The sequence below is a fragment of the Nicotiana sylvestris genome, chromosome 12 (assembly GCF_000393655.2).
Source record: "Nicotiana sylvestris chromosome 12, ASM39365v2, whole genome shotgun sequence".
NCBI classification, from domain to species: Eukaryota; Viridiplantae; Streptophyta; class Magnoliopsida; order Solanales; family Solanaceae; genus Nicotiana; species Nicotiana sylvestris.
Genome location: NC_091068.1, coordinates 87874720 through 88018898, shown reverse-complemented (window position 1 = coordinate 88018898; position 144179 = coordinate 87874720). Strand labels below are relative to the sequence as shown.

The window sequence follows — 144179 nt, the reverse complement described above, 5'->3', positions numbered from 1 at the left end:
CATCACTGCTGAGATAAAAGTAGTACGGGTCATGTCTTCACAAACCCGGCATCTCCTGACAATAGCATGAGCAATGGCTCTAATCCTGTCTTTTGTTTGCTTCTTTTCTATGAGCAAGCGTCTTATCTGATCGCTGCACGTCTTTAAAGCTCGGGAGTCTTGCAAGTGCTGGTCTTGCAGCTGTTGCACTTCTGCCTCCATTTGGGCTAACAAGTTGTAACAATGTCCGCTTTCAGTTTCGAAGTCTCTAGCCTGCCTAACCGCTCTACCTTCAAGGGCAACTACTTTTCTCTTTAAATTGGCAACAATTTTCTCATTGTCCCTTTTCAACTAATTCAAGTATTGGCGACGCTCTTCGGTTCTTGTCGCCCACTGTGCTTTAAGTTCTGCCATGACATTTTCAGCTTTTCCTAGCTCATCCCGCCATTCTCTGACTTCGCTTTCCAATCTTTTTACCAATTGTTCATCGGATCGGCTCCTCGGTTGCTTATCGATGGTTATCTTCAACTGTCGGACTTGGGCCTTAAGAGCGTCATTTTCTCTGGCTAGTCTATTCTTTTCACCTTGATCCTCGGCAACCTGTACACTGTTCTCGAATTTCAGACTCTCGACTTGTTGCTTTAATTTACCAATCTCAACTCGATAGCTTTCTTCCTTTGCTAACCAATCCCACTGCTCTTGGGACGACTTGGCGAAATCTTCGAGATGAGGTCTTTTAGCCGGTCTCCCATATGCCACGTCACCTCTGAACCATTCGTGATACCCTGGAGCAATTTCCCCTCTGACCCTATCGGACACACAAGTGTTTGCCATCAGATATTGACACTCACTCCAAATTTGACGAACCTCTTCCTCGGGGAATCGACCGTCAGGACTAATTTCGACCACTTGGGTACTCAAATCTTCATCTCTTGGTATTACTTGATATCTACCGAGTTGCCTCAGAACCCGATACGGTGCATAAGGTTGTATGCTTTTGAGTCCCATTAACAAAAAATGCGGTCGGGCTGCTGGCATATATATGACTTCCTCGACAGACAACCATCCAAGCACCCACTGTATCTGGCTAGCCTCGAGGTTCCGAAATAATAATGCCCAAGCTGTGACTCCTTCAGGTAGACCAACCCCTTTGATTCTCGTACAAAATTCCCCTATACAAGTTTTCTCAGCCGAGCCATAACTCAATAACTGAGAGCGCGGGCACAAATGCTCAATCATCCACATTTGTAACAATAAGTTACATCCCTCAAAAAATTTGCCCCCAGCTTTGCACGCAGTGAGAGCTCTGAAGATATCAGCCACAATCATAGGTGCTAAAGTGCTTTTCCCCATGGTTTGCAAAGTACTGACGACGCCTGCTACTTTCAAATCAATATTACCATCTTTCCTTGGGAATATTACGAGACCCAAAAAAGCTACCATAAATGCCACTCGCCTGTGTTCCTCCCATTTTTGTCGGCTATTTCTGCTGCAAAGCTTAAAGTCTGGATTATTGAACCCGCCCACATGGCCATATCTATCATACACGAAGCGGAAACTGCAGAAACCCTTTGCAAAATCTGAGTGATGAACTGTCCGGGGTACTTTCAAGGAATCCAGGAATCGATGTATGGTAATGGCTCTAGGAGCAATCAAGTATTTGAATCTCAATGGAGCTTGGTCACTTCCAATGTACCCCGCTATTTCTTCTATTGTTGGGGTGAGTTCAAAGTCTGAAAAATGAAACACATTATGTGCCGAATCCCAATGGGCGACCAATGCCCTGATGATATCCCCCCGAGGCTGAATGTCTAATAAATCCGGAAGGTCTTTCAAATATTTTCTCACTTCGTCTTGCCCTTCTTTGCCCAAATCATTCCACCACAATTGCAGCTCAAAAGGGATTTTGGTCATTATTGAAAAAGGCTCATTTATTGTCGTGCTCATCCTGCACATTTATTAAAGCGTTTAAGCAAAAGAAAACTTTTATTTAACTCCAAAAACTACTATCTATATTATCGACTCAAAATTAACCCTATATTTCAAATGAAGAACTCAATTCTTAATTCTAATATTTTTAGATAAAAGACCCGATATTGCGACACGGCCTTCCTGCGCCTCAGGGGCGAAAATTTTAAGGCTGTGATGGTCAAAAATCAAAATACGACCAAAGGTGGCTGTTTATGCAAAGTCAGCCCTCCGGTGCCCCGTTTGGGAATATTTGGCTATTTATGACATAACAACATCACCTGACTTATTTATGACTCTTTTTTTATTGTTTTTCAAATTAGGAAATTCAATATTGCAAACACGGCCTTTCAACGTCTCGGGGACTAAGATTTTTAAGGCTGTGTGGGTCAACTGGACCAAATCTTAAATATGACCCAAAAGTGGCTGTTTATGCAAAGTCAGCCTTCCGGCGTCCCCTTCGGGAACATTCGGCTATGTCTTCATAAAACAGTGTCACCCGACTTCTTAGAAATTTGACATATATATTTTTTGCTATTTTTTTTTTGTAAAAGGGAAGTTGGACATCACCCGACTTATTTATGACAAAATTAAAAATCTTGACATGTTTTTTTTTGTTTTTATTTGTTTTTGGCTTTTTTTAGCAAAAGGGGGTTGGACCCGATGAGGGTTGCCTACGTATCTCACATCCGGTGAGAATCAAACCCGCGTAGTTTGGGCAAATTAACCGAACTATTTTAAAACATGACTCTTTTCCATTTTTATTTTTTCCTGGCAAGACAATCTATTTTCCTTTTCTATTTTTGAAAAAGACAAAATAACGATTTTTTTTCCATTTTCAACAAACAATAAAACAATCTATTTTTCCAAAAAAAAATAAAAGACTCTTTATATTTTTTAGTAAAACAAAATAAAATATTTTCCTCTTTTTTTTTCAAAATTTCGGCAGAGTTTCGCCAGTAATTGGTCATTGATTTTTTTTCTAAAATAATCAATTAACTCCCTAACTGATATATTCTTTTTCCCCCTTTTTTTTCTTCAATTTTCCAACATTCCCGAGATTCAGAAACCGGTCAACATGCAAGTTCGAAACAAATATATGTACAGAGCAAGTAGGATGCATCAGAATGGTCTTTTCATTTCAGGTTGCTAGTCCTAGACGGACCCAACCCCTGTGTTGAGTCCCCTAAGTCAAATGCAACGTGATGCAAATAAGCGTTCCTACTAGGGATCCGGCATGAAGTCACGTTATTCTATATTCAAAACCTGGGTCAGTGTACTAGACTGTGTACCCGAGCGGACAACTCGAGTCGAGGAGGGGGCAACTTACCGGGAACCAAAAGGCCATCCGGCTTCGTAACTTGTCCGACCTCTTTCTTATTTCAGGGTATAACACTAACAGAATAGGGAGTCTCAACCAGTAAGCACATCCCCGGAGGTGAAGAGAGAAGGGTTCGGCACAGTTTATATATACAGTCAAATAATATCAAAGCGGTAAAAGCAGCATTTAGCACATTAGGCTCAAACATGTAAAAATCAGATAAAGCCAAATATAACAATTTATCTAAGCTCGAATCTCTAACCCCAAACCAGTGATTCTGGGTTACCACTTTTGTCCCCAGCAGAGTCGCCAGAGCTGTCACACCTCCTTTTTCCGCCCCGCGAGGGTACAAGGAGTTTTTTCCAATTAAAGGACAGTCGAAACGGGATTTGTTTATTTATTTCAGAGTCGCCACTTGGGAGATTTAGGGTGTCCCAAGTCACCAGTTTAATCCCGAATCGAGGAAAAGAATGACTCTGTATTACAGTCCGCGAACCAGAAATCCGGATAAGGAATTCTGTTAACCCGGGAGAAGGTGTTAGGCATTCCCGAGTTCCGTGGTTCTAGCACGGTCGCTCAACTGTTATATTTGGCTTGACTATCTGATATAATACGTATTATAAACTTATGTGCAAATTTAACTTTTAAAAACCGCCGCTTTTATCATTATTTATTTTATACAAAATTGCAACGTCGTGAAAACGCATCTCGAGCCACGCCACAACCAGTGCACGCGTGATTTGTTGACGCATTTTGACTTCGTCAAGATCGTGATTTGGGTTACATAAATGTACACCCGTATTCAAGAAAATAAGAAGAAAGTCAGCCACGCAGTAATAACAATACAGCACAGCAACAAAAGTCCAATAGCAGTAACAACCCAGGAACAGAGTTTGCAAACCGGTGGAGTATTAATCTCAAAACAAAAGCTTCAAGCTTTGATGAAAAACAATTAATTCTGATTTCAAACAATGAAAGAAAGCAAAAGATTTTTTTTTTTAGTTTTTTTTTTTGAAAGTTTAAATATTTTTCGGAATTTTCTTTCTCTTAAATGTTCACCCGTTTTTTTCTCTCTCTTATTTTCTTTCTGTTCAGATTCGTTCTTTCTCTTCTGTATTCTCTCGTATCTCCTCTGTGTCTTGTGTTCAAGACTCCCTATATATAATCCCAACCCTTTAATCAATTAAAATCAATCCATTTTCTCTACCAAACCCATTATCTTCCCACTTATCCCCATTACATTAAATAAATATATCACACCACCCCATTATTTTTTGTCCCCCATGCCTAACATAAATAAATACAAGATTCCTCCCCACTAAATTTTGTCTTGTCCCCCCTTTATATTAAACAACTATATCACAACCCACCCCATTACATTTTGTCCCCCATGCTTCATATAAACAAATACAAAATGTACAATTCCTAAACTACCCCTCCGACCTTATTACAAATTACTATTTTACCCCCGAACGTACTACAAATTACCAAACTACCCCATCAGCTATAACAATCAATTAATCAAACTTAACCAAAATATAGACAATATGATCAATTTCTAACAATGTTTAAACAACAAATCACATGAACATGATTTCTTCAATATTTCAACAACAAATCACATGAACACAAATTGAACAACAAAGAACAACTAAAATTTGATTGAACAATATTTTTTAGCAACAAACAATCCTATTTTCAGATTCAACAACAACAATCAAACAAGTATATTTAGATTTCCAAATTCAATAATATTGAACTTAAAATCAACTCTAACAACATCACAACAAACAATTCCTATATTAAACTTAAACAAGATTATGAGACAAATTCAAGAAATAATCATAAGTGATAAACAAGAAATCAAACTATACAAATTTCGGATTCAAGATCAACCAAACAAAGTATGAACATGAATGAAAATATTTTAAACAACAAACATGATGGATTCAAACGATTAAATCAATATATTTCCCTTAACACAACTAAATTCTTTTAGACAAATAACAAGATCGACGAAGAAACAATTATGAACTTAAGCTTGAACTTAACAATATTAACAATTTCTAAAAATACATAAACACATGAAACAAATTGAAGAAATAGTCAATTAAATTTCAATTTGAATCTAACAAACATTAAACTAACAAATATTCACTTAAACAATAATACAAACATGAAATAAACATGAAAAATAACTAATTAACTTCCATTTGAAATCTGAAAATTAATTCAACAAAAATACATGAACATGAACAAAACCAAAAATCAAATATCTAACCATAGACATGAACAAAACAAACATTTGCCGATTTTAGATTCGAAAATATCAAAACAAAATACGGACAAAATAAAACTCAAAAATTACTAACCGGAGATGAAAAACGACGAATTCGATTGTATGGACTGTTTCGACAAACCTCGAATGGGAATAAATCTATCCGGACTCAACAACGAACTCAACGACGAACTCACCTTCCTTGTAAACTTGACGAACTCAAAACTACGCTCGACGACCTCGACTAAAACTCGACCAAACGAAATGGTTGAATCTTGTTTTGGGACTGAAGGCGACGAGAAGAAGATGAAGAAGGCGTTGGACGTAGCAACTGCTACAGTGACGACGGAGCAGTGACAGCAGCCATGGCGGACTGCTTGTCGTCGTTCATGGTGAAGCAGCTCGAGCTTGAAGCGGTAGGGGAGATCGATGTACAGTAGCAGTCGACGCAGCAGCGCGAGCAGTCGACGCAGCAGCGTGGAGAAGATGGCGACGGGGTTGTGACTGAGTTTGGGCGCCATGGACGTGAAGCAAACGACGAAGAGCTGGATCTTGGAAGGAAACAAAAGCAGCGCGACAAAGCCGACGGGGAGGTCGCCGGACAGCTGCTCGTCATTGAGGCGATTCCATGGTAGCCATGTCCATGCCGAAGCTGGAGCAACGACATCCGTTCGGAGCAGCCATGGCTGCTCGTCGTAGCTGGACGCGGGCAGCAGGAAGGTAGTCGACGCAGAGGTCGTTCACGATGCAATTCGGAGAAAATGAAGCGTTTGGATGGCGAAGCTAAGGGCAGCCATGGATGAGCCTGAAGTTTTGAAGGTTTGGAGAAGAAGCCATGGGAGGTGTTCTTGAGTTTTTGGGAAGAAGAAACCAAAGGGTGTGGGGGGCGGACCATTTTTTAGGTTTTTTAGGGTTATTTATTTCTTTTTTTTTTCTTTTTTGTGTTTTGAATGAAGAGTGGTGTTGGGTTAATGGGTTATGGGGCGGACCGGGTCGACCCGGTCTGAAGTGGACTGGGTCATGGGGAAGATTGGGCAATTATTTGGGCCTGAGGTTGAAATTTGAAGAAGTGGCCCAATCCGATTTATCTTTGTATTTTTATTATCTTTTCTTCTTTTATTTTTCTAAAACTAAATTATAAAAGTACTTAAATTATTATTAAGAACTAAATTAAGTTATAAAAGCGCAAATTAACTCCCAATAACAATTAACGCACAATTAAGTAATAATTAAGCATAAAATTGTTCATTTGGACATTAAATGCTAAAAATGCAAAAGATGCCTATTTTTTGTAATTTTAATTTTTGTAAAACTAATTTAATTACTAACAATTGTAGAATTAAATCCTACATGCAAAATGCGACATATTTTTATATTTTTTATTAATTTAACAAATAAGCAAACACAGACAAATACAAATAATTATCCAAAAATATCACAAAAATACTCAAAATTGCACACCATGGAAAATCATTTTATTTTGCATTTTTTGGGAGTATTTCTCATATAGGGCAAAAATCACGTGCTTACACCTAGATTTTTCAAAAATTGGGGGTTTGGACCTCGCTTTGAGGTCCGATTTCAAAACAAGTTATATATTGGAGTTTGTGGGGGAATGGGTAATCGGGTTTTGGTTTGAACTTCTGGTTTTGACCATGTGGGCCCGGGGGCGATTTTTGATTTTTTGGGTAAAACTTTGGAAAATTCATTTTCATGCATTCAAATTGATTCTCTTAGCATTTATTGACGTAATTAAGTAACTTGTGACTAGATACGAGCGAATTGGTGGTGGAATCAAGTGGTAAAGCTATAGTTGAATCGTGAATTGTGTTCGTGACATCGAGGTAAGTGTTTGGTCTAACCTTAACTTGATGGATTAAGAGTTGTGTCTTATTTGCTACATGTTAATTGTGGCGTACGACGTATACACATGGTGAAGAGTATCTATACGTTGGTGTCAAGCATGCCCGTAAGTCTTGTATTATAATTTTTATGATTCCGTTGTGATTTATTGCCCTTCATATGTTATTATCACCATTGTTCCCTTGCCGGGATGTTTGTTTGATATTAATGATCCCTTATCGGGATGTTTGTTTTGATAGTATTGTTCCCTTGCCGGGATGTTGTTGAATATCATTGTTCCCTTGCCGGGAATTTGTTATATTACTCTTGTTCCCTTGTCGGGATTCCTTGTGATTATTGTTGGCTTGTAAATGGGAGCGGGTGGTATGCCTACCACAAGATATAATGAAATGGGAGCGGGTGGTACGCCGACCACAAGATATAATGAAATGGGAGCGGGTGGTACGCCGACCACAAGATAAATGAAATGGGAGCGGGTGGTACGCCTACCACAAGATAAATGAAATGGGAGCGGGTGTCACGCTTGCCTCGAGATAAATGAAATGGGAGTGGGTGGCACGCCTACCACGAGTTACAGAAAATGGGATCGGGTTGCATGCCTGCAACAAGATGTGAAATGAAAGTGAAATCTGCCTTTATTTTCTTTATTCTTGTTAGTGGTTGGATTTTGATTCCTTTATAGTTCTCTTGATATTCTATTTTACCTGTTTTCCCCGAAGCATGTTTCCCTTTCCCATCTTTATTTGTTTATTCTGCTTTACTTTCCGCTGTATATTATATAACTACACAGGTTTATTTGGTAGTCTGGTCCTAGCTTCGTCACTACTTCGCCGAGGTTAGGCTAGACACTTACAGCACATGGGGTCGGTTGTGCTGATACTACACTCTGCACTATGTGCAGATCCCGGAGCAACTTTTGGACCATATTGTGGAGGCTACCTTCAACCCACGCGGAGATCCAAGGTAGACCTGCAGGCATCCACAGGCCCTGGTGTCTCCTCTATTCCTATTTCCTGTTTCATTTTCGTTTTATTCAGAAATAGTGTATTGTCATTTTCTTCAGACTTTGTATGTAGTATTCTCTTAGACAGTCTGTGACACTGTGACACCATGTTTTGGGTGGTTAAGGATTAAGTAATTGTAATAGATGCATTTTTCATAAATCTTATTGTTGTCTTCCGCTTAAATTTGAATTTTCGTTGTTACCACGTTATCATCTTATATTTGTTAAAAAGAAATAATTGGTTAATGAAATAATTAGATTAAAGGTTTGGCTTGCCTAGCTCACATTAGTAGGCGCCATCACGTCTCCCGTGGGTTGGAAATCCGGGTCGTGACAGGGCTCGTGGCCCAAAAAGACATTCAATCATCCCTATGTGATACATGTTGCATCTTCGAGGGTAGAAAGGTCATTTGGCGGACAGATATTTTGGAAAGAAGGGTGAAAAATAAAACAAATAGGGTCCAGTTATATTTTTCTTTCACAACTTTTTCAAGAAAAGCCCAAAAAAATACAAAAAATGAAAAATGCAAAAAGATTTTATACTTTCCCATCATTTTCCAAAAAAAAAAGGAAAAAAAAATCCAAAGAGATTTTACATTTTTCATCATATTTTCAAAAAGACAAAAACATATACTCCCTCCGTTTCAATTTATGTGAACCCATTTGACTGGGCACGGAGTTTAAGAAAAGAGAGAAGACTTTTGAACGTGTGGTGTAAAATGAGGCACATATATTTTATGTGGCTATAGATAATTGTATAAAGGTAAATTGTTTCCAAATAAGGAAAGGAGTCATTCTTTTTGGCGCAGACCAAAAAGGAAATAGGTTCACATAAATTGAAAAGGAGGGAGTAGTTTTTTTCAAATCAGATGCATTTTTTTTTTTAAATTTTACCCTATATCTAATCTTTCCAAACTACGCATACCTGATTCTTGTCTCTCGGGACGGGATACGTAGGCAACTCACATAGGGTCCGATCTTCCTAGTGAGTCTTAGGTTCTTGGCTTTGCGAGGTCTTAGCTAAATTTTGCATGCCTAGCCACTTTTGGCCATATCGGCCTTGTTGCAAAATAGGGCTATTTTGCGAAGTAGTTGTTGAACCGTGTCTGGAGAGTAGAATCCACAATTAGCTGTCTCCTCTTTGTTTAAGGTCCATTCCTGTTGAATTTGCATGCTTAACCATTTTTGGCCACATAGACCATTTCTGAGAAATGGGGTCATTTTTGCAAAGTAACTTTATAGGTTATAATTCCTTGATGTTTAGGGCCATGTAGACCTTTCTAAGGTGTTTCCTTATTGAGTTTTGCACTTTCAGTCATTTTGGCTACGCAAGCCTTTTTTGCAAAAACAACATTATTTGTGACTTGCATGTGTACAATAGGATGTGTTGTGGCCTCACATAGTGTCTTGAGTCATTTAATCTATTTGGTCTTATTTTTCTCATTCATGTATGGATCAATATACTGGTGCTCGAGCATGTCAAATACCTCAGGACTACTGCATTAAGGAGCTGCTTATAGATACTTTTATGTTTTGAGTCTGTCGTTCATGTTGTCTTTTACTTTCTAGTCTTGTACAGTAATATTGAGCTTTTTGTTATATTACTTCCCATTTTGTATTTGAAAAAAAATTATAAATGAAAAATCCAAAAGATTTTTGTTTCTTAGTTTATTTTGTCCATTACGTTTCCAGAACTATGCTTGATCTGATTCATGAGGGACATGATACATATGCAACTTACATAGGGTTTGATCGAATCATTATTAAAAAAAGCAAAAAAAAAAAAAGAAGAAGAAAAAAAAAAGAAAGGTTATGGGATGTGAGAAATGAGAGTAAAGAAAAGAGTGTTTATCAGAAAGAAGAAAGAGGAAGAAAAATGAGCAAGCCCAGAAGTGCTAGAAAAGAAAGAAAAGAGAAAATTTAAATGAACAAAATTGGGATGATGCCAAATGACCTCGTGACCCTCGAAGCTATTCTAGAACCGTTAATTGTTACTACGGGCATTTCACGCAATGTGATACTTCTATCTGATAAATGCCCTAACGCTAACATGTTGGCTTTGTTTTGCTCCTTTTTGTTACTTTCATTGTGATCATAACAGAGGGTGGTTAGTTTGTGGTACTTTGGAAATTCATCCATACAGCATAAGGTCAAAGAGCAAGGTAGCCATGGCTAACAAAGACTTGGACACGGGAGTTGTTGACCATTCGAGTGAGATTATGGAGTTGGAATCTGAATTGAAAGAGGAAGTCCAAAGCCTGAAACGACAAATGTATGAAATGTGTCAAGCATGGGCCAATGGTCAAGGACCACCCCTTTCTTATGTTTTCCCAGAGTTTACACCTATCTCGACTACTACCACTTCAGTTTCACTGTCTGATCAATTCTATCCATTTAGGTTCAGTCTTTATCCCAATTGTACAACTATAGCTGGAACTTCTATTGCGCACTCCCAAAATGTGCCATTGACAACCTATCAGACAACCACTACAGTTATGCCTTTCTTCACCATCCCACAGCCGACGGTGGTGCGGAGGAAAACTCATGAGTCACGATTTACTACCCTGCAAGAAAAATACCACTCTCCTGAGTACCACTCTTACCTATTTGATCTTCCTGCAAAGATTGAGAAGCCTGATCGACAGATAGCATCAGAAGAAATAATCCAAAGACTGAAAAGCTTAGAACAACAGTTGAAAAATATACAAGGGCTGGCAGGTTAGAAGAGTATTGCCTTCAAGGATCTATGTATGTTCCCCGATGTTCGTTTGTCACTAAAGATTCCCAAATTTGAAAAGTATGATGGACATGGAGACCCCATAGCCCACCTGAAAAGTTATTGCAATCAACTAAGAGGTGCTGGAGGAAATGAAGAATTACTGATGGTTTATTTTGGGGAAAGCCTTACGGGTGTAGCCTCCGAATGGTTTATGGGTCAAGACACATCTTGCTGGTATATCTGGGATGACATGGCCCATGACTTTGTCAAATAGTTCCAATATAACATTGACATCGCCCCGAACCATAATTCCCTTTCAAATCTGAAGAAGAAACCTACTGAAAGTTTAAGGGAATATGCCATTAAATGGACAGAACAAACTGCTAGAGTTAAGCCACCAATGGATGACCACGAGCTAATCACTGTCTTCCTTCAGGCTCAAGAGCTCAATTACTTTCAAAACATGATGTCTGCAGTTGGCAAATCATTCTCGGAAGTAGTCAAAATGGGAGAAATGGTAGAAAATGGCCTTAAGACAGGAAAAATTATAAGTCAAGCAGCTCTCGAAGCTGCAGCTCAGGCTGTCCAAATTGAATCTAGTAACTTTAGTGGCACGAATGAGAAGGTTAAAGAAACCATGATGACATCAGGGTCGAGAAGAGGTCCTAGAAGAACATCTCGAAGGCATGACCAGTCTCGTTTATTTTTTGACGATTCCCCTGAGAACCTACAATGCTCTGTTGCTTCACCCCAGTATGTTGTCCAGCTACCAAGACACCCCAGAAGGCGAGCGCCATCATTGCAAAATCTCCACCAGCCTCCACAAAATTTACAGGTGCCCCATAACCCACATCCAAGCCAGGGGAATAGAGGTAAACAAAGGTTGAAGGTTAATTTTACACCGATAGGAGAGTCCTATGGAAGTTTTTTTGAGAAATTAAAGCATTATGACCTGATTGCACCTATTCCTCTGAATTATGTGGACCCGCGTGCAAGAAGCTTTGACCCTTCTAAAAGGTGTGAATACCATTCCAATGCCTAGAGGCACAATGTCGAAAGTTGTCAGGATTTGAAAAGGGAGATATAAAGAATGATTCAAGAAAGGATAATTGTAGTCCAAGATAGAGACACCCAGAATATCGCGCAGAATCCTTTACCTACACATGATGATGCACACTTTGTGGGAAAGATGCGTGGTGACAGGGAATATGAGAATCCTCTGGGTAACTTGCTAACTGAAGTTAATGATATTGAAATTAGTGAAGGTCCCGATAATTTTGATGTACAACCCAGTGACTAAGATATCGAGCTTGGTAATTGGAAAGACGCTCCTTTCTTGGCTAACCAGGGAGGAGTTTTGGTGGTTTATTTTGTTGTCATTTCTGTTGTCCTGGTTATTTTGGGGTTGTAATCCGGACATTGTCTTGTGGCTCAAACCTTTCTTCTTTTTATTTTGTTTAGTTCGTTTAGTTGTAGTAACTCGCCTGGCGTTATCTAGGATTGTTCTAGGGGTGTAACCCATGTCTATTTTGCTTGTTTTATTTAAACCCTTTTCACCATCTGTCTAATGCAATCTCTTATTTTCTGTTAGTTCTAGTCAGTTTTTGTTCCGGTCACTTTTCCTTTTACAGTTCTTTTCATGCTGACTCTACTGACATGACATGCGCGCATAATTCTCAGCCTGGTCTTGAAAGTTAGTCTAATCATGAAGCAATGACACGGTTTTGAATATAATAAAAAGAGGTATTTGAGTAAACAAGTAAAGATTCACTCATCCTGAGATAGCCTGAAGCTTGAATTGAGTGAAACTGAGACAGTTAGTTTGGAAAATCAAGAGGTTAATAAGAGCATACAACAAGGAAATGTCTCTCGAACAGTTTGAGGTAGATCAGTCAGAGTTGAAATACATTTTTCCACATCAAGGTATGGTTGAGTCAAGTCTGCTTCGAACTGGCAATGGTCATTCATTGGGACAAAGGTATTGCTCATTGGCACTTTTTGTTTGTGTTGATGCCATCAATAGATGCTATGTTTGGTTTCTTTGTTTATCTTCAATTACATGTTTGTACTTGGCATTTTTAAAGTTTGGAATGACGAAGGCATTTTATTCTGCTACCTAAACACTTTTATCTTTTGCTACCTCTTTTGAGCCTTATTTTGTTTTATTTCATACCCCTCTTTTGGAATCAGAAGTAGAGTTGGAAACTGGAAAAGAAAAAAGAAAATAGAAAAGGAAGAAAAAGAAAAAAAAGAGAAAAAAGGAGAAAAGAAAAAGAAAAAAAGAAAAAAAGAAAAAGGAAGAAAAAAAGGAAAAGGAAAAGAAAAACAACAAAATAATCCAACTTTGTGTTTGAACTACGTTCGACCTAATTCTTGTCACCACAAGATACGTAGGCAGCCTGACAGTTCGGTCACACCAAATAAAATATTTCGTAATTCCCGAAGTTAAGAGTGGGGCAGATTTTCTTAGAAATCCCATCAAAGCAATAATCCAAAAATAAATCCCCAAACTCCAAGAAACTAGGGCTGAAGTTTTAATTTTGATAAAAGGCCTCATTTCAAAAGTTATAATTTTGAACCCTTTCATCTTAAATTATTTTGAGCCTTCATGCCACCCTTTCTTTCCAACCCTATCCAAGCCTACATTACGGTCCAAAGAAAGACCTTCCGACCAATTTTTGAGGATGTCAAATCAAGTGTGTGGTGAAAGTATGATCTTCTTGCATCATGGTAATACTTTGTTCTCAGCACAAAGAGAGAAAATGATAAAATGAGAGAGTCTTATCGGTGAAAACCCTCATGGACACCATAAGGCGACAGTGAGTTGAGAAAAGAGCAAAATGAGAGAGGCTTGATGGTGAAAACCCTTCAAGACACTACAAGTCGACTGAGGATTGTGGATCAGATGGGACAATTGAAGTGCTGAAGCCCAGTTTCACAGCGAAGAGGTACAACAAGAGTTGAATAGTAGACTTGCTTGAGAGATTAGACCACTTAATCCAAAGGTGAATGTCATGGTCATTGAAGTTGGTATCCACATCTGTATCATCTTTTTTCCTTGTCCCTTATTTTGTTCCTCTTGTTTTGTTTGAGTCCCTTCTTGAGTCTGTTTGGTCAGAACACGTGAGAAATGACTTCAAAATTTACTACTAACTTTCCAATTGCACAAACGAATTTGGCTAGCACATCAAAGTGGCATAAGTCAGGGAAAAGTGGTATGCGCATTGAGTTGGTAACAATCAATATGCTTTGGGATTCATATGAAATGCAAGGGTTCGGTAAATGTCAATTCATGAGCAAAATGTAACAGATAGAGGATATTGGGATCAAATGGAGCAGAGGTGTTTTCTGTGATAAGGGTTGAAAGAAAATGGGTAGTCGGTAACAGGCGAAGTCTTCCAAGTTAAAATCAAAGTTATCTTGGCAAGTGCAGAAGCAGACGCCTTCAAGGTCGAGGAAACAAAATAACCACCACATTTAAACTCACAAGTTTTCTTTTTTTGAAACAGGAACAAAACAGAGCAAGCAAGTTGGTTCAAAAACAAAAAAAGAAGAAGAAGAAGAGAAGAGCTGACAAAGGGAAGTTTCTCAAATTTTTGCCTTTATCTGTCTTGCTAGTGTGCATAAATGTTGCCATTGCTCTTCACATTTTTCTTCCTAGGATAAAAAGACCTAGTCTGATTGATTTTCCTCCCAATCAAATCTTAGTCTGATGAATTTTCTCCCAAGATAGAAAACCTCGTCTGATGAATTTCCTCCTAGGATAAAAGTCCTAGTCTGATGGATTTTCCTCCCAATCAAATCTTAGTCTGATGAATTTTTCTCCTAAGATAGAAAACATAGTCCGATAAATTTTCTCCTAGGATCAAAATCTTAGTCTGATGAATCTTTCTCCTAAGATAAGAGATCTGGTCTGACGAATTTTCTCATAGGATCAAAATCTTAGTCCGATGAATCTTTCCCCTAACATAAAAGCCCTAGCCTGATGAATTTTCTCCTAGGATAAACGTCTTAGTCTGATGAATCTTTTTTCTAAGATAAGAAGTCTTAGTCTGATAAATATTTCTCCTAAGATAAGAAACCTAGTCTGATGAATTTCCCCTAGGATCAAAATCTTAGTCTGATGAATCTTTCTCCTAAGATATAAAAAAAGGGACCTAGTCGGATGAATCTTTCTCCTAGGATCGAAATCTTAGTCTGATGAATTTTTCTCCTAAGATAAGAAACCTAGTCTGATGAATTTTCTCCTAGGATCAAATCTTAGTCTGATGAATTTTTTTCCTAAGATAAAAAGACCTAGTCTAATAAATTTTCTCCTAGGATCAAAATCTTAGTCTGATGATTCTTTCTTCTAAGATGGAAGACCTACTCTGATGAACTTTCTCCTATGATCAAAATGTTAGTCTGATAAATTTTTCTCCTAAGATAGAAGACCTAGTCTGATGAATTTTCTCCTAGGATAGATTTTTAATTTTCTTAAAGTTATTAATCTTTAGCTTTTTTTTGAAATCAGGGGTCCCTCCTGGAGAATATGGTCAGTTTTTACTTTAGTCAAGTTTAGTTTATAGTTTTCGGCAAGCTCAATCTTAAATCTAGGAGGCGCACTTCCTAGTTTGGGTCGTTCAGATTCTACTCTTAGCAGATGCACTTGCTAGTCAAATATTCTTGGTTTGATTCACAAGAGACGCACATCTCAGTCAAGTCTTTAGTTTTACTCTCATCATTGCACCAATAGCATATGCAATTTAAAGTTTTGCTACCAACTCACAAATCTTCCTAGTGCAAACTGGGGCAGAAAATTTTATTTGTTTTGTTGTTTTGATTGCAAGCACCCACTTGGAGAATGAGGGAATTCGTTTCGGAATTATTTTATGTTTTAGCAATCAGGCGCCCACCTGGAGAACAAGGGAGTACAGTTCATGTTTTGGCAATCAGGCGCCCACCTGGAGAACAAGGGAATACAATTCGAGTTTTGGCAATCAGGCGCCCACCTGGAGAACAAGGGAATACAGTTCAAGTTTTGGCAATCAGGCGCCCACCTGGAAAACAAGGGAATACAGTTCATGTTTTAGCAATCAGGCGCCCACCTTGAGAATAAGAGAAGTCATTTCAGAATCCAATTCAAGTTAGAAGTAGCAGAAGCTCGCGGCAAAAATACGAGTCAACAGTCTGAGATGATCAACAGAAGTAATCTCAATCCAGAATAAAAAAGAAAAAAAAGAAAAAGAAAAGGGAAGTGAATCCAAAATGCAGAAGTTGAGAAAAGAGGTGGATTGCTCAAGACATGACTAAAGTCACCAGCATGGTGTGTCCGGTTTTGATTCGAAAAGCTGAAGAAGAATGAACTAGCACCTGCAACTAGCAAACGTCAAGGTTCAAAGCTAAAGTCTGCATGAAGAACCATTCAGGACTCAAGATCAAGCTTCAGAAGACTTATAGATAGGAATCTTGTAACTCATAGTTGACATGCTTAGTTAGTCTTTTTCTTTTGTTTTGATTTTGATGTAATAATAGGACCGTGGACCGGAACCTCGACAAAATGAGACCTCGATCGGCTCTCTACCTCAGTATACTCCATCACCTCATTCACTTCTGAACTACACGTGACCTGATTCCTTTATTGCCAAGGATATGTAGGCAGCTCAAATATCAGGGCTCGGTCACATTCTCTTCCTTTCTCTTAGTTTTCGGTCTCTCTAACTAAGAGTCGGGTCAAAAAACCTGTCTTGTCGTTCTTTGTCTGAAAACACTTCGTATTTTCAGTCAAAGAGAGGCAGCTGTAGACATGTAATTTTTGATCCTCCCCAAGATTTTACACATTTTAGCATTTAAATATTTAGTTTAGGTCTAATAATACTATTTTCACTTTTTTTTAAGAAAAAAAAATCTTTATTTATTTATCTTAAAAAATAAAAACCACAAAAATATTTTCCTTGATTTTATCTATTTGGTCGTTTGCCTAGCATTTTGTGTGTATTGCTTTTCATAAAAATTAAAAATACTTAAAATAGTCTTTGACGTTTGGTATTTCAAAAGATAAGAACAAAATGTCAACCAAAAAAAAGCAATGACTTTGTTCATCTCTTTTTAGTTTAGTGTAAGCTTTTAAACATTTAGACTTCTTTTTTTAAAAAAATAAAAAATAAACTATTATGTTTTCTTTTTAAGGTTTTCTCTTAATAGGCATTTTGCTAGTCATTTTGTTTGTCTTTAAATAAAACAATAGAACAAGAGAAGTTTTAATTTTATTTCTTTAAATCAATGGAATTTTGCCAACTCACTCCAAATGGGTGAGAATTAGTAACACACTCCTTTTGCTTATTTTAGTTCTTTTTGCCTTTTCACTTTATGAATTCCCTTACGTTTTTGGACTCTCATGATAACTAATTCTCTCACCTGCACATGGTTCTTAGCACTACACAACACATACATATACATAGATAATACTCAGTTTCCTTTCCCACTTACTGAAACTTTCTACTCATTGCCAACAAATTCACAATTCTCACAGGACCACACATGGTTCTTTGATAAATTAACTTTCTGTCCAAGAAAAATATGGTTCCTTCACCCCAATCCTCCTCACGTGACTTCACACAAAAGCACACACCTACACATATATAATTCACGGACTGGCACAAATACAAAGAGGGGATTGAAACACAAAAATAAAATGGAGAGGGTCAAAGACAGAGAGCAGCAACAGTGAGAGAAGGAGAGAGAGGAATTTTAGTCCAAAGATCGAGCGAGCAGAGATAAAAAAAAATAACAGGGGAATTGGACAAAACAAAGAACAAAGGGGAACGACAAAAATAGGGAGGAGATTAGAAAACCATTGAAACCTTCACCTTCTTCCTCAATTCAATCACTTAATTCATCCATGGATCTTACTGTTAAGAAGTTTATTTTTCCGCCATAGCAGATCTATCTACACCACCAGTAGACTACCGGCTCTTAGCCTTCACTATCGTGAAATCCCAGTTGCAATCTCGGTAAAACCCAGACACCAACAGTTTATTTTCCAACTCTCATCATTATCGAGTTTCGAGTTTTCCGGCGAGGTATGTAAACAAAAGGAATTCGTGTCAGTGAGGTTTCCGGTTCGAGGACCGTCCGGCATCTGTAATTCAGGTTCCAATCGTTTGAGGTCTATTTCTCTCTTATTTTGCTGATTTGCTTAATATCGTGCTTTCCTTTGTTTCGCTAATTGTTGCTTCTCTGTCTTGTTGATCGTTTGAGTTGTTGTTCTATTGTTCTGTTTGGAGTGTCTCAGTAATACTTGCTTACTCTGTTTCGTTCTATTGATCATCATTTTTGGTGTGGTTTTGTTTAATCTGTTCGGGTGGATTTTGATGCATAAAAGGAGTTTCTGATTCTTTGTTTTGTTGTTTCAGTTAGAGATAAAATGTTTAAGTCCTCCTAGTTACTACTCTAACAATAATACTATGATTAAATTAACATAATTAAGTAGATTGGATGGAATTTTGATTGTTTCAGTTGTGGGGATTAGATTTTAAAATAAGGAGGAAATTGGGGTTAAATAATTTTATTGCTCTTTTATTCTTACTCTCATGAATTTGATCGATAGTAGCATGCTTAGGCCGTTAACACCTGGGTAGGCAAACTTTAGGATTTTTATTAGTTTGAGGTGAGAGGTCGTTCCTTTAGTTAAATTCATCCGGAGAATGTCCCGAAGGATTTGTATATATTTTATTCTGGGGAATACGCCGTAGTATTCTGTAATTGGAGGCTAAGAGTAGAAGTTGTAGTGTTTTATTCTTATTTTATTTTTCTTTATTAGGAGGGGACGACCTCGAGCCTCTTATGTGTTAATTTTCCCATTTCTGTGTTTATTACCTCAATTCGAACATTTTAAAAGTCAACTTGATCATGTACGCAACCGTACTAGTTACGGGACTCGGGGAATGTCTAACACCTTCTCCCTGAAGCAAATGAACCCCCTTACCAGAATCTCTGGTGCAAACTTAGTTTTGGAGTCTCAAGTGTTTTGAAAGGGAAAAAATTATTTTTAGAAAACAGTGACCTGACACACCGAGATCAAATGTCAGGTGGCGACTCTGAGTTAATCCTTTTGAACACAAATTCTTTGTCACTTTCAAAAATTGAAAACCCTTTGAACTTTACAAATTCCTTTTATTATTTTAAGAGGGGTTACTGAAGGTTGAAAAAAAAGGGTGTGACAGACCCCCCTTCTCCATTAGTTCAAATTCCTTTAGTTTTTCCTCCTCCTTCAAGTCATTTCATCCATGACACTTCTCCTCAACACTCACTTACACCACTATCTACACCCACATCTCACACCAATCCTAGTTGTCTTCCTACACACCTTAATTCACCCGTTGTTTCACCTGCTCCTCCACCTGCTTCCCTTAATTCCCCTACTCCTTCTCCTGTTTCTTCCTCTCCATCTATTCCCCTCAGGAGATCAAACATAATATAGGCACCCTGCCTTGTTATCTTAAGGACTATGTTTGCAATAACATCTATTTCACTGATCTTACCACTTCCTTTTTTTTCTACTCCTTGTTCACCACCTCCATTCTCTTTTTCTGCCCTCGCCACCTCTAATCAACATCTTAGTCATTCTCTCTCTACCATTTCAGAACCAACCACTTACAATCAGGCCCATTCCAATCCAGGTTGGGTCCAAGCAATGGATTCTAAACTTCAAGCTTTGGAAGAGAATCACACATAGGATGTGGTTCTCTTACCTTCTGGCAAGAAAGCTCTTCCTTGTAAATGAGTCTACAAGTTCAAGCACCATGCTAATGGCACTATTGAAAGGCTAAAGGCCATGTTAGTTATCAGGGGTGATGTGCAGAGAGAAGGCAATGACTACACAAAAACCTTCTCTCCAGTTGTCAAAATGACTACTATCAGGTGTTTATTTTCTATTGCAGTCAAGAAAGGGTGGCCCATTTCTCAATTTGATGTAAGTAATGCCTTTTTACATGGGGAGTTACAGGAAGAGGTTTACATGAAATTTCCTGCTGGGTTGTCTTCCCAGGCCTAACTATGTTTGTCGACTTAAAAGGTCTCTTTATGGCTTGAAGCAAGCTTCAAGACAATGGTATGCAAGACTTGTTGGAGCCCTCGGTTTTAAAGGATTCTCTTCATCCCTAAACGATTACTCCCTATTCTTTAAACACACAGGGGATCTCATTTCCATTCTTACTGTATATGTAGATGATATACTAATTACAGGCAATAATTTTAATGAATTATCAGATCTTAAAGTATTTCTACATTCTGAGTTTAAAATGAAGGACCTTGGGCCTCTTCACTACTTCTTAGGCATGGAGATTTTGAGGGAGCATGATGGAATTATTATAACTCAAAGGAAATTTACCACTTACTTGCTTGCTGAATTTGATTGCTTCTCTCTCCCACTGGTTTCTTCTCCACTTGATCTATCTTCCAAGTTGATTGCCAATTCTGGAGCTCTTTTATCTAATGCTTCCCTCTATCGTCATCTTGTTGGCAAGCTCAATTATTTGACTCACAAGTGGCCTGATCTTTCATTTGCCATTTTGACTCTCAGGAAATATATGCAACACCCTTGCATTGGGCATTTCACAGCAGCTTATGCGTCCTTCGTTATTTTCGCTCTAATCCAAGCCAAGGTTTGTTCCTTAATGCTCGACCCTCTTTTGATTTATTGGCTTTTTGTGATGTTGATTGGGCTTCTTACCGTGATAGTCGTCGCTCAGTCAGTGAGTTTTTCATCAGTTTGGGTGGTTCACCGGTGTCTTGGAAATCTAAGAAGCAAGCTTCTATGTCTCTATCTTCCGTTGAAGCAGAGTATCGTTCAATGCGTCGCCTAGTGGCTGAGCTTACTTGGTTAACTCGTCTTCTCACAGATCTATCTGCTCCTCATCCGATTCCAGTTCTAATTTTCTCTAACAGCCAAACGGCCATACATATTGCCCGGAATCCCGTCTTTCATGAGAGAACCAAACACGTTGAACTCGATTGCCATTTTGTAAGGCAACAGTTCCTTTCCGGCCTCATCTCCCTCTCCTTTATACCCTCAAAACATCAACTTGCTGATTTATTCACCAAACCCTTGTCAGGGCCTTCTCACAGATCGATCCTTGGCAAGTTGGGGGTATCTTTCTATCCCCTCCAATTTGAGGGGGGATGTTGGAATACATCGATCTCACTCTTTGATTTCTCAGAAAGATCTGATTTCTCAGCAAGAAATTCATACAGAAGAAGAGAAGAAAAGAATCGATGAAGAAGAAGAAGGAAAGAAAGGACCAACAGTTTTGGACAAAACAATTTCGGATAAAACAAAGCTAAGTCCATTCTCTGCTAAGCCATGTGACAAGCCACGTGGCATCATCTCAGCCAACAAATCAAATGATGAAGTTTTTAATCTGGATCGTCCACTTCTCACATGCACACAAAGGGCTCACATGCTAAAGGAATATTAAATAGTTACATTGTTAAAATTATCTAGTAAAAATAGGACAAGTGTACATAATTCATAGGGTAGTTTTATTTTCAGATTCTTTTCTAGGTAGCTAATATCTGTATAAATACATAGTCCTCTTGTACAGTGATTTTCATTCAGAAATACACAGAAATTTTCACAATCATCTTTCTCAATTTTCTACACCTAAAGAGGAGTTTATTAAATTGGTATTTAATGAGAACGTTTTACATGTAACTCTGGGTTTAGATTAACCAAACTTAAAAGAACATTTTTATTTTTATCTTTTATATTTAACTATGCAATACTTCAAGGTCACTGATCCAATTTTTAACTAAAAAGTTCTCCGTTATTGGAACACAAGATTTCAGATTAAGTAGAAAGATATCCTAATCATTCCGTCTTCGATAATTAGAATACTTTGTTTCTTATTGTCTTCTTGTATGTATGAGTTAGAACTTAGAGATGCTTGAATAGAAATAAAGATATGCTATTCCACTACATTGTTTGGGACTACTTTGGGTGATAGGATTTCTTTATTCCTATCTATCTTCTTGTTATCGATTGGTTGAAAAGGCAATAAGACTCGCACAAAATGGTGATTGGTGGAGTTGTTTGACAAAAAGTTTTAAACCCTTTTAGTTAAATTAATTTAATAAATAGACAAGGGGCGAATCCAAGTTAAAAATAATAAATTTCAGATCCTAAATTAAAACTTGGATGATATGAGACCGTGCTCAAGTTAACAATGCCGAGTTAATACTCAATGACTATTAATAAATATGAGAATAAAAACATGCAATAAATGTGATAAATGACATTAAATGTAATAAGAAGGAATTTGTCACCCAAATGTTAGATGAGATAGATGATTCCTTCCTCTGACTACAACGTGTGACAACAAACAATGGAAGTAAACTACGTGTTCTTGGATCTTGCGAACTATAGAGGAATGTTATATAATGGAATCAAACAAAAGAGACAAAACCAACTCTTTGTATATTCTTGATAGTTAACTCTTTATAGGATGATCTTTCATAAAAGTTCTGAATCCCCTTTTGTTTCTCCTCTCTTCCTATTTATAAGGAATATCCCTAGAAAACTCTAAAAAATACAATATGGGGGAATATTCAATAAAATATTCCTATTCATAATCCTAGGAATATTCTAACAGTTGCAGCCGTTTGCTCTCTACTCGACCTCGGCACTGGTCTCTCCCTTTGAGCGACTCCTCGCTACTGGACCATGCTTGATTTCGACTAATCCGAGATGTAAATTATCCCAATTGGTTAGCCAACATAGTAGTTGTTCGTAAAAAGAATAATAAATTTGAAATGTGTGTACATTATAAAGATATGAATAAGGCATGCCCTCAAGACTCTTTTCAGTTGCCGAACATTTATCAAATGATTGATGCTACGACCGGGAATGAGTTAATGAGCTTTCTTGATGCGTATTCCGAGTATAATAAAATTAAGATGCACCCAGAGGATCAAGAAAAAACTTCTTTCATCATAAATTTTGGCACTTATTACTATAATGTGATACATTTCGGGCTTAAGAATGCCAGAGCCACTTATCAAAAGCTCGTTAATAAAATGTTTGACTAGCAAATTGGTAAAACTATGGAAGTTTATGTTGATGATATGCTGGTTAAGTCTCTTAATGTAGGATATCATTTGGCTCATCTACAAGAGACATTTGATATTCTAAAGAAACACAACAAGAAGCTCAATCCAGAAAAATATGCTTTTGGAGTTGGTTATGGAAAGTTTCTTGGCTTCTTGGTTTCACAACGAGGAATTGAAGTGATTTCCAACAAGATTAAGGTCATAGAAGATATCCCTGATCAATTGACAAGTGCAAAAAGAAGTTAAGAAGTTGACTGCTTGGTTGGCAGCACTTAGTAGATTCATTTTGAGGTCTTCGGAGAAGTGTCATCATTTCTTCTCACTCTTGGCACTTCTCCGAAGACCGCAATATGAATCTACTAAGTGCTGCCAACTGACCAGTCAACCTCTGAACTTTCTTTATATTTGTAACTTGATCAGGGATATCTTCTATGGCCTTAATCTTATCGGTATTCACTTCAATAACTTGTTGTGAAACCAAGAAGCCAATAAACTTCTCGAAACCAACTCCAAAAGTTCTGGATTGAACTTCATGTTGTATTTCCTTAGAATATCAAATGTCTCTTATAGATGATCCAAATGATCTCCTGCATTAAGAGATTTAACCAGCATATCATTAATATAACCTTCCAATGTTATACCAATTTATTGTTTAACATTTTTCGTAGACTCCGAAATACCAGCAAGCATTGAAAAACCTAAAAAGTACATGTCTAGCCCTCCGATGTTGTCAAAACCGAAGGAAAGTGAGCAATTGTTAATTTATTTAGCAGTTTTAGAGGTTTTAGTGAGTACAGTTTTGATCCAAGAGGAGGAAGGTACACAATTTCTTATTTATTATATTAGCAAAGTTTTATCGGGAGCGGAGACACGTTATCCACACTTCGAAAAGTTGTCCCTAGCTCTCATAGTTGCCTCTCTAAATCTTAGGCATTATTTTCAATATTATCTCGTAGTTTTGTCATGAATTTTCCCTTGAGGAGCATCCTTCATAAGATGGAATTATCGGATCGATTAGCTAAATGCGCAATCCAAGTTAGTGAATTCGATATTGAATATAAACTCAGGACTACAATCAAGTCAAAAGTTTTGGCCGACTTTGTGGCTGATTTTAGTTTCGATATGATTCCTTTAGCTTCTCAGGAAGCAACTTTAATATCCAAAACTATTTTCAATGTTTGGACTTTGTTTACGGATGGGACCTCTAATGTAAAAGGTTTCGCTCTCAGGATTGTGTTAATCACTCTTTCGGAAGAAACCCTAAGGCAAACCATTAACTATTACTTTGACTAACAATGAAGTCGAGTAAGAGGATTTGGTTGTAGGACTTGAATTAGCTCGGGAGCTAGGCTCCGATGTGATTGAAGAACAACACAATAGGGATCCAATAATTACTAAAGAAAATCAAGAAACGTGCGGAAGCTAAAAGAAAATAAAAAAACAAAAAAGACTGAAATTAAAGATAGATTGAATTCAAGAAAGAGTTTCTTGAATTCAAGAAGTATATTCATGTAGTTGAATCCTAACAACAACAATTATCTAAAGAAGAACTAATCGCCTTTGGTAGAGAATTAAAAACAAGATGTAGATTGTGAAACCCGACCCTTAGAATAACAAAAATAATAATAAGCATAAACTTATCACATTTTTTGAATATCTAGAAGTGATATAAGATTTTGAAAAAAGTTTAATCTTACCACCTTAAATTGAGTATTGAAGATTGAAGAATAAATTCAAGAGTAGCCACACACAAGGGTGCAAGAAAAATCTCACAATTTTTACTGATAATAATCTATCATAATCTAAATCTAAAAACAAAAAATACACTCCTTTATATAGAAAGGGGTTCACGGAATTCTACCTAAAAAACAAGAAAATAAAGTCCTAAACTACTTTGGACAATAAGTCCAACTACCTTAGGAAAAGAAAAAATACTAGGAAACAAAAACCAAGTCATTCTTGGAAAGTAGTTCTAATAATCTTAGGAAAAGGAAAACATAAGCTTAACTACGTAGTAAAAAAAATAAATATAGTCCCAAAATATATGAAAATAAGTCAAAACCAATGCAGGATAGGATCTTGAAAGTCCCAACCGATCTTGGAAATCTTGAAAGAAATTTGCAAGCAACTTCAAACCAACTTGCACTCAACTTCTAGCAGCTTATTGTACCCTTCTTGGACATCAAGTACGTTCTTTTTATATTATAAAAATGTGACTTTGTGTAGGACTTCATGGACTGCAAGTTTAAACATATTTAGGTGCCAAATTGGTTCAACAGTGGACTGATTAGGACCTTCTTCAAAGGATGTCTCTTGGGATCCAATACTCCTCTTCTTGGACATAAATTTGGTCCATAAAACAATTGTAACACCTAGCTAATTCACATCCTTTATCCTTGATTTCTTCCTCCCAATTAATAACTTTTTTATTTGCACTTGAAGTCTAATGACCTTATTTTGTAACTCTTTAGCTTGGCATCTTGTTAAAGGCCCTCTTTGAGATTCCAAAGCTTCATCCTTGTTCTTGAATAGATTTGAGCTTCGTGGGATGCTATCACTTTCACCCCAAAGAGGAGCACATGTAACAGTACTTGAATAAGGTACAGGTTCTACTTTCCCGATTCACGGAGTGGTCGATTATTCATATCCAAAGGGAAGAGAACATGGAAACATATGCATTGGCCAATCTAGGATCGTTCACAAAAATGAAGGGACCCAATTCTAGTGTATTTGTTCAAATTTTGCATTCGGTCCTGAATGTAGATGGGTATTGCAAAGTCAACTCGACACACTTAATTTGGGATTGGAGAAATGAGTTTATAGAGTATTTAAGGCATGAAAAATTTCCTGAAGATCCTAAAGATTCCCGGTCACTACAAACTAAAGCTACTCATTATTGCCTTGTTGACGGTCAAGTGTACTGAAGGTTGTTTTAAGGACCATTAGCTCGGAGTTTAGGGACATCAAAGGCTGATTATGTGATGAGAGAAGTTAACGAATGTGTCTGCAAAAATCATTCCATTGCAGACTCGTTGGTTCTCAAATTGATAAGGGTTGGCTACTATTTGCCTCGAATGAAACAAGACGCGAAGATAATTGTAATAAAATGTGATAAGTGTCAGTGTCATGCACAGTTGGTGCATCAACAGGCGGAGCTTTTGTATTCGATGGTGTTACGGTAGCTGTTCATGAAATGAAGAATAGACATAGTTAGTCCCTTACCTCAAGGGCCCGGCCAGGTGATTTTTTTTAGTTTTAACTGATTATTTCACTAAATGGGTTGAAGGTGGTGCTTACAAAATGATTGGACAGCGAGAAGGGATTGATTTCATATGGAATCATATCATCTGTCGGTTTGGATTACCGAAAGAGATTGCTTGTGACAATGCGCCATAATTTATAGGTTCCAAGGTCACAAAGTTTTGGAGGGATTGAAGATCAAAAGGATTAAGTATTCTCCATATCAGCTAAGTGCCAACGTATAATCAAAGTCAACCAACAAATTTGTAATTCAAATCCTCAAAAAGAAATTAAAGGATGTGAAAGGTAATTGACCAGAAGAGCTACCGGGAGTATTATGGGCATATCGAACAATGGTGAAGTCAAGAAGGATAAATTCTATTTTCACATGTGTATGGTGCGAAAGCTTTGATCCCGGTGGATATCGGGGAGCCGACCATAAGTTATTCCTGGGAAAACTATGAGGCAAATAATGAAGCAATACAAATTAAGCTGAATTTGCTTGAAGAACATCAAAATCCAACATATATGAGAATGGTGGCACAAAAGCAAATGATGAAAAGATATTACAACCGCAGAGTAAATATTTGATATTTCAAAGTCGGAGATTAAGTTTTTAAGAAAGTAACTCAAAATACTCTAGAGGTAACAAGAGCAGCTTCATGATCCCTCTTCCGGTTAAGGAGGTCTTGCAATTGTTGCTGGGCTTCTGCTGGGTCATGAGAAACCTCAACAATAGGGCAAACGGAAGACCCCTTCGGAAGGCATATGTATTACGAAATGGGAGTCAGTAAATTAGTTCTAAATCATGCTGAAGATTTTAGGGAAAAGAGAAATTTTACTTACCATGATTTTGGATTTTTAATTAAATCTGGGGGCAATTTCTTTCCACCTACGGGAATCCGATGTGAAACCATTCTAAAACTTTCAGTACTCATTGAGCCAGGTTCTTAACCGATGGTGGTTCCCAACGGGTAACTGAAATAAGGAAAATAAAGTTAGCAAATAAGAATTCTCTTTAACACAATAAGAAAAGATATTTGAAAACTTGTGAGTAAAGTTCCAAGATTTAGGGATGGAAGGAGTTGTTGGCAGAAGGATGTCCCTGGTAGCAATGACAATGAACCATTCCATCCAACTAAGGTCATTATCGTCATCAACGCTGGTAATGATGGTATGGTGGCTGTGTTTGCTGAGTTTGATCACGCCTCCACGAAATATCTTTAGGGAGTAGAGGTTGATCAACTGGGAAAGTGTGAGGGTTTCTCCGACCTGGGAGCACAGTGTCCAAAGGTAAGCCACCGTACGCCATATTGATGGGCTTATTTGAGCCAAGAAAATTTGGTAGCGATGGCAAAATTCTAAAATAATGGAGTCAAGTTCTTGACCCAATTTTAGGGTAAAAGAGTATGTATAAATATACATGAACCCTAGTTTTCTAAATGTGATCCTTACCACTTTATTGGAGACAAATATTTCGATGTTATTCTAGTTGCAATCTTCCTTTACAATAGAAATGCTAATTGGACGAATAAAAGAATAGTATCTGCAGACTGACCAGTTTCTGTCATTCTTGGGGTTGATAGTTTCTTTATGTACTTGAAAATCCAACTCAGAGTGAAGTTGGAAAGATATGACTGTGTTGACGGTAGGTGGTTCGGCTTCAGCATCAACTTTCTTAGTTTTGTTAGAAGAGCCACCACCAATGAGAAAGATATAGTTTTTGAGGATAGAGGTAGTAGAAGACATGGTGATAAGAAATCCGAATAAGAAAATTTTACTAAGAAAGAGGGATTATTGCAGTTGGGTTCTTAGGAAATTCGAAGAAGAGGAGTTTGTAAAAGTGAAAGGTAAAAATAATGCGTGGTGGAGAAGTTTATAGGAGGCAAAATTCATGGTCATGATTACCTTGAAAATTGGAGAAAATATTTACCAAATCATGGGATAAGACGTGTTTATCTCATTAAATGCAAGGAGATGTGCGTGCTTTCATGTGTTAGAAACTGTTTAGGAACTTCTTCGCTAAGAAAAGAGATCTTATCTACATTCCGGTAATACACAGTTTTATCATCGGAAAGTAGGGAGACTATCAGTATGGGGTAAAATTGGTAAATGACAGGTGAATGCTTGACGAGTTGACACGTGAAAGCAAAGACAAGTAAGGCATAAGTCAACAAATAGTTGGCACCAGTTACAAGCATGTAGCTATTGCTGGGTAAGTTCTGAGGATAGTAAAACCGAGGACAAAGATTTGAATGGAGTATATCGGTTGAAAATACGACATTCAAGAGCATACGTTGCAAAAAATATTTTCTATTAATACCCATCCGTTATTCAACCATCAAGATGGGTTTATTCGTATAAAAGAAGGGCTTAATTTATTGATCTTGTTTCCCTGAATTTAGGTATAAATAGGAGGATTCATATTCATTGTAGGACAGAAAAATATTTTGTGCACAAAAAGCTAAATCTGCTATTAATATTTTTTTCTACTTTCTCTCTTTTTGTTCTTCATATTACCACAGGATAAGCTAAATCATAGTCAGACTTGTACTTTCTTCAAATTTATTTAATTTTTTTATCTTTGCTCTTAGCTATTTTATATTCATGGATCAAAATAATGCACGTGTTTATAAATCACTTTACAAATTTAACTGTACCGTTTTATGGGTAAACAATACATACTATCTCAACCTTTAGAATGTTTATTCAATGTTTGTTCCTTTTAGCTTCCAACAATTACTACATATTCATGTATGTCAACATTTTCTCTTTATTTCTTTAACTTTATAAAGGTGACAAGAAAATCAATTAAGTAATTCATGGTTTAATTCAATACGAATAATTAATAATAGTAGATAAATGAATTAAATATTAAATAAACGATAAAATCAATCGTAGTATTATGAACAAGCCTGATCTTAGATTGAACTGGGACCTCGTCCTCGATTGGACCCTCGGTTCGGGTCCAGTAGTGAATGAATAACAGAACAAGTTAGCAAATTTCTGAACACTAGCTAGAAGGTAAAAATAAATTTTTGTTGCCTTGAATTGCATGTTACAATGTGTCAGAAGAAAAGAAAAGCCTCCCCTTTATATGGTAGGAGAGTTTCAACCTTAGTAGAAGTCTTAAAAGGTAAGAATCTTCTTTTTCTAGTAATTATTGATCCACAATCTACATTGAGTGAGATTTGCACTATGATATCAGTTTGAGAGTGAGTATCACGGCCCTGTATCCTTCATAAACAATTGTTCATCATGTTTTCTGAGGTTTATAACTTACATTTGGCCGGGGGCGTATTGTTTTACCACATCCAATGACGGATACATCGTTCACTCTTCCTAGGTCTCTATACAAAGGGTCGCTGACCTCGATTACAATTTTGCAGATCCGTGCTCTCACTCCGTTTTCTCATAGGGGAATCGGGCTAGACATGGCCCCCGATTTTACCCGTATACAAATAGTCCCTTCGTTTTCCTGAGAGTAGGTTTACCGAAATGACAGGAAGCGATAAATGGACACTACTTCCTTCCTTCATACATTACAATCAAAATGACGGGTCAACGTAACGTCCCATGAGTCGCGTCATTCTAACTTCGGACACGTGTCAGTCGCTGGTTGACTATCCTCGAATATGAAACGTCATGCATTGATTGTTCTTCCTTATAAAACCTTTGACCCTTTTTCCTTTCTTCTACTTTTCGATTCTGAAACTTACCCTCGAATTATCTACTTGCATTTAATTCCTTCAAATCTTCATACATTCTCCTTGGATCTTCAGCCCAAACCTTCATACTTTCATCCCATCTTCAAATCTTCAGATTTTGTCTTCAAACCTTCGTATCTTTTCATCAGACCTTCATATTTTTTCCTCAAACCTTCGTATTTCCCAGATCCCAATGGATAAAACTTCCAAATCTGTGCATCGGCAAACTGCTCCTTCATCTTCCAACCCGGCCACAGACGTCAGGATGGTAATCCCCGAGGTGGCTTAGGAGCCCCCTTGAAGAGCTTTGTACCCGAGGGTTGCTCTATCGAGAACGATTTTCACGTCGAGAAGGCTTCTAGTCAGCAGGACCGAGGCGAAGCAGCATGGAGGTACATATGCTCCATTAATAAGGAAACACTACCCACAATCTGGGTGGACTATAACTGGAAGGGCAAGGAGGTGGTCGTCCCCGAGCCCAACGATGGAATTACTACTCACATGGAGGGGTACTTAAGTATTTACACTTACCTCTTCACGCTCGCCCATGTGGACCCCATAGTCCTCGACTTCTGTAAAAGGTACGAGGTCTTCCTTGGGCAGATTCACCCATCCTTTTGGAGGATCGTAATCCTTCTCCGACACTTTATGAACAACTCCGAAGCTCCTTGGTTCACCCCCAACCATCTTCTTTATCTATACAGTCCCTAAATCTTTTGAGGGGGGTTGATTAAGCTCGTTCGCTGAGAAACCAAAGCTCCGTTCTCGAGCATCGACGAGGACCGAGATCGAGGCTAGCATGAGAGGTTCATTCGGGTGAAAACCGAAGACCACATCCCCTACGAATTTATACCGTTCTCAGAGAAGTGGAATGCCTCCTATAAGTCTTTTAATTATCGAGCATTTGGCATTTCCTTTTATTCCTTTTCTATTTTCCGGTATTTGTGTAGCGATTGCCCAAGTTCCTGATGTAGTCCCTCACTTCAAGGAGTGGATTGAGGGGATATGCAAATAGATGCCATACTCAGAGCGCGCATGGCGCAAGCTCTCAAAGGGAAAGTGGGAGGCTCGTTCCCATGGTGAGCCTCCTCCCGAATGATTACCTTCATACTCTTGGCTTACAGATCACTAAGTCTTCTTCCTTCTTACAGGTTTGCCCAAAACTACCGAACTCAGGCTGTTGGATGAGGACGAGGGTCCGTCCTCACTTGCCAAACCCTCCTCTTTGGAACATCTCGGGGTTGCCGCAAAGGAGGAGAAATATAAGTAGAAAAGGAAGTCCCCAGGCTCCCCGAATGCTGAGGCAAAGAAGAAGAAGGTAACCATCCGGGTCTGGAAAATCAAAAAGAGCACCAAGTCCAAGGTACCGAACTCTGATTCCCTCTACTGGCTCAGGGATTATCCCGAGGACGACAACCTTGAGTTTATTGCTCATGGGTCGACCCTTAATGAGGGGGAGTAGGCGGCAATCGGGAAAGATGACCATGAGTTCGATACTCCTCTAGCTCGAGAATTAGAGGGAGAGACGGAGGCTGCGACCTCTCGGGAAGCCGCTCCTATCCCGAAGGAGGTAACTGGTGTCATTGACATCATTGAGAAACCATTCTATACCGAGTCTATGCTCGAAGAGGCTCAAGCGGGTAAGGAGAAATCAAACGAGACAGAGCCAGGTCCATGTGCCCTCAACACGTTCTTCGACATCATGGACATGGCCGAGTTGAGGACGTTTCCGGGCTTGGTCACCTGGTGGTGCCAAAGAAGATGTTCCATTAGAGGCGGGGCGAGCTGAGCTCGAGCCCAAAACTATTGAAGTAGTTCCCTGCGCCGAGTATCGACCCCGGCCATAAGAGAATAGTCATTCTTACTATCCCAATGGAACCCCCAGCCTTGTCTACTCCGGTGTGCGTAGCCAGCTACCTTTGTTGTCTGGTGACCGATGAGGACCAGATAAATATGATCGATGTAGGCACATCGAGCCTCTTTAACGAGGTGCAACAAGTACTGAACCAGGTAAGGCGTCTACCATTCGTACCCCTTTAGGAATCTTGCTTAGTTTTAGACATGTTCTAATGACTTTATATTTTTTAGGCTTCAGTACTTTATCATTAAAGCTTCACTTCGGTCCCTCATGGAGATCAACCAGCTCAAGTTCGAGCTCAAAGAGCAAATCCAGTGAAGGATATGTATATGGCTCTTATTGAACAACAAGATGAAGCCCTCAAGGACCTCCCAATTCTCTGAGCCGAACTGGAAAAAGGCCCAGAAGGAGGCCTCGACCTTGAAGTGGGAGCACGCCAACCTGGTCGAGAAGGTAAGATCTTTGAGGATAAGAATGAGAAACTACTCGTGGTGACTAACAACTCAACTTCGCAGGTCCAAGAGAAGATAAACCTGATCGACCAGCTTCGGGATGAGATGGATGAGGTTAAGGCCACGACCAAGGCGTGAAATGGGCAGGATGGACCTATTGGCTTTGGAAAATGAGGCTGCAAAAGCAGAGCTGGCATCGGCCAAGGACCAAATCTAGGTGGCAAGGGATAAGGCTGACAAGTGGTCTCGACTAAATGATGAACTCCGGGCACAGTTGAACTCGGCCGTCACTAAACGTGATGCCTTCGACCAAGAATATGCGATGCTAAGGTAAAAATTAGAGGAAACTTCTGTTGATTCCTCTAACATCGAGGAAATGCAGGCCCAGTATAAGGCTAATGTGGAGATAGATGAGGCCCGCCTAAAGATGAAGACCAAGTACGTAAAGAGGCTATCTTTAAGAAAGATCCTCGGGGAGATCCATGCCCTAGGTATTGACCTATCAGCCAAGATCGAGAAGCCAAGAAACTTGAGGCCGAGGCAAAGGAACATTACAAGCCTGAGGGTCCCGAAGGTTTCAAGGGTTCTGAGGGTTCCGATGATTCTGGTGACGAGTCGAGCCCCGGTGACGACCAAGCGTAAATGCCTTAGTTCTTTTTTAGTTTTTTCCTTGTATATTTTTCTTTTTTGTTTATTTTAAGGCCTCTTTATGGTGCCTTTGTAAATAATTTTTTTGAATATATAAAATTTTCCCCTTTCGGAAATACCGTGTCTTTACTTTTCAGCATCTATTTGCAATTTCTATTTGTGTACTATTTTTAATGCCTTAGCATAAGATTAAATGTAGTCTAGAGCATCCGTTTTTCGGAGGCATAAATAGGGCCCAATTTCAATGGCAACTCTGTATTACTTGTGGCTTCGCGTCTTCGATAAAACCGATTTCCTTTAAGATGCTTAAGTGTCTTAGAAGATGTTTTTGTTGAGGTTAAACTTTTAATATGTTTCCATTTTTGTAAGGGTCTTACTTTCTGAGCACGGACTTCGAATTTCTCCAAGCCATTTTTAGGGTGGTCGTAGCCTTTTGTATTTAGGCAGTACCTAATAGGCTTGGTGCCTCCGGGATTCGGTAGCTCGAGTCGTCCGAATTTTTATCGGTAGACAATCCCCGAGTAGGGGTAGCTCGTGGGCTTTATGATCCAGGATCAGAGAAGTGAATTGTCCAGTAATAAATATAAGGGAAGCAAAGATTTCTTTTATTATTTAATATGTAAGTTACATGGAAGCGGGCATAAGCCTTGTGCCGTGGCTAGAGTGGACTATATGGGCACGGTTTGTATGACCGTTTGACCCTTACAATGAATCCTAACCATCAAGCCTTATTTTTGGCACAAAAACTTTTCTTTTCCTTTGCTAAAGATCTTGATCTACGGGTAACGACCCTCAATAGTCAAGGCCGAACTTGTGAGGGCTCGAATAGTGTTGACTTGGTGCAAACGATCAGTAATTTCGGTTCAAAGCCGGTCTTCAAAACTAAGGTAACACATTTTACTATTGCCTCGTTAAAAACCTTGCCGTAAAATCCGCTTCGGGACAAAATCGATTCAAGGAAAAAAGAATGCAATACGTGCTTTCAGACTTAATAGCCACATAAGCCCCTAGCTTAGTACCTGCATGCGCTAGTCCATAATGTAACAAAATTAAAAGGAATTAAGTTTGTAGCTTAGCAGTAGTATCGCTTTAAGTGTGCCACGTTCCAATCGTTTGTAGTTGAACGACATTTCCTGCTTTGAGTTTGTATGAGCCTTTGCCGGTTATTTCGACAACTAGATATGGTCCTTCCTAATTCGGGCCCAGTTTCCCTTCGTTTGGGTTCCTAGTGTGTAGTGTTACCTTTCTCAATACCAAGTCCCCGACTTGAAAGTATCAGAGGTTGGATCTTCGGTTGTAGTACCTTCTAGTTGTTACTTCTGGGCGGCTTCTCGGCTTTCGTCCAACAATTCCATGCTCGTGGTCATGGCCTCTCCATTTGACTCTTTGGTAGCATACTGGAACCTGAGGCTCAGTTCCCCTACCTCGACTGGTATTAAGGCTTCCGCTCCATAGACCAGAGAAAATGGGGTCGTCCCGGTACTTGACTTCGAAGTTGTACGGTATGCCCATAGGACTTCGGGCAAGAGTTCCTTCTACTTTCCTTTAGAACCGGTTAACCTCTTTTTTAGGTTTTGGAGTATAGTGTTGTTTGTCGATTCTACTTGCCCGTTTCCACTATGGTGGTAAGGCGTTGATAATATCTTCTTTATCTTGTGGTCTTCGAAAATCTTACTTACCTTTCTGCCGACGAATTATTTTTTGTTATCGCAAATGATCTCAGCTATTATATCCAATCAACATATTATGTTATCCCAGACGAAGTCATTGACTTCTTTCTCTCAGACCTTCTCGAACGCCTAAGCCTCGACCCATTTGGAAAAATAATCGGTCATGAATAGTATGAATTGAACCTTACCGGGTGCCCATAGCAGGAGATCGATGATGTCCATTCCCCACTTCATAAACTGCAATGGCAACAGGAGTGAGTAGAGCACCTCTCCCAGTTGATGAATCATCAGGGCATGTCTTTGGCACTCATCGCATTTTCACACGAAGTCTTTCGCGTCCTTCTCCATCTCGTTCCAATAGTAACCGACTCTGATTAGCTTCCAAACCAAAGATTTTGCCACTGGATGGTTTCTGCAAGTGCCTTCGTGAAATTCTCTCATGGCATACTCGATCTTTCCCGGCCCAAAAAACATGGCCAGTGGGCTGAAGAAGGATCTCCTGAATGATGCCCCTTCGACTAGGAAAAATCTAGCAACCTTGGTGTGCAGGGCTCTCAATTCTTTGGGATCCGAAGGCAATTTTCCCTGCCTTCAGGTAGTCTACGTATTAGTTTCTCCAATACCAAGTCAATCTTATAGAGTTTACTTCAGCGTGACCTTCATCTACCACCGAGTTCATCAGTTGTACTACTGCCCCCAATCTGAATTCACCGGAGTCAACAACCGACCCCAAGTTGGCCAGTGCATCGGCCTCGCTGTTTTGATCTCGGGGTATGTATTACAAAGTCCATTCCATGAATTGGTGCAGGGTCACCTGCAATTTATCCAAGTACCTTCATATTCGTTCTTCTTTTACTTCGAACGTTCTGTTTACTTGTTTTACCATGAGGAAGGAGTCGCATTTGGCTTCGATTATTTTGGCCCCAAGGCTCTTAGCCAGTTCTAGAACTGCAATCATGGCCTCATACTCGGCTTTATTGTTAGTCAATTTTGCAGTCCTAATAGACTGCCTAATTATATTTATCATAGGTGGTTTTAACACGATATTAAGCCCAGAACCTTTCGCGTTGGAGGCACCATTCGTGAATAAGGTCCAGATTCCCGTAATCTACAAAAATTTGAGGCTAGCGTAATGTCGGCCACAAAATCTACAAAAATTTGAGATTTTATGGAAGTTCGGGGTAGGTACTCGATGTCGTACCTGCTAATCTCTACGGACCATTTGGCTAAAAGGCCCGAGAGCTCGGGCTTATGCATGATATTCCTCAGCGGGTAAGAGGCTATGACACATATAGGGTGGCATTAAAAGTACATCTTTAGCTTCCTGGAAGCGCTTAGCAAAGCGAGTGCTAACTTTTCCAGGTGAGGATACCTCGATTCGGCACGTCTAGAACTCTACTAACATAGTAAATAGGGAATTACGTACCTTCTTCCTCCCGGACTAAGACACCACTTACCGTCACGTTGGAAACTGCCAAGTAGTGGTACAGTTGTTCGTCTGCCTTTAGAGTGTGCAGCAGAGGGGAGCTCGACATGCATCATTTGAGTTCTTCCAAAGCTTGTTGGCATTCCGGAGTCCAGGAAAAATTATTCTTCTTCTTCAATAGTGAGAAGAATGGATGGCTCTTGTCTGAGGACCTCGAGATGAACCGGCCCAATGCGGCTATATGCCTGGTCAGTCTTTGAATTTCCTTGACATTGTCCACTACGGTGATTTCCTCTATGGCCTTTATTTTGTCGGGATTGATCTCTATCCCCCTAATTGGATACCATGAACCAGAGGAATTTACCTACACCGACCCCAAATGCGAACTTCTCTGAGTTTAGCTTCATGTTGTATTTCCTTAGTATGTCGAAGGTTTCCTTCAAATGTTTCAAATGGTCCCCTGCTCGTAAGGACTTGACCCACATATCATCAATATAAACCTCCACTAATTTTCCTATTTGCTCTTCGAACATCCGGTTTACTAGGCATTGGTAAGTTGCACCGACATTCTTGAATCCAAACGAAATTATGTTATAGCAGTAGGTGCCAAATTTGTTATGAAAGAAGTCTTTTCTTGATTGCCCAGGTCCATCCAAATTTGGTTGTAACTGGAGTAGGCATCAAAAAACTGAGTATCTCGTGCCCGGCTGTCGCGTCGATCATTCGATCGCTTGTTAGGAAAAGGGAAAGAATCCATAGGGTACGCTTTGTTTAGTTCTTTATAATCCACATACATCCTTAATTTATTTTCTTTTTTAGGTACTACCATTACGTTAGCTAGCCAATCTGGGTATTTAACTTCCCGGATGGATCCTATTTTTAGAAGTTTGGATATCTCATCCTTGATGAATGTGTGTTTGATCTCAGATTGTGGTCTCTTTTTCTGCTTAACCGGATGGAACTTCATGTCCAAACTTAGCTTGTGAGTGGTTACCTCCGGGGGGATCCCTATCCTGTCAAGATGGGACAAAGAAAAATAATCATTGTTAGCTTTATGAAAAATAATAAGTTGTTTCCTAAGCTCGGGGGTTAACCCTGTGCCCAAGTATACCTTTCGATACGACAAATGCTCGATTCATATGAATTGTTCCAATTATTCAACCACTGATTTGGTGGTGTCAGTGTCATCAGGAGCTATGAATGATCTCGGGGCGCCATAATCGTCCTCCTCTTCTGCTCCTCGTTCTTCCTGCTTCTCCGGTTCGCCCGAGGCCAGTATTAGTGATTGCTATTAAATCTCTTCCTTTTTGGTTGGTTTTGTGTTCTTTGATGTCGAAACCGCAGGTACCTGAATTACCACGTTGACGACAAACATCTCCTTTGCGGCCGGATGTTCTCCATAGACCGTTTTGACTCCTGCCCCCGGTGTGGGAAATTTCAACGCCTGGTGCAAGGTCGAGGATACCACCCTCATGTTGTGGACCAATGGGCTTCCAAATAGAGCTTTGTACCTCATGTCCCCCTCGATCACGTAGAACTTCATTTCTTGGATTGTCCCAGTAGTGTTTACTGGCAGGGTTATCTCTCCTTTCGTGGTCTCACATGCCATGTTAAATCCGTTCAATATCTGGATTGCCAGTACGATTTGGTCTTGTAACCCCAATTGCTCTACGACCCTTGATCTGATGATGTTGATAGAGGTACCTGGATCAATCAACACACGTTTAACTCGAAATTTATTGATAAGTACGGATATTACAAGTGCAACATTGTGAGGTTGTACGATGCCCTCGGTATCTTCATCGCTGAACAAAATGGCTCCCTCTGGAATATAATCCCGGTGCGTTTTCCCTTGTGATAGATACTTTAGTACGTTTCATCATTGGCCCCTAGGGAACAACGACCCCTCCAATGATCATGTTGATCACGTGCTGAGGCTCCTCTTGTTCAACCTGTTTGTTGGCATCCCTGTTCCTGAAGTGGTTTTAGGCTCGCTCACTCAGGAATTCTCGGAGGTGCCCATTGTTGAATAACCAAGCAACTTCTTCTCTCAACTATCGGCAATAATCGGTCATGTGACCATGAGAGTCATGATACTTACCCATCAAATTAGGATCTCTCTGGGCAGGGTCGAACTACAATGGTCGGGGCCACTTGGTCTCTTTGATACGCACTATAGTTGACACGATGTTGGCAACGTCCAAATTGAAGTTGTACTCCGATAATCTCGGTGCTTCCCTACTCTCGAGCGGTCTGTCGAACCCATTTTTTCTTATTATACCTCGGCTAATGGGCCCTCAATCACTTTTTTTCTTTCTCCTTATAGGGGCAACACTCGGATCCACTTCCATTTCAATCCGCGCTGTATGGTTGATACCGATCTCGGGCTGATCAATGTCTCTCTTAGATCTATTGTTGGCCCTGATGGGGGTAAACAATTCCAAGAGGGTCTCTGAGTTGGTCGTCCTCGACCCTAATCTTCGACTGGTACCTTTTGTGGACGTCGACCCAGGTTACTACCGGGTACTCCACCAAATTTTCTTTTAACTGTTGAGAGGCCAAGGAACTTCTAGGCTTGAGCCCCTGAGTGACTGCCTGAATGTCCTAATCACTTGCATTTTGTGGTAGGTCCATCTGTTCCATATGGAATCTTTCTGCGAACTCCCTAAGCATCTCGTTATCTCTTTGTTTGACCTTGAAGAGATCTAACTTTATGCCTTGATGGCTCCGGCATGGGCCTTTACGAAAGCATCTACAAGCATAACAAACGAGTCAATGGAATTTAGGGGCAAGTTGTGATTCCATATCATTGCTCCCTTGGACATGGTCTCCCCAAACTTCTTTAGTAACACCAACTCGATCTTATCGTCTTCCAAATCGTTTCCCTTGATTGCGTACGTATAGGAGGTCACATGCTCATTTGGATTTGTGGTCCCATTATATTTGGGGATGTCAAGCATATGAAACCTCTTTGGGATCGGCTTTGGTGCCGCACTCGGAGGAAAAGGCATCTAGATAAATTTCTTGGAATCCGGCCCCTTCAATATCGGGGGTGCTCTCGAGATCTGATCAACCTTGGAATTGTATGTTTCCACCTTCTTGTCATTATCCTCAGTCTTTTTCTCACCTGACCCCACCCATTTCGCTAATGCTTTGAGCATTTTCATTACCTCAGGACTTACCCCGGGCTTGGCTTCACCCGGTCTCTCGGTAATTTGTTCGTCTCTTCGGGTGCTTTCTCGGGATCGTTCAGGCTCGACCATGTTGGGGGCGTGGCTTTAATTCTGCAGTTGTGCTATTGCCGGTTCTTGAGCCTGCAACATTTCGAAAATCAGCCGTAGGCTTACCCCATCACATTTGCCTTCGGGATCTTCTCGAGTTGTTGGTCGGGTTCCCTTCCCCCCTCCCCGAACACTATTTTCGTGATCAATTGGCAAATTGATATTGATGTCCACCTACGAGTTAGCATCGGCCGGGTCGGCAACTAGGACAATGTTGGTATTGAAATTATTATTTTTGTCATGATGTCCAAACTTAGAATTAACGTTTAAGTAAGGAGACTGAGAGTTTAACATTTTGGAGATATACGTTTTGCCCAAATCAAATGAGGCTATTATAGGTAATTAAAGACATTTAATGCTACGTTATATAATCATTATATTCAATACAAATTCTCTAACGTATTCCATATTTAATGTCTATTAAATGCCGTATCTGCACTCTTTTCTATTGTCAGATTCATTCCTTTTGATTCTCGGACATAAATGACTTAGATAGGTACGGGTGCTGGGTTATTTGTATTCCTGCCCGTGCGTCTTCCTCTGCCATTTGCTCGTATTTGTTGCAACTCGTGTCTCTTGGCTAGTTGTAATTCTTTGACCATTTGACCAGTCTACGTGTTTCGACACGTATTCGACACGTCACCTTTATATTTAAATACGATTTTTCCCAATACACTGTTAACAGTGAGCTAAATCCTTTTCAGTGTGCCATTATCTGTTGGCCAAAAGCTAACAAAATGAAGGAAGTTGCATGTGATAGCAAAACTTGTTCTATTTTTTATTTAATCTTTCACATGCACTCTCCTGTTCCAAAATTGAATAATAAATATTTAGTCAAAAAGGGTCAGGAATGTTTAATCTAGATGTTGAAAATTTTCCTTTCCGGCAGTTGCTTATTGGATTTTGGAAAATAATATTGAACTTTGAAGAGGAGCAACGGTAACGTTATTTTCGCATAATTTGTAGGTCACGGGTTCGAGCCATGAAAGTAGTCATTAATGCTTGCATTAAGGTATGCTATCTATATCAAATTCCTTGGGGCACGATCCTTCCCAAAATCATGTGTGAACGCGAAATACTTTATATACCAAGCTGCCCTTTTTTACTACTAAACTTTTCTAACGCTACTAAACTTTTCTAACGTGAAAGATTGAGGTTTGTGTGGACTCTCTCTCTTCACTAGAGTGTAGAGAAACTGGCTGGTGCAGTGTACCAAGAAGAAGAGTTTATTATTTAAATTGGTATTTAATGAGAACCTTTTTCATGTAACTCGCGGTTTAGATTAATCAAACTTAAAATAACATTTTTATTTCTATTTTTCTTGTTTAACTATGCAATACCTGCGGAATATTTGAGCCAGAAATTCACCAAGAGAAAAGATGTATTTTCTGAGGAAAAAATAAATAAATAAAGATGTATTTTCTTAGTAAAAAAAAATTCCATTCTTGAGACCGGACCGCAAGATACAAGTTAAGGAGAAATGTATTCTGATCATTCCCACTACACCGATTAGAATTCTTTTTATTTATTATTTTCTTGTATGAGTTTGAACTTGAGATCTTTGATAAAAATAAAAGGATAAATTTCATGTGTCATTCAGCTTTATATGTTCATGTCGATAATGTATGACAACCTTTAAAGGTTCTCCTAATGTTAATTTGACCCTAACGTAACTAGGATAATTTTGGCCCATACAAGCAGCACATAATGGTGATTGGTGGAGTCAATTTCTCTCGTAAGTTGGAACTACAAATTGCATAGAATTTTCCTTGATATAACTTAGGAGTGGAATTTTGGAAAAATCATGCTTCTATAAGAGTAAAAATGGCATATAATAGTCACTAATTAAGGGTGTCTTTAATTTTTATCCACTAATTATAATGCTCAGCAAAAATAGCCACTACTAATAGAAAAAAGACAGTTTTATCCTTTCTTCAATGCATATATTCCCAAACCCTTGTTTTTTTCATTCAGAAGAGGGAACATTTGAGAGCGAATCTTTCAGGGCAAGTTTCGTGTGTTCTCAGCATCTGTATCATCCTCGCATGCTAACGAGCTGCAGTTAATCTTTCTCCTTCTTCTTCTTCTCTGTCATCTTCTCTGAATCGAACGATCGAACTGGTATTTTTTTTTGTTTTATGCATTTTGTTTTTCTATATGTGTAATCGCGATCAATGTCGTGTCAAGTATGTGTGAAATTTCAAAAATGATCATTATAAGTTGATTCAGTGTCAGAGAAGTAGCGTATTTTTGTGATGTTGTTATTCAGAAATTTTTGGTGTTGAAATGTGAAATGTGTTTGTGGTTGATTCAATATATTTGATTATGTAAGGACATTTCATAAAAATTAAAAATAGTCGTATAAATTCATAAGCTTACTGTGTTTATGAATTTTTAGTTAACTGTGTTCATGAAAGATAAGGACTAAACGACATTAACTTTTGAAGTTGGAACTCAAAGTTAAGGACTGAGTGTCCTTAACTTTTGAACTTGAAACTTGAAGTTAAGGACAAAGTGTCCTTAACTTTGGAACTTGAAAGTTGAAGTTTAGGACCAAGTGTCCTTAACTTTTCAACTTGAAACTATAAGTTAAGGACTGTCTGTCCTTAACTTTTTAACTTGAAACTTGAAGTTAAGGACCAAGTGTCCTTAACTTTTGAACTTGAAATAATAAGTTAAGGACTGCCTATTCTTACCTCTTTAACTTGTAAATCTATGTTAAGGACTAAGTGTCCTTTACTTTTGAACTTGGAATTCAAAGTTAAGGACTGTCTGTCCTTAACTTTTAAACGTGAAACTTGAAGTTAAGGACCAAGTGTCCTTATTTTTTGAACTTGAAACTATAAGTTTAAGGACTGCCTATTCACCTCTTTAACTTGTAACTCTAAGTTAAGGACTAAGTGTTCTTAACTTTTGAACTTGGAATTCAAAGTTAAGGACTGTCTGTCCTTAACTTTTTAACTTGAAACTTGAAGTTAAGGACCAAGTATCCTTAACTTTTTAACTACAAATTTGAAGTTCAGGACCTATTATCCTTAACTTTTCAACTTTAAACTTTAAGTTAAGAATTGCTTGTCCTTAACTTTTTTACTTGAAACTTGAAGTTAAGGACCAAGTCCCTCCAACCTGTAAGTCCTAATCTTTATTTTCTTTTTCCTTCTTTGTAGTGTGATAATGGAAGGAGATCGTGTGTTCAAGTTTGATGTTTGGCGTAATTTTATGGTGTATTGGAAAAGAGATTTACAGTATAAGGAAACAATCAAAAGTTTTTTGTCAAACAGGTAGTGGAAGAAGTTGAGGGATGGTATTTTTGGCAACTTCTTCTGATTACAAAGTGTGAAGTTCTGTGGTAAACTTATTCACTGTATATTGCTTTCAAAAATTGTAAATAATGACCCTGATTCGATGACATTCAAGGTTTTTGACCGTGAAATTAAGTTTACACGTGACGCATTTCATATATTACTGGTTTGAAGTGTTATTCCTCACCGAACATAAAAGGTTTACATGAAAAAGAGAATAGGCTTTCGAAAGTCTATTTCCCCGGAAAGGATAGAGTTGAGTTGGGTGATTTGTTTAATTTTATTACTAGTCACCCACAGGGTACAACTGCAGCATTTGTAGGCAGCGATGATGATGCTATGAAGTTGGAAACAATTTATTTTGTTGAATCTGTTTTGATGGGCAAGCGGAAGAATAAGAATGTGTCCGAGCAGATAATGAAAATTGTAGACGATGATGAACTCTGCTCTTCTTTCAATTGGGGTCTCTTTCTTATGAGACATTATTAAAATCATTGAATAGTTGTTTGAAGCCAAATGAGAATGAGACTGAGAAAGACAAAGATAAAGACAAGGATAGCTACACTATACTTGGTTTTCCTTTTGCCTTTTGTGTTTGGATTATGGAAGTAATTCTTATTTTCCAAGAAAAACAATTTGTGAACTTCCAAGAATTTGGTTATCCTCGGATGTTATGTTATTCGGAAATGAAATCTCCACGGTTTGATTCTCTGAATAAAAAATACTTCCATAATGAAAATATAAGTCAATCTAATTACTAGCTATTTTTTTGTTTATTTGCTTTTGTTCTGAAAACTTATGTTTATTTTTTGTTATATAATAGTTGTATAAGTTGTTCGAGGTGTCACCATTTATTCATGTTGAAGAAGATACAGATCCTCTTAGTGTGGACGAGCCAATTTCTCAAGATCAAAGCTCAATGCCTTCTTCCACACAATTGATGAAGTCATGCTTAAGGAAATTGTTAAAGTAGGTTTTCTACCTTTGAATAGCATTAGTTTTTTTATTTGATTATTTTTTGCTTACGAGACTTTTTTGTTTTTATGTTTTTTGATTCAGAGATTGTCAGAGAGTTTTAAGAAGGATCTGCAAGCTGAAGTTACTAGAATAAATCAGAAAATAGTTGTAGCAGAAAAAAAGATTGAGAATGAAATCATGGTAATATCATCAATTTCAGTTAGTCCAAGTTCAAGACTTTGTGTCCTTAACTTTTGAACTTAAAACTATAAGTTAAGGGCTGCCTGTCCTTAACTTTTTAACTTAAAACTATAAGTTAAGGACTGCTTGTCCTTAACTTTTGAACTTAATACTTGAAGTTTACGACCAAGTGTCCGTAACTTTTGAACTTAAAACTATAAGTTAAGGACTGCATGTCCTTAACTTTTGAACCTGTAATTGAAACTTAAGGACTGCTTGTCCTTAACTTTTGAACTTGGAATTCAAACTTAAGGACTGTCTGTCCTTAACTTTTGAACCTGCAAGTCAAACTTAAGGACTCATATCCTTAAATTTTCAACCTGTAATTCAAACTTAAGGACTGCATCTCCTTAACTTTTGAACCTGTCCTTAACTTTCTAACTTAGTTTCTTTCTCAAGATTTAAAGAAAACTCTAGGATTAAAGCTTGATACTTTGTTGTGTATGAACTCGATTTTAGAGATGCACATCTAGAGGATGAAACTGAGAACGTCACTGATATTGGGAAAGGTTAGATATAGATTTTGAATTTTTTTTCATTGAAATTTATATTCAATAGCGTAATACATATAAATTTTTTTGTGATTACAAATATTTGTAGAATCTATTGATGGAGAGGAAGTTCAAGATGTAGGAGAATGTCAAGACCAGAAAAATCCAAAAGAGACAGGAGTAACAGAAAAAAATTGTAAATGTGGATTGCAATCTCAGGAGGATTTAGAAAGTCTATTGGGAACAAGTGTCAGTGAGATTGTATGCAAATGCTTAGAAGGAACATATGATCTGTCTACACCTCTGTCATATAAAGAAAAATTTAGAGTTCAAACTTGTGCCAATCAAGGTTAGATAAAATTTTCATGATATATTGAATGTTAGTTTTAGTGAATTATTAGAATGGGTATTAATTGCATGGCATTACAGAATCTTTTGAAGCTGTAAGGGAAGAAACTGGAGTGGAGTATCAAGAGAAAAGTGGAGTACAATCTCAAGACCTAGAAAATACTGAAAGAACAAGCATAAGTGAGATTGTTTCCAAATTCATAGATGGAACATGTGATCTTCCTACACCTCCCTCTCTTACCGATAATATTGGAACCCAAGAAAATGCTAGTGAAGATAATGATGTAATTGGGATGATCTTGACTATTGCAAATGGTTAGACGGTATTTTTTTTTAATTTTATACATGTTTGTTTTAATCAAAGATTAGTGACAAGTACTAATTGTGTTAGCTGTTGTAAATATTTTGCAGAATCTTGTGAACTTGCAACTGAAGAACATGGAGAACAATTACAAGATAAAGAAAATGTGCAGCTGGAAGATAAAAAAAATGATGCAAGCAATATTTTAGCTGAATTGTCTCTTGAAAAAACACAATAAGGCAGTGTGAACAAGACAGATAATGATTGTATCCTAAATATTTTATTCATAATTGAAATTTTGTCTCTTCATTTGACGACTTGCAGCAAACTAATATATTTATATAGTGTTGCCTGAAGAGGAAAACATTGATGAAGATCCTAACCAATATACGAGGAAAAGAAAGAGAGATAGTATTGGTTATGATGGTCCGTCATTTTCTATTCTTACTCCTACTCCTTCAAGTACACATATGAGCATTGATGGGGGTTTACCTATGGAGGTTGAAGGAAATGTTGAAGAAGAGCTTGGTCGAGGTAAAAGGAACAAGAAGCTTAGTTGGCAGTTGAAATCTCCTTTTGATCAGGAAAGAAAAATGGCAGACAATCAAAATACTCCCAAGATTTTAGGCTGGATAAAATCAACATATACTCGTAGGTGTATTTTTCATTATGCCACAGATGATACAAAATTATTGAAGAAATTCATTGTGTGGTTGGTCAAGGAGAAAAGGAGAGGTCGAAAAAAAGAGTAAGACCCTTAATGTATTTCAGTATTGATATTGAAATTGCTAAAGTTAAGTGTCCTTAACTTCTGTGATTGTAAGTCTAAGTTTTGGACCAAGTGTCCTTAACTTTTGAATTTGAAAATCAAAGTTAAGGAGCTACTGTCCTTAACTTTTCAACTTGGAAATCAAAGTTCAGGACTAAGTGTCCTGAACTTTTGAACTTGTAAGTCAAAGTTTAGGACCATGTGTCCTTAACTTTCTAACATGTAATTCAAAGTTAAGGACTGTCTATCCTTAACTTTTGAACCTGCAAGTTAAACTTAAGGACTGTTGTCCTTAACTTTTGAACTTGATACTCAAAGTTAAGGACAGACAGTCCTTAAGTTTTGAACTTTGAACTCAAAGTTAAGGACAAAGTGTCCTGAACATTTAAACTTGTAAGTTTAAGTTAAGGACCATGTGTCCTTAACTTTTCAACTTGAAACTCAAAATTCAGGACCATGTGTCCTTAACTTTCTAACATGTAATTCAAAGTTAAGGACTACATGTCCTTAACTTTTGAACCTGCAAGTCAAACTTAAGGACTGTTGTCCTTAACTTTTGAACTTGATACTCAAAGTTAAGGACAAATAGTCCTTAAGTTTTGAACTTTGAACTCAAAGTTAAGGACAAAGTGTCCTGAACATTTAAACTTGTAAGTTTAAGTTAAGGACCATTTGTCCTTAACTTTTGAACTTAAAACTCAAACTTCAGGACCATGTGTCCTTAACTTTCTAACATGTAATTCAAAGTTAAGGACTGCCCATCCTTAACTTTTGAACCTGCAAGGCTAAGTTCAGGATTAACTTCTAACTTTGATATTTTCAAAATTTTCAGGGGACAAACTGATATATATGCTGATGATAATGGTGTGAGAAAGAATCCATACAAATTGTATCATCAAAAAATCAGTAGCAAAATGTTCTTCCTTGAGATTTCAAATACTAGCTTTGTATTTTATGATAAGGTTAGATAATTTGCAAGGCATTTATTTTCTTTATTCTTAATTTATCATTTTTAATTATTTTATGACTGATGGATTTGTTTTATTTTTTGCCTTTCTATGAAACATATTGACATTGCCCTATATTATCTGAGAAAGAAGGAATACTACCACCTTCACGATCATTATTTTCGTTACACAACTACTGATATTCTTTTTGATAACTATATAGTGCTTGTGTATAAAGATTTCAGTGAAGATGCTACTGATGACTTTTAGTGTGCTGGTTAATCAGTTGTTTCTGACACCATATGTGTGAGGGAACAGTCGTAGATATGGAATTGCTTGGACAGAGGTTGACAAAATCTTTTTTCCACGTCGGCTTCCTTCAGAAGATGATAATGCTGTGACACACTTTCTTTTGGGGGTATTGGACTTGAATCAGAAAAAGATTGATGTATACGATTCCATATATAGTGAGCCATATGAGGCAGGAATGAATCACATATAAATGTATGCACACATGATCCCCCACTTGCTAAAGTTCTCACAGTTTGACAAACAACACAAGTCTTTTGGAAATGCCTTCAACAAATTTGATATTCAGTGGCAAAGATCACCACACCAAACTGGATCGTACGTGTTGTTATTTGTTATATTATTTATATGTACTTTATATTTTTTTTAATTCATTGCATATCTTATATTTTTCTTAGGACTGATTGTGGTGCATTCCTAACCAAGTATGTGGAGTTGTTGATGATTGGAAAGGATGTGGAGAAATTCCAACCTGAAGACATAAAAGACTTTAGAAAAGAACTTGCCGCAAACCTTTGCGCACATGGTGAGTGGAAAAGAAATTCTAGTTATGATACACCACCAGAAAATGTTGGTGATAACTATGAGAGTGAAAATGAAACTTGCCATCCAAAGAAGTTGTAGTTTAGTTGTAAAGAAAGTTACTTGTGGTTGATCTTTTGTATAAAATTGTTGTAAAGAATCCATATGAATTCTGCAAGTTCAGAAAACTTCTGAAATATTCTGTAAATTCCTCAAAATGCACTTATATTTTGTTTGCGTAGCAAATATTTTTGTCACACCTATGCAAAATTACAATTTTAGAAGTAATATCAAGGCATCATGTTATTAATTTCTTTGTTTCTCTCAAGTGTTGATTTGTCCATGGAGTTTGTTAGTATTAGTTCATGAATAAGTGTAATTGAACTTCAAATTCAAAGTTAAGGACCAAGTGTCCTTAACTTTTGAACTTGAATACAAAGTTAAGGACTGCCTGTCCTGAACTTTTGAACGTGTAATTCAAACTTAAGGATTGTCTGTCCTTAACTTTTGAACCTGCATGTCAAACTTAAGGACTCCTGTCCTTAACTTTTGTAAAGTTAAGGACAAACAGTCAATAACCTTTGAACTTTGAAATTCAAACTTAAGGACTCTCTGTCCATAACTTTTTAACCAGCAAGTTAAACTTAAGGACAAACAATCCTTAACTTTTGAACTTTGAACTATAAGTTAAGGACTGTCTGTCCTTAACTTTTGAACCCGTAACTCAAAGTTAAGGACGTCCTTAACTTTTGAACTTGAAACTCAAAGTCAAGGACAGACAGTCCTTAAGTTTTGAACTTTGAACTATAAGTTAAGGATTGCGTGTCCTTAACTTTTGAACCTGTAACTCAAAGTTAAGGACTGCTTGTCCTTAACTTATGATGAAAATCAAAGTTAAGGACTGCCTGTCCTTAACTTCTAATCTTTGAACTCAAAAGAAACAAAAAGAAGGTAAGCAGAAAGAATTTTTGTAAATTCAGACATCTTCTCAAATAAGAATAATATAAATGAATCCAATTTATAGCAAAAACTTAAAAGAGTCGATAAATATAAGTGGATATATCTACTATTCTCCATGCTTTCTTGAAAATGGATGGACTGTCGGATAATATATACATGCTATTCTATTATGACCAATTCTTCTGCAACGCCCACATTTGAAAGTTATTTTTGATGACTCCGTAGCTGGAATGTGCCTTTTCTTCTGCCTTATACCTGGTGGCACTTTGAAATCTGGAGGTTTAACAATTTGTGACTTAACACTCTCTGGTACAATCCAAGAATCAGTATGTCCTACAAGATGTATTTGTAATTCATATGTTTTCAACCAAGATTCCTTTAAGTACTAGTGTGAACAAAAGTTGGACTTCTTGATGTTTCTCTTCTCGATAGCTGCAATTGCATGTATGCATGGTAATTTATCAAATTGAAACTGAAAATAATCACATGTTCTTTTGTTTAAGTCGACCAAGAATGTTATTCCTTCTTCTTCAACACTAGAACGCCATGAATCAACAAGGAAGACCTTCAATGTTGAAAAATTATAAGTTAGTACATTATGTTAAATTATATTAAAATCATAAGCTAAACATAGAACATAATACTTACATTCAAAGTAAATGCTAAATCTATTTTTTTCTTCAATTCCTCCTCTACCCAACACGAAACATCATAAAAAGTTCGTTCTGCTTCGTTTCTTCTTTCATAAAACCAACGTTGTAGCTTCACTTGAATGAAATCCATCATTCTTAATATAGGCAGCTCCCTTGCTTCTAATAGGATAGAATTCATTGACTCAACTATGTTTGTTGTGAGCATGTCATATCATCGTCGTGGAATACAAGAACGTGCCCACCTTTCTGGTGGTTCTTCCATCAAGTAGTCATAAGTTTTCTTATCTACTTTTGCTATATCTGACATATATAGATCAAATTCTTTGCGCCTGTATACTCTTGCAGCACTTTGGAAAAGTTTTATGACCTCACTTTTCACCTTCCTTCGCTTTAGGTTCTGCTCCAAATGATAGATGCAAATCCCATGATGGCTTTCAGGATATACCTTTGCTATGTCATATGCAATAGCTTGATGCCTGTCTGATAAAAAAATTAAATTCTCACGGCTCCCAATTGCATTGCGAAGCTGACTAAAGTACCACTCATAGGAATTGTTATTTTCAGATTCTGCTATTCCAAAGTCTAGTGGGAAAATTTGGTTATTTGCATCTTTTGAAACTGAAATCATTAAAACACCACGAAATTTTGACTTAAAAAAAGTTGCATCAACAACAATCACTGGTATACAATGATTCCAACAAGCTATTGATGATCCATATGCATAAAACATATAAAGAAACCTGAAAATATAATATAAAACAAGTTTAACAGAAGTTAAGGACAGGTAGTCCTGAACTTCAGATTACAAGGTTAAAAGTTAAGGACAGTCAGTCCTTAACTTAGAGTTTCAAGTTATAAAGTTAAGGACATGCGGTCCTTAACTTTGAGTTCAAAGTTCAAAACTTAAGGACATGCAGTCCTTAACTTTGAATTACAAGTTCAAAAGTTAAGGACAACCAGCCCTGAACTTCTGGTTACAACTCAAAAGTTAACTGGTTAAAGACGGCATGTCCTAAATTTTAGAAAACATACTAATAAACTTTTTTTTGATTTACCTGTTGTTGTCCTCTATCTTTATGTTAGTATAAGTTCTAGGGTTTTTACTTCTCATTATATACAAGTATGAAGACAATAATTCATAATTCTCTTCGGGAGTTCCTCTTATTAAAGCGGAATCAAGTTGAATAGCATGCCACGCCTTGTGATACCCAATATCTAGTCCATGCAATTTTTGCATCTCTGCCATGACAAAAGCTGGTGTAACTTCAAAACTTGGGTCTCGAAGATTGTCGATAATGTAACCACTAATCAACTTTAAAGTAGCATGCCTTTGATCAGCTTTCATAGTGTTAGCAGCGCAGTCATGCTTTTTCTCAATTTTTACTATCTTGAACAGTGTTGAATCTTTAATTCTGAAAGCACGCACACACCAACAACACCTATCATCATTGTATTTCAACGAATATCTTGTTGAGCTTGATCTAACAACCTTGAATTCAAAATGTCCTTTAATTGCTATATTTGAAAAACAGTTAATTATACTCTTCTTCTTGTCAAATACTGATCCGATATTTATTTCATCCAACGAAGCATTTTCTCTTATAATCGTAGTTGGGGATTCTTTTTGTTTCAAATTTGATCTTCGTCTAGTTAGTTGAGTAAAGGTTTTTTCAGCAACTTCTTCGATTATCGGTGCACTCTCTAAGACTTGAATACCCAAAGCTTGTTCGTTGTCAATCTATATAATGCTTTGTCCTTCTACTTGAATAGAATCAAATGTTTGAAGCACCTCTTCAGTTATTGGTTGAGCTTCAACCATATCTATTTCCATTATCCGTTGGCATTTGTCTTGATTGTCATGTTGAGTTTCTCTGTTGACATGTGTTTGAAGCACCTCTTCAGTTATTGGTTGAGCTTCAACCATATCTATTTCCATTATTTGTTGGCATTTGTTTTGATTGTCATGTTGAGTTTCTGTGTTGACATGTTCGTTGCTTGTTGATCCAAAAACTCTTTTCTAAATATCAACAATGAAACGACAGTCCTTGAAGAGTGAATGAGTTTTTAGTAACTCTATACATGTGTGAAGATCTAAATCTTTGGATACAAGCATTCCCTTGCTTGTTCCAAGGTTGATATCAAACCATATCACTGCTTCAAACTTGTGTCTATCCAATTCAATAACTTCAAAGATCTATTTAATGAAATCTTCAAACCGAATTGCCTCAGGTACCAGAACAAGCTTTGTTTGATGATCAAGATATTTATAGTCTTCAGTCCATCTACTATTAAAAGCAACTATAATGCATATTGTTTCCATCCTGCAAGTCAAGAGAATGGGAAACTCAGGACATATTTTATAATGCAATCCTTGTATAATTAAGAACAAGTACTGTAAGTTCAAGACAAGTTAAGGACCAAGTGTCCTTAACATTTGAACTTGGAATTCAAAGTTAAGGACTGCATGTCCTTAACTTTTGAACCTGCAATTGAAACTTAAGGACTGTCTGCCCTTAACTTTTGAACTTGGAATTCAAACTTAAGGACTTCCTGTCCTTAACTTTTGAACCTGCAAGTCAAACTTAAGGACACCTGTCCTAAACTTTTCAACTTGAAACTCAAACTTCAGGAACTAGTGTCCTTAATATTATGTGCTCAATTTTTATAGAATTAACCTGTAATTCAAACTTAAGGACTTCCTGTCCTTAACTTTTCAACTTGAAACCCAAAGTTAAGGACCAAGTATCCTTAACTTTTTCAATTTGAAACTCAAATTTCAGGACTTAGTGTCCTTAAATTTTTCAAAACAATTTGCAAAACTATGACAGTATGTCCTTAATATACAGAAGAACAACAACAAAGTTAAGGACATTATGTCCTTAACTTTTTCAATTCAATTTGCAAAATGAGGACACTATGTCTTAATATTATATGCTCAATTTTTATAGAATTATCACAGGATGCGATGTCCTTAACTTTATCAATCCAGAAATTCAGAAAAAAAAAATCAAATTTCTAATTACTACATAAAAATCAATAGAAATCGGAAAGAGTATAACTATGTCGAAATAAAAATCAATAGAAAAACATAAAAATATAACTTACTGTAAATCTATGTCGATTTTTGGATGAGAATGTTGAATTTTTGAAGTCGGAAGAGAATCTTCTTCAATTTCGACGATCACAGTAAAGTAATTTTGCGCTGTTGCTGCTGCTGCTGATCGTTAATAAAAGCGTAGGTATAAGTTATAGCAGAAGGGTATTTTCGTCTAGTCAGGTATAAGTTTATTAAACCAGTGGCTAAAGACTAAAACATTTAAAACACTGACTTTAAAATAAAGACAGGTGTTGTTAGTGGCTATTTGTGCACATCGCCCTCTATTAGATTGACGTTGCATCTTTTGTAGACCAAGACATAATTTCTCAAGTTTTTGATATGTTCTATACTTATAATCAATTTGTCAATTGTTTTTACTTTTATTTGAAAATGTGTTTAGCATTTAGTAGAAAGAAGCCCAAATGTGCCCCGCGCAGTCATTGAAATTGCTCAATTTTTATTCATATTTAGATTTCTGATCCATTCATATTTTGGTTAATAAATCTTGGCAAAATATCCAAAATTACCCCTCTACTTTTTAAATATCGATTACATCTTACCTCCGCTATATTATTCGGTCAAATTTATCCCTATTATTATACTATCCAGCCAAATTTATTACTACTATCAACAAACTTTTAAAAATTATCCCTCAATCCGTCAGGTGACCAAGAATCTCCTAAATCATTTTAGTTAAGTCACGTATTCTTCTTGATCTACTAATTTTAATAGTAGGCATTTACCTGCTTTCTTAATTGAAAAAAAAAATAAGAGAAAGAAATATTAAAATAGTGCAGCGGTTAGTAAACAAAGTATAGTAAATTGAAGAAGCTAAATTAGGTAGCTTGTCTAATTTCAAAAGTATTTACAATATCCCAATTTTAGTAAATTCGTTCCACCAACGGTATGGAGACTTTACAAGTATTAGTGATATAAGTTCAAGTTCCTTGGAGATTTTGCATTGTCGAATTCAACTTTGCTTCAATCAAATGCCTACACATGATGCACTATTAAGTTAGTCGACCGAACTCTATACTAACTAGATAATTACAAAATATATTCGAATATATGACATACATGATAAGAAGCCGCATATAATACATAACAAATAGACCCACAAAATTATGCGGTGTGTATATGGTTAAAAATTAATAGAAATTTTAAACCAATTCCAAAATCATTATGAAATGGGAGCAATGATAATTAAAAATATCCATGAATAATTGTATAATTTAGTACCTTTAGTATTCACATTAATAATAATTTCTAAAAATAGTGGATCAAGAAGAAGAACAAGTGATTTAAATAAAAGGGATTTGGGAGATTTTGGATTACCTGACGAATATATGAGTAATTTTTAAAAGTTTATTAATAGTAGAGGTAAATTTAATTGAATAGTATAACGATAGAATAAATTTAATCGAATAGTACAACAAAAGTTAAATATAAACAATATTCGAAAGTAAATAGGTAAATTTAGACCTTTTCCCATAAATCTTCTCGTATTTTTCTGCTTTCTCGCAAAACGGTGGAGTTCACGTGCTCAATTCTTTTTTCAGAAAGTCCAAATTTGCTCCTTAATTAAACTTTAACATTACCCTCAGCTATGGAGTTCCCGCTGGGGTTCAAGAGCAAACAACGAGATCATTTCTTAACAGCAATAACAACAATAACCTCCAGCATAATCTCATAAGTGGCGAGACCATTTCTTTACAGCGATAATATTAAACCAAATCTTCTTGAAATTCTTTTTGACCATTGTTTACCCTTAAAATCGGATAACAATTAAATTTATAAGAGATTTTAATGATACGTGGATTACTTTAACACAAATCGATGAATTGAATTGTATTTAAATCGAACAATGATAAAATAAATTCAAATTGAGCGATTTGAACAGTTATAGCCTTGAAAAAATGAGTCTCACTTGAACTGGATGCAATTCAAACGATATCAGATACCACAGAACAGTAGCTTACAGAAAGAAAATAATGTTATATTACTTTTGGATGCGTGTAACCATATGTTTTACAAATAATCAAACCCTCTTTATATAGTAAGGGAGTCTACTTTACGTACAGTTCTATAAAAGGTAAAAACTCCGAAGATTTGCTAATTAGCCGGTTTCTTATTGATACGTGCCGAGATTTTCTGTGATGACCCGGCCAGTCGTCTCATGAGTTACCGCTCCATTTCTCCCATTTCTGCTTCTAATTGCTTTGTATAATGGTTCTATATGTGATCGGGTTGATTGGTTAGGGTTCGAAAAGGATTTGGTAAGGTTTGAGACACTTAGTCTCTTTTAAGGAAGGTTAAGTTGGAAAAGTCAACCGGATGTTGACGTATGTGTTAGAGGGATCGGATGTGAGTTCCGATGATTTGGTTAGCTTCGGAAGGTAATTTGGGACTTAGAAGCGCGATCAAAATGAGTTTTGAAAGTCCGGGGTAGATTTAGGCTTGAATTGGCGAAAGTGGATTTTTGGCGATTTCCGGTTGGTAGGTGAGATTTTGATATAGGGGTCGGAATGGAATTCCGAGAGTTGCAGTAGTTCCGTTGTGTCATTTGGGATGTGTGTGCAAAATTTCAGGTCATTGGGACGTGGTTTGGTCGGGTTTTTGATCAAAAGCGGAATTCGGAAGATTTTTAGAAACATAGGCTTGAATCCGATGTGTTTTAGTTGATTTAATGTTGTTTGAGGTGTTTTGAAGATTGGAACAAGTTTGAATAAGGTTTTGGGATATGCTGGTGCCTTTGGTTGAGGTCCCGGGTGCCTCGGGTGAGTTTCGGGTGGTCTATCAGGACAATTTATGAAGTTGGAACCTGCAGAAAATTGCAGGTCAGTGCTGCAGAAAAGAGACCTTCGCGTTCACGAGAGGGTCCTTGGGTTCGCAAAGGATCAGTCGAGGAAGGTGGAAATTAAGCCTTCGCGTTCGCAATTAGGTTTCCGTGTTCGCGAAAGGCTGGCATCGCGTTCGCGGGTGTGTAGTCGCATTCGCATAGAAGGAAAAGAGAGGCTGAGCTTCAGTGGAATTAACTCATCGCATTCGCGATGGATGGAACGCATTTGCAAAGGTCCGTCTGGGTAAAGCATCGCATTCGCGAGGGTTTGGTCGCGATTGCGTAAGAGGAAAATTGGTTAAAGTTAGGTTGTGCTTCGCGAACGCGAGGCTTTGACCGTGTTCGCGAAGAAGGATTTTTAGGCCTGTGCAGAAGGTTTAAAAGGTCGTCTTGTCCGCGAATGTAGGGTTTATTTCCTCTATTGTTGGTCGTTTTTGGAGCTTTTTGAAAGAGATTGAGGAGGGATTCAAGGGGAAACATTTGGAGGTAAGAATTATGGACTTAAAACTCGATTCTATTGTGAAATCTACCTAATAAATCATTGAATCTAAGCCTAAAATTGAGTAATTATGGCTTGAGATTGATAGATTTTAAATGAGGATTTGAGGGGTCATTTGGACTCTGATTTAAGTGTTCTTGATATGTATAGACTCGTGGGAGGATAAGGATTCCGGTGATATAATTTTTATCGAGTTTCGAGACGTGGACCCGGGGGTTGGGTTTGGCCAATTTCAAGATTTTTGGTATTATTTGATTGTTTTCGCTTGAGCTTCGTTTCCTTAGCATATTTTGATGCCGTAATTCTGATTTTGGATAGATTCGACGTGAGTGGAGGCTGATTCAATGGAAAAAGGCATCGCGGAGTAGTATTTTCACCGGTTTGAGATAAGTAACTATTGTAAATCTGGAACTGAGGGTACAAACCCCGGTATTTGACTTATTTTGATAAATACGATGACGCACATGCTAGGTAACGAGCGTGTAGTGCACCGGTAGGGATTGTGACTTGGTTCATCCCGTAGAGACTATTAAGCCGCGTATTTTATTTGGAACCTTATGATATTCCGTATTTTAGCTATTTATAATATATTATGGGTTATGTGCCATGTTTGGGGTCTTGTGCCGACCTGTTGAGACCCTTAGGGGCATTTTCACTGTTTTCCTCACTTTACTTATTGAAAGCATATCCTCATTCATGGTTTACTTGTTTAAATGTTTACAACCAATTTTATCACTCCACTTCTAATTGTGAGGATTGTTTGGGATGAGTTCCCTAATTTCTATTATTGTGCCCGAGAGGCGGCGAGGTTAATGACTGAGAGAGGTTGAGAACCTAATAGCGAGGATATTATATGTATATATTATGGATCGGGCTGCACGCCGTAGCGATACTTATATAGGATCGGGTTGCACGCCGCAGCGATATATAAAATGGATTGGGCTGCACGCTGTAGTGATATATGTCTATTGGATCAGGCTGCGCGCCGCAGCGATATGACTCTTGGGCTGTAGGAGCCCCTCCGGAGTCTGTACACCCCAAGTGAGCATAGTCAACTATAAATTACGGATCGAGCTGTACGCAGCAACGGTTACTATGATTTCTATTACTATGAGATATTAATGAGCCTGAGTGATGATAGTGAGTATTGAGTGACAAGTGTTGAGTAACGAGTGATTGAGAGGCTGCCCGAGAGGCTATATTTTTGAGTGATACCTTGCCCGTGGAGCCCAGTTATGATATTTTTATTGATTTCACTCTTCTGTTAAAATAAGCCTCTGTTGGAAAAAAATTGCTAAGTATATGATTTCAAGTGTTTTAACTAAAATTTGATGATTTTATGATGAAACTGGTTTTAAACTGTGAAGTTGACCTGTTATCCTGTTGTTTTCTGCAGTTATATGATTTTTAACTGCTCGTCACTGCATTCAGACCTTATTTACTTTAGTTACTTACTGAGTTGGCGTACTCATGTTACTCCATGCACCTTGTGTGCAGATCCAGGTGCCCGAGCGGCAGAGTGAGGGTCCTCAGCATTGTCAGAGTTTGCCGGAGACTGCAAGGTAGTTGCATAGCGTCCGCAGCCCTGCTTTCTTCCTCTTATCCTTGTTTTCCCTGCATTTTAGACTTGTTATATATTAGACGATCAGATTTGTATATTTAAAGGCTCTAGACTCGTGACACCAGATTGTGGGGCTGTGTAGTTTCCTGTTTATTTGACATCCGCATATTTTCTGTTGCTTTAAACGTTTATAATGAAATTTGGTTTTTAAAACCTGTGTTAGAAAATGGCTTATTGTTAAAGGAAAAAGGGTTGTGATTCATTGATTGGTTGACTTGCCTAGTAATGTGATATGCGCCATCACGATTGGTATTTAGGGGTCGTGACAAGTTGGTATCAGAGCCTAGGTTACATAGGTCTCGCGAGTCATGAGCCGATTTAATAGAGTCTTGTGGATCGGTAAGGAGACGTTTGTATTTATCCTTGAGAGGCTACATAACCTTTAGGAAAATCTTCATATTCTTGAAATTCTTGTCATGCGAATTTGTTGATCCAAATACTAAACTTCTGTTATTCTATCTCTCACAGATGGTGAGGACACGTGTTACCGATGGATGGACGACCACCAGTACCACTAGTTAGGGCCACTAGGGGCCGAGGGCGCGGCCGAGGCCGTGGTAGGGGTAGAGCAGCTAGGGCAGCACCTGCAGATCCACCAGATGCCCCAGTTCAATATCAGGTCCCTGTTGTGGACGCTACAGTAGACCAGTTCAGGCACCAGCTGTGCCTATTGTGATTCCGGACCTTCAGGAGACTTTAGCTCAGATCTTATCAGTGTATACCAGTTTGGCTCAGGCGGTCTCAGTTACTACGGCCGCAACTACTTCTCAGGCCGGGGAGGCACCCAGACTCCCGTTGCTCGCACACCTGAGCAGGTTGTGCAGGGACTCCAGACACCGGGGGCACCTCCAGCCCAGCCGGTTGCACCAGCTCAGGAGTTTGTGGTACCAGTTATGCTGGACGACGAGCAGCGTCGACTAGAGAGGTTTGATAGACTCAAGCCTCCGACATTTAGCGGTGTAGAGGGCGAGGATGCCCAGGGGTTCTTGGATAAGCACCAGAGGATGCTTCGTACAACGGGGATCCTAGAGACTAGTGGTGTAGCTTTTACTACCTTTCAGTTTTCTAGGGCTGCCTTCACTTGGTAGGAGGCGTGTGAGAAGCGTAGGCCTGTTGGTGCAGCGCCCCTTACTTGGCAGCAGTTCTCTGTTCTTTTTCTGGAGAAGTATGTGCCACAGTCTCGTCGAGAGGAGCTGCACAGGCAGTTCAAGTAGTTGCGTCAAGGAGAGATGACTGTGACGCAGTGTGAGATGCGGTTCTCCGAGTTAGCCCATCATGCGGTTTGGTTGGTTATCATAGATCGATAGAGGATTATGAGGTTTGTTGATGGTCTCACATATCAGCTTCGTATTCTCATGACTATGGAGAGGGTGATAGGTGCTACTTTCGAGGAGGTTGTTGACATCGCCCAGGAGATTGAGTCGGTTCGCCGCTAGGAGCGAGAGGAGAGGGAGGCCAAGAGGCCTCGGGGATTTGGTAGCTTTAGTGGTGCTCCTTTGATGGGTCAGTTCCAGTAGGGTAGAGGCTGCCCATTTAGACAAGCTCATTCAGCTTGCCCAGGTTATCGTGGGGCATCATCGGGTCATGGTTCTCATAGTTCTCATCAGGGCCACTCATCACTTAGTGCCCTTCAAGCCCAGAGTTCATCTCGTGCTCTATCAATTCAGGGTTCTTCCATGCCAGGCCCTTCTACTGGTTCATTCCGGTGCCAGGGGTTCCTTTTAGTCCCCATCTCTAGCACCGGTGAGTTGTTATGAGTGCAGAGAGTTTGGGCATATGAGGAAGCAGTGTCCTCGTCTTCATGATGGTCAGTCTCAGCAGAGGGGTCTACCCTCGACTTCTACTCCAGTTACTTCACCACCCGCCCAACCAGCTAAGGGTGAAGGTCAGTCAGCCAGGGGCCGTCCTAGAGGGGGAGGTCGATCAGGTGGTGGTCAGGCCCGTTTCTATGCTTTTTCGAGTAGACCAGATGTTGGTGCTTCAGATGCCGTAATTTCAGGTATTGTTTCAGTCTGCCACAAAGATGCCTCTGTATTATTTGATCCCGGTTCCACCTTTTCTTACGTGTCATCATACTTTGCCCGTTATCTGGATACGCCCTGTGAGTCTCTTGTTTCACATGTTCATGTATCTACTCCAGTGGGCGATACTGTTATTGTAGACCATGTATACTAGTCATGTGTGGTGACTATTAGGGGTCTGGTGACCCGAGTGGATCTTTTACTATAGTGTATGGCGGATTTCGATATCATTTTGGGCATAGATTGGCTATTTCCATGTCGGGTGCACCACGAATAGAGTGGCGAGGTTTGACTGATTATGTTCCCAATAGAGTGATCTCGTTCTTGAAGGCCCAGCGTATGGTTAGGAAGGGATGTCTTTCGTACCTAGCCTTTGTGGGGGATGTTGGAGCTGAGGCTCCTAGTATTGATTTTGTCCCAATTGTGAGGGATTTTCCAGATGTGTTTCCTGCAGACCTGTCGGGCGTGCCACCGGACAGAGATATTGATTTTGGTATTGATCTGGTGTCGGGCACTCAGCCATTTCTATTCCGTCGTATCGTATGGCACCAGTGGAGTTGAAAGAGTTAAAGGAGCAGCTTTAGGAACTCCTTGATAAGGGGTTCATTCGGCCTTGCGTGTCACCTTGGGGTGCGCGGTTCTATTTGTGAAGAAAAAGGATGGCACTATGAGGATGTGCATTGATTATAGGCAATTGAACAAAGTAACAATTAAGAACAAGTATCCCTTGTCTCGTATTGATGAATTGTTTGACCAACTTTAGGGAGCGAGAGTGTTCTGCGAGATTTATCTCCGTTTGGGTTATCACAAGTTGAAGATCAGGGACTCAGATATTCTTTAGACAACTTTCAGGAACCGATATGGTCATTATGAGTTCTTGGTAATGTCTTTTGGGCTGACCAATGCCCTAGTAGCATTCATGCATTTGATGAACAGTGTGTTCCGGCCTTATCTTGATTTGCTTGTCATAGTCTTCATTAATGATATTCTAGTGTATTCGCGTAGTCAGGAGAAGCATGCAGAGCATTTGAGAGTTGTGTTGCAGAGATTGAGGGAGGAGAAACTTTATGCAAAATTCTCCAAGTGTGAGTTTTGGCTCAGTTTAGTAGCTTTCTTGGGGCACGTGGTGTCAAGCGAGGGTATTCAGGTTGATCCGAAGAAGATAGAGGTAGTTCAGAGTTGGCTCAAACTATCCTCAACTACAGAGATTCGCAGCATTCTTGGTTTGGCGGGCTATTATCGCCCGGTTTGTTCAGGGATTTTCATCTATCGCATTGCCCTTGACCAAGTTTACCCAGAAGAGTGCTTCATTTGTATGGTCAGACGAGTGTGAGGAGAGCTTTCAGAAGCTCAAGACAACTTTGACCAGCTCCAGTGTTGGTTTTGCCATCAGCTTTTGGTTCATATACCGTGTATTGTGATGCTTCGAGAGTTGGGATTGGTTGTGTGTTGATGTAGGAGGGTAGAGTTATTGCTTATGCTTCTCGTCAGTTGAAGCCCCATGAGAAAAACTACCCCGTTCATGATTTGGAGTTGGCTGCCATAGTGCACGCGCTGAAAATTTGGGGGCATTACTTCTATGGTGTGTCCTATGAGGTGTTTACTGATCATCATAGCCTTCAGCACTTATTCAACCAGAAAGATCTTAATTTGAGGCAGCAGAGATGGTTAATATGGTGGTCAATGCTTTGAGCCGAAAGGCAGTGAGTATGGGGAGTTTGGCATATATTCCAGTTGGGGAGAGACCTTTTGCGGTTGATGTTCAGGCCTTGGCCAATCGGTTCGTGAGGTTAGATGTTTCGGAGCCAGTCGGATATTGGCTTGCGTGGTTTTTCGGTCTTCCTTGTATGATCGCATCAGAGAGCGTCAGTATGATGATCTGCATTTGCTTGTCCTTAAGGACAGAGTTCAACATGATGATGCTAGATATGTGACTATTGGTGATGATAGGGTGTTGTGGATGCAGGGCCGGATTTGTGTGCCCAATGTGGATGGGCTTCGGGAGTTGATCCTGGAGGAGGCCCATAGCTCGCAGTATTCCATTCATCCGGGTGCCGCGAAGATGTATCAGGATGCCTGACAGCATTATTGGTGGAGAAGAATGAAGAAAGACATTGTGGGATTTGTAGCTCAGTGTCTCAATTGTCAGCAGGTGAAATATGAGCATCAGAGACCGAGTGGCTTGCTTCAGCATATGGATATTCCTGAGTGAAAGTAGGAGAGGATCAATATGGACTTTGTTTTTGGACTTCCACGGACTTTGAGAAAGTTCGATGCTATTTGGGTGATTGTGGATTGACTGACCAAGTCCGCGCACTTCATTCCTGTGTGTACTACCTATTCTTCAGAGTGGTTGGTAGTGATATATATCCGGGAGATTGTTTGTTTGCATGGTGTCCCAGTTTCCATCATTTCAGATAGGGGCACTCAGTTTACTTCGCAGTTTTGGAGGTCTGTGCAGCGAGAGTTAGGTACTCAGGTTGAGTTGAGTACAACTTTTCACCCTCAGACGGACGGGCAGTCCGAGCGCATTATTCAGATATTGGATGATATGTTGCGTGCTTGTGTCATTGATTTTGGAGGGTCATGGGATCAGTTTCTACCGCTTGCAGAGTTTGCTTATAACAACACCTACCAGTCGAGTATTTAGATGGCTCCATATAAGGCTTTATACGGGAGGCAGTGTAGATCTCCAGTTGGATGGTTTGAGCCCGGTGAGGCTAGGCTATTGGGGACAGACTTGGTGCAAGATGCTTTAGAAAAGGTGAAGGTGATTCAGGAGAGGCTTCTTATAGCGCAGTCGAGGCAGAAGAGCTATGCTGATAGGAAGGTTCGGGATGTGTTCTACATGGTTGGGGAGAAGGTTCTGTTGAAGGTTTCACCCATGAATAGCGTTATGAGATTTGGGAAGAAAGGAAAATTGAGTTCTCGGTTCATTGGGCCTTTTGAGCTGCTTCGGAGGATTGGGGAGGTGGCTTATGAGCTTGCTTTGCCATCTAGCTTGTCGAGTGTGCATCCGGTATTTCATATTTCTATGCTCTGGAAGTATATTGGGGATTTGTCTCATGTTTTGGATTTCAGCACTTCATTTGGATGATGATCTGACTTATGATATGGAGGTAGTAGCTATTTTGGGTCGTCAAGTTCGAAAGTTGAGGTCAAAGGATATAGCTTCAGTGAAAGTGTAGCGGAGAGGTCGGCCCGTAGAGGAAGCTACCTGGGAGACCGAGCAGGAGATGCGGAGCAGATATCCTCACCTGTTTGAGGCTTCAGGTATGTTTCTTGACTCGTTCGAGGACGAACGTTTGTTTAAGTTGGGGAGGATGTGACGACCAAGCCAGTCATCTCATGAGTTACCGCTCTGTTTCCCCCATTTCTGCTTCTAATTGCTTTGTATAATGGTTCTATATGTGATCGGGTTGATTGGTTAGGGTTCAGAAAGGATTTGGTAAGGTTTGAGACACTTAGCTGTTGACACCCAATTTTTCCCTATATATTTTTTAATATGCAAAATACTTTCAAAATAGCATATGTATACATATATAAGTATGTCCAAATGTTTTATTATTTTTTCTTATTTTTTAATGATTTTTAAATCAATTTATTGCCCTATTTTATCCATAAAAACCCAATAATTATTCCCAAAATTATCGTTTTGGTAATTCATTTATTGGATTCTTATATTTATACTAAAATATAGCTAAGATAATTTTTGCATACTTTTGCAAATTTATTTGGTATTTTTAAAACTAAATTGTATATAATTGCAATTTTAGCCTCTTTTAGGATTAATTACGTTTATATTCATAAAAATTAGGTCTGGTGTTTTTAAATAGTAAACTATGTGTTATAAATCATTTTGGTACCTTTAATTTATTTCCAGAAATAAATTTATTATTTTTTATAAATCAAATAGGAAAAATTGGCTATTTAAATGTTAGCCCAATTTTATTTCGATTATAGCGAAATTCTGACCCCAATTAGACCCAATCTGAAGCCCAATTACCCTAACCCAATCCCCGTTCAAACAGACCCACAACCCACTTAAATAACCCAACCCGGATCCCCTACCTAACCCTCTCAATCCCGGCCGTTGATCATTTAGATCAATGGCCAATATCTGCCCTTTCCTTTTTTAACATGAACTAACCCCTAAACCTAATTCATTTCTTACCCACCGCCACCCTTGAATCCCTTTATCTCTCAATTCTCTCTCAAATCCTCTCGAACCCTAGCCGTCGCCCTCAACTACAACCCTAATATCTCCCAAATCAATGGCTTCCAAGGTCATCGGAGGCCTGTATCCACCCTCATGGCTTCTACGTACTCGATTATTATGGTCTCGAGGCTAGGTCTTGAAGGAGCTTAGTCCAGACCTTGTTCGCTTTCAGTTTATGGCTGATCTCCAGTCGTCTCTGACCTTTCTCCGGCCGGCCATGGCTATTCGAGCCCGACTCTTGACTCTCCTGCTTTGATCGATGATTTTCAAAGCCTTTCTCACCACTTGGGGTTCTTCTGAAACCCTAACCTTTATGGTTCTCTCGATTTCTCTTAGATCTATTTCAGATCTATGTCTGCTCTGAACTTTTAAGTGCTTTTCTCAAAGTTTCTTTTAAAACAACACTTTCAAAACTCCTTATCTGTCTGATTAAGGTTCTGTTAAGTTATTTCGAAACCTTTCTTTAATTTTTTCTGATATGTTTGCTATGTTTGCTCGTATTATCCTTCTGCCTGAGTTTGCATGTTAAAACCCATGATTTCTTTTAACTGTTTATCGGACGAATGTTTGTTTGCCTGAGTTTTTGTCCGATCTGTTTGTTTATCCTCTTTTAAGACTCTTCTGTTGTTGAAAATCCTATGGTTTTGGGCCTGAGATTGTTCGTTTAAGTGCATGACTCGATTTGAAGTCTTTATTGCAAAATCTCTTATTCCCTTTGCATGATTCTTCTGATTTTGGGTTTCTATCTTCTCTAAAACTCAAATATGCTCAAAACCCTAATTTTTCTAAAGGGGTTTTCCTTACTTGCTATCCTGAGATCTTCGCATGCCTTTAATATTCTATGTTTTCTTCACTACTAACTCAATGTGATTTGACTTACTGAACTATCATGCTTCGGGTGTTGCTGTCTACTGAATTTTCGTGCTACTGTTGTATGCTATTTCCTTTTGCCAACAGACCTGGCCTCGCATGTATAACGCTTATGCACCCTATTTATATGCTGAAATTCCTTCTTTGTTTGCTCTTCAAACTTGTGACTTATTTCAAACTTTCCTTTGTGAAATTCTGATTTCACTCGCCTATCAAGGTTAATTGATTTCTTTTCCTGTATTACCTTACTGAATCCTTTCCAAGAATTAGAATTTCTCTGCACATAGACTCGATTGCTTACTTGTTATTTTACTACTTCTTTTATGGCAACTGTCACCTTGATTTGTAAATTGATTGCTTTCCTTATTTTGAACCTGTCATCGCCCATTAAGTAAGTGACCCCTTAATTAAGGGCAATCACTTGTATAATTGATTCTGAATACGATTGCTCCCATGTTTGTAATTTATTACCTCTCTTTCACTCGTTTTCAAAACTATAAATACCCTATGCTTCTTCTCTTTCAAAACACACGAACACTTTAGTTCTGAACTCACACTTACACTCAAACACTCTTTCTTACTTTACTACTACTTGTGCTGCTACCTGTTTAGCCGACTGAAAGCCAAGGCTAGATTTCGCAGTCCTGTTACTTTTCTTTACTGCACTTTGCTTCTTTGACTGGTATGTTATAATTAAGTTTTATCATCAATAACAACATGTTTTCTTTACTGTTTCTTTCTTTTTGTCTGTCTCCTGTTGTATTTAACTAATCTCCATTGTTAAGCATGCTGCATTCCGCCTTCCTTATTCTGAATTAGTGTTTCCTTATCATGGATTGAGTAAATCCCCACCCCCAATATGTTTGATAACTTGTGGTTGGTTTGGGGCATGACAGAATTGAACATTGCTGAGCATGACCCAAACTTGTTCGTCCTAGGATCATGACCTCCATGTTTCCCTTATAAGTTGTATGTTCTGGTTGATTTACAAGCATGACAGCACTCCCTATTGCTGTGCATGCCCAGAATTAGCTCATGCCTAAGTATATAGGCTCCTTGTAATGGATTCCCAATCTCTTGCCCTCTTTGTGTGAATTTATCAACTCTTTGAAGTGTTAATGACTGACTCCCATCACCCTTTCCCTCTCCTTTATTTCCGCAGTCCTTAGAGCTCAGTTTCTGCATTTTTCACTCTCTTCTTAGACTTAAGTCCTCCCCCCTTCATGTGAGCCTTGCCTTGGGACCCATGAGCTCCCTCTAAACTTGGACACATGAGGGCTGACATTTCCACACTACACTTGTCCCTATTCTGTTTATGAAATTTGGGTGTGAGCACTGCCCGGGGTCCTATTGAGGCCCTTAGGTAACTCTGACACACTCAAGGCTGAGAAAGGCTTTGGATCAATGGTATTTTGAGTTGGTTTATCTCATAACTCAGAGAGGAAGTCAAGAATCAGACTTCCTCTGGTTGTAATCTTTCTTTGTACTTTTTCTGATGTAATTTATTATTCTGGTTTGTAATAATTTGTAATGAACATTTGGGGCTAGCTAGTAAAAAGGTTTGGGTATTTATGCATGCTCAAGGGTAGAAAATATGCCTATAGGACCACTTTTAATTCTGCACTTTCAAACTGCATTTAGAAACTATGCCTATAGGGATGTTCTAATTCTGCATTTTCACATGACATTTAGAAACCATGTCTATAGGACTTGTTCAATATCATATCTAAATAACCTGCCTATAGGGATTATCTAAGATTCTGTACATTTGTCACCATTTAGATATCATATTTTTTTAGGGCCCAATTGGTTATAATCCAGTAGCATGCTGAAATCAGTAACGCATAGTTATCATGCCTATAGGGGTTCTTAAATAACTTTAAGTCGTTCCATTCATATTCAATGTCAGATATCATGCCCATGTGGACTAGAGTCAGTAATAGTAGATACCACCATCTGCAGAATCTGGAACTAGTCTAATTTAAATTCGTCTATTCTGAACCTCTGTTTAATAATTCCCTTATTTTCAACAAGGTTTAGCAAGTATGCCTATAGGATTTCAAGCAGTACATTTTGAGTTACCACTTTTTTACCACCTCCTGAATTAAGTAGATATCATGCCTATAGGACCCCATCTAAACACTTAGGCAAACCTTAGAGTAATAACTGTAAAACTGAATCCGCCTTTGTTAATTGTTACAATAACGAGGTAGGCCTAATTCGGACTTCTTTTCTAAGTTATGAAATAGACTAATCTGCCTTAATAATTAACTTCCCTTGTCTTTATGTGTTTTAAATAAGACCTAAAAAGTATGTGCAAGTCATGCTAATTATGTGCTCTTGTTTTGAGGAGGTATACATGAGCCTTTTGTCTGTTTACATGCTTCCCTTTTATATGCCATATTATCTATTTTTGTATGTCGCCTTAGATTTTTATCCTTTGAAACCAATCAGCCTAATATCCCCTCCCTTTAGGAATAGTAGTCCTAAGTGACTCCGAGACTGATAGGAATGGGACGGGTAATAATATGCAATAGTAATCGAGACCAGTCCGCGCTGTAATACCTTAACGGGGTGGGAGGGGTAGATATGGATATGATGACCGGTGCGCTAATGCCACGTGTAACCTTGAGGAGTGATTACCGGGTATTGCATTGATGTGATCCATATTTTTATTAAACCTAGGACCTCCTTTTCTTTATTTCCCCCCTTTCTTTTTTAGCATTGTAACTCCTTAAGATAAGCTCTTTTAATTGTTCTTTCAAACTTTGTTTACTTTCAAACTATTGTGTATTGAAATCCCCTCTTATTTGAGCCTTATCTGCTTATATGTTAATTACACCCCAAATTCACAATAACTGTCTGGCCGGGAACCACACTAGTGGATCCTGAGGGGTGCCTAACACCTTTCCCTTGGGATAATTTCAAGCCCTTACCCTTTCTCTGGTTATCAGCGTATTTATAAATGAACCTTATTGGTGTCCTAATGCACCTTATCATTACGTGGCGACTCTTCAAATGCAAAATCCAGTTCCCAAAAGGAACGAGTTGTCCCTCCAAATGTCATAAACCCAATTTCACGATAAAAAGGGGGCGCGACAGCATGGCGACTCTGCTGGGGATTTTTAGGCTTTTATCGTTTCAGACTATTATTGTGAATTTATGTGCAATTACTTGTTTAATTCCTTTAAGCATTCAATTTCCCTTTTCAGTTGCAAAACTGACTTGTCTTTTTGTTTATTTCCTTTAGTACTTTCCTTTACTACTGCTTTAAATTATGAAACTGTTGTATTTACTGCTTTCTTAAACGTGCAAATACGTGACAACATGTTTTAATTATTGCATAATCATGCTCAGCATCATATTCCACTCGTGCCAAACAAATCCCATAGCAACGCTTATAATGAGTGGTTGCGCTCTTCTGATATTATCACCCCCTAAATTCGGAAAAGACATATTTACGGTAAAACCAGTCGATCAACAGTGTAGTCGATGGTTTCGTGCCTTTCCCCCTTGAGTTGTCCGCTCAAGGGTACCAGTCTAAAACCCCATAGAAACCTTACTCTATTTAAATTGTGCATGTATCATGGTCAAACCTAGCCGAGTCAGTTATGTTGTCTGCATAATGACTCTTTAAGATAGCCTTGTCCAAAGTCCACTGGGTTTCCCTAAACCTAAACGGACACTACCACGTTCTGTGCATTTATTTGGAGAACTAAATGCTTTGTGCTAATTATTGATATTAAATAGTCGAGTCTGGTGGGGGTAAGGGCCTAACCTTATTTGTCTTGCAGAAATATGAGGCACGAAGTCCCTATATTCGGCATGGTCACCAACATCCACCCAAAACTGTTTAGCTGGTGGGAGCATCTTCACTCTAGTGATGAAACTCTTGTCCGGAAATATTTGGGAAACCTACCTTCTCTCCTAGAAATCCAACCCAACAACAAGATCATAAAAGCTGCTACTTTGTTCTGGGATTGTGAGAGGTCCGTATTCCGCTTCGGGGACATTGAAATGACACCCTTGCTAGAAGAGATATGAGGATTAGCTGGTATAGCATGGGAAACTCCGGGTTTGTTAATGCCTGAGAACCGCAAGGGCAGGGGTTCCCTCAAAATGATGGGTCTAAAGAAGAATCCGGAACTGACATGTTTGAAAGAATCATATATCTCCTTTGACTATTTGTATGAGAGGTACGGTCACAGCAAATCCTACCTTACCTATCCTGCCGAATTTGCCATCACATCATTAGGACATATTCACCAATGGGCCTTTGTATTCATGTTTTTTTCCTAGGGTTGATAGTGTTTCCAATGAAGAAAGCAAGAATCCATACCAGGCTGGCTATGGTAACTAAAACTCTAATGGAAGGAATTGGTGGGCAACCTTTCAGGATTGTGCCCATGATCATTCTGGAAATATACCGAACCCTAGAGAAGTGTCAATAGGGAGCCAGACACTTCGAAGGCTACAATTTGCTACTTCAACTCTGGCTCATGGAGCATCTCCAAATGGGTGAATACCGACAAGAGTTTAGAGAAGGGACTGGGATGATCATATAGCCTTCCATCATCCAAGGCGAATGAATTACATGCCCAACATGTTCGCTCAGCCGGAAGATGCCAGGGGATGCGTAGAGCTATTTGATAATCTAACTGAGGGCCAGGTACAATGGATGTTTGAGTGGTTCCCTACCGAGGAATTCATCGCCCGATCCAGGGATGCACCATTTTTGATATTGATCGGTCTGAGAGGAACATACCCTTACGTCCCTTTCCAGGTTATGAGGAAAGCTGGTAGGAAGCAGGTTATACCCACGGTCGACAAGATGAGTCATTTCCGGGCTGACTTCCAGGCTAATGATAGTCCTTATAAGTGCCAAGCTCAGCATATGTGGCACTGCAAGATCGTCATGGGAAAAGGTACCATCGAGTCGGACAGATACCACACTGGTTGCACTCCCTACTATTCAGGCTGGTTGGAAGATAATCACGATGGTCTGGGCCAGCCAGGGTTTGCTAGGGGCCACAAGATCATAGATGAAAGGGCCGAGGCACAGGTCAAATACAACCAACTGCGCAAGAGGATCCGGGAGTGAGAAAGCAAGCACCGTGAGATACAAGAAGCCAATCACAAGTTGATTGAGGAGTGGAAATACATGGCTATCAGTGCCAACAAGCGACTGGGATACATGGAGCAAGGCATAGTGGAGCTAGAAAGGAAATTCCTCAAGAGGGTCGAAGACTGTCAAAATGCTGAAGGAAATGAGGGCGAACATCTAGCCAGAGCCTACCTATTGTCGGGACTTTGCGAGTTAGGAAAGCTGTTCGACGGAGCCAAAGATGCCGAGTCTGGGGAAGGTCTTTTTGGGACCAAGTAGATAGGAGTTTTTCTTTTGCTTTATGAAATGTAATAAGGCCAATGGCCATTACTGACATTTATTTCCTGTTTGTTTAGTGTCGATTTGGGATTCGACTACCTTTTATCAATAAAATGAGGCATTTAGTATCCTAAGTTCTCCAAATTAATTTGTCGCTAGTCCTATCTAAGGCACAATGAGGTCCCCAAATTAGGACATGTTTTACATTATGCATTATGTGTTTAAATATCACAACGTTTTTTATAATCCTTACTAACTTGTTACCTTTTTGTTTTTACTTTTGTTTTATTATTCCCCTCCCCAAAAGTTAGTTCGTGTACTCTGGTAACATCATCCTATTTTACGAGATCCAGGGGCCTTCCACCCATTCCTCCTCTTAGTCCTGTCAGAAACAAGAACAAAGGAAAGATGGAAGATTTGAACAACACCAGAAAGGAGAACTCGACTGAACGGGTAGAGGTCACTCATGGTCATGGTACTCAGGTTTCTAAGGAAAATGCAGCCCAACTCGAACAAAAGCTGCTGAAATTCCAAGAAGAACTTGATCAGGTTCGGAATCTGGCAAATTTGTCATTTTCCCTCACCACTCCAGATATCTATTTCCCAAATGCTCAGAACCCCGCACCTCCACAGAATATCCCAAAGCAACAAAACCATCCCTCTCCTTACCATCACTGCAACACCTGCCATACCTCAAACAACACCCTGCTGCTCATCCCGCAACCCCATAACTTCACAAATGACCACTTCCACACCTACCATAACACCCCCATCTATGTGGAGACTATGCCACATTCCACCCAACTCATCTCAATCACACCCGAGTCTGATGATAAAGACTCGCTCATCAGGAACCTGGCTGAAGAACTTAAGAAATTGACTAGCCGAATCCAAGGCGTTGAAGGAAGCAAGGGAATTGAGGGGTTGAATTATGAAGATCTTTGCATACAGCCCGATGTCGAACTACCAGAGGGGTACAAACCTCCAAAGTTCGAAATATTTGATGGTACAAGGGATCCAAGGGTTCATTTGAGAACGTACTATGACAAGCTGGTTGGAGTAGGGAAAGACGAGAGAATCCGCATGAAGCTGTTCATGAGGAGCCTGAAGGGAGATGCTTTGTCTTGGTACATTAGCCAAGATCCGATGAAGTGGTCAAACTGGGTAGGCATGGCGTACGACTTCATGGACAGGTTCAAGTTCAACACAGAGAATGCACCGGATGTGATTTACATTCAGAATCTAAAGAAGAAGCCCATAGAAACATTTTTCGAGTATGCTACTCGTTGGAGGTCCGAAGCTGCTAAGGCCAGACCTGCCTTAGAGGAGGAACAGATGAACAAATTCTTTGTTCGGGATTAAGACCCACAGTGTTATGAACGACTAATGTTGATTGAGAGCCATAAATTTTCTGACATTATCAAAATGGGTGGAAGGATCGAAGAGGGCATCAAAAGCGGTATAGTTACAAACTTCGAGGCCTTGCAAGCTACAAATAAGGCCTTACAGTTTGGTGGTGTGTCCAAGAAAAGGGATGTAGGGGCCGTAATGGTTGCACAAAGAACCAAATCTCCCATCAAATACCAAACCTACCTAATGCCTCCACTTACATATCAGCCTACTCCGAACTACCAAGCAGCCTCACCCTCTTACCAAACTCCACCACCCACTTATCAATCACCTCCGCCTCTCACATATTAGCAACCTTCCCCTAGATATTCCCAACCCGCACATGTTCACCAAGCCTACAATGCTCAACCGTCCCACTATCAATCACCTCCTACACGCCAAAACTTCCCTAGACCTCAACTAAATTTTGACCGCAGACCTCCGAAACAATATACCGCCATTGCTGAACCTATTGACCAATTATACGAGAGAGTCAAAACTGCTAGTTATGTCACCCCTATCCCTGCTGCAATTCCCGAGAACCCTTCTCAGTAGGTTAACCCAAACAAATCCTGTGCATACCACTCCGGCATGAAAGGACACACCATTGACGAATGTCGTTCTCTAAAAGACAAGATCCAGACTTTAATTGATAACAAGATTATTGTGGCAAAGGAACCTACTCCAAATATCCGCAATAATCCTCTGCCAGACCACAAGGGTGGAGGTGTTCACATGATTGAAATAGAGGATAATTGGAATCCTAAGGGATCAATCGGGTTGATCGCAGAGGGTGATGACCCAAAGAAGCCAATAGTTACTCTTAATCCGATCGTAGTCCAGATGCAGCCCTCTGGGGACGCTGAGGTAAATATGTCTGTGTCACTTGAGTTCGAAGCAACGTTATCAGCAAAGGCACCAGAGCCAATCAAGGTCAAATTCGTGTCTCTAGTAAATGTACCTACACCATTCAAAGTTGCAATTTTACCACCCAAGTTACATGCTCCGTTCGGAGTAAAGATACCCACGTCGATCCCAGTAGCGATGTCGACCATGACACCATTCCATACAAAGGCTATACCATGGGACTATACAGCCGAGGTAAGGAGGAAAGGCAAGGTTAGGTTCGAGGAAACTGTTGTCGCACAGGGTATGACGAGAACTAGTAGGGTCTATACCCCGGAACATCTAGCTGAGTCAAGCAAGCAGGCCTCTAATCGGTCACCCATCATTGAGACAGGTCCAAACGATCTTTGGAGAAAGATACGGGCCAAGGAATACTCGGTCATCGACCAATTGAACAAAACACCGGCGCAAATCTCCATCCTTGCGTTGCTACAAAATTTTGAGACACACAAGAATGCTTTGCTGAGGGTGCTGAGTGAAGCGTACGTACCAAGCAACATCACTGGCGGGGAAATGTCCAACATGGTAGGACAAATGTTGGAAAATCATAAAATTACCTTTCATGAGTATGAGCTACCACCTAAAGGGTTGGGACACAACAAAGCACTGCACATCACTGTGCAATGCGAGGACTACTTTATCACCAGAATCTTGATTGACGGGGGTTCTATTCTCAACATTTGTCCGCTGGTAATGCTCAAGAAGTTGGGCAAGGGACTGCACGAGATAAAGGATGGAGCCATAAATGTGAAAGCCTTCGATGGTTCCTAGAGGTCCACTATTGGGGAAATTAGTCTGTGTTTACAAATGGGGCCAACTTGGTTCAATATCGAGTTCCAAGTGATAGACATGCCAGCATCTTACAATCTGCTATTGGGACGGCCATGGATTCATGTTGAAGGGACCATAGTATCAACACTGCATCAGGCAGTAAAGTTCGAATGAAACCACTAAGAGGTGATCATTCACGGCGACGATAGCAACCCTATATACATTCGCCACACCATTCCGGCAATCGAAGGGAGAAGGAAGCTAGGTGTAGAGACTTACCATCATATTGAACAGGTAAATGCTGTTGATAAAGACAAATGGTGGGATAACAAGATCGAGAGCATACTGAATTGGAGTGGGTACGAACCTGGCAAGGGACTCGAAAAGAATCTCTAAGGAATTGCTAAGCCCATAAAACTCAAGAAACATGGCACCACTTTCGGTCTGGGATATGACCACACCTAGGAAGAATTCAACCACTGGTCACCACCATGGCATGGTCCTTACTACCCACTGGAGCGGCCGATACCACATCTGGAGCAGACCTTCCAACCGGCCGATATTATTTATAGGTCAGATGAAGAAGAAGCACTGGCAGCGATGAAGAACTTGTTCCTAGAAGATAATGACATGGACCGTTGTGTTGCTCTCGAGGAGGAGAGGGAGGAAGGCCCTTTCATACAAGCTGTAAGCAGAGGGTCCCGCCTTAACAACTCGACCATTAGGACTACCAGAGCCCGACGAGCCTCAGGGTAGCAAGGCTAAAATAAACATTGTTTTATTTACTAAAAGATTTTATTTCTCGCATGTTTTCAATTCCCGCAATAAGATCTCTAATGTTCAAAACGATTATGCAATTTATCAAAGTATTTTGACTTTTCTTGTGAATCAACACTTATCATTATTTTTCTCTCATTACTTTACTTACACAACATTACTATTACTTATCTTGATGAACCGATGACTGTATACTTGCAATGAGACAACTCAGTAAATGGACATATATTCAGAGGAAGATTACATACCAGAAGAGATTGTTAAGGAAGTTGAGAATTTTGAGAAAAGAGCTAAGTCCAACCAGGATGAAACTGAAATTGTTAACCTAGGAGATGCAGAAAACATCAAAGGAACGCGAATCAACGTCCACTTATCGCCATCAGAAAAGAAGGAATACACAGAATTTCTAAGGGAATATGAGGATATATTTGCCTGGTCATATGATGACATGACTGGTCTGAGTACATCGATTGTGGCTCACAAAACTGCCAACCGATCCAACATGTCCATCGGTAAAGCAAAAACTCAGAAAGTTCAAGCCTTATATGAGTCTGAAAATCAAGGAAGAAGTCACTAAGCAGGTCAAAGCTAAGGTTCTCAGGGTGGTAGAATATGGTTAGCCAACATCGTGCCTATACCAAAGAAGGACGGGAAGGTCTGAGTCTGTGTCGACTACCGGGATCTCAACCGGTCCAGTCTGAAAGACGACTTCCCTTTGCCAAATATACACATCCTAATTAACAATTGCGCCAAGCATGAGTTGCAATCATTTGTGCATTGTTTTGCTGGTTATCATCAGATCTGGATGGATTAAGAAGATGCTGAGAAAATGACTTTCATTACGCCGTGGGGAATGTATTGTTACAAGATGATGCTGTTTGGGTTAAAAAATGCAGGGGCCACCTACATGAGGGTCATGACCACCAATTTCCACGATATGATACATAAAGAGATAGAGGTGTACGTAGATGATGTTATCATCAAGTCCAAGAAGGCCACTGATCACATGGAAGATTTGAGGAAGTTCTTCAATAGTCTACGAAGGTACAACCTAAAACTGAATCCCGTGAAGTGTGCATTTGGGGTTCCTGCTGGAAAACTACTTGGGTTATTGTGAGCCGCCGAGGAATAAAACTGGATCCATCAAAGGTCAAAGCTATTCAAGAGTTGCCACCGCCAAAGAACAAGAAGGACGTGATGAGTTTCTTGGGAAGACTTAATTACATCAGTCGGTTCATAGCACAATCTACAGTTATCTATGAGCCAATCTTTAAGATGTTGAAAAAGGACGCCGCTACCAAATGGACTGATGACTGCCAAAAGGCTTTCGACAGAATTAAGGAATACCTGTCAACGCTACCAGTCTTAGTCCCGCCTGAGCCGAGTAGACCCTTATTACTTTACATTGCAGCATTGGATGGAGCGTTCGATTGTGTTCTGGGGCAGCATGATGAAACGAGAAGGCGTAGGCCATCTATTACCTTAGTAAGAAGTTTACCCCGTACGAGGCCCGGTATTCCCTGCTAGAGCGCACCTATTGTGCTTTGACTTGGGTAGCTCAAAAGCTGAGACATTACTTCTGCGCCTATACCACATATCTCATATCAAGGATGGATCCTTTGAAGTACATATTCCAGAAGCCCATACCCACGGGCAGGCTAGCCAAGTGGCAAATCATGTTGAGTGAATTTGACATTATCTACGTAACTCAGAAGGAAATCAAGGGGCAGGCACTAGCAGATCACCTTGCTGAAAATCCCGTGGATGGAGAATACGAACCCCTGAAAACGTATTTTCCTGACGAAGAAGTATCATTCATAGGAGAAGACATTGCAGAATCCTATGATGGTTGGAGAATGTTTTTCGATGGAGCAGCAAATTTCAAAGGAGTTGGCATAGGAGCAGTCCTAGTATTAGAAACCGGTCAGCATCATCCGGTATCTGCCAAACTCAAGTTCTCGTGCACCAACAATATGGCCGAATACGAAGCTTGCATCCTAGGGATCAAAATGGCCATTGACATGAACATTCAAGAGTTGCTAGTGATAAGAGATTCAGACCTACTTATACATCAGGTCTGAGAAGAATGGGCAACCAAGAACTTCAAGATACTCCCGTATCTGCATCATGTACAGGAGTTGAGAAAGAGGTTCACAAGGACGGAGTTCCAACATGTTCCCAGAGTCCAGAATGAGTTCGCCAATGCATTGGCTACCCTATCATCCATGATACAACATCCAGAAAAAAAACATCATTGATCCCATTCTAGTAAAGATCCATGATCAACCAGCTTATTGTGCCCATATTGAACAAGAAGCAGACGAAAAACCTTGGTTTCATGACATTAAAGAATATTTGGCAAAAGGCGAATACCCAAAACTTGCAAATCCTACTCAGAAACGCTTACTTCGGAGGTTGTCCAACAACTTCTTTCACAGTGGAGGAATCCTATATAGGAGGACTCCTGATTTGGGATTGTTAAGGTGTGTCGACGCAAAAGAAGCATCCAAGCTGCTAGAGGAAATCCACGCTGGGACCTGCGGTCCACATATGAACGGTTTTGTCTTAGCAAAGAAGATACTCCGAGCTGGTTACTTTTGGATGACTATGGAAATGGACTGCATCCAGTATGTCCGGAAATGCCACCGCTATCAGATACATGTAGACATGATAAAGGTACCTCCAAACGAGCTTAATGCAACAAGCTCGCCGTGGCCATTCGTCGCTTGGGGAATAGATGTCATTGGACCAATCGAGCTTGCCGCTTCCAACGGGCACAGATTTATCTTGGTAGCAATCGACTATTTCACCAAATGGGTTGAAGCAGCATCTTACAGAGCAGTGACTAAGAAAGTCGTGGTAGATTTTGTCTGCGACCGCATTGTTTGTCGATTTGGGATTCCAGAGTCAATCATTACTGATAATGGCTCCAACCTCAACAATGACTTATTGAAAGCTATGTGTGAAACCTTCAAGATCCGACACAAGAATTCTACAACCTACAGGCCTCAGATGAATGGAGTTGTAGAAGCCGCCAACAAGAATATCAAGAAGATATTGAGGAAAATGATAGAGAAGCATAAACAATGGCACAAGAAGTTATCATTCGCTTTATTGGGATATCGCACCACATTCCGCACATCAATCGGGGCAACCACCTATATGCTGGTTTATAGTACAAAGGAAGTCATTCCTGCCGAGGTAGAAATTCCTTCCCTAAGAATCATACAGGAAGCTGAGCTCGACGACGCAGAGTGGGTGAAAAGTCGTTATGAGCAATTAAGCCTTATAGACAGAAAGAGAATGAATGCAGTTTGCCATGGTCAACTCTATCAGAATAGAATATACAGAGCCTTCAACAAAAAGAGTCAAGCCGAGGCAGTTCACACCAGGGCAGCTGGTGTTAAAGAAAATTTTTCTGCATCATGATGAAGCCAAAGGGAAATTCTCTCCCAACTGACAGGGCCCATACATGGTCCACGGGGTTCTGACAGGAGGAGCCCTCATACTTGCAGAAATGGACGGAGAAGTCTGGCCAAAGCCAATCAACTCAGATGCAGTCAAGCATTACTATGTGTGATCTTTATGCTTTCTTATATGATGTAAATTGAACTACGCTTGACCGGATTCCCGTTTAAAGAGGGATACGTAGGCAGCCCTATGGGTTCGGTCACAATTCAATAAAATTTTCATTTCCCCCCTGCAATTGGAAACTGGAGCAGAATTTTAAGGAGGACCCTCAAAATTCCAAAGTAATTTCAGCCAATTATCGCAAGCAACAATCAGAAACATCAACCCATTAAACTAGGGTAGAATTTTGAGGTGGACCCTCAAAATTCCGTAGCAAGAGAGATTGCAATGTCTTGAACCACATCAAATTTGTCGGCTCATCTAAAAAACAATCTTAATTATATACCTTTGTCGTATCTTTTACAAATTCATGCATGTTTATTACTGAAATTGCGTTGTTTAGCAACGCTACCCCAATGATACATACAGTATCACCAGATCAAAGCCGAGCAGATCAAGCAGAGCCAGCAAGGATATGAACTAACCTCCCCCTTTTACAAAACTCACGATTTTTCTTTGGACGTAGGCACTTGGATTATGAAAGCATCAGACATGCTATACACTTGCGAGACAAACAACTGTTCAAGAATACAATTCTCAGAATTATTGCACTTACCAACATTTGCTATCCACGCACGCCGGTGATATTCCGTATGGCACAATGTCCCCATCAGTCACAATATCACAGCTGCTATCAGCTAGAAAGCTCTATTACCATTTGCCATTTTATTTCTTGCATATGGCTACCATTCTGCCTTCTGAGATTAAATGTTGTCTCCATCTGCATTTTCTGCATTGCATAAGGTTACCATTCTGCCTTCCGAGACTAAACGCTGTCTCCATCTGCATTTTCTACATTGCATAAGGCTACCATTCTACCTTCCGAGACTAAATGTTGTCTCCATCTGCATTTTCTGCATTGCATAAGGCTACCATTCTGCCTTCCGAGACTAAACGCTGTCTCCATCTACATTTTTCTGCATTGCATAAGGCTACCATTCGGCCTTCAGAGACTAAACGCTATCTCCATCTGCATTTTTCTGCATTGCATAAGGCTACCATTCTGCCTTCCGAGACTAAACGCTGTCTCCATGTGCATTTTCTGCATGGCTGAAAGATCGCCACCTCTATATTTGCATGGCTGAAAGATCGCCGCCTTATTTATATTTGCATGGCTGAAAGATTGCCACCTCTACATTTGCATGGATGAAAGATCGCCACCTCTACATTTGTATGGCTGAAAGATCACCACCTCTACATTTACATGGTTGAAAGATCACCACATCCACATTTGCATGGCTGAAAGATCGCCACCTCTACATTTGCATGGCTGAAAGATCGCCACCTTTGCATTTGCGTGGCTAAAAGATCGCTACCTCCATGGCTGGAAGATCTCCGCCTTATTTATATTTGCATGGCTGAAAGATCGCCACCTCTATATTTGCATGGCTGAAAGATCGCCAAATATTGCATCTCATGGGCATAATGATAGCCAAATTATCCAAAGGCATCATTGTTAGGAGGCACCATTCTCATAGCCCGAGAACACCATGTTATGGCCTGAGGATCCCTTTTAATCTTTTGCATATAATTATTCAAAGGCATTATGGTTCGGAGGCATCATCCTCAAAGCCCGAGAGCATCATTTCATGACCTACGAATCCTTTATTATACGCATCATGGCCCAGGACATCATGGTCTAAGGACGTCATTCTAACTGTCCGAAGACAATCCTCATGGTCAGACGGGAAATTGCATCATGTTTAACTTTATGCACAATACATGCTTGTATTGCTTATTTGCAGGTGAAGCGGCGAGAAACGGCCATCTCGGCAGAAGTGATCCCACTCCAGTTCCTACAGACATACCAAACCTAAACATTCCACACACCCGACCCTAGATATTGCATTCGTTCTTGAAAAGTCTCCATCGGCATACTCCGCCGACGGATCCTGAACTACATATGGCTTGATTCCTGTAAAACTAGGGATATGTAGGCAGCTCAGAAGCCAGGGCACGGCCTAAAACTCCTCGAACCATTTCGTTCAGTCAAAATTGGCCATCATATCTTTACCCGACAACTCTTTCATCCATCCCGGGTAAAGATGGGCAGTTGTTGATACCCAATTTTCCCTGTATACTTTTTAATTTGAAAAATACTTTCAAAATAGCATATATATACATATAAAGTATGTCCAAATGTTTTATTATTTTTCCTTAATTTTTTAAAGATTTTTAAATCAATTTATTGCCCTATTTTATCCATAAAAACCCAATAATTATTTCTAAAATTATCATTTTGGTGATTCATTTATTGGATTCTCAAATTTATGCTAAATTATAGCTAAGATAATTTTTGCATACTTTTACAAATTTATTTGGTATTTTTAAAGCTAAGTTGCATATAATTGCAATTTTAGCCTCTTTTAGGATTAATTACGTTTATATTCATAAAATTAGGTCTAGTATTTTTAAATAGTAAACTATGTGTCATAAATCATTTTGGTACCTTTAATATATTTCCAGAAATTAATTTATTATTTTTTATAAATCAAATAGGAAAAATTGGCTATTTAAATGTTAGCCCAATTTCATTTCGATTATGGCCAAATTCTGACCACAATTAGACCCAATCTGAATCCCAATTACCCTGACCCAATCCCCGTTCAAACCGACCCAAAACCCAATTAAATAACCCAACCTGGATCCCCTACCTAACCCTCTCAATCCCGGCCGTTGATCATTTAGATCAATGACCAATATCTGCCCTTTCCTTTTTTTAACCTGAACTAACCCCTAAACCTAAATCATTGATTACCCATTGCCGCCCCTGAATCCCTTTCTCTCTCAATTCTCTCTCAAATCCACTTGAATCCTAGCCGTCGTCCTCAACTACAACCCTAATATCTGCCATATCAATGGCTTCCAAGGTCATCGGAGGCCTGTATCCACCCCCCATGGCTTCTACGTACTCGATTATTATGGTCTCGAGGCTAGGTCTTGAAGTAGCTTGATCCAGACTTTGTTCGGTTTCAGTTTATGGCTATTCTCCGATCGTCTCTGACCTTTCTCCGGCCGGCCATGGCTATTCGAGTCCGACTTTTGACTCTCCTGCTTAGATCGATGATTTTCAAAGCCTTTCTCACCACTTGGGGTTCTTCTGAAACACTAACCTTTAAGGTTCTCTCGATTTCTCTTAGATCTATTTCAGATCTATGTTAGCTCTGAACTTTTAAGCGTTTTTCTCGAAGTTTCTTTTAAAACTCCGCTTTCAAAACTCCTTGTCTTTCTGATTAAGGTTCTGTTAAGTTATTTCGAAACCTTTCTTTGATTTTTTTTGATATGTTTTGCAATGTTTGCTCGTATTATCCTTCTGCCTGAGTTTGCATGTTAAAACCCTTGATTTCTTTTAACTATTTATTAGACGAATGTTTGTTTGCCTGAGTTTTTGTCCGAGCTGTTTGTTTATCCTCTTTTAAGACACTTCTGTTGTTGAAAATCCTATGGTTTTGGGTCTAAGATTGTTCGTTTAAGTGCATGACTCGATTTGAAGTCTTTATTGCAAAATCTCTTATTCCCTTTGTGTGATTCTTCTGATTCTGTGTTTCTATCTTCTCTAAAGCTCATATATGCTCGAAACCCTAATTTTTCTAAAGGGGTTTTCCTTACCTGCTATCCTGAGATCTTCGCATGCCTTTAATATTCTATGTTTTTTTCACTGCTGACTCAATGTGCTTTGACTTACTGAACTATCATGCTTCGAATGTTGCTGTCTACTGAATTTTCGTGCTACTGTTGTATGCTATTTCCTCTTGCCAATAGATCTGTCCTCGCATGTATAACATTTATGCACCGTATTTATATGCTGAAATTCCTTCTTTGTTTGCTCTTCAAACTTGTGACTGATTTCAAACTTTTCCTTTGTGAAATTCTGATTTCACTCGCCTATCAAGGTTAATTGATTTCTTTTCCTATTTTATCTAACTGAATCCTTTCCAAGAATTAGAATTTCTCTGCACTTAGACTCAATTACTTACTTGTTATTTTACTACTTCTTTTATGGCAACTTTCAGCCTGCTTTTTAAATTAATTGCTTTCCTTATTTTGAACCTGTCATCGCCCATTAAGCAAGTGAGCCCTTAATTAAGGGCAATCACTTTTATAATTGATTCTGAATAGGATTGCTTCCATGTTTGTAATTTATTACCTCTCTTTCACTCGTTTTCAAAACTATAAATACCCTATGCTTCTTCTCTTTCAAAACACACGAACACTTTAGTTCTGAACTCACACTTACACTCAAACACTCTCTCTTGCTTTACTACTACTTGTGTTGCTACCTGTTTAGCCGAATGAAAGCCAAGGCTATATTTCGAAGTCCTGTTACTTTTCTTTACTGAACTTTTCTTCTTTGACTGGTATGTTCTAATTAAGTTTCAGCATCAACAATAACATATTTTCTTTACTGTTTCTTTCTTCTTGTCTGTCTCCTGTTGTATTCAACTAATCTCCATTGTTAAGCATGTTGCATTCCGCCTTCCTTGTTTTGAATTAGTGTTTCCTTATTATGGATTGAGCACCTTAAATCCCCACCCCCAATATGTTTGATAACTTGTGGTTGGTTTGGGGCATGACAGAATTGAACATTGCTGAGCATGACCAAAACTTGATCCTCCTAGGATCATGACCTCTATGTTTCCCTCATACGTTGTATGTTCTGGTTGATTTACAAGAATGACAACACTCCCTATTGCTGTGCATGCCCAGAATTAACTCATGCTTAAGTATATAGGCTCCTTGCAATGGATTCCTAATCCCCTGCCCCCTTTGTGTGAATTTATCAACTCTTTGAAGTGTTAATGACTGACTCCCATCACCCTTTCTCTCTCCTTTATTTCTGCAGTCCTTAAAGCTCAGTTTCTGCACTTTTCACTATCTTCTTAGACTTAAGTCCTGCCCCTTTCATGTGAGCCTTTCCTTGGGACCCATGAGCTCCCTCTGAACTTGGACACATGAGGGCTAGCATTTCCACACTGCACTTGTCCCTATTCTGGTTATGAAACTTGGGTGTGAGCACTGCCCCGGGTCCTATTGAGGCCCTTAGGGAACTCTTACACACTCAAGGCTGAGAAAGGCTTTGGATCAATGGTATTTTAAGTTGGTTTATCTCATAACTCAGAGAGGAAGTCAAGAATCAGGATTCCTCTGGTTGTAATCTTTCTTTGTACTTTTTCTAAAGTAATTTATTATTATGGTTTGTAATAATTTATAATGAACATTTGGGGCTGGCTAGTAAAAAGGATTGGGTAATTATGCATGCTTAAGGGTAGAAAATATGCCTATAGGACCACTTTTAATTCTGCACTTTCAAACTACATTTAGAAACTATGCCTATCGAAATGTTCTAATTCTACATATTCACATCACATTTTGAAACCATGTCTATAGGACTTGTTCAACATCACATCTAGATAACCTGCCTACAGGGATTATCTAAAATTCTGCACATTTGTCACCGTTTAGATATCAAGTTTTTTTTAGGGCCCAATTGGTTATAATCCAGTAGTATGCTGAAATCAGTAACACATAGAAATCATGCCTATAGGGGTTCTTAAATAACTTTGAGTCGTTCCATTCATATTCAATGTCAGATATCATGCCCATGTGGACTAGAGTCAATAATAGTAGATACCACCATCTGCAGAATCTGGAACTAGTCTAATTTAAATTCGTCTATTCTGAACCTCTATTTAATAATTCCCTTATTTTCAACAAGGTTTAGCAAGCATGCCTATAGGATTTCAAGCAGTACGTTTTGAGTTATCACTGTTTTACTACCTCCTGAATTATGTAGATATCATGCCTATAGGACCTCTTCAAAACACTTAGGCAAACCTTAGAGTAATAACTGTAAAACTGAATCTGCCTTTGTTAATTGTTACAACCAGCAGGCAGGTATGATTCATACTTCTTATCTGAGTGATGCAATAAACTAATCTGCCTCAGTAATTAACTTCCCTCGACTTTATGTGTTTTAAATCAGACCTAAAAAGTATGTGCAAGTCATGCTAGTTATGTGCTCTTATTTTGAGAAGGTATACATGAGCCTTTTGTCTGTTTACATGCTTCCCCTTTATATGCCATATTATCTGTTTTTGTATGTCACCTTAGATTTTTATCCTTTGAAACCAGTTAGCCTAATATCCCCTCCCTTTAGGAATAGTAGTCCTAAGTGCCTCAAGGACTGATAGGAATGGGATGGGTAATAGCATGCAATAGTAATCGAGACCAGTCCCCGCTATAATACCTTAACGGTGTGGAAAGGGTAGATATGGATATGATGGCCGGTGCGCTAATGCCACGTGTAACCCCTCTTTTGAGGAGTTATTACCGGGTATTGCATTGATGTGATTCATATTTTTATTTAACCTAGGACCCCCTTTTCTTTATTTCCCCCCCCTTTTTTTAGCATTGTAACTCCTTAAGATCAACTCTTTTATTTGTTCTTTCAAACTTTGTTTACTTTAAAACTATTGTGTATTGAAATCCCCTCTTATTTGAGCCTTATCTACTTATATGTTAATTGCACTCCAAATTCACAATAACTGTCTGGCCGGGAACCACACTAGTGGAACCTGAGGGGTACCTAACACCTTCCCCTTGGGATAATTTCAAGCCCTTACCGTGTCTCTAGTTATTAATGTAGTTAGAAATGAACCTTATTGGTGTCCTAATGCACCTTATCATTAGGTGGTGACTCTTCAAATGCAAAATCCAGTTCCCAAAAGGAACGAGTTGTCCCTCCAAATTTCATAAACCCGATTTCGCGAGAAAAAGGGGGCGCGACATTAGTCTCTTTTAAGGAAGGTTAAGTTGGAAAGGTCAACTGGATGTTGACTTATGTGTTAGAGGGCTCGGATGTGAGTTCTGATGATTCGGTTAGCTTTGGGAGGTAATTTGGGACTTAGGAGCGTGATCAGAATGAGTTTTGAAAGTCCGGGTAGATTTAGGCTTGAATTGGCGAAAGTGGATTTTTGGCGATTTCCGGTTGGTAGGTGAGATTTTGATCTAGTGGTTGGAATGGAATTCCGAGAGTTGCAGTAGCTCCGTTGTGTCATTTGGGATGTGTGTGTAAAATTTCAGGTCATTCAGACGTGATTTGGTCGGGTTTTTGATCAAAAGCAGAATTCGAAAGATTTTTAGAAACTTAGGCTTGAATCCGATATGTTTTAGTTGATTTGATGTTGTTTGAGGTGTTTTGAAGATTGGGAAAGGTTTGAATAAGGTTTTGGGATATGTTGGTGCCTTTGGTTGAGGTTCCGGGGGCCTCGGGTGAGTTACGGGTGGTCTATCGGGCCAATTCATGATGTTGGAACCTGTAGAAAATTGCAGGACAGTGCTGCAGAAAAGAGACCTTCGCGTTCGCGAAGGGTCAGTCGAGGAAGGTGGAAATTAAGCCTTCGCATTCGCGATGAGGTCTCCGCATTCGTGAATGGCTGGCATTGCGTTCGCGGGTGTGTGGTCGCGTTCGCATAGAAGGAAAAGAGAGGCCGAGCTTTAGTGGAATTAACTCATCGCGGTCACGATGGATGGAACGCGTTCGTGAAGGTCCATCTGGGTAAAGCATAACATTCGCAAGGGTTTGGTCGTGATTGCGTAAGATGAAAATTGGTCAAAGTTAAGTTGTGCTTCGCGAATGCGAGGCTTTGACCGCGTTCGCGAAGAAGGATTTTCAGGCATGGGCAGAAGGTTTAAAAGGTCGTCTTGTCCGCGAATGTGGGGTTTATTTCCTCCAAAATTGGTCGTTTTTGGAGCTTTTTGAAGGACATTGAAGAGGGATTCAAGGGGAAACATTTGGAGGTATGAATTTTGGACTTAAAACTCGATTCTATTGTGAAATCTACCTAATAAATAATGAAATCTAAGCCTAAAATTGAGGAATTAAGGCTTGAGATTGATAGACTTTAAGTGAGGATTTGAGGGGTCATTTGGACTCCGAATTCAGTGTTCTTGATATGTATAGACTCGTGGGAGGATAAGGATTCCGGTGATGTGATTTTTATCGAGTTTAGAGACGTGGGCCCGGAGGTCGGGTTTGGCCAATTTCGATATTTTTGGTACTATTTGATTGTTTTCGCTTGGGCTTCGTTCTCTTAGCATATTTTGATGCCGTGATTCTAATTTTGGATAGATTCGACACGAGTGGAGGCCGATTCGAGGGGCAAAGGCATTGCGGAGTAGTATTTTCACCGGTTTGAGGTAAGTAACCATTGTAAATCTGGATCTGAGGGTACAAACCCCGGTATTTGACTTGTTTTGATAAATACGGTGATGCACATGCTAGGTGACGAGTGTGTGGGCGTGCACCGATTTAAGCCGCGTATTTGATTTGGAACCTTATGATATTCCTTATTTTAGCTATTTATAATATATTATGGGATGTATGCCATGTTTGGGGCCTTGTGCCGACCTGTTGAGACCCTTAGGGGCATTTTCACTTTTTTCCTCACTTTACTTGTTGAAAGCATATCCTCAGTCATGTTTTACCTGTTTAAATGTTTAAAATCGGTTTTATCACTCCACTTCTAATTGTGAGGACTGTTTGGGCTGAGTTCCCTAATTTTTATTGTTGTGCCCGAGAGGTGGCGCGGTTAATGATTGAGAGAGGTTGAGAACCTAATAGTGAGGATATTATATGTATATATTATGGATCGGGTTGCACGCCGCAGCGATACTTATATAGGATCGGGCAGCATGCCACAACGATATATATACTGGATCGGGCTGCACGCCGCAGCGATATATGTATATTGGATCAGGCTGCACGCCACATCGATATGACGCTTGGGCTGTAGGAGCCCCTCCGGTGTCTGTACACCCTCGACGAGCGTAGCCGACTATAAATTACGGATCGGGCTGCCCGCTGCAGTGGTTACTATGATTTCTATTACTATGATATATTAATGAGCCTGAGTGCTGAGAGTGAGTATTGAGTGACGAGAGTTGAGTCACGAGTGAGTGAGAGGCTGCCCGAGAGGCCATATTCTGAGTGATATCTTCCCCGAGGGGCCCAGTTATGATATTTTTACTGATTTCACTCTTCTGTTAAAATAAGCCTCTGTTGGAAAAAAAATTGCTAAGTATATGATTTCAAGTGTTTTAACTGAAATTTGATGATTTTACGACGAAACTGGTTTTAAACTACGAAGTTGACCTGTTATCCTGTTGTTTTCTTCAGTTATATGATTTTTAACTGCTCGTCACTGCTTTCAGACCTTATTTACTTTAGTTACTTACTGAGTTGGCGTACTCACGTTACTCCCTGCATCTTGTGTGCAGATCCAGGTGCTCGAGCGGTAGAGTGAGGGTCCTCAGCATTGTTAGAGTTTGCCGGAGACTGCAAGGTAGCTGCATGGCGTCCGCAGCCTGCTTTCTTCCTCTTATCCTTGCTTTCCCTGCATTTTAGACTTGTTATGTATTAGATGGTCAGATTTGTATATTTAGAGGCTCTAAACTCATGACACCCGATTGTTGGGCTGTGCAGTTTCCTGTTTATTTGACTTCCGCATATTTTCTGTTGCTTTAAACGTTTATAATGAAATTTGGTATTTAAAACCTATGGTAGAAAATCGCTTATTGTTAAAGGAAAAATGGTTTTGATTCATTGATTGTTTGGCTTGCCTAGTAATGTGATAGGCGCCATTACGACTAGTATTTGGGGGTTGTGACATTTTCGCCGTGATACCCGACCGGTTATGGATATTTCACCCTCCATTATTTAGTTTAGCAATGTTTCCTCGAGTTCATTTGCGGTCAGGGTTGATTCCGGGGTCACAGACTCGATATTCTTAAGCAGGGGCACTTTGACCTTGTATCTTGGTTCGATAGAACCCGGGGGTCGATCTTCAACCCATCGTGTTTCAATCTCGCTATGTCGTGTAATAGGCGAGCCCGATTCGACCATATACAGATAGTCCCCTCATTTTTCGGAGAGTAAACGACAAGAAACGATATGAGCCCATGATTTTCGCCCCAATACTCTGCGTGAGAAACGACAAAATGAACGAAACGTCTCGTCACTCACATCTTAAGGGCATTAAATACTCGTCAGTTGCTGGTCAGTCACTCCTGGTTTTGAACTGTCTTTTGAAAACTATAAATACCCCCTTCTTTATCCATTCAAATTTTACATTCAAACCTTCTCTACTCTTGTTCTTAAAAATCTTTACATTTCATAGCACTTGTTCCCTGATTTCTTGAGCTCTTTGTAAGAACTATTGCATGTATTCACTCCAAATCGTCAAGTGTACCTTTTTCACTTCCTCTCCTTTATCTTTTATCCTTTATTGGAAAAGAAAATGGGAAGATTTCTAAGACAGTTCCTAAAAAATAAACTGCTTCTTCATCACGGCCCGCCGACGAGGAACCAACGGCGGAACCTCCTCTTGACACATTTATTCCTAGCAGATGCTCGATGGCCGCCGACTTCAAAGTTGAAAAACCTTCACCCGTTTCAAGCCGAGGCGAGAAGTATTAAGGTATATTTGCTCAATCACCAAAAAGACCCTCCCTACAGTCATAAAGGGCTGCAATTGGGCCAGAAAAGGCATGGTGGTTCCCATGCCGGAAGAAGATAACACTACCTACGTCAAGGGATACTTAAGTGTTTACACTTACCCCTATATGTTGGGCTCGTTGGACCCGGTGATCATTCAATTCTGTAAAAGGTACGAGGTGTGCCTTGGTCAGATTCACCCTTCGTTTTGGAGGATAGCTATTCTTCTCCAATTCTTCGTGAGTAAGATTAACGAATGCCCATTCACTGTTGGCCATCTAATACGCCTATATAGTCTCTGATTCTTCGGAGGGGGGGGGACTGATTAAACTTGCACGACGAACCTCTAAAGCCCTATTCTCGAGCATCGATAAAGATCGAGACCGAGGTTGGCTAGGCCGATTTGTCCGAGTGAGGACCTCGGACCTGATCCCGGCCAAGGACATGCTGTTGTTGATACCCAATTTTTCACTCATATATTTTAAATATGCATACATACTTTTCAAATATTTTATATGCATTTACAAACATGCACAAGTATTTTTACAATTTTTTTTTAATTTTTAAAGACCTTAAATCGATTTATTTCTGCATTTTTAATTATATAAATATTCAATAATTATCCCTCATATTATTTTACGATGATTTAATCATCTAAATTCATTATTTATTCTCATATAAGTGTTCAAATATTATAATTACATTTTTTACAGTTACATTTGTATTTTTTAAGACTATAATTGCATATTTTGCAATAATAGCTCATACATATGTATAACTACATTATCTATAAAGAAAATGACTTTTATATTTTTATAATGTTAAGTAATTATTTTAATCACCTTCATGCATAAAATTATTTTTATCATTTAACTAGGTATTTTTAAAAATTATTTTATTAATAAATTCGGTATTTAACAAATAGCCCCTTTAATTATGCCTAAATTCGGACCCCCAGCCCAATTCAAATTAAACAATCCGCACCAACCTAATTCCCTAACTAACCCGACCCAGAACCTCCTCTAATCGTGGCCATTGATCTCTGAGATCAACGGTCCAGGTTTCCCCTTTCCTTTTTAATCCAACGACCCCTCCCCCAACCCTAGTAATTTGTCTAAACCCGCACGCCCATGTTTCCCTCTTCTTCTCCATTCTCTATGAAACTATCCTTAACCCTAGCTGTCGTCACCCCAAAATCTCCCCAAACCCCTTCGATTCTTACACGTTCCATACACTAAAAAAAATTAGCTACGAACGTCGTCGCTAAAACGCTCGTAGCGAGCAGAATTTCTTGATAATCCGTTGCTAATCCGTCGCTAAATGAGATTAGCGACGGAGTTTTCTGTTTAGCTACAGAATTTGTCCATCGTTAAAACCTGATTTTTTGGTAGTGATAGGGTTCCTCTATGATTTCAGGTCCTTGCCGGCCTCTTACCTCTTCTAGTTGTTCGATTTTGTTATTTTATGAAAGAATCTCGAACAGATCCAACTCATATTTGTTCGAAATTGTTTATGAATCTACCTACGGTCATCTCCATTTGTGAGTACTATTATCTTCGTGTTTATGACTCGAATCTCTGGTTCCAAACAAGATTTTCCTTCATCTCTGTCATTCTTTTAAAACCCTAGTCTCTTGCTGCTCGAATCCGTTCAGATCCTTGTTGATCTGAGATAGTTTTAAGTTTATTTTGTCATTTCTCTTAAAATACTTTCTGTGTTTCTTATTATTAACCGATTTTTTTGTCTTCTCTAAAACTAGGGTTTTACCTATTTAAGTTTCTGAAAAATACTAATTGTTTAAGTGTTTAACCCTAATTTCTTTGTTTGTTCGACTGATTCTCATAACTATGTTCTTTACGCTAGGGTTTTCTGTGAAAATGCTTAGACATTTAAATACTTTCAACTATGATTTTCTTCTTTACTATTTCGACCGATTCTTTTGAGTTTCATCTCTATGCCTTTGACATATTCTAGGGTTCTGATTCTCTGACTATTTATCCTGTTGTCTTTTGCCCATTAACTTTAACTCTATTAATTAATTTACTTACCTGAATTAGGGTTTTAATTTAGTAACCATATTTCGTTATTTAAGTTTTACTTGTCCTTACCTTATTTATGTATCCATATTATTGGCTTGATTGTGTGTCCTTATTCCTAATAGATTCTGAAAATTGTTTCTTTCCTTATTAACCTGGCTCTTAATTACGAATTGATTCTGGATGAGATTTTTCCTTAAATTAAATGGCACTTATTTGATTCTGTCCTCTTAATTGATCCCTAACTGATTGCTAATTGATTTTCATACCTTATGTATATGTGATTGATTCATTACCTTGTGTGACCTACCCTATTACATGCTATAAAAACCTTCTTGTTCTGATTTTCAAGGGACACTTACACAAACACTCAGAAAGAAACACACACACACACACAGAACCTCTTGCTCTCATTCAAACCTTTCTGTTACTTGTGTTTGCTATATTGTCTAGCCGGTTGAAAGCCAAGGCTAGACTATTGGATCCTGCATACTTTTCAACTTCCTGTTTGCTATTCTTAACTGGTATGTCTCCACTTCTACCATCATTCAATATGCTGCAATTAGACATATGTGCTTTATGCTTATTGATCTCAATCAGTACATCTACTTCTATGTAACTAGACCTATATGCTTCATGTTTATTACCCTTAATCAGCATGCCTACCTATGTGTTTCTTATTTCCAGCATGTCTGTTATACCTATGTCTACTAGTTTTTCAACTAGCATGATTTCTGTCCTGTTTTAAGTGTTCACCCCTAACAAACTCCTGAGTAATTCACGATTTCAATACTCCCAACTTTTTCTACCTTCTTGTGTGACTGTCTGATGAGTAAGTTGATCCCCATCATGTTGTTCCCTGATTAATGTATGCCTATATGTTCACCTAGTAACAACTAATAGATTAAAGCCATGTGAAAACTTGTTCAAACTAACTGTTACTCTATCCTGTCTATTGTGATTGCTGGAGTTCATGGTTGAACTCCTTCTGCTAAATATATGCTGCCAGTGGTTCTTGTAATCTGGTAATCTTCTTCTATGCACTTCTGAAATCCAAACTATTTTTTTCTAAAACAAAGTTGTCTCTTATTTTCATATATTATTTTCAACTCCTACTCTTAGTTAACTAGGGTCTTGCCACCCCCAATGTGAGCACTGCTTAGGGTCCATGAGACTCTTCTAAACTCTGACACATTGGGGCTGGTTTCTAATCCTTTAAAAACTGCTTCTGAGCATTTGTTCTCTAGTGCAAGCACTGCTCTGGGTTCTCGAAACCCTTAGGAAATCTGACACACTAGAGATTTGTGTTCTTGGTGCTTTGGCAAAGGTTACTGTGTATATTTGAGCTTTGGAGCATATGGTTTGAAGGCCTGATTTATCTGGATGTATTGGTCCTGCTGTAGGCATCCTATAGTTATACTCTTTGTAATTTATTTATTTGCTTATGGTCTGTAATAACTATTTGTAATAACGATGGGGCAATAGTAAATTGGGAAAATTGTGCCTAGTTTAATGTTTGCATGAGAATAGGATATAAATTCTGCTTTAGGTAATGTTCTTTCAAATGTTTTCACTATTACATGTTAGATATCCTGCCTATAGGGTATTCACTTGTTCAATTATATTCTTTGATTGCATGCATAAGATAACATGCCTATAGGATTTAATTTGTTCAACATGTTCTGGTCCACTTTTCGATGTCATGCCTATATGACCAAAATAATTCTGAATTCCTTTCAAGATTCATGTTACTATATTTAGATACCATGCCTATAAGGTTGTCAAATTAATTTTTTGCATTTAAATATATGCCTGCAAAGTTTCAAAACTAGTTCCGCATTTTCAAAATCACGCCCATAAAGCTTTAAATCACTTCTGCACTTAGATATCATGTCAATAAGAATTCTGCATTTAGATACCATGTCTAAAGGTTGTAAAATCAATTCTGCATTCTAGAATCCATGCCAATAAGATTGAAATCATTTCTGCATTTAGATGCCATGCCTATAAGGTTTTTGAATCAGCTTCTGCACTTAGAAATCATGCCTACAGGGTTTAAGATAAAATCAGCCACTAAAATCAGTGATCGGTTTACAGCTTAGACACCCAGTTTATAAAAAATCCTGTCTAGTTATAATTTAGGCAATCTTGTAGGTTGATTGAGTTCTGGGTTTTAAAACTGCTATTCTCTTGCTGCTTGAAACTGCCTAGATTTAGGAAGTAATAAAATCAGTAGGCAAATTGATTAGGTATTTACTGCCCCGCCTTAATAAAATTGTTGCATATGTTGTGCTCATCTAGATATTCTACTATAGAACTTTTAAATCATTTAAAACTATTTGTTTGAGGCGTGCAATTGTTTGTCTATTTGTGGAGGTAAATATGAGCCTTTAATTGCATCTTTATGTGATAGTCCTATCTGACTTTTGTTTGTCGCCTAGTTTTCTCCTTTTTAAACAACATAGGCAAGTTTAGAACTTCCTTAACTAGAGGTCCTAAACACCTCCAGGGCCACAGGCAAGGGACGGGTAATGCACGCATAAGGCACATACTAGATTCTATTAGAGTGCTTAGGTAACAATAATTAAGAGGAGGGTAATCGGGTAGTGAAGGATATGATGACATGTGCGCTAATGCTATGTGTAGCACCCCAACTTGGGGACGATTACCAAGTATTGCATAGAAGTGATCCTATAGGCTAAAAATCATAGGACCCCTTTTATTCCTTGTTTTAAATGTAATATCTATTTGTCTAAATTGCTTTGTTTGACAATAAGACTAATTCACCTAATTCGAGTTTGGTCGGGACCCACCAGTGTGGACCTCGAGGGGTGCCTAACACCTTCCCCTCAAGGTTATTTCGAGCACTTACCCAATCTCTGGTAATGCAAACCGGTTTATGAGTTATTTTCTTTAGGTGCCCTAACGTATCTTAAATCCACTAGGTGGTGATTCTTCAAATTCCATACCCAATTTCCAAAAGAAAATGAGTTGTCCCAAAATGTTGAAACCTGGACTCCGCGAGGAAAAAGGAGGCGCGGCAGCTGTTCCCCGAGGAGAGGAACACAAAACGTAAGTAAAGTTCCGTTTTTCCGAGAATTTTATTTTTACTCTCTTTTTCTCCTTTCTTATTGATGTTTGGTGTCAATGCAGCTGTTGCTCGAGTTCCGGATGCGGCTCCTCGACTCAAGGAATGGGTTAAGGACACTGTCTCACATAAAGCGTGTTCCGAGCGCTCATGGCGCAAACTTTTGAAGGGCCGGTGGGAGGCCCGTTCTTACGGTGAGATTACTTTCTTGAGTGAGCAACACTTGGATCCCCTTTGTGCTGTTGAGTTCTAACTTATTTCTTTCTTCTTTTACAGGTATTTCCAAGGATTTCACCATGAGGCCTCCATCTGGTGACGAGGACAGCCCCGTTGAGTCCCCTACTCTGAGGTAGGAGAAAGGCTCTGAGTTCTCCGAACTCAAAGAAGAAAAAACTGAAAAGGTGGTTGGTGTGCAAATCCATGGAAAGCACCAGCGCCGGACAGCTCCCATCAAACTTAATCAACCGGCTGAGGGATGAATCTGAAGAAGAAGACGAAACTTCCTAACTGGTGGCCCGCGTGCGAGGCAACACCGAACTGCCTCAAACTAGAGGGGCGATGAGGAGGCAGCGGTCGAGGGCTCCGAACTAGAAAAGGCCGAGGCATATTTACCCCAAGTTAGGGAGGCCGATAAAGAGGCTGTGGCTGATGCTCCTCGGGTAGAGGATAATTCCCCAAAGGATGTACTTGGAGTGATAGATCTCTTTGAGTCACCCTCAATTGTCGACTCCATTATACACGATGCCTAGAGGTTAAAAAGAAGCTCAAATAAGGGCCCCCAAGGGGTGGTAGACCCCTTCCACAACGTCTTTGAAGGTTTAGACTCTACCGCCTCGAAAGACATCATCGGTTGGGTGACTTACCAGTACCAAAGAAGAGTCCGTCTTCGGGAACCAGCGGGCCTTCTTTGAGCCCGAAACTAGTAAACCGGTTCCCAGCTGCGAGTGCAGATCCTGAGTAGGTCAAGTAGGTAAGGAGAGCATTTGAGGTTAGTGACGATGAGTCAGATACGGTGGCTAATGGTTCGAACCCGAAGGTCCAATAGAAGCTTGACCAGATCAGACAGCTCCGGGCGAAGGTGGATATGGTAAAGGCCGAGGCCAAAAAATGGAAAAAGAACATGGACCATCTGGCCTCACAAAAATAGACCGCCCGAGCCCAATTAGCTTCGGCTGAGGTCCAGCTCCAAGCTGATATAGAAGTCATCATTTGGTCATGGAAGATATAACAAAATTTGAATATTCGCGATATAAGGACTCACGGTCATGCTAGACACCAACGTATAGACACCCGTTACCATTCCTATACATCGTACTCGACAAATGGCAAGTAGCAATTAAGACTCAACTCCTATTCACTCAAGCTAAGGTTAGACCAAACACTTACCTCGCTTTGCAACCGATTCAGAATTCCAATAAGCCTTTGCCTCGCGAATTCGGGTTCGAAATTCTCAAATCTAGTCATAAATAATTTGATTCAGTCAATAAAAATTATAGGAATTAATTCCATATGAAATTCTACATTTTCCATTAAAAAGTCGAAATTGCACTAAAATTCGCCCGTGGGGCCCACATTTCGGAACCCGACAAAAATTACGGAATATGAAACCTCATCCAACCACGAGTCCAACCATACCAATTTTACCAAAATCCGACATCAACTCGACCCTCAAATCTTCAAATTAAACTAAGAGGGTTTTCAAGATTTTCCCAACTAAAATCACCAATTAAGTGCCAAAACTAGTAATAGATTCGGGTAATCTAACCAAAATTAAGTTAAGAACACTTACCCTGTTGTTTTCTCTGAAAATGTCCCGAAAATCGCCTCTCCCCGAGCTCCAATTTGCTAAAATGGAAAATGAGATACGGTTCATGGCCAGAATGTTACATTCTGCCCAGAATGTTTTCGGGGTACTGTTCACGCGTTTTACTATTCACGGGGTATTGTTCATGGGGTACTATTCATGGGACTGTTCACGGGGTACTATTTCTGCAATTTTTCTGTAATTTTCTGCAATTCCGAAATAACTCTGAGACACCTCCAAAACACTCTCGAGCCCTTGGGGCTCCTAACCAAACATATACACTAACTCAACAACATCCTTCGAACTTAACCGTGTGATCAAATCGCCTAAATAACATCATATACCGCGAATTAAGCTTTAAAATCCAAGAATTCCTTCAAATTTCATAAAACATCAAATTTTCCATTTTGAGTCCGAAACACGTCAAACGACGTCCGTTTTCAACCAAACTTTACAGAAAGTGCTTAAACCATATATAAGACCTGTACCGGGCGCCGGAACCAAAATACGGGCCCGATACCATCATTTTCTAATCAAATTTCATTTTCATTTTTCTTAAATATTTTCAGAAAATAATTTTACTCAAAAATTCATTTCTCGGGCTTGGGACCTCGGAATTCGATTCCGGGCATACTCCCAAGTCCCATATTTTCCTACAGACCTCCCGGGACCGTCAAATCACGGGTCTGGGTTCGTTTACCCAAAATATTGACCGAAGTCAAATTTATTCATTTTATTATCAAAACTTAGCAAATTTTCACAGAATTTCATATTTGAGCTTCCGGCTACGCGCTCGGAATGTGCACGCAAATCGAGGCAACAGTAAATGGGTCGTCACATAAAAAATATACAAATCCTTCAGGGCATTCTCCGGATGAATTTAACTAAAGAAACGATCTCTCACCTCAAACTAATAAATATTCTAAAGTTTGCGTACCCAGGTGTTGACGGCCTAAACATGCTACTATCGATCAAATTCATGAGAGTAAGAATAAAAGAGCAATAAAATTATTTAATCCTAATTTCCTCCATGTTTTAAAATCTAGTTCCCACAACTGAAACAATCAGAATTCCATCCAATCTACTTAATTATGTTAATTTAATCATAGTATTATTTTTACAATAGTACCTAGGAGGACTTAAACATTTATCTCTAAATGAAACAACAAAACAAAGAATCAGAAACTCCTTTTAGGCATCAAAATCCACTCGAACAGATTAAACAAAACCACAACAAAAATGATGATCAATAGAATGAAACAGAGTAAGCAAGTATTACTGAGACACTCCAAACAGAACAATAGAACAACAACTCAAACGATCAATAAGACAGAGAAGCAACAATTAGCGAAACAAAGGAAAGCACGATATTAAGCAAATCAGCAAAATAAGAGAGAAATAGACCTCAAACGATTGGAACCTGAATTACAGATGTCGGACGGTCCTCGAACCGGAAAACTCACTGACACGAATTCCTTTCGTTTAGGTAGATCTGCTATGGCGGAAAAATACATTTCTTAATAGTAAGATCCATGGATGAATTCAGTGATTGAATTGAGGAAGAAAGTGAAGGTTTCAATGGTTTTCTAATCTCCTCCCTATTTTTGTCGTTCCCCTCTGTTCTTTGTTTCGTCCAATTCCCCTGTTATTTTTTTTTTATCTCTGATCGCTCGATCTTTGGACTGAAATTCCTCTCTCTCCTTCTCTCACTGTTGGTGCTCTCTGTCCTTGACCCTCTCCATTTTATTTTTGTGTTTCAACCACCCCCCCCCCCCCTGTATTTGTGCCAATCCGTGAATCTATCTATAATTAAAAACAAAAGACAAAAGCACCTCATGAATCCAAATGACAGAACAATAGAATGACACATGGCATGTTAAGACATTGCTCCTAAATATTAGGAAGTAGAATTCAAACCATTCATGAGAAAACCGTAAATACTTCTGTGCAGTTTTGTTAATTTAAAATTTATTTAAATTATTAAATCATTGTATTTGGAAAAAAACATGGTATTTTTAAAAAACAGCCCGCTTCCTCAAAAATAGGACTGGCCTTCCGCCCATGTTGCAGTTCTAAACCGTTCAAACTCCTCTTCAATTATCTCAATTTTTAAGGTTTTTAAATTATTAAATCAATTTATTTGTTAAAACCTTTTACTCCACAATATTAGGTAATTACTTTTTACCTTCAACTTAACCTATATTTTCTCTTCAAAAGCACGATGGATTCAACTGCTTAACTCACGTATCGTATAGTGGGTATCAACTGCTCATACTAGGTATCAACTGCTCAAGCGTAGAGGAGTTTATATTTCTTCCTCAACTACACGTTCTTCAATTCTAAAGTTCCTTCTTCTATCAAGATTTCAAGAAAACTTATGGCTTATGCAAAAGATGGCTACTCACATTAATTTCATCAAGGATATAACAATTTCGAAGATGCAATGGAAGTTGAAAGTTCGTGTTGTCCGTATGTGGGAAGTACCGGATCATTTTAATCCAGGCACTATATTCTCGATTGAATTGGTTCTACAAGATGAAAAGGTATTTTACATATGTTATTACCTTGCTAATTCGATTTGATTTTCGGAATTGTTATATGATTATATATATATATATATATATTTGTTTTGCTCCTCCAAATTGCTAATTCGATTTGATTTTCGGAATTGTTATATGATTATATATATATATATTTGTTTTGCTCCTCCAAATTGCTAATTCGATTTAAATTATACATGACTTAGGTTGCACTCTGCAGCAAAGTAGTTTTCGAAAGCAATGCCAGAAAAATCCATCTTCTTCAAATGATCCTCCCTTCTGAAGAGCATATGAGCTGCACATTTATAGATTTGTTATGCTGAGTTTTTGTCATAGTTGACAATAGCCATTCTTGAGATTTACTCTATACATATTAGTGATTACCTATAATTTGAATCTCTTAACTGCATTGATGGAACTATATTCATTTTCCACATAGGCTGTCAACTTTTCCAACTGAACTACATTATGAGAATTCACATTACTTTATTAGGTGATAGCTACGTTAATGCAAAAGAAAGCCAGATGTCATTTGCAACAATCACAGAACATGGAAAACTAGGAAGTTCTTAAATGATCAATACTCATATAATGCAGGACACATTACTGTTTATCAACTTTCTGCTATTAGAATTCACATTACTGTTTATCAACTTTCTGCTATTAGAATTCACATTACTGTTTATGTAATTATATTTCACATTACTGTTTATCCTCCCTTCTAAAGAGCATATGAGCTGCATATTTATAGATTTGTTCAAATTTACTATGCAGCACATTTTTTCAATTTTTCATGAAAAGTATAAACTAATTCCTTTGGTTCTCTGTTTCTCGGTTTTGTATTCGTCCTCAAAATATTTGTACAAATATAAACAGGGGACAAAAGGGGTGGAAAAAAATTTATTTCGAACTAAAGTTATTTCGAATTACCAAAAACAGTTTCACTTGCAAAAAATGGATTTTTTTTTCTCTATTACTACAACTCAGCTACTATGCAGCAGATTTGCATATCAAATCTCCTTCTATTAGTGATTTTGCACCAGCTGCTAAAGATAATCAGGATTCCAAGCCTGAGGCTATAAGAGGGATCTCTTTAACTTCTGTATTTGTAAACTCAGAACCAGTTCGGGAGGATCAAGTCCAAAATGCCATCAAGTTTCTTTCACATCCAAGAGTTAGGGGATCTCCTGTCATGTATAGGCGTTTTTTTCGAATTACCAAAAACAGTTTCACTTGCAAATCTAATTTTTTTTCTCTATTACTACAACTGATTAATTTGTTTAACTCTACTGTTTACGACCATAGTTAATAGTTAATATAAATTACCATTAATACAAATCATAACATTGCATAGTCGGCATAAAGGTTGCACCAGAAGACAGGTAACACGATGCAACATTATGTACTTATCACGCTGTTTAATACTGCCAAAAACATCAATCTATGCTTCAGTCTATTATGTAATGTAATTTTTTTGTAGGGCGATCACATAAGTGCTTCTATTGGCAAGTCAGTTTTGCATCTTTTCAAAACACAAATTACTGAGCTTGGATTATATAATATGGCGAACTTTATCGTTTGTCATAATAAGGAGAAGTTCAACACCACGAAACATAGGTTGAGGCTGACGTTTACTCAACGGACAACAGTGGCTGAAACAACCGATCCACTTTTCCCAATCAATATCTTTGATTTGCGACCATATGATCAATTGATAAATAAGGTTGACGTGAAGAAGACTGAATTATTTGGTAAATAAAGATTTTACATTAATTTTCTAATTATGAATTTATCTACTATTTATTTTAACAATTTCTTTTTCTTTAGATGTCATCGGAGAAATTGTCAATTTCAGTGAGGTACAAACGCAAAACCAAGGTGGAATTTCTAGGAAGTTTATGGATATTGAACTAGAAGATGACGAGTAAGAATAAATATTCATCTACTAATTAAGGATTGATTTGATAATTACATATGCTAAAATTACATTCTTATTTCTATTTGACAGGAGGAAGAAGTTGTCTGCTACATTTTGGGGGGAGTTTGTTGATGAAATTGTTCCTCATCTACTAAGTGCTAACAACCAGCCTATTATTGTTGTTATGCAGCTCATAAAAGCCCATAAATATTAAGGTAAAATACAATTACTCAATTTAACATTACTTTGTGAAAGTTATTCATTATATCTTACACGAACGTTGTTTTGTAGATTCATATTCTGTGCGCAATACATGGAATGCATCAAAGCTGTGGATTAATCCAAATTTTCCTCAATCTGATGAATTTAAAACACGGTTCAATATATATATTGATTTATTTATATAAAATTTCACTGCTTCTATACTCAAATCAAATTTTCCAAGTATACATCTAACTATTTTAGTTATTCATAAATACAGATTACTTTCTGTTCGGGATAATAACTCCGAGAGGCTGACTCAAACCATCTCTCAACAAAGTTACTCTGTCTCGGATGAGTTGGAGAAGGGCATTGTTCAAGTTAAAACAATTGGCCAATTAGTGGAGTCCATACAAGTGAGTGACGTAACTTCTGTAGTATTAATTTAACTGTTGTTTCAGGTTAAAAGTTGCAAAAATGCACATCTTTATTTCTCTCATTTTATGGTTTGAAAAAGGCAGTTTTTAAATTTAGGTAAAGATGCACAGAAGATAGTGAACAACCAATGAAGAAACTCTAGCAGACAAATAGAGGGAAAAGAACAAGTAATTGTTCATTATCTACATGCTAAATGATTGAGCAGTAGTATAGCAGGATTGAAATTAAGATATAGATTATGTATTCCTTAAGACAACTATGCTAACACCATTTAAGTTATAGCTAGATAAACTGACTAGAGGCCACAAACAAATTAAAGACTAGAAGTAGTTCAAATCTTCTTTGTCATCTTTAATGGGATAGATTCCTAATAAACAACTACCTAGCCTAATATGTAATCCCCAGTAGACCATCTACCAGATTACTACATTATTACATAGATCTCATATGATCTCAGAACCTCAGTCTCCTACATATATAATGCAGCAAGCCACATGCGAAGAAAATCGCACAATAGTAACAATTCGACTTATCTAGAAAATCATCGCAACCAGAAAGATGATTATAGCTCAATTTATCTATATTTGAACTCTTAACTGATATAAACTAATTTGCGTTCCTTGCGATCAACGGCATGTTGGCACAGTACCTCTAAATCCTAATCCATATCATATAGGTACCTATCCTTTCCTCATGTCACTGAGTCGCCACATGGACCATTTTTTTTATGCCTTTACATTATATATGAAGTTTATTTTTGGCCTTTAGTCCTCTTATTTTATGGTTTTAAAGAGTGTTTCCTCATTTGGAAGATGAAAAATTCTTCAATTACATTTATGTTATTTCTTTGATATTATGTTTGACCATATTCTCTATGTCTTTTCATTACATTTGTCTTATCAATTTATTCAACAATTGTCTTATCACTTTATTCAACAGGAAGGTCCATGTTGGATTGTCGCAAGTATTGAAAATTTAGAACTTGAAAAAGGATGGTCGTACGTTAGCTGCAAGAAGTGTCAAAAGAAGGTGGATAAATTAGGAAACATTTATCAATGCCCAAACCCCAAATATAAACATGAAGATTACTCAGCAGTTATTAGGTAAAATCAACAGCTCTATTTCCTTAATCCATCAAAATATTACATTTATATCTCAAATCAACTGTGCAATTAGGTATAAGCTTCAAGTTAGGGTAATGGATACTACTGGATCTGTTTCCCTATTGCTCTGGGACCGTGAAACCATGTTTCTCATAGGCAAATCAGCAAAAGAATTGAAGGAAGGGTTTCTTGAGGTATATCAACTAATTCAATTTATATTTGTTATTTGCATAATTCTAACTTAAAATTTCATTCTAGAATACTGGTGCTGTTGATAAGTATCCCTATCCAGTAGAGCTGAACAATATTCTCCAAAGAAAATTCATGTTTAAGGTTATTATCAAGACAGAGAACATTCACCAGCAAAAGGAAGTTTATAGTGTTGTTAAGCTTACGGATGAGGAGCAGCTGATGAACAAATATAGTCCTGCTCAACCTTCAGATGACTTAACTGTATGTCATATTTGTTCACAAACTTCATAACATATTTATATTGGAAATTTCTTTTATATTGCATAATTTGAATCATAATTTCAAACTCATTTATTTATTAATTTTTTATAGGAACCTGACTTCAATAATATTCAAGTCTTGGATGGAGAGAAGGAATGCGAGGTAAATACATAACTAATTTGTCCTTTAACATTAAAGCAACTTACATATCTTGAAGGATTTCTTTCTGAATTTTTTTTTAGATTTGGAGTAGTTTTTTTATAACTTTAAAAGTTCTAGATGTTCACTTTGTTTTTTCTATGGGAATCTATGAACACAGTATTAATATTTCATAGAATAAGATAAGAAAACTTGTTAAGCAGGCTTAATTATACTGCCTCTGTATAAATTTATTTCCACTTTCAATACATATAAACAACTGTGAAGTGAAAATAAGGAGAGAAACCAGAAAACTACTGCTATTGCTACTTTTTACTCCTCAAATCATACCTGGCTCATTGACAATTTGTCGAATATCTTGTGTTTCCTCTTCTGTTGTACTCACATTTTCACCCTTCCCATCATTCTCTGCGGTTGGGAAAAACGGACCAACTATATTCTGGATCTCTTCCGTTGTACTCACATTTTCACCCCTCCCATCATTCTCTGTTGTAGGCAATAATGGCCCAATTATATTCTGGCGGCAAGAGGCAGCTTCCTTAAGCTTCTTTCGTCATAGCCTCTTTCTCTGGGACCTTGTGAGCTTCTCATCAGTCCCATGATTAGACGCTTGGTCGCCAGAGGAGGAAGAGCCCCATCGTCTTCCACTTCATTTGTATATAAAACCCAATTACTAAAAATGCATTTGGTAAGCAACAACTGCAGACACTAATTTTGCGCTAAATTTTTATTTTATATATGCAGGATTCCACTGAAGATAACGACACAACCGATATTGCACATACACCTGCCCAGATAGGTATAACTAATGCCGCAACAATGGTTGAAAAAGATCCGAATGCACAATTGTCAGGAAATAAAATAAAGAGAGTATTTAAGAAGAAGAAAATAACATAATGTGTTTGGGAATGTTACAGTTGGAGAAATCAAGAACTATTTTATGAGTTCATTTAGTATATTATTACTACTCTTATTAGTTATGAACATTATATTTGAATCATTTCACCTTTCTTCTCCTGTTTAACTTTTAAGTTTTATGATATTAAATACTATCTACAAAGAACTGTTAGTTATGATATTAATTTGAAGTATTTAAATGATTATTGCATTTTTCACCCCTTTATATGCAAGCAAAGCTTCAGGAATGTCTATACCTGACAAGCAGTATGTAATGAGGGATTGGATTATGCTTATTTATGCACCAAACAAAACTGAGAGACTTGAGTAAACAGGATAAGAATATGTATTATGGGGATTGGATTATGCATTTTTTAAGCGCACCAAACAGAACTGAAAGAATTGAGTACATAGGGTAAGATAAGAGAATTGTTATATATGAGAGTTTCATCCTCAACAATTAGGATGCGTTTCTAAATACTCATATTGGAATTAATTTAAATAGTAGTATCCTCTATTCATTATTCTATCCAATTCAACAATTAAATATTTCTATTAGCATTCACTATCCTTTTAGCAGTCCTATCAAGAAATAACAGCATTGTCTCTCAAATTTGTGAGTGCTTTGAGACGCTATTGCCTGAGCTATATCTACTAAGGAGCAAGTTTCAAAATAATATGCATGTACTATGTTATCTCATTGACATGTTGTAGCTATTCTTATTCTTTCTTTAGTTCTATTTCAGATATGGATGAACAAGGACACGTTCAAATTACTCCAACTACGAGTGCTCAAATTCAACGAAGGGGACAACGCCGAAAGATATGCCGTCGCAACATTTATTCCTATAATGCTTCAGACTCAAAGCCTGAAATTATCAGGAATGTCCCAAGGGCTATACAAAATAAGTTAAGAGATCGAAGGGCTGAACGAAGGGAAAAATAAAAGAAATTTAGAGAGCTTAGGCCTGCACTAGATCTACATATTGCAAATTATCAGCTTATGAGAGATGCACTAATAGATGCTATAGACAAAATTATACTATATGATTGGGAAGCATTATCAATTTTAGTAGATTCACTTGGACAACCTTTAGGTAGTATTTTAACTGACATTTATCACGAGGTGTGGTCAAGTGGACCTTTTTGGGTTTATGTCCTTAAATTTGAAGCAGAGTGGGAGAACCGTCTCTACGACTACCTGTAATTTATTTAATTAATGAAAGTTTTTTATTGATTTGCAACATTACCTGTCATTTAATTATTATTTTTTTTCTTAAGAGCATTAGATAAGATAAATTACATAATGGAATAACGCAAACTTATTCCTTCAAATAATGCAACTTTAATGACATATCCAATGTCTTAAAAGAGGAAAAACATGAATGCACACATTATTTTACGCTCTTTGCTTGATTATATGTAATTCTGATGTATAGTAATACTTTACAATTGTTTTGCCTCTTTTTCAATCAAAAATTAATGAGGAATCTATATTAATGAGGATTTAAAAATTAATGAGGAATCGATCAAATGGTTTAAATTTTACGATTGATCAAGTTATAAAAATATGAGATGGTTAAGCAACTAAGTTAATAATTTATTATATTTTTTTCTTCGTATTTTCCGCGCATCGTGCGGGTACTATACTAGTTATATATGTGTAGGTGTGCGCTTTTGTGTGAAGTCATGTGAGGAGGATTGGGGGTGAAGGAACCATATTTTTCTTAGACAGAAAGTTAATTTATCAAAGAACCCTGTGTGGTCCTGTGTGAATCGTGAATTTGTTGGCAATGAGTAGAAAGTTCCAGTAAGTGGGAAAGGGAATATGAGTATTATCTATGTATGTGTTGTGTAGTGCTAAGAACCATGTGCAGGTGAGAGAATTAGTTACCATGAGAGTCCAAAAACGTTAGGGAATTCATAAAGTGAACAAGCAAAAAGAACTAAAATAAGCAAAAGGAGTATGTTACTAATTCTCACCCATTTGAAGTGAGTTGGCAAAATTCCATTGATTTAAAAAAATAAAATTAAAACTTCTCTTGTTCTATTGTTTTATTTAAAGACAAACAAAATGACTACCAAAATGCCTATTAAGAGAAAACCTTAAAAAGAAAAACATAATTTTTATTTTATTTTTTTAAAAAAAGAAGTCTAAATGTTTAAAAGCTTACGCTAAACTAAAAAGAGATGAACAAAGTCATTGCTTTTTTTTTGGTTGACATTTTGTTCTTATCTTTTGAAATACCAAACTTCAAAGACTATTTTTAGTATTTTTAATTTTTATGAAAAGCAAGACACACAAAATGCTAGCCAAACGACCAACTAGATAAAATCAAGGAAAATATTTTTGTGGTTTTCATTTTTTAAGATAAATAAAGTAAGAAAGATTTTTTTTCTTAAAAAAAAGTAAAAATAGTACTATTAGACCTAAACTAAATATTTAAATGTTAAAATGTGTAAAATTTTGGGAAGGGTCAAAAATTACATGTCTACAGGGTCTAGTGTAGGAGAAGTGGTATAGGTGAATGGAAAAATATGTTCAAGAAAATGAACATCCCTTGAAACAAACAGTTTCTTAGTAGTCAAATCCAATAGTTTGTAGCTTTTTTGTCCAATAGGATATCCCATGAAAACACATGCCTTTGCCCTAAGGTCAAATTTTCCTCTATGATAGTGACAAATTAGAGGCATAACATAAACAACCAAAACTTCTTAAGAAAGAATAGGAGGGTGTTTGGTCAAATAATACTTCATAGGGAGTTCTACCTTTAAGGGTCTTAGAGGGGAATCTGTTGATCAGAAAAGTAGCTGTCAATATGCACTCTCCCCAATAAGATATAGGCACCTTGGATTGAAACAATAAACCCTGGCCACTTCCAACCAATGTTTGTGCCTTTTCTCTACAATACCATTTTGTTGAGGGGTACCCACACATGAAGTCTGATGTAGAATTCCTTGAGATTGCAGAAATATAGAGGCAACAGTTTCTTTTCCTAATTCTAAAGCATTATCTGATATGATAATCTTCACTTTAGCATTGAATTGTCTTTCCACCATGCTTAAGAATCATTTTAAGACAGAAAATGCATTTTTCTTTGTTCTTAACAAATAAGTCCAAGTCCTCTACTGAAATCATCCACAATGGTTAAAAAATATTTGTATCCATTATGAGTAGATGTCCTATAAGGTCCCCATATGTCAATGTGAATCAGATCAAATGCTTGTTTAGTTTTGATGTGACTAGTTGAAAATGGTAACCTAAACTGTCTTGCTTGAGGACATATATCACAATCACAAATAGGAGTAGAAAAAAATGAAATAGAATTGATGTGTTTCATTGCATTGAAAGGAAAATGCCCCAATCTTACGTGCCATAATCTTAATCAGATTCTGTTTTTGCTAAGACAGGAAAAGAAAAAGGAGTTGAAACTGAATTAGAAAAAGACTTCTTAAGCAAAGATGCTGCAGGCTGTGAAGCTGGGTTCCTAGACTCTGTCACATTAGGCTGTAATAAGTAAAGTCCTTCTTTAGCCTCACCAAAAACTTGTGGGCTCTTCATGAGAGGGCCCTACAGCAAAATGCACCCAAAAGAAGTGAAAACCAATAGACACTTGAATCTTTGACAAAGCCTATGCACAGAGAGTAAATTGTATTTGAAACTAGGAATATGAAGAACATGTTCCAATAATAATCCTGGAAATAAGGAAACACTGCCTGAGTTAGGGACTTTAACTCTACAGGAATTAGGTAACCTTACCATTAAAGGAGTAGGTAATGGTAATAAGAATAAGAATGTACTAGCATTGAAACACATGTGCTCAGGTGCTCCTGAATCTATGATCTAGGAGTTATCAAGGTTAGAATTAGCAATTGAATAACAGGTTGGGGAGTTGGTAAGTAATATATCAGCAACAGAATTTGCATTAATCTCCTGAGTGCCTCCCTGCCCTGTTTGCATTTGATTCAGAAGACTGACCAATTGATTGAACTGGTCTGATGAAAGTTTTTGAGCAAACTGAGGTCCTTCTGCCATCTTGCTATAAACCTCTCATGTATCCTCTATTGCAGCAGCTGAATTTTCTTTTGCAGTATGTTGCATCTTCTTGCTTTTAGTAAATTTGAAATCAACTGGGAAACCTATAAGTCTATAGCAGTTTTCAATTGTGTGAATAGTCATCTTGCAATAAGACACATCTGTGCATTCTTTTTCCCTTTATATCCAGAGTTCCCTTTGTAGGAATTGTTTCCAGTCTTCTGTTGAGTGTAGAATTGAGGACCATTAGAGGACTGATGGTTCTGAGAAGGTTGATTTCTCAATAGGAATGAAGAACCATATGTTGGGAAATGAGGTTTGACATGAATTTCACTCTAATTCTCATCTTGCATAAGAAGAGAATATGCTTGATTGACTGAGGGTAATGGTTTGATCATGAGAATGTTGCTTCTAGCCTGTCCATAGGTCTCATTCAATCCCATGAGGAATTGAATGAGCCTTTCATCTTCCTTAAACTGCTGCATTTTCTTCTTACCACCACATTCATAGTTGCAAGAACAATACATGTCAGTGTTGAGAGTGTCCAACTCATCTCATAATTGTTTCATTTTAGTAAAATAACTAGCAATATCTACTGAACCTTGAACTAAATCAGCTAGCTCCTTTTGTAGGTGATATAATTTGGCTCCATTTGGTTGTCCAAACCTGTGCTCCAGATCCAGCCATAGATCCTTAGCTGTTTTTGAATAGAGGATACTGTCAGCAATCACTTTGGTCAGAGAATTTAACAACCATGATGTAATCGTATAGTTACATCTGCTCCAAGTTTGAAAAGTAGGATCAATTAGGGTTGGCATAGGGCAAGATCCATCAATAAAACACAACTTGTTCTTGGCTGAAAGTGAAATCAAAATAGATCTGCTCCATTCAGCATAACCTCGACCATCAAAAGGTGTGTTGACAAGTATCATCCATGGTGCATCAGATGCATGAAGAAAGAAGGGGTGTGTGGAATCAATGGTATTTCCATTGCCTGTTGTTGTGGATGAAGAGTTGTGGGTGGGAGTGGGAGTTTCAGTAATATTAGAAGAAGGAGACATGACTGATTTAGAAAATTGAAAAGAAGAGCTAATGCTCTGATACCATGTAGAAAATTGAGAAAAATGATTGTGAAAATTTCTGTGTATTTCTGAATGAATCACTGTACAAGAGGACTACGTATTTATAAAGATATTAGCTACCTAGAAAAGAATCTGAAAATAAAATTACCCTATGACTTATGTATACTTATCCTATTTTTACTAGCTAAATTCTAATAATGTAACTAATTAATATTCCTTCAGCATGCGAGCCTTTGTGTGCATGTGAGAAGTGGACGGTCCAGATTAAAAACTTCATCATTTGATTTGTTGGCTGAGATGATGCCACGTGGCTTGTCACATGGCTTATTAGAGAATGGACTTAGCTTTGTTTTGTCCGAAATTGTTTTGTCCAAAACGTTTGGTCCTTTCTTTCCTTCTTCTTCTTCATCGATTCTTTTCTTCTCTTCTTCTGTATGAATTTCTTGCTGAGAAATCAAATCTTTCTGAGAAATCAAAGAGTGAGATCGATGTATTCCAATATGTACATTGCACCAACCAATTTCTCTACAGTCTAGTGAAGAGAGAGCCCACACAAACTTCAATCTTTCACATTAGAAAAGTTATAGTTAGGAAGTAATTTACAAAATCCAATAAGCAACTGCCGGAAATGGAAAATTTCTACATCTAGATTAGATATTCATGACCCCTATTTACGAAAATACTTATTATTCAATTTTGGACAGGAAAGTGCACGTGAAAGATTAATAAAAAATATAGAACAAAGTTTTGCTATCACATGCAGCTTCCTTCATCTGGCTTACTTTGGGCCAACAGATAATGGCACACTGAAGAGGCTACTGTTACCAGCACGTCAAGAATTTGGACCTATTAACATATCATATCAAGACGGTAATTTGGTATCAAATAAACGTTTTATTTATATTTTATTTCAAAGAACGGGAGCCTTGCTACTGGAAAAGGCATTTAATTTGTTCAAGTGAATGTTTCCTGGAAGCAAAATGGGTAATTATATCCAATTTTGCAGTTTTGTTTTATCCAGGTTATGTAACCAAGATTCATAGTTAACTAATTTATTGAAATAGAAAACAGTGCTTTGACCAATTATGAAGTCGAGAGTCTAGAGAACCATGTGCTTTAGGTATAGAAGTCGAGAGTAATAGAGTAGTTAATACAGTAATCTTTGCATTTATTCTTAACATGATCAGACTTTTTACACGACCGAATTCAAAATATGGGAAAATGGAACCTTTAGGTTACTAAGTGCTTCACCGAAACTCTCGTCCTTCAACTAAATTACTCTATTTAGTCCATATTATCTGTGGAAATGCAGGGTAAGGCTGCGTACGATAGATTCTTGTGGTCTGATCCTTCTTCAAATCCTGCGCATAGTGGGAGCTTAGTGCATCGGGCTGCACGTTTTATTCCATATTATCTGTGTTTTATAATTCTTATTCATCTTTTAATGACTTGATAACTATAATAATGAAAGTAATGGTTTAAACTAACCTAAATTTTAGCTACGTTTGGGATTGTTATTCAATCATCTCCAATCATTGGGCAGATATATAATTTAGGTATTCAGAAATTAAAAGAAGCATTTTCTTTCTTGCTATATATGAGTTCTGAATTCTCATATTGGATTCATTGCACCAAATCTTTGCGTTTGATTGCGATTCGTCAATGACCATCTCTCAATCAGTTTGACCCTGGCATTTACGCATCATTGATTTATTGCACAACAATTTTGCCACTCTTATTTGTATATTGACTCCCTTTAGATTCTGAACAATTTCTTTTTTTAACTTTATAGTTCCATCATTATTCATTACGATGGAGGAGTTAAGGCGTGACTCCAATATATATATATATATATATATATATATATATATATATATATATATATATATATATATATCAAAAATAATAATTACACGGAGGAGTACATAGGCGTTGGCCTCCAAGACAGTGTGATAGGTGACAACACTCATTCTATGATACACAATTGAACAAAAGTATTTTGCTTGTATGGGAAGGAAGTTGTGCATCCTAGGGTAATTTGTAGTAACACTCAGGGATGCTATGTACAAAAAGGTGAGAGAAAGAAGCTTGTTGCTAGGTGTTGTCATTGATAACGAACTTGTTTTTTCTTCTGTTTGAATCTAATGTTAGGGACCCCGTCAACTTCTAACTTCATTGAGGCTCTAACATTCAATGGTAATGATACAACCTCATTGAAGATAGAATCAGTTTTAGATTTTTCGCCCAGGTTAGCAAGCTTGTCAGCAGAGTTATTTCCTTCTCTCAAGGTGTGACAAAAGAGAAAGTTAGCATCCTTGGTCATGTTTTGAATTTGCTCAATAGTATCATTGAATCTCCAGGGAGGCTTCATGATCCTTTTGATCAAGTTAAGGAGAAACATCGAGTCAGATTCAACTATAATATTTGTAAAGCCCTTTGAAATACACATTTTGATGCCTCGCATTATGGCTTTGGCTTCTGCAATATTACAGCTACAATCACCATAGAATTCTACAAAAGTACCAATTAAAACGCCATGGTGATCTCTGATAAGACCACCACCACCTGCCGATCCTGGGTTACCTTTTCTACAGCCATCAACATTAAGTTTAACCTAGCCCATTGGAGGTTTTTGCCAATAAACAATCTGACAATGAATAGCAGGGGAGAGCTTCTCAATTCTACTGTAGGTGTCCTGCCACAGGTTATGGAGCTGTAGATCTGGGAACCTCGTCTAGATAAGCATATTTGTTATTTTGATCACTTGTTGGATGATGAAATGATGGGACGTGCGCTTTTCATCAAACCTAGCGAGCATTTGTTCTTCCAAATTTGCCAGCAAATGATTGAGGGTAGGCACTGAAGAACTGTCTTATGAACTTCATTTTTGGACTTAGTCAACCACCACCTCATAATTCTGTGTCTTACCTGGCCTTGGACCAATCTGATACCACAGGAGTTACAGAAGAAGGACCAAACTAGATTGGCAATATGACTATCACTGAGCAGATGGTTAGTAGATTCCTCATAATAGTAATTGAGGCAGTTACATATAAAGGCAATATTCACCCAAATCTTTTAATAGCAACATCAGTTGCTACTTTATCCATTAGCACTCTCATCATAAAAAAGAAAATTTTAAAAGGAAGCTTTTTATGCCAAATAGTCATACCTTAGAGTAGTTCCTTTCTTTGATCTCAGAGTGTGCCATACAGACTTGCAAGAGAAATCCCCTGAAGGATCTGGGGTCCATATGGGTCTGTCTTCTTTATCAATATTGAAGGTGATGTATTTGATACAGTTGATCACGTGCAAGGGGAGGATTCTCATCAATTTATTTTGATTCCAAGTATTCTGATGATAGAAGTTCTTTTAGGAGTCTTGGTGTTAAGCGCCAGGTGAGCCAGAGGCCCAAGTCCTGTCCAAGAATCCCACCAGAAAGAGATCTCCCCTCTTCCAAGAATCCATGAGATATAAGGTTCCACTTTTTCTTTGATGTCCATCATTCTCTCCAAGTATGAGATTGGCATTGAGCTTTCCTTCTTGCAACAGGATGGAATATTTTACAATACTTAGCTTTGAGAAAATCTTTGATAAGGGATTTTTGAGTTCTGAATTTCCACCATATCTTAGCAGAGAAGGCATCACATGTGTCTTTAAGAGAACTGAAGCCAACTCCCCCTTCCTCGACTGGAAAGCACATGTCTTTCCAAGAAATCCAATGCTTCTTGTTTTTGTTACCATCCATACCCCAAAAGAAGTTAGAGATGATCTTTTCAATCTGGGAGAAAGTTGCCTTGGGAGGATGTACCACTGATAGAGTGTGAAGTGGAATAGCCTACAAAACAGATTTAATAAGAATAGCTTTGCCACCATAGGTTAGAAATTTACCTTGCCATCCTTGGAGTCTTTTGGCTATATTAGCCACCATGTTGTTAAAATAAACAACTTTTTTCCTTCCTATGCAGATAGGACATCCAAGATATTGCATTGGAAAGTGACAGTGATTGTATCCAATAATCTGCTTGATTTGGTTGATTCTTATATCATCATCTTGAAAGTTGACATAAAAACCAGATTTGGCTTTGTTTACTAGTTGCACTGAGATTTTCTGATAAGTCTCTATCTTTTCCATCATGATCTTCAAGGATTCAGGTTCAGAGGAAAATAAAATTATATCGTCAACATAACATAAATGAGATATAATAGGACCATGACTATCTATAGAGAAAGGGATAAAATCATGATTATTTAAGGACTCCATTAATCTTGAAAAATGTTCAGCCCCAATAAGAAAAAGAAAAGGAGAAAAAGGATCCCCTTGTCTTAACCCCCTCGAAGAATTGAAAAACCCCTGTCTACTCCCATTGATATTTACATAATACCAAATATTAGACATAAGTCTTCAAATCATATCAATCCAAGTTTCATTAAAGCCAAAATGCCTCATAATATTACAAAGGTATTCCCATGAGACTCGATCATATGTTTTAGCCATGTCCACTTTTAACACTACATTCCCATGGGTGAAAGGTTCTGTAATATTATGGACCATATCCTGAGTCATCATGATATTTTCGGTAATGGATCTTCCTTTGATAAAACCTGTTTGATAAGGAGAAATAAGTTTGTCCATAAAGAGGCTTAGTCTTTGGTTTACTAGACTCGATGTGATTTTGCAGGAGAAATCGCCAAGGCTAATAGGCCTTAGTGATTCTGAACAATTAATTGTGTGACATTCCAGCTAAGCTTATTTGGGTATGTAAGACAGAACTCCAATCAGTTATTCAATTTTGCATAGTGTATATGTATTTCTCCTGCTGATTTCGAAGATTAGGATATGACATATTTGTTTCTTATTTTTATTCCTTTATACATACATACATACATACATACATACATATATATGTGTGTGTGTGCTGACTCCTCTGATTTTCTCCAAACTTAACTGTCTACCTGTAAAATAGTACAATTGAATTTATAGCGTGGTTTATAAATAGGCGAATCAATTTGACCCAAAAATGATAAATAAATAAGAACAAAAATAAAATTAACAAATGAAATTAAAGGAAATAACAAGCATGACTAAGAACTAAGCATTTTCGGTGATAAAAGTGAATGCAATGTTCAGGTGTTCAAATTGAGCGTAACAAGACAATAGATTATAGCTTTTGTGTGCAGAATGTTTCATGTCCTTACAATGGTTTTTAATCCTTCTATTTAGGGGGACAAGATCCTCTAATCAAGCTCCTCTTGAATGAGAATAAAATCGTCATTGATGGGTGCATAACAGTAAGCTTTAAATGCAGATATTCTCTGTAACGGCTGAGCGATGAGTGTTACTTGATGACAATGCTGCGAACCCTTGTTACCGGTTGCTCTGTCTTCGGGGCTTGTTTGGCACCAATCGCTCGCTTGCATTCAGTGACAGTTGTCTGCTAACTCACATCCTGATACAATCTAGATAGTCATCGAGCGTTGGAGACTACTTTCATAATGGGATGACTACATATATAATTTCGCCAACAATTAAAGAGTATACTACATTTAGTGGCTATATTTGTAATAGTTAGCTCCCTAGTATAAATAGCCCTTAAGGCTCTCATTCTAGGGTTATTTTATTTTAATATTGTAAATGAAAATTCATTTAGAATGTTTAGGATGAATTTCTATGTTGGTTGATTACTTGTTAAGATGAACTTGCAAGGGGATTGCTTCCTCTTGAGGGTTGTTCCTATAGCTTTGGGTCAATTAAATCTTAAATTGATTGATTATTTGTTTATTTCAAATGTTGTTTTAATTTCCTTAGTTGGTTCTCTACTAAATCTCTATCTTTCTATCATTTTATTTGTGTTCTTATAATTTTGCTTTCGCGTTCGTATCATCTTGGTATCTGAACGAAGGTTAAAGGATTTGTTTCTACAAATTCTTTGATTATTTGCACTAATTTTCATATTCAACAAAAAAAAAAAAAGAATCGATGGTCTTTGTTCTGTGTTGTGCTGAAAATTTATGTTGTTGTTTGGTTGAGTTCTTTGAATCGTAAGCTGTGACTCAAGCATTCGAAGACTGATTTGAGAGGAACGATTTTGAGCTGCTGGGTTATAGCAAATCAAATCGTAGTTGTGGTTCTTTAAAGTCTCAGATCTAGTGAGAAACTTGCTTAACTGGTTCAAATTATTACTACAAAAAAGCACTTGTGCGAGTTGCGGACTTGATTTAAGTATTTGACACACAAATTTTCACATCTGCGAGTTTGTGCTCCTCAAGTAAAAAGTTGTATTTAAAAAAAAAAAAAAGAGAATAAGCTGAAATTGGTTGTTTATGTTGGTGTGGCTGCTATTAATGATGAGTCCATTTAAAGGATACCCATAAATATGATAGCTCGAAACTTGAAGGAGAAAGCTAAAACTTCCATCATTTGAAGTTCGTTGTTGCGGCGGAAAATTTGTGAAGCTAACTGTTTGTTTAACTCCTTCATTGGACCTAATTTTTGAGTCTAAAAACGTGGGTCTCTATTGATTTGGTTGACTGAAACTTGAAGAAGGATTGGACCGCCATTGAAGCTCAAGCGAAGGAAGCTTCAAAGTTAAAAAAAAAAACATAAAATCGGGTTTCCGCGAATGCGATTTGTCTCAAGTGGGTGTTCTTGCAAAGGATCGGGTACGTCTTGAGGAGATCAAATCTAAAATTTGGGGCTGTTTGGAGTATATTTGAAATGGTTTTAGGGAAGAATTCAAAGTTAGCTCGAGGTTGAAGATGATGAACAGTGTACTGCAACTATTCACTTTGCAAATTTTCAACTTTCTGTTTTGGGCCATTTTAGTTATTTTCAATTCCTTTTCATTTTATTGTGTTCCATGACTAGTTAACATTAGTAATTAGTTCTACTTGTGTTAATCTAGTTAATTTGATCCGTTAATCTCATTTCATGCTATTTTTAATTTGTGCTTTTCTCTTTTTGTTTCGTTGTTATTTTTTTGTTTCCATTGTCCGTTAGTTATTTTAGCCTTTTTGTTGAGTCACATAAACTTCATTCTCGCCCCAAAGTTGGAAGGTCCACTTGAAAGTACCTTGATTGAGTTTGATATCAACTTTGGATATTCATTCAAGAGTGAAAAAGGCTTTAGTGGTGAGATTCTTAGAGTGTGTTCCTAAAAGTCGAGGGCACAAGAGCGATACACGAGTGATAAAATTTGAGTGCATTTCTTGAGGGATACACTAAGGGAGTGAATTGGAGAGGTCCTTTTATTTTAACTTATCTTCTTTATTTGTAGGTACTATGTCTTTGAATATTGGAGTTACTTCACCTCCAAAGGAGGGAGTCTCTAGTGAGACCATTTTGGAGGCTTTACAAGCTTTGATTATGAAAGTTGACAACTTGGAAAATATGGTCAAGTCTCATGACAACATTCTTAACCAATGGCAAGGCTTGTCACCTAATCCTAACGAAGGAGTGAGAACTAGTGCAACACCAAAAAATAGTTCTACTCCGATCGTACCACACATTGCAAGGCTAATCAACCAACCACAAGTTGATAACAATAAAGTACCAAGACAAGATCCACTTCCATAAGGTAGACAAGCAAGAGTTGAGCATCAACAACAACTTCTTAGGCCACAACAACAACAAAATTACTTTGATGATGATTTGGACTATGCCGAGCAAAATGATGAACCAGTTAGAGTCCAACCTAGAAGGAATGGACAAGGAGGCTTTCGAGGGAGAGGTGGAAGGCATGGTAGGAACTATCAAGGTAGAAACTTGAATGATGCTTATGATTATGGTTATGATGGAAATGTTAGTAATGAACAACATGGTACAAGATGGGGATATGAAGAAGACCGGGGTCTTAATAACATCAAGACTTCACTTCCTACTTTCAAGGGAAGTAGTGACCCCGAGGAACTTTTAGGGGAAATACAAATGGAAAGGATGTTTGAGCTTAACAATGTATCCGATACAAAGAGGTTCAAGCATGCCATTTCTAAATTTGTTGGTTATGCTTCTTCTTGGAGGGAGAAAGAGAACCCGGATAGAAATAGAAATGGAGATATTGCCATTGACTCTTGGGGGTTTCTTAGAGTGGTTATGAGAGCAAGATTTGTGCCCGAAGAGTATGTGAATGACTTGCTTATCAAATTTTACAATATGAAGCAAGGAAACAAGAATGTGGAGGCTTACTTTGAAGAGTTGGAGACCACAAGGGTTAGAGTCAATCTTGATAATAATGAAGACTCATGATTTCTAGATTTTTGGCGGGGCTTAAGTATGAAATTTATAGCCAAATGAATTTGCACAAATTTGTTACTATACATGAGGCACTCCAAGGAGCTATCAAGGTTGAAAATAAACTCCAAGAAGAGAGGCAACTCAAAGAGAGCAAATCCAAAAATTACAACACTTCATGGAGAAAAAATAAGGGAACTTGGCAATCTTTTTCAAATGAAAACAATCCAAAAGTTGACTCCAAGTGGCAAAATGACAAAGGCAAACCAAAGGTGGAGGCTAAGGAGGGAGGTAACAATTTTAAACCTTATTTTCAAAATCCTAACTCTAATAGGTGCTACAAATTTCAAGGATATGGTCATAAAATGAGTGAATGTCCTAATAGAAGGACCATAATCCTTATGGAAGAAGCTTATGAAAGGGAAAAAAGTAGAGAATTGTGTGAAGAAGAGGAGGCCGAATGTGATAATGAAGTAGAATATGACACTCCTAATTTACCTTTGTATGTTGTTAGGAGAGTGTTGAGTGCACAAGTGATGGAAGATATGAACCAAAGAGAGAACTTACAGTAGTTGTACTAATGTTGCTAGTGCTTCTATGGTTGACAAATTGAACTTAAATACTCAAAGGCATACTTGAATGGCTTAATGAATGTGGTGAACTTAAAGTGACTAGATAAGTCTTGGTGAGTTTCAAAATTGAAAAGTATGTTGATGATATTCTTTGTGATGTGGTGCCCATGCAAGCATGTAATTTATTGTTGGGGAGACCATGGCAATATAACAAGGATGCTCTCCATGATGGGAGGACAAATAAATATTCTTTTGAGGAAAATGGTAAAAAAATAGTCTTCACTCCCTTGACTCCGTTTCAAGTGAGTGAAGACTATAGGCATATGAAAGAGTTCACTGAGAGAGCCAAGAAGGAAGGAAAAAAAAAGACTGAAAAGAAAGAAGAGATAAAATAAGAGAGTTCAAGTGAGGGACATTCTTCTTATAATTCTTTCATGACTAATACTTTTCTTGCTAGTTGTTTGGATTATTGTGTAGATCCTTATAAGAAAAATTCAAGTGAAAGTCTTCAAGAAAGAACTCCAAGTGAAGTGACCGAAGCCACCCTAGCCCAAAGTGAAGATTCTTCCATTCTTCAAAGAGGTAAAATAGAATCTTTAGAAGTGCATCAAGGTATGATTGCTAAGCCTAATACTCTTTCTTCTTGTGATGATCATAGTGATATTTCAAGTGTTAGTTTGGATACATTTATTGATTCTAATGATTCTTTGAGTTGTGGAGATACACTAGATAGTGATTCTAGTTGTTTTAATGGTTTGAATGACCTATTTGCTTATGGAGAAGCATTGACTGAGGTTGAGGAAAGCGTAAAGGTTGCACTTTTATGTGATTTTGTTTAGTTTGACCCATTATTTCCTATTGTTCATGCCTTTTATTTTGAGGATCATTCTTTAATTAGTGATGATTGCTTATTTGATGGTGAATTGAGTGGTAAAGTTTCAAGCTTTAAGCCATTTGATTCTTTCTTGTTTGATTGTGAGATGGAATCTTTTGAGTTTGATTTGGATTTCCCAATCAAAGGTTCCATTTTTGAGAAGTCGTTTGAGATTACTAATGAGATTGTTTTGGAAGCTAAACTTTTTGAAAAAGAAGAAAGTTCTTTACGTAGTGTAAACTTTCTAACTTATTCCACTCATATATTTGATAGAGTTAATTTGTTCCACTACACTAGTGTTTTGACTTTAAAGCAATTTGATAACTTTCATGAGGATTGATGTTATGACTTTAAAAAAAACATGCTAAATCTTTCTTGAATGATAGTATTGGTGAAGCCAAGAGGCTTGTTTCGTTTCAACATACCATTCTTATTCTTGATTTCTCATGTCGGCTTGAATTCAAGAATGACTTGTTTATATGGCTTATGCTTATGCTTGGACTTGACAAAGCTATGAGAGTTAATACTTTTCTTGATGATTCTTATATTGGGGCACACTTGGTGTGCAGATTGAAGGTATTTCATGATAATTCTCATATTTTGGGTAGCTTTTATGCTTTGTTTTGTTCATGGGTATCATTAGATTTTCGTTTGAATGGTATATTAGTCTTACTTATTGGTTTGGATGCTTGGATTTACCATAAATTTGCTAATATATGGTTTCCTTTTTAGTTTGAGGCACTTGTTTATGTCCAAGTTAAAATTTTATTAATGAAGCTTCCTTTCTTTTGTTTAAAGGTCCAAATTCGAGGACGAATTTCTTTTAAAGGAGGGAGGATGATACAATCTAGATAGCCATCGAGCGTTGGAGGCTACTTTCATAACGAGATGGCTACATATATAATTTTCCAATAATTAAAGACTATACTATATTTAGTGACTATATTTGTAATATTTAGCTTTCTAGTATAAATAGCCCTTAAGGCTCTCATTTTAGGGTTAGTTTTATTTTGATATTGTGAATGAAAACTCATTGAGAGTGTTTAAGATGAATTCCTATGTTGGTTGATTACTTGTTAAAGTGAACTTGCAAAGGGATTGCTTCCCCTTGAGGGTTGTTCCTATAGGTTTGGGTCAATTAAGTCTTAAATTGATTGGGTATTTGTTTATTTCAAATGTTCTTTCAATTTTCTTAGTTGGTTCTCTACTAAATCTTTATCTTTCTATCATTTTATTTGTGTTCTTATTATTTTGCTTCCGCGTTCGTATCACATCCCACCTATCTCTAGTGCCATGTTTCAGTACTCCGTCATTCGCCCAGCTGTCACCAACAAGTTTTACCCCATACAAATAGTTCTCCTACTTTCTGGTGACATAACTTAGTGTTACAGGGAAGTAGATAAGAGTTCCTTTTTTTGCAGGAAAGTTCCTGAACGGTATCTAACATTTGAAAGGACGCACATCCTCTTGCATTTAATAACCCGAACATGTGTTGTTCTGTTATTCATCATGTATTTTCACTGGTTTTCGAGGTAATCATGACCACGATTTTTATCGTCTATAACTTCTCCACTACTTATTATTTTTACTCTTTACTTTTACTATTTTCATAACTCTTTCCTCTTCTCTGAATTATCTTAGAACTTTTCTACAACACCCAACTTACTCAGTAAGAACTTCTCCACAGATCTCTTACCATCATATCTTCTTATACTGCTATCTCCGAAAATGCTAGTCTTCTCATCAATGGAGGTCCAAAGAAGAACAAAACTAAAGAGGTTGACGTCGAGTCTGAACCTTCAACCATAAACACCATCATACCACTTCATCTTAGCACCACATCTGATCTCCAGGAGCAAAAAGCACCAGCAAATTCTAAAAGTGGCAGGTTTTAGCTTGTTTGTAGGCACACTTCCTCCATTCGTCCTTCTAGCATCCCTGTTGTGAACGAAGACTGTAATTGCAACAATGTTGAAATCTTCACCCCATATGGGGTAGAATGAGTTACCTAATCCAAGGTAGGGTTCATGTATATCTATACATACCCATTCACTTTGGGCACCTTTACCTTGGGGTTGGGGTAAAGGACTTGACTCAATAACCTTGGAGTTTTGCCACCGGTACCAGGTCTGCTTGGCACAAGTAGTCCTATCTATATGGCGCATGGTGTCTTGTCTCCGCTAGTTGTGCTCTGAACCCTAACTCTTGCGCACATAATGAACCTTTATTCCCCCCAAGATTTTCCGTTGGGGTGTGCTAAACCTCAGCAAGCATGGTCATCATACCCTTCTCACTAGTGTTGATGATGACAACGACTATGGGTGGATGGAACGGTTCGCTGCCATTGGTACCAGGACATCATCCCGACTACATCACCAGCTTTTCCGGAATCATTGAATCATTTTTTTAAATCTTCGAGTCTAAGTTTTCTTGCTACGTAAAAAAGAAAACTTCTTTCTTTACTGGACCTTTTTTCTTCTTCTATTCAGCTACTCATTGGGAAGCACCATGGGTTCAAGGACTGGCCCAATGGGTTTATAAAATTCTGGATATTACTACGCCGGAATCCCAATGGTGAAAATAGACGGCTCCTAATTACGGGTGGAGAGACAAAAACCACGGTATGCAAAAAAATCTTCTTTATTACAATCTCAACAACTTATGAGCAATCTGTAAACTGTTCTTTTGTTCCACACAGGACTTCCGAAGGGTTTCGTTATGTGCCCCGACATCGAAGCTCTCGATGACCCCGAGGAGGCCGAATGTGTATTACAAAGTGCCCTTAGTCGGAGCAGGGCTCACAGATCTTCTCGAGCCTCCGGCGAGGGTGCCTCTTCTCGGAGTCCCCAGTCTAAAAGCAAGAAACCAAAGAGGAAGTGTACCTCCTCGACTGGGGCTTAGGGGAAGAGAGTGAGAAGACCATCAACTGAACCGGTTACAGTGGGCATTGATGATGAAGAAGGGGTTAATAATGAAGGCACCCCTCTTCAAAGAAGTAAAAGGTTTTCATCAGCTCAACCGGGTGCTCAGCCGGTAGAGCTTCAAAATCCGTCGTCAGAAGAAGTTCAGGCATCCTGAGGGGAAATGGGTTTGGTTGAAAATGCCGATATCCCCGATCTGAGGAGTTCGGCCCCTGACATTCCTCTATCAGTGACCACTGAGCCAGCCACAACTGTCATACCTTCTGCACCAGGTGTTTCTTCCCCATCCGCACCAGCTGCTCCTTCTCCACTAACATTAATTTCTTCTCCTCCACCAACATCAGTCAAACAAGAAGGGGATGCCTTTCCCCCACGGTCTCCCCATCACGGAAAATTGGGAATTACTTACTCGGCTCTACCTCAGGACCGCCACAAAAGAAGAAGTGTTGTTCTCTCGATCTCGAGTGGGTTCCCTTTGCTTTCCAAGACGGTGGAGCTCTCCAACTATCTGAAGCCGCTCGCTTCAGTGAAGGACTGAAAAAGATGGACTCCCTTTTGGAGGAGTTCCTAATAAATAACAGCATGCATTGCTCGGCACAAGTAGTAATCTCACTTCTTCTATCTTCTTTCAATTTACATTTCGAAGTCATAACTTTGGTTTTATCCCTTTTTCATGGCAACCTTCTTGCCTCCAAGGGCCTGCAAAAGTTTATTTTGGATAAGCAAGAGCTTGCTTCAAAATGAGATCCATTTTTTGCTGAAAGGAATTAGCTTGCTAGGCACCTCTCGATGCTGGAGGCCAAAATCTCTCAAATGGATGAGCTCGAGGCCTGACTACAGTAGTATGAACAAGATAGGATGCCTCATAGCCAAGAAGCTGCCTAGCTACACGAGAACCTTAAGGAAGCAAAGGTTAAGTGGGTTGAGCTTCATAATACTGTGACTGATATTGCCGAGTGTGGATCTGCCTTCATGGAACAAGTTAATAACTTGAAGGCTGGTTTATGTGACAAGTTAATAACTTGAAGGCTGGTTTATGTGACAAAACCGTGGAGGCCATTGCTGCCAAGGAAAGGAGAGACAAAATGGAAGAGAGACTTAAGAGAGTCATGAAGCAGAACCGACTTCACTTAACCACCAACGTTGAGCTTGATTCCAAAATTGGCAATGAAGGCTGAAAATGAAGAGCTCCAAGCCAAAATTGATAAGTTTCGTGCAAAACTCCAGGACCAAGAAGATTCCCTCGTCTTCAAGAAAACCTACGCCATGTATCAAATGAAGAGGTAAACTTTGGAGGATGCCAAAGAAGGCATTGCCAACATTGATAATTGCATTGCCCAGGCTCGGGGATTGGAGATAACCGCTCGTGAGAACCTTCATGCTCGGCCCGATGTATCTGACTCCTCGAATACTATTTCTGATTATTTGGGATCCGAAGTGGAAACTGAAGAAGATGAAGGCCCTGAACCGGCAGCGGAACAACCTCCTTCCACTAGGAAAAATGAAAACCCTTCTCTCCCTTCGGGTTCTGGCAGCAAAGAATGATGTATAAATTTTTTCTTTTACTTTTTGTAATTAAGCTAAAACCTCTTTCTGTGTTTGGTGCTTTAATTAATAAAAGAAACTTTTTGCCTAAGTGTTGTGTAAAAAATATTCTCTTTCATTTAATTAACAAAGCCTCGGAAATATTTCTGCATCCGAAAGCTTTTGAATTCGGGCATAAAAACTTACGAATATACCCTTTACTATGGGGGTTTTAAAAGAGAGGGCCCTTATGTTTATGGTGCTCTTGAAGAGGACGTCTCTTGTTCATTTTGGCACAAGCATTTGAAGTTTTTGTTAACTCTCAAATGAAAAAATAAATTAACTTAAACTCTCAAATGAAAAAATAAATTAACTTATCATTCTGACAAGAAATAAGATAAAAACAAAAGGACTTTGATTTATTTCTTCTATCCTTAAAAGTACATTTACATAAATATTTATTTGCTTAAATAAATAAAGCTGCCAATACATGTGGCTAACTTGTAAACTTATTTCTACGAGACTGATCATGCAATTTCCGGTCCCTGATAAAGCATTGACCTCGGTTATAACAGTCCCCTGTTCTTGTAATACTTTTAGTGTTTTGTCATGTATTACTCCCCCAGTATTCGGATGCTAATCATGATAATTCGAACATTGAAAACAGCTAGGGCCAGAAAGGTAATAAGGGAGGTTAGTATTGAGTCTGAACCTCCAACCATACATACCATCATACCACTTCATCTTAACATGACATCTGATCTCCAAGAACACAAACCACCTCCGAACTCAAAAAGCGAAAAGTTTTGACCTGTCCGTAGATACCCTTCTTCCATTCGCCCTTCTAATATCCTTGTTGTGAAGGAGGAATGTAACTGGGTTAATGTTGAAATTCTTATCCCTGATGTGATAGAATGAGTTACCTCTCAAAGCTAGGGTTCATGTATGTCTACACGTACTCCCTTTACTTTGGATCCTTGTGGATGGGTAAACAATCTGTCACCGGAGGCCGATGACACTCTTGGGAGACGAGTTATGCTATCAAACCAAAGATTATTTAACCATCCACATATTGATTGCCATACGAGTTAATCCACATAGAGATTTTGGGTAGCTTACAAATGATCCTTCTTTCATAGTATGCTTTACATTGATGCCTCATTAAAAACCTTGCTAGAAAACCCAATTGGGACAAAAATTGGCCGAAGGAAAAAAGAGGGCAACACATAATTTCAGTATCAGCGAGGATCTTCAGCAATAATACTTTTTGAGGTAAGTCACATTCCATTTGCCTCTTCTTCCTACTAATAAACACCTAGAGGCATCGGAACTCAATGGATTGAGGCCCTTTGTAAATGCCTCCGCTGCCCACTCTTCCGAAACCGCTGGTAACATCATCCTTTCTTTCTAGGACCAGATCATGAATTCTTGCAGTAGCTCGGATTCTCTTTGCGAAATTCTAAATATATATGCCTTTATGGCCTGGACCTTTCTTGCTTCAACATGATATTTGATGAAGGAATCTACAAGAATTTCAAAAGAATCAATTGAATGCTCGAGTAAGAGAGAATACCATGGCAGGGCACCCTTCGTGAGGGTTTCACCAAACTTCTTCAGCAAAACCGACTTGATCTCGTGCTAAGCCAAGTCATTTCCTTTTACTTATGTGGTGTAGGTTGTGATGTGCTCTTGTGGGTCCGATATCCCATCATACTTTGGAATATCCAGCATCTTAAACCTCTTTGGGATCAACTATCGCATTGCAATCGGTTTAAACGGCAGATGTGTATACTTCCTTGAATCTGGTCGTTCTAACACCGGCGATGCGCTTGGGATCTGATCCATCCGAGCATGAAACTCCTTTTCTTTCTGGTCCTTTCTTTTATTCATTTCTCTCATGAATATTATGAGTCAATTTTAAATGAATCATTCATGTTGTTGTTCCTGGATCCACTTTCGGCTCCCCCAGCTTCATCGAAACCGACTTCATCCCTTGGAGTGTTGTTATTGGTTCTTTGAGCCGTCTGATTTGCGGGAACGTTGGGAGGAACCAGAGCTCTTTAATTAGCATTATTAGAAGCACCCGATAATGCTTGCTTCAATTCCATCATCACACGGTCTTGCCTCGAAAGGTGATCCATGATCGCCTTTTGTTGTTCTCTCAAGATTTTGACTATTTCGACAACATGCTCATCCTACACATCATCAGGGGTCAGGCTTCGCACATGTCGAGGATATTGCCCTTCGCATTCCGGGGTTGCTTTACCCCTTCGTTATGAGTTTCGCTAGTTGAATCATAATGCTGGAACATATCTTCCCGCTCATTGCGTGGTCCAATATTGTAAACGTTGTTGACATCATTAGCTGCCATATCAAATTTTTACTAAGGAAAACGTCAAAATTTGTTAGTAACAAACGAATGGATCAAAGCAATTTCGCGGCTGTCTATGCCCCACGGTGAGCGCCAAACTGTTTACTCGTAAAACAATATAGTTGAATTTATAGCATGATTTATAGACAAGTGAATTGATTTGACCCAAAAATAATAAATAAATAAGAATGAAAATAAGATTAAGGAATGAAATTAAAAGAGTTAACAAGCCTCACTAAGAACTTAGCCTTTCTATTGACAAAAGTGAATGCAATTGTTCAAATTGAGCGTAACAAGACAATAGATTATAGCTTTTGTGTGCAGAATGTTTCATGTCCTTACAATAGTTTTCAATCCTTCTATTTATAACTTTATTTAGGGGACAAGATCCTCAAATCATGCTCCTCTTGAATGAGAATAAAATCGTCATTGATGGGTGCATAACGGTTGACTTTAAATGCAGATATTCTCTGTAACGACTGAGCAATGAATGTTACCCGATGACAATTCCGCGAACCCTTGTTACCGGTTGCTCTATCTTTGGGGCTTGTTCGGCACTGATCGCTCGTTTGCATTTGGTAACAGTTGTTTGCTGACTCACTTCCTACCTGTCTCTAGTGACACATGTTTGTCCGTCATTCGCCCAGCTATCACCAACCAGTTTTACCCCATACATTAACTGTAGTCTACTCTCTCTGTCTATCTCTCTATGTACTATATAATAATACACACATTTTCGACTCAGTGACCCCATGTTTTTATGTATGTCCATATGAGTGAAGTGTAGTCTTTATACTAAATTTAAGGTCTAAAGAGTAGTCACAAAAACCTCAATGGCAGATAATCAGCACCCTGCACATGCAATCTTTTCCAACAACAAAGACAGTCAAACCACTTTTGCAAGGAGAAAAATAAGTGGAACCTCACAAGAAATGTCCCATAGCTTTCATAATTGAGAGACATGTTTGAAAGAAAAGCATAAAATCTTAAATGCACTGCCTAGTTGAACATCCACAAGCATAATTAATTCCCTTCAAAATACAGCCACAAATTCAACTATAATCTCTTCAAAAATCTCATAACACATTAAAAATACCGTATCAAAACAGTGGTAGATGTAGTCTTTGACAGCAGGGGTTGGCACAACCATTATCAGTTATCAAGATTTTAAAATATGAGTTTATATTCCGTGAATGACACCAAAAAGATTTACACAGTTACAGTATCATGATAAGTTAGATCTATAATAACAAGCAACTTCATATTAGGCTTGATATGATAACCTGAAAAATAGAGCGATAACCTGTTATAATTGTTGGTATTATTTATAATGCAAAGTAAATTTTTTTTTTTTTGAAAATCCATTTACAACCAATAGTCATGAGTCTTTTTATTTTTCAATCTATTTCCAAGTGGCTTCTTGCATGAAACCTTAAAGCCAAGTGTTGAATGGCTTTGACAAGTGGCTGTCAAAATCTACCATGTGTCTTCATGCATGGAAGACTAGGTACACTTGTCAAATGGACTAATATATTTGGACAAGTATTAAAAGACTCTCCACACTTATTATACATGCAACTTTCCTAATTGCCTATAAATAAGATGATCATTAGCCATCATATTCACTCAATTCATAACCAATAATTCATCTTGCTAATCATCACTTTCTTCCTACAACATTTTAATTTCTATAATAACTATAGAAAAAATCTTCATCTTCTCTTCTTTCTGGGCAACTGTTTTGTACAAATTCTAAACTTCCAACCACGAGTGCACATGTTTGGAGGTGCTGTGGAACCTTGGGAAGCGACCGATCTTAACGATTTGCACCAAGTCGGGCCGAAATCACTTTCAAAGCAGTGGTTTGCCACGACACAATATTTTTGATAAGTTGTTCTTCTTTTCTTCTTGTTCTTAGTCAATATTATCTACTCATTTTTCTTACAATTTGAAAGCGATTTCATATATAATATTGAGTAATGGCCACCACTTTGAACAAAACACTTCTTGATCTATCAAAGCTTGAGCCTTTAGATGGAAACAATTATAAGTGTTGGTCGCAGAAACTTTTAATTTTCTTTGAACAATTAGAAGTTGGTTATATTTTGTTTAACGATCTTCCTGCTGACATTGTTGCTGATAATTCTAATTCTGCCAATATTGTTGTTGCTGATGATGCTACTAAGAAGAAATTTGAAAAGGATAGTAAAACAGTGAGAGGGCATTTGCTTAATCATATGACTAACCCTCTCTTTGATTTGTTTATAAATTATAAATCTGCTAAAGTCATATGGGACAGTTTGGAGAAGAATATGGTGATGATGATGCGGGAAAAAAGAAGTATGTCGTTGGAAAGTGGATCAAGTTTCAGATGGTTGATGATAATCCAACATGGAACATGTTCACGAGTATGAGAACTTGACTACTGATATTTTGGACGAGGGCATGGAGATGTGTGAGATTCTTCAGGCTAATGTTCTGCTTGAAAAGTTTCCACTTTCATGGAGTGATTACAGGAATCAACTGAAGCACAAGACGATAAACTTAACTCTTCAAGAACTGATCAGTCACATGAGGACTAAGGAAGCAAACCGTCTCAAAGATGAGGAGTCTGAACGACTTAAGGATAAGATGAAATCTCTCTCTCTCTCTTAATTTTTCTAAAGCTAACCTTGTGGAATCTTCTAGTACTTTTGTGAAATACAGGTTTAAAGGAAAACAGAAGAAAGGCCAGAAGAAAGAAGAAGAATTACTTCAATAAGCCGGAGAGCCATATTCAAAAGTCGAAAGGACCTTGCTATGCCTGAGGCAAAATGGGTCACAAGGCTTTTCAGTGCAACCAGAGACAAGGACAAAGCTCAAAGATTGGAGGAAAAGCTCCAGTCCAAGCTAACCTTACTGAGGGTGGTGATGTCATTGCTGCTGTGGTTGTTGAGGCGAACATGGTAGCTAACAAAACTGACTGGATATTGGACACAGGCGCTTCAAGGCACCTTTGCGCCAACAAGGAGCTGTTTCACGACTTTGAGGAATCTGCTGATGGCGAATGTGTCTACATGGGGTAACTCCACTACAGTTGAAGTTATGGGTAAAGGAAAAATTCTCCTTAAATTAACTTCTGAAAAAACCTTAGCCTTGAACAATGTTCTGTATGTACCCTCCTTTCGTAGAAACTTAGTTTCTGGTGCGCTTCTCAACAAAGCAGGTCTTAAACTTATTTTTGAATCTGATAAAGTTGTTATTTCTCGTAGAGGAGACTTTGTTGGGAAGGGTTACCTTAGTAGGGGTTTATTTGTACTGAATATCGCTCAAGAGATAACTAATAATGCTAGTACTTTCAATTCTGCTTATATTGCTGAGTTTATTGATTTGTGGCATGGTAGACTAGGTCATGTTAATATTGCTTCTATTAAAAGACTTAAAAAATAGAATTAATTCCTGCAATTAATGTTGATAATTTTTTTAAGTGTCCTATTTGTATAGAAGCAAAACATACCAAAAAGCCTTTTAAGAATGCAACTAGTAGAAAAACAGAATTGCTTGAACTAGTACATTCAGACTTAGCAGGTTTCAAGAATACTGTTAGTAAGGGTGGAAAGAAATACTACATCACCTTTGTAGATAACTTTTCTAGATACACTAAGGTATATCTTCTTAAGTCAAAAGATGAGGCTGAAAGCATGTTTTTGAAATACAAGGCAGAAGTAGAAAATCAATTAGATAGAAAAATCAAGAGGCTTAGGTCTGACAGGGGTGATGAATATCTATACTATATATACTATATTAAAAGCACGAAAGCCCTTAGTGAAATGTCGTTCGCCTTTTACCCTTTAAAAATATATTTTATATTGAACAAAATAGTAATTTAACAATATTAAGACATTAAAAACAACTAAAACTTTATTTATTAAATCTTTCCTTATTGACTTAATTTTTCCTAATATAAATTCTTTTTCCTTACTTTTGATTAGGGTTAGGGAACGGCAGCTATAAAGCATGATGAAAACTAGAATACTTAACTTCTTTAAGAAATAACAATTGCAATCAGTTCTCGGAAGCCTCTATTAGGTATGATTTTCGATTATAAATTTTGTGTTTCCTTTCAGCTTTTGGCTTTTATGTATTTACTTATTTCATGAAATTGTTTAATTGTCTTGGTTAAGTCTCTATTATGAACTGTGAATCAGTTCATGTATCTTGAATATTTTTACGTTTTTGTCGTGTTGCATTCCATTGACTTCTCAAAATTAGAATGAATCCATAATTCTAATAGAGTATCTTGAGCTTTTTTGTCACAATGCCTAAGAATTTTGGTTAAATTTTATCGAAATTACAAATTTTCCTTTTGTAATTTCTAACACATAGTTTCCAAGATTAGGGAGTTAGTCTCTTTTCAACTTTTTATAAATTTAATAATTTTGATGACATATGACAGTTCGTAATATAATATGACATGAATATTGTAAAATAACTTTCTACTTTATATTGTATGTGTTACTATATTACTTATAAAAGTAATATTATAAACATAAGAACATGGGATAGGCTTTTCACGTCGTCATTAGTAGAGTGGTAATATCTAAATAGGTGTAAAAATCAAACTATTATCTAATAATCTGTATTTCATTCAAAAGAAAAAATTATCAAAAGATCTTAGTAAAATTATACAAAAATAATTTTTGAGAGTTAAAGATCAGATAACATTTTAATGTAGTATAAATTAGGTCTTAGAATCAACAAAATGATATATGTTTCCTACAAATTATTAGGTTTATAACATTAATCTTTGAAAATATTTAGTTGTAAAGTATTAATATAGAGAAAAACAAAGGAAGATATCAATACAATTATTTAATTATTATGTTTAGATGTAGAATAGTTTATATTGTATTGTTTGTTTCCAAATAGAAAGCAACAGAAAGCAAAGTGCGAAACCAAAAACAAGACATCTTGTTTGAATATTAGGATTGGTTATAACGCAAAATGATATGTTTTTATTTGTTCATTATATGCATCAAAAAATAGTATAGAAAGAAAAGAGAATGCAAACGAAAAAGAAAAAGAAGGAAAGAGAATGCAAGAATATAAACATGTTGAAGTTAAATATATACTCTTTTTATTTTAAATTTGAGGGTTTTTTGGCCCTTGAAAAATATCATTTACCTTTTTACCCTTTAAATATATTACAGTAGGCATAGTTATTTTTTAATTTTTGGGACAGTCATTTAAGTATTTTTTTAATATTTAGAATTTCAAATTTTATTTATTGAATTCTTCCTTGTTTAAACTAGGCAAGGCAACATATTTGTAAAAGAACCATAACACTCAAAAAATTAAAGTAGGAAAGTTTCGTCCACTTAGAACTCGTTTTAGATTTAAGAGACTTTATTCTTTGTATAAAAGTATAACAAATTTATTTTATTATTTTATTATTTTCTTAACAAGAAAAAAAGTTAATTGAAAGAGAATAAACATAAAACTACATATAAAGTCTCGTGCACTTAGAACTCCCTTTAAGTTTGGGAATGCTTATTCTAATGTGATAGAATAATAAAATATGTATTGCTGTTTTAGTGTGAATATTTCAAAGGGTGTTCACAATCCACCTTAAAAGAAATAACTCTATAAAATAATTAAAGGCTAAAAATTATCTCCTTAAAGTGTACACGTACATTTGAATTTTATTAATATAATTTAAGTTTTAATTTTACTTCTAAAAATATTGAAGTTTATCATACATCGTAATCAAACCTATATTATAAGTAAAAATAATATCTTAAGTAAGCTTACAAATGACATGACTATGTTTTGAATTATAATTTACAATTATAATCAATAATATAATGTGCTTTAATTTTTTGTTGTAAACTTATACATGTTAAAGCACAAACTAATTAGAAATGAAAAAAAAGATAAGATTTAAAAATTGATACATCGGAACTAATTTATACTATTAAAAGTACGAAGACCCTTAGCGAAATATCGTTCGTCTTTTTTACCTTTTAGAAATAGATTTCACTATAGACAAATAGCATTTGATTATTTCTCTAATTTAAAAATATGAATAATCATTTAATAGTTTTTTAATATTTAGGAATTCGATCTCAACTAGATTTTATGTATTAAATATTTTCTTATTTGAACTGTATAATATAACAAATTAGTAAAAAAAAAAAATAACAAAGAAAAATCACAATATTTTTGTGACATGTTTCAAAAAAGTGTGTACTACTTTTACATTTTGGGAGTCCTTTTGTTTGTCATACATTCAACAATTAATTCTTTAAAAAATTAGGTAATTTAGGTAAAAGTTTTGAGTACTTTTAATTCCTTTTAGGTTTAGGAGTTTATTTATTTGTTACTATAAGTTATAAAAATTTTGAGTGCTTTGACCTATTTTTAGGTTTATGAATCTTTTTTTTTTAAAAGAAATTAACTGATCATTTCCTTGTAAGAAAAAAATTACTAATTCTTTATAATTATGTTAGGTACAAAATTCATTAATTATTTATAAATATTTTAAGTTTTCGAACACTTCCACCTTGGTTTAGGTTAGGAATTTTTCTTATGGTAAAATCTCTAGGACTTTTACCTCAAGTGTAGAAATATGCGTTAATGCATGAAACTTAATATCTAGGACTTAAATTTTATTAAAATTCTACTTTATATTCTTCATTAATTATGTTATGTAACATGACTATAATTTCTTACATCTTTTTTCCATAATTCTTTTCTTTTTGGTTAGTTAAGAGACACAACAACATTGTGAATGAATATTAGAAGTATCCAATATGGTTTCGAAATCCTTGTTTTTAGTATTTATTAATATAAGTCCCCGTAGGTATCCAATATGTTGCCCAGCCCATCCTTGTTTTTACGATTTTTTTTAATTCCTTCAATTTGAGGTTTTTGTCTTTCTTCATTAAGCTTTTGATATTTTGTTTGTAATATTCAAGCTTAATTTTCTTTTTAAAAAATTCAAGCTTAACTTTTACCACTTATAAAAACCGATCTCGTGAGAAGAAAATTAAATTTAGGCCAAGAATTATTCATGGAGATAACTGAAGTTTTCCTTCTTCGTCAACGCAATAATTCTCTCCCGCTCTTTTCTTGATATCTCACATTCATAAATTTATATTAAATAAAATTATAAAATGAAATATTGTAATACTTTTTCCTAATAAAGGAGTTTGAAATCAATTAAAATTTAATGATCCATCGGATAAACTTTGTCCTTTCATTATTGCAATAAGACTATAAATTTTAATTTATTTTCATATCATATTTGTAGGCTCAAAACAAATGGTTATTGCAAGTTAGGATAGAGTGCAGATGTATCTTTTAAGTGTGCTTTTGTATTGTCTGCATTAAGCATAAAGGTTACACTCGCCAATTCTGAAGATAGTTTGAATCATCCTTCTACTTGCGACCAACTGCAGTGCACTAAATTTATTGCAGGACCTAATGAAGTCGAACTATATTTTGTGCTCTTAGCTATAAATCTATTTCTACTATTCAAACTAATGTTTGAAATTAACTATTTGGTTTATATTTTTTATGAATATTTTCTTTTCAAATTTTTGCTGTTAATCTTTGCGTTAATTGTCTTTACGTAGTTTGACTATATACAGCTCATTGAAATTATAAGTTCTTCATTTATATTTTTCATTTTCTCTGTAAATTTACTCTTTTGAGTTTTTTTGTTCCTTTTACAACTTTAAATCATTAATTATATTTAAATATGCTGATTAGCTTAAAGAACTTTTTTCATAGTTCCTTTGATTAAGTATTTTACTTGGTAAGTTATTATTATTGTAATTAATATGCATCCAAATGATTAAATAATAAAGAGTCATCATTTTCTTTCAACATTAAATAAATAATTTGAAATTTTTAGGGCCGACAATATCGTTCATGAAAGAGAAATTGGGCTAGATTCTATAAAATAATAAAATATTATTATCTCATAAAATAAAATACCTATAATTAAAATAATATATAACTAACTTAACTATCTGTTTATTTTTGCAAGTTCTAAAAATATCCAATTACTACGCCTATGTAATCACACTTATTTTTGTCACTTAAATGACTGTTATTTTAACGTTATTCTCTATTTTGTATAATTATTTTTTGCCTTGTATAGAAGTTTTAGTTTACTGACGTTATATACACCTGCAACGCACGTACACTAAGACTAGTAGTACTAATACTCTAGAAGCCTTTTGTGAGAAAAATGGTATTATACGTGAGATTAGTGCTCCCTATACTCCCCAATAAAATGGTGTAACGAACGAAAAAATAGTGTAGACATGTAATTTTTGATCATCCCCGAAATTTTATACCTTTTAGTGCTTAGATGTTGGTTTTAGGCCTAATAACGCCATTTTAAACTTTTTTTTTCATTTTTCTTTATTCAATTTAAGAAAATTAAAAAAAACACAAAAAAAGTCATGCTTTTAGATACTAGTTTTATTTAATTTTTTTTTTGGTTACAAAATATAGAAAAAAGTTTCTCAAAATATACTTATTTATTTTAATCTCGTTTAACTTCAAGTAGGAGGCTCTATCAAGTAAATATCAGGTAATTAGTGTTTTGTTCTACTATTTTTGATTTAGGTATAGTATCTAATTTTCCTATTTATTACTTTAAAAAGAAATTTATACAAACAAAAACAGAAAAAAAAATAAAAAGAAGAAAAGAACGAGACTCAATTATAGTTGGCCATGTGCATAAACATGGTCTTTGGGTTGATTTTCATTTTTCTTTCTTGCTTCTTATCCAAAACCATGTACATATGCACATATATTTATCCATAGAAAGAGGATAACAGAAAGATTCTAACAGAAAATAATTCTCTCACTCATATGCTCACATTTTGGCACTATTCTCACTGACCTCTCCTCCCATACCAACAGACTCTATAAAAAACAGAACAAAAAGAGAGAGAAGGGGACTAAACAAAAACAGAGGGAGGGGAATAACGAGAGAAAAAACGGAGGGAGGGCATCAGATATTAAACGAAAAAGAGAGAGGAAAATCTGGGAAAATAGCAGTTTGACACCCATAACAAAGAGAAAGAAGAAGGACGGAAAACAAAAAAAGGACTCTCTTCATAAGATTTTGGACGGCCTTTCCTTCACATTCAAAAAGGCTCGAACCTCATCTTCCTCATCCCTGAACTAGCAGCCACAAACGAACATAGCAACAGAGCGAGGCGAACTCTTCTTCTTCCTTGATAGAAAGAACTTAGATCTAAGGGTAGGAAAAGAAACCTCTGTTTTATTGCACCGGAGAAATAGCAGACCAAATACCATTTTTCATCCATCATAAAATAGTCATGTGAGCAACTTGAAACCATCCCAGCACCACCGTTGCTCACCTCCAAAAAATCAGTCGCACAACACCATTGTTAGCACTTCAAAACCACCTAAAACTTTCCCTTTCTTCACTGTAAAACACACATTCATTCCAGCGAAAACCAGTCGAGTAACCAGACTCCATCGAAGATAAGGTGAGGTTTTCCGGTCGAGGTTCTCGGTGTCATTTCCGGTTGCGGCTTTGGTCCAATCAATAGTAACAAATTCTGTTTCGGTGAAGGTTCAATGTAAGATTTATTTCTTTTATTTTGTTTTGTTCCGTCACAATATTAATGACTACGTGTGTTGTTCCTTGTGAAACTTGTGTGAAAGAGTTGTGTTTTCTCTGATTATTTGTTCTTATTTGGTTGTAGAATTTCATTATTAGTTTAAGTAGCAAATTTCTACTCATGTGATTATAGATGTACATGGTTACTCAATTGAAATTCTTTTTATAAGCTAGTGACCCCACACTAAGATTATTGAAGCAACGCAAAAATGAACCTATCATTTTGGTTATTTTCAAGAGACGCTATTATTTTCTTTCTCTTCAAAACCCTATTGATTATTTAGTGTAAGTGATTATTTTCAATAGGCGCTGTTATTTTATTTCTCTTGAAAACCCTAGTGATTATTTAGTGTAAGTTATTAAGGTGCAACAAAAGTTGTAAAGTCTAGGAGAAAACGGATAATTAATGAATATTCCTAGAAAAGCCTTTAGGGGCGTCTAAAATATCATTGTGATTGCGTACTCGCTCGCGTGAGTTACGATTTTAAAAAAACCAAATCGGAGTATGCGTTGGCGCAACTTCGACCAAACTTTCTTGTAATAATAAATTGTTATTAATAGTCCGCTTTAATTAAATATAGTTTCTTAAAAATAGACCGAGGTGTGCCATCCAATTTAATCATCCATGGCCCTCGTATTAATCTTATGACTTAGATATTAAAAATGATATTCGTAGTATGCTTTAGACACATTTAATATATCATCATGATTGTGGACACGTTCGCGTGACATAATTACGATTCTAAAAACAAAACCGAAGTATGCGTTCGCGCAACTTCGGCCCAAATTTTTCTTAATAATAATAAAGCGTTATTAATTGTGGACATGTATGCATGACATGATTCTTGACGCGCCAAACGAAATAGGTACACGTGTGTGTGACCAGTTTCAAGATAATTTCCTAATTAAAAAGGCAAATGCACATAGGTTCTAAAACGAGTAATTAGACAATTTGATTAAGCCAAGTATGATCAAAGCGACCGTGCTAGAACCACGGAACTCGGGAATGCATAACACTTTCTCCCGGGTTAACAGAATTCCTTACCCGAATTTCTGTGTTCGCAGACCGTAAATAGAGTCAATTTCCTCGATTCTGGATTTTAAACCGATGACTCGGGACACCATAAATTATCCCAAGTGGTGACTCTAATTTTAAATAATTAATCCCGTTTCGATTGTCACTTAAATTAGAAAAAACTCCCTTATACCATTTCGGGAGTAGTAAAAAGGAGGTGTGACAGCTCTGGCGACTCCGCTGGGGATCAAGAACCCAGAATCTCTGGTTCAGTGTTCTACCTTTTATGCTAAATGCTATCTGTTTACCGCCTTAATATTATTTGAATTGTATATAACTGTCTTCTTACGCCACCCTTCTGAGTCTTCTGAAAATGGTGCACACGTTCGCGTGTCCCGCTTTTTTCTGTAGAAGTTATACCAAATAAGAACGGGGCTGGGCTAGCAACAAGGTCGTGTAGACTTCAGTGCTCCCGGTACGTTGCCCTCTCTTCGGCTCGAGTTGTCCGCTCGGGTAAGCCAGGTCTAGAACACAACCCCAGGATTTAAACCTAGAAAAACACTCATGCCGGATCCCTAGTAGGAACGTTTGTTTTCATTATGTGCATTTGACTTAGGGGACTCAACACAGGGGTTGGGTCCGTCTAGGACAGGTGTACCCAAAATAACAGACCATCCTGATGCATCCTATGTGCTATGTGAACATTTATTTGTCTCAGCCTGCATGCTGACTGGCTAGGAAAAATAAATCAAGAGAAAAATCAAGAGTGATGTAGGGAAGGAAATAAAATCCTGGTTCTGAAAAATCCCCGGTATTTGGAAATATCTTGGAACTCTGCCGAAATTTTTTTCCAAAAAAAAGAGGAAAAAGAAAAAGACTCACTTCAAAATAAGTTAATCTGTGTCCTTTTCAAGTGTGTCAAAACTGGCAAACTACACGGGTCTAATTCTCATCGGATGTGAGATACGTAGGCAAAGATCATCGGTTCCGGCCCATCCAAAAATATTTTACATTACTTGCTTCTTTAGAAAGCCTTTCTTTTAGACCTCAATTTTTTTTAAAAAAAATATACAAAAATATTCTCTTTTAATTTCTTCCAAAAGTTCAAAAATATTTTCATGCTTCTTTCAAAAATTGAAAAGAAAATTCAAGATTCAAAAATATTTTCTTTTCTTTAGAAGCATTTTTTTCATAAATTCAAAATAAAATTTTAAAAAATTTCAAAAATATTTTCTTTCTTCTTTAGAAGTTTTTCTTTCGAAATTCCAAAAAAAAGGTCAAAATTCAAAAAAAGGAAAAAAAAAATCTTTCTTTGCAAAAATGCTGAAGTAAAATCAAAATCCAAAAATATTCTTTTTCTTCTTTATAAGTCTTTCTTTCGAAAAAATAAAATAAAAAAATTCAAAATCCAAAAAAAAGTTAGTTTATTTACTTTATTCCTGATCTTTCCGAACTACGTAAGATCTGATTCATGTTCCCCCATGTACGTAGGCAACCCATATCAGGTTCAGTCAAATGATTTTGAGAAAAAAAGGAAAAAAGAAGGTGAAAAAGAAAAGAGGAAGAATGATAATAATAAGGACGAACTGAGTCCATTCTAACATGTTTTTGTTTTGAATTGTGAAGAAAGTTGAGGTGGTCGGTTTGTAGTAAGCTGGAAACACAAGATCCAAGGAAAAATGATAACTGACATCGAAGCTGTTACAAGCAAGAAACTCAGGGTCAGAGGGTTCAACAAGAGTCTACTGTGGTTGAGAAAAATAGAATACTGAAACAGCAAATGACCAAAATATGTCAAGCATGGGTCAATGGCCAAGGATAGCCTTGTCATGAGTCACAATTCGCTACCCAGCAAGAGTAGTACCACTCTCCTGAGTACCATTCGTACTTGTTTGATCTTCCTGCAAACATTGAGAAGCCTGCCCGAAAGATGGAACAGGAAGAAATGACCCAAAGAGTGAAAAGTTTAGAACAACGGTTGAAAAATACGCAAGGGTTGGCAGGTCAAAAGAGTATTGCCTTCAAGGATCTATGTATGTTCCCTGATGTCTACTTGCCGCCGGATTTCAAGACTCCCAAATTTAAAAAGTATGATGGACATGGAGACCCCATAGCCCACCTGAAAGGGTATTGCAATCAGCTAAGAGGTGCAGGAAGAAATGAAGAATTGCTAATAGCTTATTTTGGGGAAAGCCTTACGGGAGTAGTATCCGAATGGTTTATGGATCAAGACACATCTCGCTGGTACGTCTAGGATGACATGACACAAGCCTTTGTCAAACAGTTCTAATACAATATTGACATTGCCCCAGACCGCAACTCCATTTCAAACTTGAAGAAGAAACAAACTGAAAGTTTCAGGGAATATACCATTAAATGGAGAGAACAAGCAGCTAGAGTTAAGCCACCCATGGATGACCACGAGCTAATCACTATCTTTCTTCAGGCTCAAGAGCTAGATTATTTTCAAAACATGATATCCGTTGTGGGTAAATCCTTCTCGGAAGCAATCAAAATGGGGGAAATGGTTGAGAATGGTCTTAAGACACGCAGAATTATAAGTCAAGCAGTTCTCAAAGCCGCAACTCAGGTTGTCCAAATTGAATCCGATAATTTTGGTGACACGAATGAGAAGGTTGAATAAATCATGATGGCATCAAGGTCGAGGAGAGGTCCCAGGAGAACATCTCGAAGGTATGAGCAGCCTCATCAGGTTTTCCATGACTCCCTTGAGCAGTATTATCCACCTCAGAACCCTCAATACTCTGTTGCTGCACCTTAGTATGTTGCCCGGCCACCAAGACACCCTAGAAGGCGAACACCAGCATCGCAAAATCTTTACCAGCCTCCACAAAATTTTCAAATGCCCTATAACCCACATCCAAGCCAGGGGTATAGAAGGGAACAAAGGTTGAAAGATAATTTTACACCAATAGGAGAGTCCTATGCAAGCTTATTTGAGAAGTTAAAGCATTATGACATGATTGCACCCATTTCTCCAAATCATGTGGACCCACGTGCAAGAAGCTTTGACCCTTCTAAAAGGTGTGAATACCATTCCAATGCCCCGAGGTACAATGTTAAAAGCTATCGGGATTTGAAAAGGGAAATAGAAATGATGATCTAGGAAAACGTGATTGTGATCCAAGACAGTGACACCCAGAATATCACGTAGAATCCTTTACCTGCACATGATGGTGCACACTTTGTGGGGATGATGCCTGGTGACATGGAGTATGAGAATCCTCTCGGGAACTTTTCGACTGAAATTGGAGAAGGCCACGGTGATTTTGATGAGCAAATTTGTGGCTAAATGTCAAGCTTAGCAACTGAAAACTCATTCCCTCCTCACCAGGAAGGAATCTTGGTAGTTTGTTTTGATATTTTTTCTATTATCTGGGTTATTTCAGGGTTGTGATCCAGATTCTATTTGTTTTATTGAGTCAAACCCTTCTATCCCTCTATTCTGTTCGTGTGAGTCTTGTTTGCATGTTCTGTTACTATTTTCATTTGCTGAGTTGTTTTAGGGATGTAACTCAGATTTTAGGTTGTTTGTCTGGTTGTCAAACCCTTTCATCCTTTACTTAATGAAATACAGTTTGTCCTTTTGTGCATTCTTTTTAGTTCTTTTATCGTTAGTTCTAATGACATGACATGCATACGAAAATTTTGGCCAGATCTTAGAAACTAATTTGATCTGGAATTGGATAACTGAAAAAGAAAAAAAAAACAAAACACTTTTGAGGATGAATAAAGAGTTGAAATACTGTGGAATTAAGGTCAAGTAAAATTCACCTTCAAATCATTATGAAGATCGGGCTTGAGGATGTTTAATCAATTGAAGTTTGTTGGAAAGTTTGACGCTAAGGGATGGAAAGTGTCTTGTGACCACGACACACCAAGAAGACAAACATGTTCGTCAATGCTATGATCGTAAAAAGATACTATGTTTGGCGTTCTCGAGGTTGGGAGGCCCTTTTTCTGCTACCAAACACTTTATACCCTTTGTCACCCCATTGAGCATGTGTTATTTTCTTTGACCACCCTCTTTTGGAATCACGTTTAGAGTCAAAAGTCAAAAAAAATGAAAAAAATAAAATAACAATAAAAGTCCATGTCCCAAGAGTACAAACTGGGGCAGCTTTTAGAAAGTTCTAAGTGAAAAAAAAAGAAGAAAAGAATTGTCAAAGGTCCATGCCCTCAAAAACAGAAGCTGGGGCAAACAAAAAAAAGAAAAAAAAGGAAAAAGAGAAATAGAAAGAAAGATGAAAAATAGTTTAGGTCAGATGTTTGAAATACGTTTGACCTGATTCCTTTAAAAAAGGATATGTAGGCAGCCTCACGGTTCGGTCTAACCCAAATAAGAATTCAAAGAAAAAGGAAAAAGAAAAAGAAAAAATAAGAAAAAGATCAGTATCTAAAACTGGGGTATGAGTTTGTTTTAGTTTTTGAAAGAGTCGATTCCAAGAGTTGTAAGTGTACAACCCATCATATTAAGTCTACTTTGAGCCTTCATGCTGACCTTTTTTTCCAACCCTATCCGAAACCTTCCAAATAAGACCTCCTGATATGCCTTCAAGAATGCCAAGAGAAGTATGTAATGAGCAACAATCATCACACGACATAGAACACTGTCAGTTGCTCACACAAGGAATCAAAACAACAAAAAAAAAGAGAAAGAAGAAATGAGAGAGTCTTACTAGTAAAAACCCTCACGGCCACAGTAAGGCGACGGTAAGTAGAGATGAATAAATGAGAGAGGTTTGTTGGTGAAAATCCCTTGGGGCACCACTAGTCGAAAGTGAGTCGTGTAGTTGATGCAAAGGATTGACACGAACAAGCCCGACTTCAAAGTCATAAGAATGGTAAAAGGGAAGATTTGGTCAGTTTGATAGATTGATTGTTAAGTCCAAAATGCATGTCATGATCATTAAGGCTAGTTATTGAAAAAAAAAGAAAAAAAGAAAAAAATAAAAATTTTCTTCCTTCTGTCCTTCCGACAGGGGCATTTCTTGTTAATACTTATTTCTTTGCATCATTCCGTCCTTCACTCTAAGTCAGTCCTTGTCAAAACAAGAAAGAAAAGATTTCAAAATCTGCTACCAGCTTTTCAGTTGCATAAAGTAAATTTGGCCAGCACACTTAGCTGTTATTGTCAACATACCTTCAGGATACATGCAAAGGCTCCCCCAAAAGACTCTTGTTAGCCTACTTGGCGCAAGCAAAGATAACTTGTGATTCTTTATGACAGAACAATTGCTCAAAAGAAGCTAAGCAAAGATCTCCAGTTGGGATAAGGTTGATTGAGCCACAAATACAAATGGTACTGGGTGTGAAACAATCAAGGTTGATGCAGAGCAAAAGTCTGGTGAAACCGACTCAAGCTGATTGAGGAGAAGCAAAACTGCCCAAGACTCAAGGCCACAAACCAACCACCATTTTTAAAATTGACAAGTTTTTCTTTGTATGAAACAGGAATAAAGCAGTGCAAGGAAAATGGTTCAAAAAAAAGAGAAAAAGAAAGAAGAAATAAAAAATAAAAAAAAAAGAAAGAAAAAGAAAAGAAGAGAAGAGCCGACAAAAGGAAGTTTCTCAATCTTTGCCTTTATTTGTCTTGCTAATTTGCATAAAATGTTACCATTGCACTCATATTTTTCCTACTAGGATAAAAAGCTCTAGTCTGATAGATTTTCTCAACCAAAATCTTAGTCTGATGAATCTTTCTCCTAAGATAGAAAACCTAGTCTGATGAATTTTCTCCTAAGATACAAAATCTTAGTCTGATGAATCTTTCTCCTAAGATACCAAAAAAAGAAGACCTAGTCTGATGAACTTTCTCCTAGGATCAAAATCTTAGTCTAATGAATCTCTCTCCTAAGATAGAAAACCTAGTCTGATAATTTTCTCCTAGTATACAAAATCTTAGTGTGATGAATCTTTCTCCTAAGATACCAAAAAAAAGAGACTTAGTCTGATGAACTTTCTTCTAGGATCAAAATCTTAGTCTGATGAATCTTTCTCCTAAGATAGAAGACGTAGTCTGATGAACTTTCTCCTAGGATCGAAATCTTAGTCTGATGAATCTTTCTCTTAAGATAGAAAACCTAGTCTGATGAATTTTCTCCCAGGATAAAAGTCTTAGTCGGATGAATCTTTCTCCTAAGATATAAAAAAAGAGAGAAAAAGGACCTAGTCTGATGAATTTTCTCCTAGGATAAACGTCTTAGTCTGATGATCTTTCTCCTAAGATAGAAAACCTAGTCTGACGAATTTTCTCCTAGGATAATAATTTCTAAAAAAAAGGAAGTCTGGATTTGAGAAAAAATGGGATTTAATTTTAAAGTTTTTCAGGACCCTCCTAGATAATGTGATGTAGTCTTAAGTTTTCAGTACCCTCATAGACAATGAGATTTAGCGTAAGTTTTACCTTTAGGAAATATAATTTAGCTTTCAAATTTTCACTCTTAAGATGAGATTTAATTGTAGTTTTCAGGACCCTCCTGGATAATGGGATTTGGCTTTTAAATTCATAGAACTCTTTTGGATATTAGGATTCGATTAACACTCACAGATGTTCCCAATATCAAACTGGGGCAGAAAAATTTCTTTTGTTTTGTATGTTTTGTTGTAATCAGGCACCCACCTGGAGAATAAGGAGAAGTAGTTCAAGTCTCAAGGAAAAATAGTGCAAGTGTTGGAAATCTGGTACCCACCTGGAGAACAAGGAGAAACAGTTCAAGTCTCAAGGAAAAACAGTGCAAGTGTTGGAAATCAGGAACCCACCTGGAGAACAAGGAGAATCAATTCAAGTCTTAAGGAAAAATAGTGCAAATATTGGTAATTAGGCACCCACCTGGAGAACGAAGGGAAAACAGCAATGTTCAAAGGAAGGCGGTTCAAGTTCAGCAATCAGGAGCCCACCTGGAGAACAAGGGAAAACAAGTCAAGTTTTGAGGAAAACGGTTCAAGTTTCAAAGAAAGACAGGTCAAGTTCAGCAATCAGGCGCCCACCTAGAGAATAAGGGAAGATAGTTCAGGTTTCAAGGAAAAACAGTTTTGAAGGAAGATAGTTCCAGTTTCAAGGGAAAACAATTCGAGTTTCAAGGGAAAGCAGTTCAAGTTTCAAAGGAAATCAGTTCAAGTTTTAGCAATCAGGCACCCACCTGGAGAACAAGGGAAGTCATTTCAGAGTTCAATCCAAGTTAGAAGTAGCAGAAGCTCGCGGCAAGAATGCGAATTAACAGTTTGAGATGACCAAAGAAGAAGTCTCAATCCAAGAAACAAGAAAGAAAAGAAAAAAAGAGGGAAGTGAATCCAAATGCAGAAGTAGAGAAAGATGTGAACTGCTCAAGACATGGTTGAAATCACGAGCATTGCATGTCCGGTCTTGATCCGAAGAAGAATGAACTAGCACCTGCAACTAGCAAGCGTCAAGATTCAAATCTAAAGTCCACATGAAGATCCCTTCAAGACTAAAGACCAAGCTTCAAAATACTTATAGATAAGAATCTTGTAACTAATAGTTGACATGCTTAGATAGTCTTTTTCATTTTTTGATTTTGATGTAATAACAGGACCGCGGACCGGAACCTCGATCAGCTCTCCACCTCGGTATACTTATCATCTCACACTACACATGGCCTGATTCCTTTATAGCCAAGGATATGTAGGCAGCTCAGATACCAGGGCTCGGTCACATTCTCCTTCCTCTTAGTTTTGGTCTCGCTAAATAAGGATCAGGTCAAAAAACCTGTCTAGTCGTTCTTTGTCTGAAAACTCTTCCTATTTCCAGTCAAAGAAGGATAGCTGTAGACATGTAATTTTTGACCCTCCCCGAAATTTTATACCTTTTAGTGTTTAGATGTTGGTTTTAGGCCTAATAACGCCATTTTAAACTTTTTTTTCATTTTGCTTTATTCAATTTAAGAAAATTTAAAAAAAACACAAAAAAGAGTCATGCTTTTAGATACTAGTTTTTTTTTTGGTTACAAAATATAGAAAAAGTCTCCCAAAATATACATATTTATTTTAATCTAGTTTAACTTCAAGTAGGAGGCTCTATCGAGTAATTAGTGTTTTGTCCTACTATTATTGATTTAGGTATAGTATTTAATTTTCCTATTTATTACTTTAAAAAGAAATTTATACAAACAAAAACAAAAAAACAAAAAAAAAAAAGAAAAGAAGAAAAGAACGAGACTCAATTATAGTTGGCCATGTGCAGAAACTTGGTCTTTGGGTTGATTTTCATTTTTCTTTCTTGCTTCTTATCCAAAACCATGTACATATGCACATATATTTATCCATAGAAAGAGGAAAACAGAAAGATTCTAATAGAAAATAATTCTCTCACTCACATGCTCACGTTTTGGCACTATTCTCACTGACCTCTCCTCCCATACCAACACACTCTATAAAAACAGAATAAAAAGAGAGAGAAGGGGACTAAACAAAAACAGAGGGAGGGGAATAACGAGAGAAAAAATGGAGGGAGGGCATCAGATATTAAACGAAAAAGAGAGAGGAAAATGTGGGAAAAGAGCAGATTGACACCCATAACAAAGAGAGAGAAGGACGGAAAACAACAAAAGGACCCTCTTCATCAAATTTTAGACTGCCTTTTCTTCACATTCAAAAAGGCTCGAACCTCATCTTCCTCATCCTTGAACTAGCAGCCACAAACGAACATAGCAACAGAGAGATGCGAACTCTTCTTCTTCCTTGATAGAAAGAACTTAGATCTAAGAGTAGGAAAAGAAACCTCTGTTTTATTGCACCGGAGAAATAGCAGACCATATATCATTTTTCATCCATCATAAAATAGCCATATGAGCAACTTGAAACCATCCCAGTACCACCGTTGCTCACCTCCAAAAAACCTGTCGCAAAATACCATTGTTAGCACTTCAAAACCACCTAAAACTTTCCCTTTTTTCACTGTAAAACACCCATTCATTCCAGCAAAAACTAGTCGAGTAACCAAACTCCATCGAAGATAAGGCGAGGTTTTCCGGTCAAGGTTCTCGGTGTCGTTTCCGGTTGCGGCTTTGGTCCGATCAACACTAACTAATTCCGTTTCGGTGAAGGTTCAATGTAAGATTTATTTCGTTCATTATGTTTTGTTCTATCACAATGTTAATGACTACGCGTGTTGTTCCTTGTGAAACCTGTGTGAAGGAGTTGTGTCTTCTCTGATTATTTGTTCTTATTTGGTTGTAGAATTTCATTATTTGTTTAAGTAGCAAATTTCTACTCATGTAATTATAGATGTACATGGTTACTGCATTGAAATTCTTTTTTTAAGTTAGTGACCTCACACTAAGATTATTGAAGCAAGGCAAAAATGAACCGATCACTTTGGTTATTTTCAAGAGGCGCTGTTATTTTCTTTCTCTTCAAAACCCTAATGATTATTTAGTGTAAGTGATTAAGGTGCAAGAAAAGTTGTAAAG

At 37.7% G+C, this 144179-nt stretch overlaps 4 protein-coding genes and 2 long non-coding RNA genes across 7 annotated transcripts; 3 read left to right on the top strand and 3 right to left on the bottom strand.

Annotated features, from left to right (window-relative positions):
- The first annotated feature begins 17522 nt into the window (after nt 1-17522).
- Nucleotides 17523-21747, top strand: LOC138884216 (uncharacterized). Its single transcript, XR_011404401.1, has 2 exons — nt 17523-18278; nt 20694-21747. It is a non-coding gene; the product is annotated as an uncharacterized lncRNA (long non-coding RNA).
- Nucleotides 21748-31200: 9453 nt separating this feature from the next.
- Nucleotides 31201-45377, top strand: LOC104212303 (uncharacterized). Its single transcript, XM_070164012.1, has 10 exons — nt 31201-31244; nt 42668-42781; nt 43093-43228; nt 43315-43410; nt 43862-43960; nt 44119-44135; nt 44459-44508; nt 44600-44839; nt 44920-45153; nt 45250-45377. Exons 1-10 carry the CDS (start codon nt 31201-31203, stop codon nt 45375-45377), a joined length of 1158 nt encoding a protein of 385 aa, XP_070020113.1.
- A 4216-nt stretch (nt 45378-49593) lies between these two features.
- On the bottom strand, nt 49594-51235 carry LOC138883330 (uncharacterized). Its single transcript, XM_070164011.1, has 4 exons — nt 51089-51235; nt 50355-51037; nt 49745-50039; nt 49594-49599 (listed from the first exon to the last, which is right to left on the bottom strand). The coding sequence occupies exons 1-4, from the start codon at nt 51233-51235 to the stop codon at nt 49594-49596; spliced, it is 1131 nt and encodes a 376-aa protein (XP_070020112.1).
- A 1983-nt stretch (nt 51236-53218) lies between these two features.
- LOC104212302 (uncharacterized) lies at nt 53219-96498 on the bottom strand. 2 transcript variants are annotated; one of them, XR_011404445.1, is made up of 3 exons: nt 96149-96498; nt 57190-57348; nt 53219-53389 (listed from the first exon to the last, which is right to left on the bottom strand). It is a non-coding gene; the product is annotated as an uncharacterized lncRNA (long non-coding RNA). The 2 variants fall into 2 exon arrangements; XR_011404446.1 differs by lacking the exon at nt 53219-53389 and adding an exon at nt 94327-94396 and having other exon boundaries at nt 54289-57348.
- Nucleotides 96499-100797: 4299 nt separating this feature from the next.
- Nucleotides 100798-103660, top strand: LOC104212304 (uncharacterized). The gene is made up of 7 exons (XM_070164010.1): nt 100798-100944; nt 101018-101138; nt 101203-101397; nt 101509-101559; nt 102301-102355; nt 103200-103339; nt 103454-103660. Exons 2-7 carry the CDS (start codon nt 101040-101042, stop codon nt 103658-103660), a joined length of 747 nt encoding a protein of 248 aa, XP_070020111.1. The 5' UTR covers nt 100798-100944; nt 101018-101039.
- Nucleotides 103661-111347: 7687 nt separating this feature from the next.
- On the bottom strand, nt 111348-111835 carry LOC138883329 (uncharacterized). The gene is made up of 2 exons (XM_070164009.1): nt 111463-111835; nt 111348-111409 (listed from the first exon to the last, which is right to left on the bottom strand). The coding sequence occupies exons 1-2, from the start codon at nt 111833-111835 to the stop codon at nt 111348-111350; spliced, it is 435 nt and encodes a 144-aa protein (XP_070020110.1).
- Between the last annotated feature and the right edge of the window lie 32344 nt (nt 111836-144179).

Excerpts from the sequence above, each read along its gene's own strand:
- LOC104212303 (XM_070164012.1), top strand. The coding sequence starts at position 31,201 with ATGGCGCAAGCTCTCAAAGGGAAAGTGGGAGGCTCGTTCCCATG. Across the intron at positions 44,509-44,599 it reads CGTCACTGATATTGGGAAAG|AATCTATTGATGGAGAGGAA; the intron begins GTTAGATATAGA and ends AAATATTTGTAG. Across the intron at positions 45,154-45,249 it reads GATCTTGACTATTGCAAATG|AATCTTGTGAACTTGCAACT; the intron begins GTTAGACGGTAT and ends AATATTTTGCAG.
- LOC138883330 (XM_070164011.1), bottom strand. The coding sequence starts at position 51,235 with ATGGAAATAGATATGGTTGAAGCTCAACCAATAACTGAAGAGGTGCTT. Across the intron at positions 51,038-51,088 it reads CTCAACCAATAACTGAAGAG|ATTGACAACGAACAAGCTTT; the intron begins GTGCTTCAAACA and ends AGCATTATATAG. Across the intron at positions 50,040-50,354 it reads AAGATAGAGGACAACAACAG|GTTTCTTTATATGTTTTATG; the intron begins GTAAATCAAAAA and ends TTATATTTTCAG.
- LOC104212304 (XM_070164010.1), top strand. The coding sequence starts at position 101,040 with ATGGATACTACTGGATCTGTTTCCCTATTGCTCTGGGACCGTGAAACC. Across the intron at positions 101,139-101,202 it reads TGAAGGAAGGGTTTCTTGAG|AATACTGGTGCTGTTGATAA; the intron begins GTATATCAACTA and ends ATTTCATTCTAG. Across the intron at positions 102,356-103,199 it reads ACATACACCTGCCCAGATAG|ATATGGATGAACAAGGACAC; the intron begins GTATAACTAATG and ends GTTCTATTTCAG.
- LOC138883329 (XM_070164009.1), bottom strand. The coding sequence starts at position 111,835 with ATGGAGTCCTTAAATAATCATGATTTTATCCCTTTCTCTATAGATAGT. Across the intron at positions 111,410-111,462 it reads AAGACTCCAAGGATGGCAAG|GCTATTCCACTTCACACTCT; the intron begins GTAAATTTCTAA and ends TCTGTTTTGTAG.